Source organism: Delphinapterus leucas, chromosome 5 (genome assembly GCF_059928025.1).
Source record: "Delphinapterus leucas isolate spDelLeu-1000000601 "Yukka" chromosome 5, BTC_Dleu_Yukka2, whole genome shotgun sequence".
In the NCBI taxonomy this organism is placed as follows: Eukaryota; Metazoa; Chordata; class Mammalia; order Artiodactyla; family Monodontidae; genus Delphinapterus; species Delphinapterus leucas.
In genome coordinates, this window is record NC_143133.1 from 61,278,654 (window position 1) to 61,422,832 (window position 144,179).

A 144,179-nucleotide genomic window follows, 5' to 3' on the forward strand; every position below is an offset into this window, starting at 1 on the left:
CAGCACCTGCGTCAGCAGAAATAATGTGGCTTTGGTATGCCTGCTACCCAAGCCTCATCTGGAGAGCTCTGCTAAACTTTAGGTGAAGAATTATACGTGGATCATTGATAAACTGCATAGTACATTCAAAGAAGAAAAACAATTCTCAGAATCATACCAAATGAGGAATGACTGAGGGAGATATTGGCTTCAGTTGAATGGCATCTTATGGATGGGGGTCATGATACCTTTCTGCAAATATTCAAAGCATTTTCACAAGCAAGAGGGATTAGATTTAGTCTTTTCTACTATGTTAAAAAGCAATTTATCCCCAAGTTCTAGATGTGTTAAGAGAATTACAGTTGTGCAAATGACTTCTTCAGAAGGGAGGTAGGCTTAAAAGCCTAGTAAGGGTCTTTGTAGATTTCTAGGGTAATTTCTCCATATTTCATTACATGTCAGTGGAGAAACATAATTTGGTTTAGTTTTGTATTTACTCTTTTTAATGTGTCTCTGTGTGTATGTGTGTGTAGAAATCATTGCATTCGTAGATTGCCTCATGAAAAGAAGTAATATTTGGGGAGCACTGCTACATTCCTAAAGAAAGAAGAAAAGGAGATGTGTAATTTATGCGGCATGCATGATGAATGTACTCCACTGCAGACAATGTCCACCATTCAAGATATCAAAGCAACAGACATTGCTGCAAGAGGGGAACAAAATGTCATAGAAACAGCTACTGTTTCTCCCACAAATGGAGAGGAAAGTCATTACACAAACCAGGTTCAGTTAAAAAAAAATAAAATACATAGGAGTTCAGAACTAGTGGGAAAATAAAACAATACATCATTGACGGGAGATGTAACAGGGCAAGAAGAGTCACAGAACAAAATGTTCCCAGATAATGCAGAAAATGAAGATGATAAACAAATAGAACACATGACTGTTGAGAACATAAATAGCAACAGGGAAGAGATGCATGACATAATCCAGACAAGAGAAAGAGAAATTCAAGAGATCTCAGAAAGCCAAAGTGAAGAGATTACCACATCCTCAACAACATGTGATATCTCCAGTGAATATGTGAATAGCCCTCTTCCCAGTGATTCAGAGAGTCTAAAGCAAAAGCATAACATCATGGAAAAGGAGTAAATACAATGTGAGAGGTGCTTGTATATTCCTGCTTATATGTGTGTTTGTACTTGTATATAAAACAATATTTATACATGAATAAAATTTTATATATACATTTCAGATCTCCAAAAGATATTACAAATCAATAATTCAGTTTAAATTACTCCCATAAAAATGTTTATGGCTGCTATTAATAATATTGTTTGTTTCTTATAGTTTCAGGAAAAACATTAAAGGTTTCTTTAAAGGAAGAAAGAATTGACTGTATAAGAAAGTAGTTAAAATGGACAATTGTCGAGAACATGGACACGTTCCTAAATCACTACTCTTTAGGTTATCATAAGAAAAAACTAGGAGACTGCAGAGTTCAAATATTAGAAGAGAATTTCCAAGCCTCAGATTTATTTTATTTATATCCTCAAATGAATTCTCACATTTATCTTATTTATAAATCATCATAAATTCTTAACCCGTGGGTTAAGAACTCTGGGAGGGCTCATGGATAAGCTTCGGGAGGTTCTTAAAATTGAATGTATATTTTCACACCTATTTTATCTCCTTGGAGATGGTCCAGAGCTTTCACCAGATTCTCAAAGAGCCCATGATTTCGAAAAAATATGTTGAAACTGACTGATCTATTTTGTGAATTATCTCCCCTATACAAGGGGATAATAATCCATAATTGTCCAAATAAAATAAAATATTCACAAGCCATATTTTCACAGTAAAATTAAGACCCTTAGAAGGTAATGGGGAATAAAAAAAAAAAATCATTGGTTTGGGAGACAGACTTAAATTTATCTCCTGTTTTATTACTTACTAGTTCTGTGACCCTGGGCAACTTGTTTCATTTCTTAGCCCCATTTTCTTATTTATAGAAATGATTGCTGGGATTATTTGGTAAGGTCAAAGGGGAAAATCACCTAAAGGGCCTAGCGCCTTGTTGCTTGGCAGGTGTTCACTCTCAGCTAAATATTAGTATGTTGATTTATTTCACCCCCAACAACCCTCACGTTCTCCACTCCCACACACCACCAAACTTCACTTATCCTGTGTCTGCTCTTTCAGAATACAATACCATTTCCAGGACAACAGAATGAATGAGTCTATGATCTCAGGCACGTCATTTTGCTCGCTTCGACCTTAGTTGTCTCATCTATAAAATGAAGAGGTTGAGCTGGTTTAGCTGTAAGGTTCCCTGCATGTCTGAAAATCTAATGAATTCTATAGGTGTCACAGGAGTAATATTTAACCCGTGAAAGACCCCCCCTGGTGTGAAAGGCTTACTGCCCCTGCAAAACAACTATGAAAGTAGTCAATATGCGGTTGCCCATTTCACTTGAGAAAAACATTAACACTTCATATCCTCACATTCAGAAATGACTCAAAGCATCAACTAATGAGTCATTGCTGAACCACTCCCTCTAACACCTCCTTTAGGTGTTTCCTAGTTAGTGATTTCCTCTTTGTGGCATGCAAACCAATTTTGCTTGGCTTGCATGTTTCAGAAGATGACTACTCATTGCAATTCCTCAGGCTAGGAAGCCATCATGCCACAAGAAAGATGAGAGTCATAAATAAAACCTAGCTCACAATCTGTTGTGATTCCTCCCTGGAGAGCGTTTTGAAAAAAGCCTATCTCTTCCAGGGTAGTTGTCTTAGTGTATACAAAGGGAAACGACACTAGAATAAACCAATGTGATTATTTTAGTGGCTGGACTAGATCTATTTGATTAGGTCTAGGGGAAATGGAAGCATTTACAGGTCCCCTTGCCCTACTTCATCTGTCAGTCTTTTGCAAGAAGAGTGTATTGAGTTGGGTTTCCAGGGCACAAAAGAGAGTCGTTTTTGAAGTTATACAAGACTGGATCTGTAGTATTCCCCCAGCCTGAGAGCAAGAGACCAAGAGAGTGAGAGGAAGACCAAAAGGAAGGAAGGAAGGGAGGGAGAGAGGGAGGGAGGAAGGAGGAAAGGAGGGAGGAAGGAGGAAAGGAGGGAGGAAGGAAGGACAGAAGAAATTGAGGGAAACATATATAATGCAAAAGACGTAAACACACGTTCTACTGACTGCAATTTGTGGCTTTTATTTGGATTCAGATAAAAGAAACTAATTAAAAACAACAATGGGAAATTTGAACACTGTCTATTTTATGATATTAAAGATTTAAATTAATTTATGAATAAAATAATGCTATGATGATTTAGAAAAAGACTGGATCATTGTATCCTATATTAAACAATGTATCTAATTTTCTGAAATACCTTTATCACCATGATCAGGGAAGACTCAAACAGACCCATGTGCTGGATAATTTTCTATTCCTTCTAACTTTATGGGTTCAGAATTGTAAATATAAATAAATAACCCTCCCTGAAATTTCAACATATTTTCTAGATTTCTGTGTTAAGGGGCACTATAGCATTCAATTTACTAATTGAAAAATAATTAAAAGCTGATTATTCTAGAACTTGATATTAATGCTGCATTTTATAAAGATCCTCTTATTTCTCTTTGACATTGTTTATATTTCAGTCATTTCACTGGTATGAAATGAGAAATAGTGAGAAGAGAGGAAATGCAAGCTGGTAGTTTTAATATAGAGAGCTAACATTTATTGAACACTCATTTATGTTAACCCACTATTATAAGAGGTTGAAATATTTTATCTCATTCAATCCTCACATTATTGTGAACCTGGTATTCATTTCAGTTCATAATGGATAAAGAAACCAGTGTTTTGGAATGATTTGAGGAAGTATGATATTATATTAGAAAGTTTGGGCTTTTGTGTTAAAGATAGATGGACTCATTTATTGATTCTACAACTTACCATCTGTGTGATCCTCAGCAAGTTAAAATTTCTAAACTTCAGTTTCTTTATTTGTAAAATAGTAATGACAGTAGTACCTGCCCATGGGTGAGTAGTACCTCATACCCATGGTGTGAGGATTTGAATGAAATAATGTATAGCCTAAAACCTGGTACATAGAAAGAGCTAAAATATTAGCTATTTTAATAATAATAGTTGATGTTAAAGGTCAAACAAATAGTAAGTGACTGATCTCAAAACTGAATTCAAATCTGTAAGACTCCAAAATCTTAGGCAAAGGTGATGGCACAAAAAGCAAGAGTAAAACCAATTGTCAAAATCAGTTTTTGGATTGATTCTTTGAGGACTGTAAATATTCTGTTTCTATTTACTTTGATTAAACATACATTCACAGTACTTTTGTACCTTTCTCTATTTTTCTTAAAAATGTAATAAACAATTCCAGTACCATATCTATACCTTTCCTCAAAATTTAGAAGACTATTCAGGCACTAGTACTTGGTTTATCAAGAAGCTTCAGCAATCTTCAGATTTATATTTGAAGTGAACAAAACAGGAATGAATCGTCTGCTTAAATAATAATAGTAATAACAATAGTAACAATAGCTTAATATATATAGTACTTTCTAAGTGCCAGGCACAGCTTTTTAATTACTTACTGTATAATAGTTCATTTAATTCTCAGTCTTCCTATGAGATAGGTATTATTTTATCATTATTTTACAGTTGAGGAAACTGAGGCATAGAGAGGTTAAGTATCTTGCCCAAGGTCACAGAGTTACTAAGTGGGAGAGCAGGGATTCATACCATGACAACGTGTCTCTAGAGCTTGTGCTCTTAGGCATTTCACTATACAGTCTATAAATCAAATATTTGAAAAAATGATGTCCTTTTTTCCCCTGCAGGTATCTTGATGTGCTGAGTGATGATACTGTCACCCAAGTGTCTTGTTATATTACAGCACCATCCTATGTTCTACAACATCTAGAATGCCGGATAATTAAGAACATGAGTTCTTTAATAGTGAGTGATAATGAAGAATTGGTCAGCAATGTTATCACTGTAGAGTGCTCAGATATGGAAAAGAGAATTCCATTTCCAATATGCATTGCAATTCCATTTACTGAACGTTACAGGGGAAATTACAGAGACATCATGGTGAAAGTGTCTGATGTAGACCTTCAATCAAGTTACCTGACTCCAAATTCACTGGAAGGAATGAGAGAAAGTTACAAGGTTGGTAAATCCTTGACTACACATACATTTGCTGTTTGACTTCTAACTATTACTCAGACTACCAGATCATAGTACAGATACAATTATTCCATTGGTATAAAATGGAAGGGTTGATAAGATTTATGCCGGTGAATTCATGTGTTTTTGTTTTGTTTTGTTTTGTTTTGTTTTGCTATCCATAAAGATAAAAGAGCAGAGCTTATTGGTCAAATTTGGGAGTGAAGAACTTGAGTCTAGGACCCAGCAAGTGTTATATTTTTGCCTGGTAAGCAAAGCCAACATCATGGTTTAATTAGCTTCACACCTTAGACTAGCTTTAGACTAACATTTCTAATGGGATGGACCTCTGTCTAAATTTAAGAATTCTAGGATCCCCAGATGACGTTAGCTTTATTTTTATCATTCATGGGTTGGAAAAATATGTAAAAACAACAATTTGTGTGTGTGTGTGTGTGTGTTTGTATGCCTTGAGATAGTTATTAAGTCTAGTTATTAGTCTGTACGTGGAAAACAGTATATGTGGTAGTTAGGATGTGGGTTGTCGCGGAAGATTGGCTGGGTCTGAAGTTTGGTTCCTACACTTTCCTGCTATGTGAACTTGAGTAAATTATGTAACCTTGATATGACTCAATTTTTTTCATCTAAAAAATGAATACAATAATAGTGTCTACCTGATAGGGCAATAAGGATTAAATGAGAAAAAACACTTAAGAAGATAAAAGGAAGTCTATAAACACATGTTAGTAGTTAATAAGTTATCTTTTTCATGGTAAACTTTCTTATAATAACTCTGAAGCCATCCATGGCGACAAGTTCATATGTTTTGAAGAAAGAATATATACATAATTATTAAACTTAGCATAGAGCTGATGGGAGTTAAAGTTTAAGGTTCTTCTGTGGATCACTGAACTTATTTTTAAATAATTAAAATATTTGTCTTTTCAGCTTTATATAAGTTTTCATCTTTATATCGTTATTTGAAGAAGAGGGCAGGGAATAAATGTTAAAAAAAAAAGCCACACATGCAAACAATTCTTTTTAATTTATCTCTTCTGATTTGGGTCTTTTCTGAGTTACAAACAAAGTTATACAGTTGAATATGAAAACTAAGCCTGTTCTAATTATGCCAATTCATGCAACGAAAACATTTTATATTTAGTCTAGGAAGTCTGTAAGTATAATAGTCTAGTTATCATTGCCCTTACGTGTGGCTTTTTAATCTTGACCCATCTGTGTGACTATCATAATAAAAACAAAAACAGTTCATAGCACATATGCTTTTCACCAAATGGGTATACAAGATGATTAGTAAATAGAAAATGCAAAAGAAAAAAATAAGAGAGCCATTGTTTACTGAAAAAAATAAAAGCATATACTTTTCTTTCATAGTTTTCTAATGGTTGTTATCCCTATATTTAGCTCAAGAAAATTTAAACTCTAGGTTCCTTCCAAATTTTTATGTGGTTCATACAACATTTAAGAATTCTAATTCTGGAGTCAGACAAACCATCATCAGAGTTCTGCTCGTGACACTCCCCTGCTTAAAAGCCCTTCCATTTCCCCAGAACCTACCAAATGTACTCTAACTGCATGGCAACCATAATGAGTTCCCAGAAAACCTTTCTTTCTTACCTCTCACAATTTTCCCTCTGGCCAATTAAGAAGATCCATCATGCCCTGAATTTTCCCAACAACGGATTCATGACAAGACATTGTGAAATCTCTTCCTTAATCAGTTTTCAAATGATAGATTATTTTCCATTGTTACTGTCCCTGAAATGTTTGTGTGTGTGTCTGCATGAATATCCTCTCATGCCTGGGTGGAGCCCAGCTGATGTTTAGGGAAGCATGAATAGACCAGATTACTTCTAAGTCTTCCTCTTCATTTTAAGCTTTGGTGATTATATGAGTAGATAATTTTGTTTTCATTTATGTACTCAATTCCTTTTTTGTGATAAAAAAGCTTGAATATGTCCCTGCATATATGCATTCCAAATTTAAATGTCACTATATAAAAAAGAAACACAAATGTGTCTCTTTGCAATCATATGCTCCCCCTGCATGGAAGAGAGAAATAGAGAAAATGACTTTATCAAGAGATTGTGAATTGTCAGCAGGAAGAATTTGCTGATAGTATAGGTGCTGTAGGATTTGTGTAAACTACCCAAATGATGAAATTTTTCAGTCCTTGGAATTCCTAAAACATTGTTAAATCTTCTGGATAAAGGGCAATATTTAAAGTCCAAGTCCAGGATAGGATTCCAGATATAATTAGTATTTGTGAAAACACTAAATGTGATTGCCCATTGTCCGTTTACCTTTTGTGGGGAATAATTTAAATTTAAAAATACATTTATTTCTCTCTTTTCTATCATGTAGTTCAAATTTGAGAAACTCCTAGTATCTGCTTCTACTTGATCTCATGAAAGGACCATCCATTTGGGGTTAATGAAGTAATTCTCAATTGTGGGGGATTACAGGGACAGCATATAGTTGTTGTTTTTTCCCACGGCCAGAGAATATGTACAGCATGTACTTCCAGAGCAATGCACTATTAATATCCTTTAATGTCATTGTCTTAATGTCCTTAAATCCACACAGGTGACCTGTGCTGAAGTGAAAGTTTATAAGTTGGGTATCCTTTCTCTTGTGTCTTGTTTAAAGAAAGAGTCCTTTACAGTAACAAAGAAAGGCCTTACTCTTAAGCCAAGCATGGATTCTCAAATATCCTTAAATTACCCTCCAGGAGTTTTCAGCTCACCAGTACTTGTACAAATAAAGGTAAATATTAAAAACTGGTGAGTTTCTTCTCCTAGATTTTGTGGGTCATCAAACATCATCCGAAAAGGATTGAGAAGATACAAATATTTAATATAACAGTAAATGAATTCTTATACTTTTAATAACCTAACTTACAGTGTCATCATTGATATAGTGATGATTTGGAGCATATTAAATCTCATTCCAAAATAAATCCCTGCCTTATTTTAAAGCTTTTTCTAGCTAATTTTTTGTGTTGTTTTATTTATGATATTTGTTGACAAAAACAAATGTTGAGTATCTATGATAGAATTAATGCCAGACATTGGGACTTTCGTATGATTCAAGATTTCCACCTGAGAGGATGGTTAAAAGAAAGGCTAATCAATTAAAATACTTATGATTGTAAATATTTGGTTATATTTAATTATTAAACAGTACTTTTCTGGGATGAGAACTTAATACATACAAACATTATTTACAAGGTGTACAATGACATATCAATGTACATTTTAGAAGACATATTTCCTCAATATTTCCTTCTAGCCTAACTCTCCCTCATGCTCTCCTAGTTTCTCCCAGTTGTTACCATAAGTGGTAAGCAAAGAAGAAAAGTTAGGAAGAAATCATATTATGTACAATTTATTCAAGAATATTTTCCATAAACTTTGAAATTTTGGAATCATGTTAGCTATTTTTATCAGCCATTCTTATGTGAGAGGAAACAAATAAATATAGTCTTGTTTTTCTAGTTTCTGAAGATCACTTGATCTAACAATAGTTCTAATTAGGAATTATATAAAATGTCTATTTTGTTTTCTAGGTCATTTTTTTGCCTACAGTTAAGAGTGTTTCTCAGTTATTTATAACATAGAGCAAGGAACCTAGATTTCAGAAAGACTTTGTAAAAAGAAGACCAAATCCTGTGATCTTTTATAAATTAATATACTGTAGATTCCAGCTAACAATGTAGAGAAAAATGTATAAAACTATGTTCTATTAAATTTTCAGGAAATTGACTTAGAAATGTGCTGATACTTTGTATCTTCTGCTATTAAAATATAGGAATATATATCTATTTTTTCTTTGTATAGGTCCAACCAATTGACCCATCTCTGGTGGCATATTTAAAAACTCAGCAAGATACTTCCTACTCAGTACTATCCACAAGCCCTCTGATTCATGTTCAGCACCCATCAATACATCTTTTCCAGAAGCCAATCACTGTATTCCTACCTTGCTCTCCACACCCTGATAAAAAAAATCTTGGGTCTGAGATAGATCATAAAAGAACAGCTAGTGCCACAACAAACAGAATCATACCTTTATACCTCAACTGGTGAGTTAGACCCTAATGTCTCTAGTTGACTTGATGGTAAACAAAGAAACTTAAATGATTAAAAGTATAATCAGATGTATTTAAATATCAGTATTGAAATATGATGAAATATTTTTAATATGGAAATAAAATGTTGTGTATCCAGAAGGGTAATGATTTTAGCTGTAACGGGTTCACAAGTATGCTATGTGAAAAGATTGACACAAAAGAGATAAAATCAATCCTTATTTTCAAAAAATTTATGATATGGTTAATTACAAAGATGTGATATGATGATTGTAATTTCTATGTTTAAGAGCATTCCGTTGATGTGGGAAAAGATTAACCTGATCTTTTTAAACATAAATTAAATTTGAGTCTCTCTCTCTCTCTCTCTCTCTCTATATATATATATATATATAATATATATATATATATATATATATATCTTTTTTTTTTGGTATGCGGGCCTCTCACTGTTGTGGCCTCTCCCGTTGTGGAGCACAGGCTCCGGACGCTCAGTCTCAGGGGCCATGGCTCATGGGCCCAGCCGCTCCACGGCGTGTGGGATTTTCCCAGACCGGGGCATGAACCCGTGTCCCCTGCATCGGCAGGCAGTAAATTTGAGTCTATATTTGCCATATAGGCAGTTTCCTTTCTCTCCTAATTTTTATAATTCAAAAAAATCCCCACAAATAAGACTAATATATATATTGAGTTACCAGCCAGAAATGAAATCAGAAATGAGATGTTAACAACAAATAGGATACACTGAATAATAGTAACCCTGATCTTATTTTCTGTCCTTTCATTTAATATTTACTTTTTTTTCCTAATAAGAAATGTAGAAGGGGACCTTTCTATTCTTTGGTACTGAAGGGAATTTTTTTTTCTTTGAAAAAACATCAGAGGGAGAAACAAGTTCAGAAAGAAATAAAAATTATTATTAATAGAGAAGTTACTATTTGCCAGGTTCCTTATGTACATTATCTCATCCAATCTCCCCACCACCCTACCTTCATTTTATCAGTGAGAAGTCTGAAACTCAATGAGATTAAGAACTTGTACAGTTATCCCCAGGTTCCACATCTGAGGATTCAACCTACTGTGGGTTGATAATATTTTTTTTAAATTCTAGCAAGTTCCTGACAGCAAAACTTGAATTTGCCATGCACTGGCAACTATTTACATACCATTTACATTGTATTAAGTATTGTAAGTAATCTTGAGATAATTAAAGTATATGGGAAGACGTGTGTAGGTTATATGCAAAGACTACGCCATTTTACATAAGAGACTTGAGCATCCACAGATTTTGGTACCTCTGGGGGTCCTAGAAGCAATCTCTTGCATCTGGATACCAGGGAAGGACTGTACGTGAGAAGTGTGCAAGCTTGGTCTGGACTCAACATATCTCTATTCCTAATCATGACTCTATGTAGCCATCATCTATTTAGTTTGAGGCTGCAAGACTAGAAATAGAGAAGTGGATTATTTGCTCTTTACCACTGTTTCTAATTTAGGAAGCTGACAATAGTAGAACATTGGGTTGTGGCTAGGGGATGACGTTAAACTTTCCCTAGTATTAGGTAAGTGAGAGAGAACATAGAAATATAGACATGATCCATTTGTACCTGCTTTTGCTACTTGGGATATATATATATCTCCCAATTGGCACTGAGTTAATCCATGTTCCTGTATATCATGGTAAGGTAAGATTTAAAACCGGAAATATCCTGGAGCTTCCTATTTAAATGTATTAGTCTAACAGATTAAGACATTCTCTTTCAAAAGCCCCTAAAATATATAGAAATATGTACTTCATATACACATACATTTTATATGTATATATACATATATATATTAAAGATGAGAGCTTTACTCTAAAAATTTATTCTGACTGGTCACCTATTGCTAGAATCTAGTATTTCTACTGTCTATAGAGTAGATTGCAAAGGATTAATAAAAATAATTTGTGCCTGACATGTACTTTACATCATAAAACAAAGCAGTTCTATTTCACAGAAAGATAATAGAAAACCAATTTGCCTGTCCCTGATTGTTGATCCCATAGTCTATATATACCAATGAGAATAAAAATGTATCCCTGTAATACACAGATATCATTTGTGGAAGTGACTAGATCAGTGTTTCTTTGCCTCTCCTTTGCTGTATTTCCATATCCCTCAGAAACAACAGGGCAGAATGTGGAAAGAAATTAGAGGCAGTGTATTGCATTGTCAAAAATGAAATTGCCAAAAGTATAGGGATAATGATAGAGGCGATAAGATCTCTAAAAGATATGCATGCTGAGTGTGGCACATTTTCATACACTTAGTCGACTCAAAGCATTGTAAATCCAATCAGCACAGATAGGAGAAGGTTACACCTTCATCCAGAGAAATTATACTCAGTAAAAATGACTAGACACTGAAAATTGGTTTAGAAATTATGCACATGGATCTGCCCTCTAGATCTAAGAAAGAGATTCAAACAGCAACCAAATTGAAAGTGGGCAGAAAAATATTTTCAAGGATAAGAAAAAACCCAAGTCCTCCATGATGTCTTAAGGAAAAAAAAAAAATCAATACCAATCAGTACCAAGACTTCAACAGAAGAACAAAAATAACAAAAAACAAACTATAGAAATAAGGAAAGAGAATGTTATCCTGACATTTCACAGTAATTTGAATAATGAGAAACACAGTTACCTGGAGGATTTTATAGAAATCTATTTTGTAAGTTTAAGTAGTATTCAATAAGCAAAATTTCTAAGAAACAGAAAGCCATCAGGATAGACCAGGAAAAGAATGAAGAACAACAGGATGAGATACAAAGATAAAAAGCTCAGATGAAAAGTCACCAAGGTATGATAAGGACTCATCTGAAGTGATGTAACCTAATAATTATAAGTACCATTGAAAGAGACCAAAACAATCATACAAGAAGCAACAATCAAAGGCATGAAAATGTGATTTTCTGATGTTGATTAAAACCTTGAGTTAGAAAGTGTTGATTTCAAAATTTATGAAAAAAACCCCTATACTTAGATAAAACATGGCAAATTGAAATGTACATTTAAATAAAACATAATTCTATAAGCATCCATTCAGCACAAACGGATTAAGAAGGAATAAAATCAGTCTAGACCTAGGTTCATTCTTTGCAGCATGAAATATCAAGGAAAAATGGACTAAAGCCTTCAAAGATTTGAAGGGAAGATGTTGTGGAATTAGGGTTTTCATCTAACAAACAAGTTTTCTTCTTTTTTTAATACAAGGGCTCACAAAATGTACAACTCACTTGTTCTTAACAAAATAAATAAATAGATAAAATTAATGAGCTAAGGATAAAATAAAATTTAAGAAATCAAGAATAGGAGAGTAATTCTTATTTTCAAATATCTGGTATTGAATATAAATAATATAAAAGCAAAAGGAAAAGTAAAAATTCACATGGCAAAGTGGCAACAGAAAGAAAACAGCATGGTGACATCAAAGAGAAAATATCATATAAATAAAATCATCAGTTATATTAAATAAATATAAATGGGTTAAACAATTTATTCTGTTGTCCACCTTAATGTTAAATATTTTTAATACTTTATATGCTGTATTTGCAGAGGTTTCCTTAGATTTATTATATATTTTACCAATTTTACTGTCAATTGTTTAAGCTATTCATTTTATTAATTAAAATTCTCATTTCTAAAAGGCTATTGCTATATTTTAAAGGTCTTAAGAAAACTTTTCCCAAGGTACTCTGTTTTTACATTATGCTTCCTATTTCTTCTTTTATTCCTTTAATCATTGTAAACACTTTTTTTTTTAAGTTTCATTCAGATTATTCTGTCATCTATGAGCATGATGTTAACTATGTTATCTATTACCATGGTTAATCTAGTAAACTATCATTCTAATTCCATTCTATGACTCTTAGCCTTAGAAATTCATTTCTGAGTATTGATTATAGTTTTTGATCAGATCAGCTTTTCTTCTTCCCTTCCCTTCCACCCAGAGCAGCTTCTGTGTGCTTCTTTGTTGCTTTCTTGAGCTAGTGTTCAAAGGGATTTTGGTTGTTTTTGTTGTTTCTCATTTCATAGCCAGAGCTGCCCTTTGGGGATTCCAGTTTTTTGACTGAGTTAGTTCCAGCTGACAGCTGGAGGCTGTATCTAATGTGCCTGAGTACATGTTAGGCTCTAGACTGCACACATCTGGTGTGTGTGCATGGTTGGTGGCAGGGAGCAGGCTGATGAGGGTGGGAGGATTCATAGATTCAGTCCCTCACATTCCCAAGAGAGGAAAGAGGAGTCTAGCTTTTTGAGATTTTTTTTTCCCAGATCTAGGAGATTTTCTTTCCAGCTTTTGAGTTCCTTCAAATTGTGTGTGTGTGTGTGTGTGTGTGTGTGTGTGACATTTCATCCAGCATTCTAAGATTGCCATTTGTCATCAATTCAACTAGCCAGTGTCAATTTCTTTTTTCTTCTCCATTTCTTTGCCTTAGTACATCATCTCTTCACTTTTTCTACCATGTTTAGCTGAAGAACTCTCATTTATTCTATAAGCTGAAGCTCAGCTCTTTCCTTATCTGTCAAGACAGTCTCTGATCTCCAGGAGGGATTGAACACTCCTCTCTTTGTGCCAGCCCTATTCTTTTGTACATCCTAAATCACACCACAGTGTTATTAAATTCCCTTTTCCATTTATCATCCCTCAGCATAATTATAACATAGTTGGTGCTATGTTGAATTAGGTGAATTAAATAAATTAATGAGTAAATTTGTAGAAAAGTAAATTGTGTCATTAATTTTCTATACTTTCTGACAATACTAAATTGATAAGTTATAATATGCTCTGTTGCTATTAGAGCTAGACATGGGCGGTGCATTTTCCCCATCCAGTGTAGCATAAAACAATTAAATGAGAACGTACATGAACTATTTATTTAACATTCTTTCATCAAAGAGTGAAAGCCAGTTGAACATTTTCTGTGGAAATAGAAACACAATGAAGCAATCCATACCTCAGAAGATAAAAAAGATAAAAACGATTTGAGGCCAAAACATAGTTTGAATATAAAGAATAAAAGGTCTTTGTTGCAGTTCATTCTTTCATGTGTAAATGATTTCTGGGGAAAAGATGAGAGTTATTTAATTATCAGCCAGAAAAGATTTCTTGACAGTAATGAAAGGAGAAATTAATTTCTTAAATAGAAACTTATTCCATATTATGCAAGAAATATTTTAGAGAGTTAGATGGGAAATTTTTTGCATGAAAAATGCCATTTCTATATAATGCTATTGGTTTTAAGATCAGTTTATTAAAATGTAATATGTGAGTCATACACAAGAATATTTGTACAATATATGCATCATATCACAAAAAATAATAAAATGGAGAAACTGGTAAAGCTACCACATAACTTAAGAAATTAGATGTTATCAATACAATTACATCTCCTTACTTATCTCTCCCCATCCCATCCCTTGCCTTGCTACCCTAATTGCTCTTCATCTTCACCAAAGTTAACCACTACTAGGAAATTATGAATCATTCCTTTGCTTTTATTTTTTATTTTTATAAATAAATAAATATATATATATATATTGTGTGTGTGGTACGCGGGCCTCTCACTGTTGTGGCCTCTCCCGTTGGGGAGCACAGGCTCCGGATGCACAGGCTCAGCGGCCATGGCTCACGGGCCCAGCCGCTCTGCGGTATGTGGGATCTTCCCAGACCGGGGCACGAACCCGTGTCCCCTGCATCGGCAGGCGGACTCTCAACCACTGCACCACCAGGGAAGCCCCAATATATTTTTATTCATCACTATACAATACCTTGTTTGGTTTTGTTTGTGCTTACCGTTTGTAAAATTGGTACCCTACTGTGTATAGTCTTATAGTCTTGCTTTTCCATTTATAATTGTGTAAAGTTCATTTTCACTTCTATATAATATTTTATTGAATAACTTTGTATTTTATTTACCAGTGTTCTTACTGATGGACATTTGGGTAATTTTTTTTGCTAAAACGAATAGTACTATTATGATTATTCTTCACTCAAAGTGTATTTGTGTAAGCACTTCTTTAGAGTATCTACCTAGAAGTCATGTTCAGTCATAGGGTATGCACATGTACAATTTTACAAGTTTTACGAACTGGTAGAACTAAATTTCATGCTCCCACTATTGCTTTTTATCTTTTCTAGCCTTGCATATTGTCAGATTTTGTAATTTGGAAAATTTAATAGACGTAAAATGGATCTCATGTGGTTTTAATCTGCAATGCTCTGATTACAACGAAGGTGACATCTTTCATAATGGCTTTTGTTAGACATTGTGTTTTCTTATATGTGAGGTATCTTAATTTCTTTGCTCATTTTTGAACTTTTTACATTGATTTGTAGGATTGTTTGTGGTCTCAGTGTTAATCTTTGCCAGTTTGTGGTCTGTATTTTTATATTTATGTGACAGATTTATCATGTTTTTCTTTTATGATCAGTGCTTTTTGCCCAGTCCTAAAATACTTATATCTCCTAAATTATAAAAATGGTCCTCTTTTTTATCTTATAATTTTAAAGGTTTGAATTTCAAGGAAGTCTTTGATCCATCTGATATTGAATTTTATATACAGTGTGAGGTAGGAATTCTTTTTTTCCATGTGGATAACATTTTACCAGCATGATTTATTGAACGATTCTTTCTTTCCCTAACAATCTGCAAAGCCTCCTCTGTCACATAACTAGTTTTCTTTTTCTGAGCTCTCCCATTGGTCAGTCTTTTTACATAGTTCTGAGCCAATCTAACACCGTCATAGTTATTAAGGCTTTGTAATTAAAAGGTCGATATCTGATAGGTAAGCCATATCATATTCTTTTTATTCAGGAGAATTTTTGTTTCTGTTTATCTTGAAACTTTCCCATTCATATAAAATAGAATCAGTTTGTTAAGGTCCGCAAGAACGAACTCTGTTAGGATTTTGCTAGTAATTTCCTCTGACGTATGGGTCAATTTGGAGAAAAATGACATCTTTAGCATATTAAGTCTTTAAATCTGTTACCTATAATACATGCTTCAATTTGTGTAGTTTTATAATGTCTTTCAATGAAGTGTTATCAAAGTCCCACATATGTACTACACACGCTTTGCTAGGCTTATTCCTAGATACCTTATAGTTTTAACTGCTATTATAAATGGTATGCAAAATGTTTGTTTTCTCATAAATATATATATATATATATATATATATATATATGAATGCATTAGATTTTTCTGCAGTGGTATTGAAGCCAGCTGCCTTTCTAAACCTTCTCATTATTTCTAATATTTGTTTTCGAGAATTCCTTCAAGTTTTCTATGTAAACTCTTGCATCAACTTTAAGCAATGAAAGTTTTGTTTTTCCTTCCAGTCAGCATGTTTATGTATTTAATCCATTTTGAGTTAATTTTTGCATGTGGTATGAGATAAGTCCAATTTCATTCTGCATATGAATATCCAGTTTTCCCCAAACCATTTATTGAATAGGGTAGCCTTTCCCCATTGTGTGTTCTTGGTATTCTTGTAGAAGATCAGAGTTGGCTATAGATGTGTGGATTTATTTCTAGGCTCTCTACTCTGTTCCATTGGTCTTTATGTTTGTTTTTATGCCAGTACCATACTGTTGTTACTGTAGCTTTGTGATATATTTTGAAATCAGGACATGTGATGCCCCCAGCTTTGTTCTTACTCAAGATTGCTTACTCAGGGTCTTTTTTGGTTCTATATGAATTTTAGAAAATTTTTTTCTATTTCTATAAAGAGTACCATTGGGATTTTGATAGGGATTGTATTGAATCTATAGATCACCTTGGGTAGTATGGAATATTAATTCTTCCAATCCATGAGCATTTGTTTGTATATTGTTTTTCTTGAAATAGAATTTTGCTGTGTGTTTCAGTTATCTATTTCTTCATATCAAACTATTCCAAACAACAGCCATTTTACTAGTTCTCCTGATTCTGTGGGTTGTTTGGGGTCTCAGTTGGACTGTTCTTTGGTTTATCTTGCCTAGGGTCTGTTATGCATTGCAGTAAGATGGTGCTGAGTCTGGGAAGTCCAAGACGGGTTTATTCACATGTCTGGAGCCCTGGCAGTGGTAGCTGGAAGCCTGGACTCCGCTGGTATGCTGAAATGGCTGAGCCTCGTTCTCTCTCCAGGTAGTCTCAAGGTCTCTTTCTTTCCACCTGACTTCTCCTTATGGCCTCTTTCTGTCATGGGCTCTTTCCAGAAGAATAGCTGGACTACTGACATGGATGATCAGGGCTTTCAAAAGTACAAAAGCAGACATTGCCAGGCTTTCTTAATTTTTAAGCCCGTAGTTATCAGATCACCATTTCTGAAATATTCTATTGATTGAAGCCAGTCTCGGAACTGTCTCTAGTTCATTGTGGGAGAGTGCTACACAGTGACATGAATATTGAGAGGTATGGTTAGTATCTCTGGAGACCAGCTACTGATCTGGCTTAAGATCCTTGATTTATATTGATTTTTTCCTCATTTCTTTGGGGATATTATGCCACTGTTCATGGACTTAATTATCGATGCCGTGAAGATCTCAGCGAATTTTATTTTCATAACTTTTTGGGTGATCTGCTTTATTTGCTGGCTGCTTTTAATATCTTTTCTTTGTACTTGGATTTCTGAATTTTTCTATGATGTATCTAGATGTAAATTTTAAACACTTTTTCTGAATACAATACATTATGCTTTCTGAATAAGTGGATTTACATTTTTTTAGATTTAAAAAATAAATTTTATTGCTTTTAGACCTTCCTGTAACTACTTATTCATTTGTGTTTTTGAAGGACTTTATTTACTTATTTAAATGAAAGATTTTTTAAAATTCTATAGTGCTTCACAATTTTAAAAAGTTTCACACACATGATTTCATATAATCCCATAATAACCCTTTCTTCCCCTACCCCTACTTTGTCCCTCCCCGCTTCCCTTTCCCCACTGGTTTCTTCTCTATATCTGTTAGTCTGCTTCTTTTTTGTTTTATTCACTAGTTTGTTGTATTTTTCAGATTCCATGTGTAAATGCTATCATACAGCATTTTCACATTTCTGAAAAATTCTTATATGTTTTCTAATCAAATATTGCCTCACCTCCATCTTATGTACTCCATACTTCTGGATTTCCAATGAGATGTATATTAGGCCATATCTTTCTAAATTCCATATTTCTTTTCTTCTCTTTTACATTTTCCATCTTCCTGTCTCTGTATGCTATGTTCTGTGTAATTTTTTCACATTTCAGTTCAATTGCCACAAATATTGTATACTTTAAAATATACTTTTAATCTATCATCGACTTTTTGTTTCCAGCAATTATATTTTTTATATCTTAAGGTTCTATTTAGCTCATATTCAGATTTCCCTCATCATTCTCGATAGTCTCTTGCTGACTGCTTATTTTTATGATATTGTCCTTTATCTTATTAAACTTTTCATATATAGTTGTTTTTTCATACTGTAACTACTAATTCTGATACCTGCAGTTTTTGAGGGTGTTGCCTGTTATTTCTGCTGGCTGTCATTCATGGTATTTATCTCTTTATATGTTTGGGGACTTTTGTTTGTGATTATGTATACATGAGATTTCTGCAGTTGTAAATGGAGCTGCTTTCCTCCAGATGGCATTTATTTCTGTCTATGCTGAGAACCAGGTGCTACTTACCTGGGACTACTTCAACCTCTTTGAGAGTCTTGGTCAAGTTCTCAAGTTCACCTTTTATGGTGAAGATCTCAAGGATCACAGCTCCTTGTTTTGCTCACTTGATTATCACTTACAGCTTTATTCTCCTGTATCTAAGTTATTGGAAAGGAATTTGTCCTCATAGTAATCTCATAATTCCTGGCTCTTTGCCCCCTGATTTTACCCTGGCTTCACAGATGTTTTGGAGGGGAATTTGGGACATTCCTTTAAGATTCCTTCTGCTTATTGCAAGCCAAAAAAACAAAAAAAACAAAAAAAAAAACACATTAGAAAGCATATTTATCAGGATTTAGCTGTTTAGCCTTAGGGAGATAGAGAACTTAGATTACTTAGTGTCAATTTGTTATTTATAATCTTGTGTCTTGTGTATTTAATTTATAATAGTTAAAAGATTCCACGTAAAAAAGTCATTTTATTTATTTACTTTTTAGTTTTACTGAGGTATAATTAACAAAGAAAATTGTAAAATATTTAAAGCATACATCATGGAGATTTTATATATGGATACACTGTGAAGATTCCTCCCATCTAGCTAATTTACACATTCATCACCTCACATATCAACCCTTTAAAAAAATTTTTGGTGAGAACATTTAAATTCTACTCTCTTCTCTTAGCAAATTTCAACTATATAACAGTGTTATCAACTATAATCACCATGTTTCACATTAAGAAATGGTAATTTTATAAAAAGTAAAACCACACATGCCATATTTTTCTTTGTACTGATCAGTCAGTACAATGTTGTTGACACAGGTTAATCTCACTTAATAGAATGAAATTATTTCAGCAAAATTTTGAGGTAAGTGCTTACTGAGCAAATATGATTTTTCACATTTATTAAATTTGGAGGTAGTATACTAGAAATATGTTTAGTTTATTATATACTTTTATACTTAAGAACATATAATGTTACCTGTGGATTGGAAAGCCAAGTGAGGAAGAATTTAATTTAATTTCCAAATCAAAAAGAAACTATTACCCAGAATAGCCAACAGAATATTGAAGGAGAAGACCAACATTGGAGGACTACCTGACTTTAAGACTTACTATAAAGCTACGGTAATCAAGACAGTGTGGTATTGATGACAAAAGAATAGACACATAGATCAATGGAACAGAGTAAATAGTCCATAAATAGATCCACATAATATAGTCAACTGATCTTTGACAAAGGAGAAAAGGCAATACAATGGAGCAAAGACAGTGGAACAAGTGAACATCCACATACAAAAAAAAAAAAAAGAATCTATACACAAATCTTATACCCTTCACAAAAATTAACTCAAAGTAGAATGTAGACATAAATGTAAAACAGAAAACTATAAAACTCCTAGAAGATAACATAGGTGAAAATCTAAATGATCTTGGGTATGGCAATGACTTTTTAGATACAACATCAAAGGTGTAGTCCATGAAATAAATGATTGACATGCTGGACTTCATAAAATTAGAAACTTCTGCTCCAGGGAAGACAATGTCAAGAGAATGAGAAGGTGAGCCACAAACTGGGAGAAAATAATTTGCAAAAGACACATCTGATAAAGGACTCTTATCCAAACTTTACAAAGAACTCCTAAGATTTGACAATAAAAAAACAAAGACCTGATTCAAAAATAGGCCAAAAACCTTAACAGACACCTCACCAAAGAAGATGTACAGTTGGCAGATAAGCATTTGAAAAGATGATCCATATCATACGTCATCAGTGAGATGGATTAGTGGTTTAGACTATTTTTAGTGCAGTTTTAGGTTCACAGCAAAATTGAGAGGAAGGTACAGAGATCCTATTTACAAAGCAGAAATAGACACAGATGTAGAGCACAAATGTATGGATGCCAAGGGGGAAGGGGGTGTGGGATGAAATGGGAGATTTGGATTGGCATGTATACACTACTGATACCATGTATAAAATATATAACTAATGAGAGCCTACTCTATAGCACAGGGAACTCTACTGAGTGCTCTGTGGTGACCTAAATGGGAAGGAAATCCAGAAAAGAGGGGATATATGTATACGTACAGCTGATTCACTTTGCTGTACAGTAGAAAATAACATAACATTATAAAGCAACTATACTCCAATAAAAATTTTAATAATATATAGTCTAAAAAACAAGAAAATAAACTAACCTTGAAAAGTTCCCTGTAATGTCTATTTCTACTTGCAGAGACAAAATATTGAGGTACCTTGGAACAACCTTTTTTATCTCAGGGAAAAATCTTAATTGTGTGGCACTATGGCCTGTACCTGGGAATGATGCATCAGGACACTCTTAGACTTGAAAAAGGCAGCCTGGGGAAGACACTTGATGGTTTGTCTACACTACTATTTTATTTCTGGGTAATTATACCAGAAATTCTGGAAATTATATTTTCTATCCTAGTGGATCTAAAGGAGCTTCCATGTTCTTCAATGTTCCTGTTCATTATATTTGAATATTTGACCCCAAATGGGCCAATCATAATTCCCTTAATGCCTGGAATTTTGGACATTGAAAGAGCCTTGAACTAAAGAAATAGGAAAGTCAGTTATTCTTGAATAAACAAGTTGATTTAATAAAGGTTGATTATGTTTTATGGAACTATTAGTATATCAAACTGTCATCTTTTGTGGAGTATAATCAAGGGCTATTCACTGCCTGGCAATACTAGTTGTCAAAGTTTGCTAATAGTATGTATTAAAAAAAAAGTGTTTAGTTGCAGTGCTGTTAAGAACAGCTGGGATAAATAAGGATGCCACTAAATTATTTAATTTCAATATGAGTTGTATCTATTATCATATTAAAGTCTAAATTTTAGGTGATAGATGTGCTAACTCACCTAACTGTGGTAATAATTTTCAATATATACAAGTATCAAATCATCACATTGTACATATTAAACTTGCACAAAGTTACATGTCAATTATATCTCAACTGGAAAAAAAAATAGTTTAAATTTGACCTTAATATCATTAAGGACTTTTTTGATTTTAAGTGACAGAAAAACAAACCCAAAGTGCTTAAGAAAAAAGGAATTCTTTGGTCCACATAAATTACAAATCTGGGGATATTTTTATTTTAATATTTCTCTTGGACCAGGAAAATCCCAGTCTCTCTTCTCTTTCTGCTTCCTCTGTGTCACTTCCATCCTCCAACATGCTTATTCCTCATGCTGGTAATATTGCTATGTCTTCAAAACTCCAAGTTCAGCAGAAAAGAGGAAACTTCTTTTCCCCATGAGTATACATAAAAGCCCTGGCTCTTATTCTTACTCCAAATCTGTCACAAACCCATCACTGAACAGATCACTAAAACCAAAAGGAAGATGTGCTGTACAAGGCAGGCTAGCCTAGTTTATGGCACGGTAACACAAAACTGATTCATCAAAGACAGGCTTGGTCGTCTCACTCCTAGACTTAAGCTGAAGGGCAGCTACTGTTTGGTTGCTGTCATGGTGGCAGAAGAAAGACCTTTGGATAGACCCACACTAGTAATTAAATGCTTAGCCTGGAAATGACAGAATGACCTTGTTCACTATTCATTAACCAGAACAAGTCACATGGCCCCACTCAACCATAGGGGACAAGGAAGTGAAACTCCATCATGAGCTCAGAATGGTAGGGGGAAATTGGGTATTTTGAAAACAACACTGATGAATGCCAAATGTACTAATTGGCTCAGGTCATATACCCACCTAGACCTGGGAGTAGGGTCAGCCCCACTGTAGCTGAAAACATGTAGGTTTTCACAGAAAACAGACTATTATTAGGAAAAAAGTAGGAGTTATTATCAGAAAAAAATATATATTACATATAATTAAGTCAATTTCTAGTAAATGACCAAAGTTCTGGATTCAGTATGAGTATATCTTCCTGTGTTAATAGATTATTACCTTCCAAGTGTTAAAAATTTTACCATATTTGTATAAACCAAAAGCCAAAAACTGTTATATTTTCCCCTATCCTCTTGATTTTAATCTGGTTGATCAACACAGTCTAAAGTTTTCAAAGTAGACATTTTAAATCTAGTTCAGTTCCTTATTTATGATTTATAGGACAGCTAAACCTGTGAAACTAAAGTGGTTTTAAACCCGTAACTAATTCTATTCACAAATAAAGATGTGGGATTCACACTTATGTCATCATTCTTTAGTACCTAGCTAGAACGGTTCTGTCCGCCTTGTGGGTTTTAGCAGCATTAGACCAGGTTTTGTTTTCCTTTTTCCAGCAAGACGTTCAGTATCAAGTATTTTTCTTTCTGTAGCTTTTAAGTGAATACCCACTTAAGATACCCATTTAAGTGAATTTAAGAAGAGTTTATTGTAAGGCTACAATAGGTACTCTCTGCTTTCTCCATCTCTAAAATTACCCTAATTCTTTCACCTTGTGTTTTCCCTTTTCTTTCTTAGCATCTGCTCTGTTTTTCCTTTCTTAATAATCTCTCTGCTTATTCATATTCATAGCCCAGGGCACTACAGCCAAAGGACAATAAGTTACAATCTCTGGGCCTTTTTCTTAGTCAAATTTCAAAGAAAGAAATCAAATTGGCTGGGTGTTGGAAGTTGATCTAGTGTTAGCGAAATCAGCTCTGGTTGGGAGAAAGTATCACATAGTATATACAGCTGTCTCTTTTAAGGCTTTGGGGTGGGGCAAGTTAGCAAGGAGAATTGTACAAGAAAGCTGATTGGCCATGTCTGCTGTAGGAATTAGGGTGAGAATATCAATACCATTTATCCTTACTACAATTTTAAGTGCTTTACACATTTTAACTCATTTAATCCCATGAGGTGGATAGTATTATTACACTCATATTACAGATAAGAAGACTGAAATATAGGGAGGTCAAATAACTTGTTCATGGTCATACAGTTAATAAGAGGCAGAGCCACTCAGATTTTGGAATTAGGCAGTATTGCTCCAGAGTCTATGGTTGCTATACCAAGAGACTTGGCTATCCTAAAGCATCAGTTTACATCAGTGAATTTATTGACTTGGGATATTCCCTTAACTCTTTTGCCAGTAGTAAAATGTTTCTCATTCTCCAAAGCTCATCTTCAATACTAGCATTTTCACTTTGCAAGCTTTCCTGAACACCTTCCTTCTGCTGTTAAACCACCCTGTACATTCTCTTCATTACCACACAGATCACCTTGTCCTGTGATTGTTTAATATTGTAATACTGTGAGCTTCTGTCGAGCAAGGGCAACATATACCTTATCTTTATGTTCCTGGTGCACAGCATAATTACTGGCACATAACATATACTTAATGAATTGTTATTGGATTATTCACTTAATGAAAGAATGAATGCATTAAATATGATTTATGCTACACAAATTTTACCAGTTTCTCTTCTGCTTCCGGATTATAGGACAAAAATCACTTCCATAAGAAAACCTGGGAACAATGCTTGTGAATCTTTGAAATTATTGGGATTCAGAAGCCGAGACAGTGGTTGGTTTGTGCTTGATGGTGTCGTGGTGAGAACCGTGCAAAGTGGCTTGATATCATTTGAATTGTGTGAACATTTCGAGAGGTAATACAACAGTAAACAAAAAATATTGATGATATTATATCCTGATGGTTCGTAATTGATGTTTACAGATGTAGAATCATAGGATTAGACCTTTTATTCCTCAAATAGAAATATGAATAGTCCTTTAGGGTGTGCTTAAAATGCCAACTAGGCCTGACACGAATACCCTATCAGTAATTTCATTCACGATAGTTTAATAGGTGCTGTTGCAAACCACTCTTAACTTAAATTTATTTTTACAGCTTTCTTCTAACTCCAAAATAGTTTTAAAATAGCACCTTCATTTCTGAAATTTCATGGAGATAGTAATTAACCATTCATATTATGCTTATCTCCTATGTATATATAAACTGAATTTGTTATTCCAGTGTCCTCATTTTGCTTTCTCATTTCCATGTTTTCTAGACAGCTCATTATGAGAAGAGTTAGACATGTTAAGGTTCCTGAGAAGTAGACACTCATAAAGACAGGGCAATCACATGTCCAAAGAACGCCTTTATCTCATAAAGGAAGAACTTACGTCTATAATTGTCTTGGGTCAGTTCCCTAGAAAAAGAGTCTAAGATGAGAATGCAAGTGATTCTTTGAGAGAGGGCTCTCAGGGGACTCCTGTAGAGTGATGAAAGAAAGCAGGGAGGGTAAGGGAAGAAATGGGAGAAATTATGGCTTGAGCTGAAGTTTTACCTCAGCCTGATACCTCAGGGGAGCTCTGAAGCGTGAGTTCCAAGGAGGCTGGCTTTACACTCTTGCATCAGTTAGTCTTTGTCTGTGGATGTGGTGCTGTTCTGGGGGAGGGGGCTCTTATAGAGCAATTTTCTGGAGAACAGTTGGGCAACAGGTGGGCCAGACCAGGAAGAGGGATTTGAATTAGTTTCCTAGGCTGCCATCATAAAGTATCAAAAACTCAGTGGCTTAAACAACAGAAATGTATTCTTACATTTCTGGATGCTAGAAGTCCAAAATCAAGGTGTTAGCAAGGTTTATTCCTTCTGAGGACTCTGAGGGATCTGTCCCAGGCCTCTTTCCTTGGCTTATAGATGGCTCATTTCATGTTCACATGGCATTCTCTCTGTATGCATATTTGTGTCCAAATTTATTTTTTATGACACCAGTCATACTGGATTAGGGTGTACTCTAATGACCTCACACTGATCTGATTACCTCTGTAAAGACCATATCTTCAAATAAGGTTGCATTCTGAGGTACTGGGAATTTGGCCTCCAACACAGGATTTGGGTGGAGGGGACACAATTCAACCCATACAGGGTCCACCATAACAACTCTTATCACACAGTGACAGAGATGAATATTTCAATCTCTACTTAATAATGACATATATTTTGTGTCCTATTGATAGTAAACAGATTATCTGGATCATCTTTCTCTCTTTGAAGTAATACTCTTTGGTAATGCTGGTTAAAATATAATTTAAAATATGCTGCCATATTTAGAGCTAAGCTGAGGCTAGATGACTTCTCTGTTTATGGGCACCTGTTTTAGAACTTGATTTAAGCTGGTTTCCTGACTGCCAAGAGTTTCATTCAAGTCATTCATGAATTTAATCAATTAGTCATCAGAATGCTTGATTTTTAAAGGAGGTTTGGTTAATAATGGCTTTTTGGGGGTGTTATTAGTTATTCTTGATATTTTTGAAACTGGCTGTTTCCCTCAGGTTACTCCTTCTTTCTTCCATGCAGGTTTATAGTGCTTCACCCGTCTTCCATTATGGACAATAGCCATTTGGTTTCTTTTGTGAAGTCTTTGGAGGAAGCCATGCTCAGCATCACTGTTTGCATTGTACTTTATCACCAGAAAGACAACCCACATAGAATCGTCATTTTAGTGGTGCCTTCTAAAGATTTACATCAGGTGCTTAGGAACTTGCGCTTGGAAGCGTCTAGTGGTCCTCCAGAGCCATCTCGCCATTTCCAAGTGAAAGAAGGAGAACAACTCCTTTTAAGGTTTACTGGAAACATATTTGCTTCAAGTAAATATCAAGAAACCTTTTTGCATATTCTATGGGCTATCAGCCACAAGCTTCAGAAGGAGTCCACTAAACATGTTTTACTAAGGAAATCTTCAAAGAACTGAGGGGAAGCTTTGGAAAAGTAGGAAGAGAAAAAGGACTTATTTACTTCTTTCTTTCCAGTCTGCTTCTTCTCTTTTTAGAGCATGCACATTCCTTAATGGGAAGACCCTAAGTGACATTTTTAGAAATATTCTCCATAATTTATATAGCTGCGTTCAAGCTAGGATCATCTCTTTCCTACACCAGTGTCGTTGCCTCGTAAATATTCCTCTGTTTTCACTATTAGCCATGTGAAATGGAATGTATCAATATTTCCATAAAGTAATAACAGTGATCTTTTAAAAATGAGTCATACTTTATCACTTCCCTGATTAAAACTTTGTAATTACCTCCTATTCCACTTTAAATAATACCCAAACTCTATGTTGTCCTACAAAGAATCTAACGTGAGGTCAGTGGACTCCCAAGAGACGTGTGGATAGACTATATTCCAGCGTAACTGTATTATTTATAATTCCAGTTATTCTATTTTATATATTTAAAAGACTACGCTGGGAAGGAATCAATAAGCTTCACCAAAGTCCAAAAGGGACCATGGCACAAAAGTGGTTAAGAACTTCAGATCCAGATGACATACCCCTGCTTACCTCTTATCTTTATATTTATCTAGTGATCTTTTATTTCCATTATAAATCTTACCACAACTTGAAATTACTTTACTTATTTATTTGTTTATATACTTTTCATTCTTATATTTATGTTCTTCACTGGAATGTAAATTCCATTAGGGCAGTGACTGTGTCTTTCTTGCTGTGTACCCTTGAGCCTAGAATAGTGCCTGGTATATCAAGGGCTTTCAATAAATATGTAGTGAATGAATGAATATATGATGATGCTGAGGAAGACAAACAGGGTGAGTGACTATGAGAGGTGGCAGGAGATGTGGGAGAAGTGAGGGAATGGGTGAGACAGAAGAGATAAAAGGAGGGAAAGAGAAAAGGAAGAAAAAGAAGAACAGAGAGAAAACAGCTGTGTGAGAGAAGAGAGAAAAAGAGCTTTAGGGGAGTTGCCCTCACAGCCATTTCTTTTTTATTGATTCAAGCCCTTTTCCTTTCTAACTCCTTTCCTTGAGGCAGAATAATATCAAACAGCATGCATGTAAAGATGAGGTGTGGGGGAAATTCAAGAATGGGTTCTGTGGGAATTTCTGGCCCCGGAGTCCTGTGATAGACTTGACTTGAAGTAAGAGTCTCTGTTTACTTATAAATTAATATAGATCTCATTGATTTTTAAATGGTGCCTATTTTCTCTCTAATTCTGGAAATTACTCTAAGCTCCGCTGGCTCTTTGCTCTCTGTGGCTTCAAAAACGATGTGGTTTAAAGCTGAGGCTGCCCTGTTTTTGGTATCTCAGAAATAAGTGAGATTCAAAATGTCCCAATTTGAAGTATGTCTTCCACTTTCGCATGCAGAGTCTCAGCCATCTGAGCCAGCTGATGGGACCTATGGAGTGAGTGACAGAATGTCACAAAAAGGGGAAGGGGGAGGAGAGGAAGTAAGGGTGGAAGATATCCCTTCCTACTTGGCTTCCGGAATAGAAACTATGCTAGGATAATCCCTCTAAGAAGAGAGAGTCAAAACCTGGAACTGTCCCACCCAAACTAGTGATGCAAATGACTTCCTGTAGTACTTGGGACAGCAGCTGTGTTTACCTCCTGCTCCAAACAGGAGAGAGTTACTGTGCTTCTCATAGGCAACGGTTGAGTGTACTATTGCCTATAATGGGGAATAGGGAGTATATGCTAAAATAAGAGTGCCTGGAGACAGGCAGCATGTGTGCGGTCCCTCCATATAGGAATGAAGAACTCCTCTTCACGCAAAGAAAATGAGTCAGTCAGGGTGCCAGGATCCTTTCTCCTTTGCCTTTTCTAGAGACTTATGGCCAGATCTGGAGCTTCACTGGATTTTCTCCATCTAAGAGGAGCAAGACCCTCAGTAAAGAATTGATACCTGATCCTTCCATCAGGGCCTGTGGTAGCCTCTGTGAATCTCAGATACAAACTGCCAGAGGTTGTCTGCCTGGAGGTCCTCCCCTCAATCCATCCCCACCGTCTTCTCTAGTCATCTCCTACCGTATTTTCCTATCTCACTTATAACGATCATGTTTGGAGAAGCTTTTCCTATCTTTCCTGATTACCTTTGTTCTTATTTTACTTATTCAGATCCTTATGTAATTCTCTTAGTGGACATGGTCATAGATATAATCTTCTATTTATTTTTTAATTGATTGATCAATGTCAGTGTCTCTCACTACAGTGCCATGGAAGGAGGGCCTGTTTTATTGGTGGGCCTGCTTTATTTTAGGGAGCTGCCTAAAAGCTAGAAGAAGTATTTGTTTGAAGAATGAAGACAAAAGCTTTGGAACAACCTTAACATTATAGTATTATGTGATTAAAAGTATTTAAAACTTTAATTAATAAATTTAGATGACTGCCCTCTGAGAAATATCAAAATCTCTATATTCCTTATATAGAATACAGATGGTTCTTTTGACTGAGGACCTTGGGACATGGAAATAATTTCTACTTCTAAGAGAAAATAAGATAGGTGTTCCTTTGGTTTTTATATTGGCCTTCAGCATTCTTCTGGACACAGCTAGAATTTTCTTTCTCTCTCTAGGTTAGAGCTGTTAATTCAGCACTTAAGCTTTCTATTGCATCACATCTAAGCCCTCAGTGCTCAGAAAATTCATAAAGTGCTAGGAAACGGGCAGACAGAATTTTATATAATGACACCTTAGCACCACTCATAACATCGAGTAATGCCCCAAAGAGGTCTGTGTGTGTCCAAGTTGCCCCAAATGCCCTTTGGCCCAGAGAAATAGTTTTCCCAGACACACATGTTAGAATGTTAGAATGACCTTCCTTTTACTCATTTAACAAAGATTCCCTGTCCTTATGTACATTATATTTTACTGGAGAGACACACAGAAGAAGCAAATAAATAATAAAATGTACAGCTTAATGAGGTGGAAAGTTCCTTACAGAAGAATAAAGGAAAGGGAATAGAAAGTCTCAGAGAGAGTGGCAGATTTGCAATTTTAAATAGACTCGTCAGAGAAAGTGCCATTTCAGCAGAGACTTGAAGATGAGAGAGCAAGCCATAATCCTATCCCAGGAGAATTTGTCCCAGGCAGGGCAAGGAGGCTGGGATGGCTGGATGAGAGGGAGGGAGAGGAGAGTTGGAGGAGATGAGGTAGGTACTGGTCATGCCTTGAAGGCCATTTCAAGGACTTTGCCTTTTATTCGAAATGAAGTGGGAAGCCAAGAAGGGTTTTCAACAGGGCCGTCACATGATCTGGGTCAGATTATATCTGTGTTGAGATTAGATGGTATAAGGCAAGTGTAGCAGCAGGGAGACAGGTTAATGAGCCATTGCAATGAATCACGCAAGGGTTGATGGAGGCTTAGAGGCAAAGGTATTAGAAATTGTTTCTGGTATTTTCACCATAAGCATCTTTGCCGCAAGTATTTTTACTGCATAACTAATTAGCCATAAGGCAATTTTGCCATAAAAGGTATAATGGCAAAAAATAAAAGAGGGACATTTAAAAGCACATAATGAAACATGAATAATGAATAACAAAATTATAAAGACTTTTCTGCGACACAAAATATTTAAATACAGTTAAAATGTGTGTAGATTCATGACAATGCTGCACAGATAACTGATTTTATTTTGTGGGTTGTACCTAAGCACTTGTCTTCCAAGTCTTTTGTTCATAGTATTTTATACACTTTTTTTTACTTGTTTATTCATCTTTCTGTTTGGCATCGCACTTTTTCTTATTCACTAAAACTTCATCCTTCACTGAGAGAGGTATCAGTTTCCATATACTAGGATGCATATTTGTAACTGAGCTTTGTGTTGCATTGCAAAACCTTCTACACTGTTTGTCCTTTGCATATTGTCACATGTCTCTTGACAGATGTTCCAAAGTTCTATGGGAAATGTGGGTTCAACTCTGGGCCTGCCAGGCTCTCAGTCTCAGCCTCTTTCTCCCCCAGTGTAGTGTGTTTCGAAATAAGAAACCAATTCGTGGGGTAAAACATCGTCATCTGTCATGATTTTTTTGTTGTATATGTCAAACCAAACTGTTAACCAGTTATTTTATCTTTTACAGCAAAATTGCCTTATGGCCAGATAGTTATATGGCAAAAATGTGGTGGAAAAAAGGCTTGTGGCAAAGATGTCTACAGCAAAGATGCTGATGGTGAAAGTACCTAGAACTGGTGGAGATGTGTTAGGACACAGAAATATCCTGAGCCAGTGGTTCTCATGAGAGTATTCCGGTTCTCTGTGTTGGTAGCATGCCACTTCTTCATGTGACTTTTCTAAGCAAAAGCATATAGGTCTATGTTTGTACTTCCTATGTCTTCAATGAAAAATATTCCACTATGCATTATTGAGAAGAAAATACATTGCTATAAAAAATATCTAGTAACTCACAAAATATAAATAAATTATTTAGTTCTTTAAATGACAAATATTTATTGTATAGCTCCTATCCTACTATCCCTGCTAGGAACTATGTACATAATACATTGACGAGAAAGAGGTTCTCAAAATGTCAACTAATGATTGCTTTCGTAATTTTGGTATTTAATGAGTGACTTTTGGTTTTACTTCTCTAAATATGCCAGAGTGGGAGAAAAAAATAAAATAATGCAATTTCTTTGTGCTATTTGTTCTTTTTTTGGTTCTGTTTTTTTCTGTGACAAAGGGTCTTCAAAATATAGTGTTACATCTTAGCAACAATGAAACTCCAACTTAAGTCTACATAATACTTTCTTTGATAACATTAAGATCATGCTATTTATTACTAGTAAATCCTCAATAATTTCATCCTTATTTCATATATAAATGTGATTCTTAGAGATTTACATTACAAATCTTTATTTTTTAAAATTAACTGGCAATTCGAGGTAGATAAGTTTTAGAAATAGGTAGAACCAATGTGACTACGCCTCATCCTCCAATCTTTATATACTTACATACATTATCCTTTATGAGTAATTGTATACCTGGCAGGGAGTATCATTCAAGGGGTGGAAGGAGAAATTTACTAAATTATATTCTGTTGGGACAAAAGTAGCAACATTTTTCTTGGTAGTACTCTAGTGGCATGGAAGTAGAAGTTTGCTAAGTATTCCCACAGTGATCTAGAAACTCTAGTTTACTATTTACTAGATGATATTTCAGTGACTCCAAATAATTTATCTTTTTTTTCTTTTTCCCTTTCTTTTTCTTTCTTACCAGAATGAAACTTTTAAAGCAAACCCTGGCTAGTCATGCCTGTCCTAGTATGTCCTAGGAATCTGTTTTTTTCAAGGAGCCAGGTTGCCTCTAAAATGTAGACTTAAGCAAAGGGACATACTCCTATACCTTCCATAACCTGGAGTTATTCTAATTCTAGATTTAATTGTGCTTTAGAAATTCACCAAAATGACCTCTAGCAGTCAAAACAAGGAGAAAAGTATTAGTGTCATTTACATCTCTCACAGAATGCAAGAGGGAAAGCTTCCCATAAGAGAAAGAGAGAGAAAGAGAAAGCTCTGGGCAGTCAACTTTCAGGCCTCTGAGAGCAGCAGAAAGTTGCAACTTAGATATAAAAGCTTCATATTGACAGTCTTTTAAAAAATTTAAGTGGGTTGGTTTTTGTCATACAAATTCAAAACAATGTAAGAATCCGTCTTCGTTCTTCTCATTTGCTGTCATTGCTATTATTTACTGAGCCTTTATTATGTGCCAGGCCCTGTGCCAATCATTCTATCCATACTCCCTCATTTCTTTCCCAGAACAATCCTAGGACGTTAGTTTTATTTCTCGTTTTAAAGGTAAGGAAGTTAAGGCTCCAAGAAGTTCAGAGATGTGCAAGAACTGGATAAATATTACGGCGTAGGTAAATATTAGAGGCTGAACATGGCTCTAGATCTTTATGTCAGAAACATATTATAACTGCTACGTTACAGCTTACTTTTAAATTTTGCTAAGGGTAATGCACACTTGCCTTACGAATACCGCAGTGTCTGTTTTACTGTTGCAATGAGAAGGTGAAATATCCTGCTGTCATGGTAAAACCCCCAAGAGTGAAATGTTATGTTCACTAAAGCTCCATTATTTTCAGTGGACAGTTGAGAAGACTTTTACATATGCTTGTTTGGGGAGAATTCACCAGGTTTTAATAGAAATTTCAGTAACTATTAAATCTAGAAACTATTCATTCCATTTGGAAGTTCTAGAACAGCACTGTATTTCTGCATGGTGAAAATGTTTTATATGTGTACTCTCCCATATGGTAGCTACTAGACAGACGTGGCTATTGAACATTCGAAATGTGGCTAGAGCACCTAAAAAATTGAATTTTTGATCTTAATTAGTTTTAACTTTAAAAGCCACATTTTGCTAGTGGCTACCGTATAGGAGAGCACAGTTCTAGAATGTCTGTTGTGAGGTCGTGATAGTGTGCAACGTGATATGAATAGTTAAGTGAAAGGAAAAATATCATTCTTAAAAAGTGAAAATAATTTTCTAAGTAGAGAAAGAGATGAGTATTTCCAATGGTTTCTTGTTGCAGCAAAATGGAATAGAAAAAGAAAATCAGATCAATGATGACTCCCACAAATGCATAAAAAAAGAAAAAGAAAATCAAAGATTATTAGACCTAGAAGCAGTGAGAGAGCACCTGGTCCAAGTATAGATGAGAATCATTTTAGTAATTTATACAGTCTCAGCCTAGTGCTGGTTTATTAGGTTATGTTTTGACAAGAGGTATTGACACAAAAAAGACAAATTTTTAAAAATGAATGATTATTTGGATTTTTAAAAAATAAGTTAAAAAAGTGCTATATATTAATAGTAACAAATGCATTTTACTTCTATTTAGGCAATGGGAAGGATTATGGAAAAGACTACAAGCTTATTTTTCATTTACAAAGGAAACCTAGACTGGAACTCCAAATCAAAGAGGTGGATGAATTTGGAAACTATAGCTGCCCTCATTATAAGGGTACCATTGTAGTTTATAAAGTACCTAAAGAAAAGATAGTCCATAACTTGGATCAATCTCTTATACTTAACGAAAACAATTATCAGTTGCCAATTTGCAAATTACCATTGAAATTGCCAAAGGTGAGTCATTTTACTTCCCTAATTACTGTATTTTGTTAATTCTCTATAATTCTCTACCAAATTCAATACTGCATAAATACGGATACTTATGGTTGAAAGGAAAGATAGGAATAATGTTGATAAGGAAGGATAAGCTACAAGAGTGATAGAACGCATGTCAGGATTTCTACTTTCTTCCATATCAACTTTGTAATAGGAGCAATTCAAATTGGTCTGGTCCTGACAGTATATTGTTAATGACTATTGAAAAAATGTCATTCATTTTCTGTAACTGATTCTGAGTAACTAAAAAAAATCATTTATAAAAACATAGAATACCTTTCAGAACACAATAATTTTTGAAAAATCATGTGGTGACAAGGAAAATGACATCAAAATATTTTCAGTGAGACTTACCAAATCCTGCACGTTTGTTTTAAGAGTTAATTACTCTTTCATTTCTGATTTTGTTTATTCGAGTTCTTTTTTTTTTCTTTTTGGTTAGTCTAGTTAAAGTTTTGTTAATTTTATCTTTTCAAAGAATCAACTGTTAGTTTCATTGATCATTTATACTGTCTTTTCAGACTCTATTTCATTTATTTCCATTCTAATCTTTATTATTTCCTTCCTCGATTAAATTTGGACTTTTTTGTTCTTCTTTTTCTACTTCTGTCAGGTGTAAAGTTAGCTTATTTGCAATTTTTCTTGTTTCTTGAAGTAAGCCTGTATCGTCATGAACTTTCCTCTTAGAACTGCTTTAGCATAGATGTTGGTATGTCCTGTTTCTGTTTTCATTTGTCTATGTAGTTTTTGATTTTGTCTTCAAATTCCTAATGACTCATTGGTTATTCAGTAGCATGTTGATTAATCTCCACATTTTTGTGAATTTCTCAGTTTCTTCTTTTAGTTGATTACTAGTTTCATGTCACTGTTGTTTGGAGAAGATGCTTGACAGGATTACAATCTCCTTGAATTTATGGAGACTTATTTTGTGACCTAACATGTGACCTATTTGGAGAATGGTCCACATGCACTTGAGAAAAATGTGTATTCTGCTGCTTTTAGATGGAATGTTCTTTCTCTCTATATGTATCTATTAGGTTCATTTGGTTTAATGTGTTGTTTAAAGTTGATGTTTGCTTATTAATTTTCTGTATGGATGATCTATCATCGAAATAAGTGGAATATTAAAGTCCCTTATTATTACTGTATTGTTGTCAATTTCTCCCTTTAGGTCAGTTAATATTTGCTTTATTTATTTTGGTGCTCCTATACTGTCTGCATATATATTTATAAATGTTACATCTAGAGGAGAAGTTACAACTGATACCACAAAAATAAAAAAAGATAATAAGAAACTACTACAAACAATTATATACCAACAAATTAGGCAACCTACAAGAAATGGATAAATTCCTAGAAACAAAAAAATCTTCTAAGATTCAGTCATGAAGAAATAGAAAATCTGAATAGACTGATTTCTTGTTAGGAGATTGAAACAATGATCAAAAACTTCCCAGCAAACAAAAGTCCAGGACCAGACAGCTTCATGGATGAATTCTAACAAACATTCAAAAGAATATTTACTATCTATCCTTCTCAAACTCTTCCAAAATATTGAAAAGGAGGGAACGCTTCCAAAATTTTTTTATGAAGCCAATATTACCCTGATACCAAAACCAAACAAGGATGCCACAAAAAAAGAGAAAATTACAGGCCAATATCCTTGATGAATGTAGACGCAAAAATCCTCAACAAGATGTTAGCAAAGTGAATCCAACAATACATGAAAAGAATCATACACCGGGATCAAGTGGGATTTATCCCAAGGATGAAAGGATAGTTCAACATCTGCAAATCAATCAATGTGTTATACCACATTAACAAAATAAAGGATAAGAATCATATGATCATCTCAATAGAAGCAGAAAAAAAATTTGACAAAATTCAACATCCATTTATAATAAAAATTATCAACAAAGCAGGTACAGAGAAAAGTTACCTCAACATAATAAATGCCATACATGACAAACCTACAGCAAACATCATACTCAATGGTGAAAAGCTGAAAGCATTTACACTAAGATCAGGAACATGACAAGGATGCCCACTCTTGCCACTTTTATTTAACTTAGTACTAAATGTCCTATCTACAGTAGTTAGACAAGAAACATAAGTAAAAGGAATCCAAATTTTAAAATTGTCACTATTTGCAGATGGTATAATAATATATATAGAAAACCCTAAAGACACTACCAAAAGCTGTGGGAACTAATTCATCAATTCAGTAAAGTTGCAGGATACAAAATCAATATATAAATAAATCTGTGGCACTTCTATACACTAATAATGAACTATCAGAAAGAGAATTTAAGAAAATAATGCCATTTACAATTGTATAAATAAAAGCCAGTAATAAATTTAACCAAGGAGGTGAAAGGCCTATACACTAAAAATTGTAAGACATTGATAAAAGAATTTGGAGAAGATACAAATAAATGGAAAAATACCCTGTGCTCATGGACTGGAAGAATTAAAATAGTCAAAATGTTCATACTAACTAAAGCAATCTACAGGTTTAATGCAATCCCTATCAAAATTCCAAAGGCATTTTTCACAGACCTGGAACAAATAATTTTAAAATTTGTGTGGAAACACAAAAGATCCCAAATAGCCAAAGCAATCTTGAGAATGAAAACAAAGCTGGAGGGATCAAGCACTGTGATTCAAACTATATTACAAGGCTATAGTAATCAAAACAGTATGGTATAAGGACAGACACACAGATCAATGGAACAGAACTGAGAAGCCAGAAATAAACCCATACATATAGACAATTAAATTATGACATTGGAGCCAAGAACATACTACAAAGAAAGGATAGTCTCCTCCATAAATCATGTTGGGAAAACTGGACATCCACATGCAAAAGACTGAAACTAGACCAGTATCTTACACAATGCATAACAATTAACTCACAATGGATTAAAGGCTTGTGTGTAAGACCAAGAAAATCCTAGAGGAAAACATAGGCATAACCTCCTTGACATTGGTCTTAGCAATGTCTTTGTAGATCTGACTCCAAAGGCACAGGACACAAAAATGAAAATAAACAAATTCAACTACATCAAACTAAAATGCTTCTTCATAGTGAATGAAATCATCATCCAAATAAAAGTTGAACATACTGAATGAGAAAAAATATTTACAAATCATATATCTGAGAAGGGGTTAATATCCAAAATATATAAAGAATGCATATAATACCACAAGAAATACAGAAGCAACTCAATTAGACAGTGGGCAGAGAAACCAGATAGACACTTTTCCAAAAAAGACATACAGGTGGTTGAAAGGCATATGAAAAGATATTCAACATCACTAGTTATTAGGGAAATGAGAATCAGCACCAAAATGAGATATCATCTCAAACCTCTTGTATAGAATAGCTATTATCAAAAAGATAAGAAATAGCAAGTATTGGAGAGGATGTGGAGAAGAGGGAACCCTTATACACTTTGGGGTTGGTGGGAATGTAAATTGGTGGGAAGGTAAATTGATCCAGCCACTATGAAAAACAGTATGAAGATTCTTCAAAAATTAAAAATACAACTACCATATGATTCAGCTCTTCCCCTTCTGGGTATTTATCCAAAGAATACAAAAATACTAATTTGAAAAGATATATGCACCCTATCTTCATTGAGGTATTATTTACAATAGCCAAGCTATGGAAACAACCTAAGTGTCCATTGATGGATGAATGGATAAGGAAGATGTGGTATATATACACAATGGCATACTACTCAGCAATAGAAAGAATGAAATCTTGCGATGTGCAATAACATGGCTGAACTTTTATGGTACAATGCTAAGTGAAATAAGTCAGACAGAGAAAGACAAACACCATGTGATTTCACTCATCTGTGGAAACTAAAATACAAAAAAAATGTTCAAACAAACCAAAACAAAAGCAAACTCATAGATACAGATAACAGATTGGTGATTACCAACCAGAGAGGAGGGGGGTTTGGGGGACAAAATGGTTGAAGATGTCAGTTGTATGGTGATGATTGGTAACTAGATTTTTGGTGTTGTTCACTTTGTAGTGTATACAGATATCAAATTGTAATGTACACCTGAATCGTATATAATGTATTGATAACATACCAATTTTACCTCAATTTTTAAAAAGAGTTAATTACTTTTTTCTAAAATTCTTATTCTTATCAGGAGTGTAGGAATGAATTCTCTCAACACGTGAAACAAAAAGTAAATAATTTTATTGTTGTATGTACTATTTCTTTCAGTGATCCAGGACTTGTACTTCTAAACTACATTCTAATGAGAAATATAACTGAAAAATGTATCACTCCAGAGGAAGAACAAACTTTTTATCACTTAAAGAAAGCCAGAAGTAGTTTTACATGGTTTTACTTGTGTTATGAATAGCAGAAACATGTTTTCTATGGGATTAGATCTTGTACTGATTTTGAATAAATTAGTAAAGTAAGTCATTAATTTGACAAATATTAATTGAACTTCTGAAATAGGAAATGTGCTATGCTAAGCATTCTGATAAATACAGAGATATATAGGATAATACATGCCCTAAAGCTATGTTGTCCTGGATGCAGCCACTATCCACATGTGTCTATGGAGCACTTGAAATATGGCTAGTCCAAATTTAGATGTACCGTAAGTGTCAAATACACATTGGATTTCAAAAAGTTAGTACAAAAAGATAGAAAATATTTCGTTATTTTGCTCATAATGATTTCATAGTAAGTTATAATATTTTGGTTATGGAGTTAAACAAAAATATATTATTAAAATTAATCTCATATGCTTAAAATTTTTTATGTGGCTAACTAGAATAGTTGAAATTATGTGTTTCAAACTATATTTCTATAGGACATCATTGCTCAAAATTGTTTACAATCTAGCAGAGTATGCAAAACATGTATACAAAATCACCTTGTAAGATTGTGAATAATCAGACTAATGGTATAAACAGTGTACAAATAGTTATTCAGAGGAGGGGAATTGTTTTTCTGGAAGCTAAAATCAATAGAAGTTTCATGGTGGTTGTGGCATTTTATCTGAGCTTTGTAAGTTTGTAGAAATTTGGCCATTGGGAATGAAGAAAAATGTATGGGCTGAGGAAATGGAATGAATTTGACGGGGGATGGTACGCAGGAATTCAGAATTCGTATAACCACCATTAAAATAATTTCTAATGTGCCAAAGATCTTTCAAATGCTTTCCATGCACTGTATCATTAAATCCTCACAAAAATCATATGAAGCATTATCACTGTTCTCATTTTATAGGAAACTGAGGCATAGAAATTTTAGGCAACTTGCCCATGGACCCGTAACCAAGTAAGTGTCAGAAGTGGGATTCATACCCAGAAAATCTGCTTCACACATAGGCAACCACTGTGTGCTATTTCCTCTTTAGCAGATAACACTAGGATTCTTAGTCAAGGATACAGGATGGATTTTAGGACATTCGGGTTCTCCCAGGAAGTTGTATGACAATTTCATGTATACCATGCTTTAGTGTAGAGGTGATATTAAAATTATTTCACAAATGATAGGACATGGGTTCTCGTCATTCACATTGAAAGTAGCCATTTGAGCAGGGTCCTAGAGACATCAACCCTTTACTTGCTGGTTTTGGGGAGATCCTGGAGTTCTTGGGAGGCATGTAGGGTAGCATAGTCTAGTAAACCACTGATAGTGAAAATTATATTTTAAGAATGGTATAGCTAGGGCAGGGTATACCCACTATCGGTTTTTCCTCTGAGAGTTTTCACTTCCATCTTAGGGCCTTTGCCCTTGCTGTTCCCTATGTTTGGGGGTCTCTTCCCTTAGATAGTCATGTAACTGGTTATCATTAGTCAGGTCTCAGCTCAACTATCACCTCCTTATCCTTATTCCTCCATCTCCTTATCTCAAGTCACTCTTTAACTCCTGACCCTTTTAAAACTTCATAATGCTTATCATCAATTGAAATTATTAGATTTATTTATTTGTTTATTTAATTTCGACTTGACTTTCCTCCTTGAGAGAGCAAGTCCCATGAGCTAAGGACCTTGTCTACCCTATTCCGGCTCTAGCATCAGTAATTAGAACAGTGTTGGGCATATTGTAGGCACTCTAAATATTTGTGACTGGATGAATGTGGGGAGGACTATAGAGTTCATTAGATTCTAAAAGTTTAGGAACTGTTGACTTAAAGGAATACTTGAGTTCTCTCACATCAGTGGTTTAGAGCCTGGCTATTCAAACACTTAGCTGGCAGGCCAAGGAGCTGATTTGGATCAACATGAATATTTGAGAGCAGAGAAAGGACACATCAGGGGTGACCTCTTGGTAGCTTGATTTAGCACTTTACTTCCTAAGATCGCTGTGTTGTTCTGATGTATGGGGTGAGCAGAGGGAAACAAGTAAGGCAGGGCTGTTGGAACTCTCTGGCAGGAAGTGATGAAAGTCTCACTGTGATGATGGTGGATGATGGAAAGGAAGACTCCTATGTGAGAGAGGACACACTTGAGGTATAAAATGTGACCCAAATTCAACTTTCAGTTTGCAGTGTTTCCTCTGTGGCCTATCTGACATTGTGAGTTAATTAGCCAACTTAGCCAAGCTATATAATTAAGGGGTTTATATAGATTTTCCTCAAGGAAAGTCTGTGCTAGTGATCGTCCATATCTTTTGCATGAGCTCTTCCTCTGCTTTGATTCTAGAACAACACTCTCCACCTGCTTGACTGAGCAGTCCCTACTGGTCATCCCATACAGCTCTGCTGAAGTGTGACTTCTCCCTGGAAGCCTTTCCCGACCTCCCCTTCAAACCAAGTTAGGTGTTCCTGGTGTGTGTTTCCACAACATTCTACACTTTTCCTATCAGTGCAGTTATCTTATTTTATCATAATCCCTAGCTTTCCAATAGACAAGTGTTTCTCAACCTTTTTTTGTTTGTTTTTGCCTTCCTAAGGATCTTTAGACTGTATGTCTGTTTATGCATTGTATGTATATCTATGTTTTATCCGTTAAAAGTTTAAGCTTTTTTGTCTTGCCCAAGAGCAAATTTTCTCTCCTTGAGAGTGATGTTACCTTGGTTGGGAATTAGTGCAATCAACCATACAAACGCATCCACTGTTGTGCTCAATTTGTATTGTCGGTGCCAAGCATAGTATACGTTGGATAATTATTTGTAAATTATTAGATAAATGAGACAATTTTTCAAACCTTAAAATTGTCCAACCTTGAAATTTATCATCTTGGAACTATATTGGCATTTTTAAAAAACATTACGTTTTAAACGTCTGCTGCCTTTCATATATTAATCTATAGCCAGTATGCCACCTGTTTGGTTTTTTTTTCTCTCCAAATTGGTTTGTATAGGGATTTCCGGATTCACTCCTTTGGCCCTTTCTCATGCCTAAAGTAAGTTTTCACAAGTTACATTTTGGCATTGAGAAAGAATCTGTGGCTGGAGAAATTTTTTTCCTTATTTAAAACTAACATACCTAAATGGGAATTGAAACCATGACCTCTGTTTTTATGAGAACAGACTTCTTCCATAAAGTTCATAATTTAAAAAAAAAAGGCATCTCAGCTAGGCAGTATTAGAATGTGCTATTTTTCAGGAAATGGAAGTAGTCACATTATATGGAGCTTGGCATTAATGAAAACTACATTATGCATACATTTATGGACGTGGCATAAATTAGGTGAAGGCATCTGTCAAAACTCAAAGTGTTTTCCACAGAGAAGGCAAGCAATACATATTCATATATATGTATATAGATATAAACACGCACATATTCACATACAAATAATTATAAGATGTGACCTTAATGTACTATGTCTGTTTCCCAAAGATGTGAAGATATCGCCCATTACTTCATGCTTGTGAGGATCTCTTATTTTTCAGCCTCCATATTCCGTTCATTCATATATTAATTCATTCAACAAACACTTCTTGTCTTCATGGGCCAGGCATACAGTGGTGTTCCTATGTATATGGTCTCATTCTTCCCTTGCCTCGCTACAGACTACTCTCAACTCAGAGGGCAGAGTGAGCCTTTAAACCATCAGCCAACTCCTGCCTCTGCTCCAAACCCTGCAATGACTTGGTTTCAGATATCTGCATGGCTAACACCTTCATCTCCTTCACTTTGATCAAATTTCATCTTCTCTCTGAGGCCCACCTTGATTCTATTTCTTATTGCAATCAGCTGCAACACACACAGCCTGACACTCCTTATCCTCCTTAAATTGCTCTGATTTTTTTTTTTTTTCCGGTACGCGGGCCTCTCACTGTTGTGGCCTCTCCCGTTGCGGAGCACGGGCTCCGGACGCGCAGGCTCAGCGGCCATGGCTCACGGGCCCAGCTGCTCCGCGGCATGTGGGATCTTCCCGGACCGGAGCACGAACCCGTGTCCCCTGCATCGGCAGGCGGACTCTCAACCACTGCACCACCAGGGAAGCCCCTGCTCTGATTTTTTTCTTTCTTCGAAAGCATTTTTATCTTTGAATATGTATTTCCTCATTCATTATGTTTATCATAGGAGCACCTCCACTCCACAACCAGGACATAAGTTCCTTGAGGGCAGGGACCTTTATCTGTTTTGTTCAGCGATGAATCACAAGGACCTAGAATAATGTCTGGCATACGTTAGGTGCTCAACACATGTTTGTTACATGGGTGAATTCATAAATAGAGCTTGCATATTAAATACCAAAATTTTAAAGAGGGACATAAGAAGCATCAAGAAGAAAAGTAAATTAGCATCAGCGGATAGACAGAATTCGCAGTGGACACTTACAGACGGGATGGCCAGTAAGGGCTGCACTGTGGAGGTGTCTTCTGGGCTGAGGAGTTACAGTGACAAGAGGCCTGTGTGCTCGTGCGGCCAGGAGAGCACCCAGGGAGGCAAATGGCAAGCACCCAGACTGCAATGGGCATAAGCTTCTCATCAAGGACTCGAAGGAAGACTATCATAGTGAATGCACACATGAGGGACAGAGAAAAGGGATGAGGTTTGAGAGACAAAGAGGGTCCTGGTGATAGTTCACATTTCAATATGATCTTGTGAAAACGATCACATAGTCAATACATGTGAAAATGTATGGCTGAAAAGAAGGATGATTTATCTCTAAATTTTTCCTAAGTTATGCTTCAAACTTCCTCATTTTACAGAATATTCAAGTCAATTCAATTCACATTATGTCTATTTGTGCTTTGGCAGAAACAAGGCAAGTTTCAGAGAACTGTCAAAGATTATTTTAGGTGGCAGGAAGTGGCATGCGTGTGTGCTTTTGAAATCAAGTCAATAGGTGACTGTCTGTGCTGTTCCGTTATTTGCACCAGCTTGCGTTGTGGCTGCCTTTGTATGCTGACTCTTCCTGTCTGCTCAGAGGCTTTGCTTTGAAGGAGAGAAGGGCTCCAGGTGGCTGCTTCTGTGGACTCTGTTTGAGGCTGCAGCATCCCAGTCATACATAACCTTCACATTTACGTAAGCCAGCTGTTGACCCAAGTTTTGCTTAGCCTGAACTTCCTCTTTTTTTTTAAACTGAACTCCTGACATGTGATTTCTAGTAAAGAAGGATACTGCTTCAACACTTACTTTCTCACCACATTAAATAACTTGCTGTGTCAAAGGGAGGAAGCATGCAGAGGCTGATGCGACATGCAGTTCTTCAGAATCACCACTTTCTTACCACTTTGGACTTTCATTGCCATATCCCTGCCCTGACAGGGTTGACTTTCCTTTCTTTTTTCTTTTTCTTTTGGCCGCACTGCGCAGCATGCAGGATCTTAGTTCCCCAACCAGGAATTAAACCCACGCCCCCTGCAGTGGAAGCATGGAGTCTTAACCTTAACCACTGGACCTCCAGGGAAGTCCCTTGACTTTCTTTTCTATCTGATTATTTTTTTTTCCCCTAACGATATTAACTACTAGAGAACAACCTTGATTAAATAAATGAGAAGTTTCCCACTACTGAAAATTTTTACACTCACAGGCACTTCAATTCTACCCAGGCTTTTTAGTTGTAATAGTTTACGAAATTATATTAAGGTTCAACAATGAAATGGAACTTTTAACGCTATTGGTAACTATTAAGAAAGCAGATTAGAAAAAGCATGGATCTTAAAAAACCTGTAAGAGAAATCAGGGTTGTGTGTGTAGGGGGGAATGATGAATTTAAAATAACAATAGTGAATTTAAAATAGTAATTTAAAATTTTTTAATAAGTTAGTTTCATGCTTTCTATACAAGAGTTAATTACAATACTATGTTGCTTCATACTCCACCCCCTACCAATTATAGAAGAAAGTCACTAGAATCTTGGTAAGTAGAGTTATCATGTCAATTTCTTTAACCTGTGAAAGTTGTAAAAGCCTCCTCACTCTTCCCAGTGTTTCAATGCTGGCGCCCCTGGCGCTGCCTAGACATGCCCTTCCTACCTGTAGTCTAAACTTCCTCTAAGCCATCAGAATGATCTTCAAAGACACAGTTTTGACCATGTCAGTGAAAAATAGACTTTATATTGTACATGACATGTGAAAGGAAGAAAATGAGCAAAACTGTCAGCGACAGGATACTGCATTCTTTTTTGGAAAGTGCTTTGCCCATCGATTTAATCAGAAGAGAACCTTTCCCTTCTCTTTTCCTTCTCCTTCCTCTTCTGCTTCTCCCTCCCTTTCCTTGTCCTTCTCCCCCCATCTCTTTCCCTCCCTCTTCCCCTTTCTCCATCTCTGTCCCTCCTCCTTAACCCTCTGTCCATAAAAGGGAAGGTTTTCTCTGCTCAGTGGGCAGTATAACTAAACCAAGAACTGTGCACTGTTTTGTCACGACTTTCAATAATTCTTTTTTTTTTTTTTTTTTTTGCGGTACTCTCACTGCTGTGGCCCCTCCCGTTGCGGAGCACAGGCTCCGGACGCGCAGGCTCAGCAGCCATGGCTCACGGGCCCAGCCGCTCTGCGGCATGTGGGATCTTCCCAGACCGGGGCACGAACCTGCGTCCCCTGCATCGGCAGGCAGACTCTCAACCACTGCGCCACCAGGGAAGCCCTCAATAATTCTTTCATAAAGGAAGCACATACATTCTTTCCTGTCTGGGAAAATGTAACAAAAATAGGTAATTGATGTATTTGGATATATTCTGTTAAAATTGTAAAATTTAATAAGTAAAAAATGATGTTCATTAATTCAAACAATTTTCTAGTTCATGAACTACAAATCTTTTTTCTCCTGTAGCTATATCAGCCATGTCAATGAACAATTACTAATTAATTGTTAATTACTAATTAAGTGCCTACTATATACATATTACTCATGTATTATTTCTTTTTAGGCCCTCCTAAAAAGAAGGCACTTTTATATATAATATATATTTTATATATATATATATATATATAAAGTAATACATGTCAAAGTCCTAGCTTTCAAGGAAATTACACTCTGGTGCAGGAAATAAAGCATAAACTTTTTCAAAGTTATAAAACAATGCAAGAGATAAATAATTGAATACAGTAATATTACAAGACAGGGACTGATGATAAATTGCAAATAAGTGGCCGAGATGGCAAGTACAGAAAAGAGAGTGGTTCCGGTGGGCTGAGGTGACTTGGGGACACTTCACAGAGCAAGACACATGTAGAGAATATTTATGTTCTGGAGAGGAAGAGAGAAAGAGGCAGTGGGTTCCACATAAGAGGGATGCCATGAGCTGAAACTTAGAAGTAGCAAAGCACCAGTGTGTTTCAAGAAAGGACAATGAATAGACCTATGTGGCTTGAGTGAAAGATTTGGAAAAATCATATTGGAAAAAAGATGGGTAAAGATTATGGAGGGCCTTGAATGTCTTATTTAGGTCATCCAAATGTCTCTGTGAAATTGTTATAGGGGGATCCTTTAGTCAAAATTTGTCAAAAGAATGTGATTGATTTCATGATATAGAGATCATGTGCAAAGAAGAGATTCAAACCAGAGATACTTAGCATATGAGTAAACAACAAAATCTCTCAGCCAATGGTATTCTTGGAATGACTCTGGCCATAACTGAGGATGAAGAAGTAGGTATCTAGTTTTCGTTGAGCTCATACTTTGTCCTATAGGTAGAGGCAAGTGTTTGGAAAATTTTAACCAGGAGGGTGACATGATCAAATTTTGTTAGCATATCACTGTGACACCTATAAGGATAAATTAGACAGCGATAAGCTTAGCAACAGTGAAATAATGGGCTAATGAGGTAGTCCTTGGAAGAGGTGGTGATGGCCTGATGTTCAGACCATAGCAGTAAGGATGGCAAGTAGAGAGCAGAATTGGAGAGAGATTTAGGACTTGGGATCAAATGGACTTGGTGATAGAGTAAACACATATGCGGGTTGGTGCACAGAGGGCACTGGGAGATGGAGGAAGTTGTGGAGTGGGTGCTTCCTAGGATGGCTCCCAGGACACTGGTTCGTGCTGCTGTCCTATGATACAACTTCGTGTTTCACTGACTTTAGTTTGGGAGTATGTTCAAACTTGCATTTCATCTCTATTCCCCCTAATGTTGTCCCATCCAGTAGATGATTGCAACTTTCTCCTTGAAGGCCTATCACCAGTCCCCTTTTCTACTCTAGGCTATACAAGTGATAGAGTCGTTTTTCTCAAAAACAAATATGATTTTCACTCTTCTTCTAAAACTTCTCAATTGGCATTTTCTATCTCTTGATCAAAGTCCAAGCCACTTACCCTGGCCTATAAGGCCCTTCACAAAGCCCCACAACTTACCCTTACAAACCCTTCATATTACATTTACCCAACTAACATCTTTTGCTCTAGTTCCACTTAAGGCCTCATTTCTTTTACATATTGTGGTCTTAACTGCCTCGTGGCTCTTCCCACTGCTGCCCTTGTGACAGCACTGCCTCCATACTTAGCTCTATTATCATCTCTTTAGAAGAAGCCCTTAAATTTCCCAGGCAGAATAAGGTACTACACTGTATCTGCAACTAAAGCACTTTGAATATGTACTAACTTATGGTCTGTTATATTTTTAATTCATGTAATAAGAAAAGTAATGAAAGAAAAGTAATGATAATAATAACTAATATTTATTGTTATTCCCTGATAGTAACTTGATAAAGCATTTACGCCTATTAAGCCATTTACTAAAAAGGTCAGTGGTTGAAGAAACTGAGGTACAGAGAGGTTTGCTCCAGAGGAAATAAGTAGAGAATGGCAAAGCTACTGTTTGAACCCAAGTTTGTCTGATTCCAATGGTGGCACTCCCAGCCACTATACCCAGTGTCTTCTTTTGTGATAGAGTTCCTCAGGGCTGGAAGCTCATTAAATTTTGTAATTCCATCTCTAGTACACATTCAATAATGTTTTGTTGAACTATTGAAGAATAAATGAATGCATGCTGGGGAAATTGATAAAACAATTAAAGGTGGAGTCTTAATAGCTGACAAAAACTTTATGTGTTTCCTTTCCCAGCTAACAGTTACATTTAGGAGTAGCTTTTCATGCCTACAAAGGAATGATTAATGTGGGGGTTTCACATACTCTGGCCAGATATGGAAGGAAGATGTTTGTAGCTATCCAGGCCTTTCCTGGCACATTCACATCACCCTTTCTGTCAGAAAGGCTATTCCTATCTAGAAGAAAAAAAAAAATCAGGAAAATTTTAAAAATCTGTTAGAATATTCTAGAAAGAATTTTGCTCAGAGTTCAGCAGGAAACTTGACAGGTCTTCATGACTGACAAAAACTTGTTGGGATTATAATTTATAAATGAAACAATAAAGAGAGAAGGTAGAAACTTATGCAAGTTCTAATAGTGCTGTGTATCTTTGATTTGTTGAATTGCTTTTAAAATCAATATGGTCTCCCACATAGCTGCATTTATGCATCAAAAGCATCTGCTTTGGCCAGAACTGCTTGGAATAGTGAGCAAAATTTTAACCATATTCACCATAGTTAACACTGACAGAGTGCTTGGTAAGTGCCAGGCGTGTTTGAAGTATTCTCTATGCATTATGTCATTTAATCTTCACTGCAACCCCACGTGGTATGTCTACTCCTTCACCCTTTGGTAGATTAAAAAATGAATCTGGAGACATTAATTTAGAAATTAGGTTTACCTATTCCAGACTGCTTTTGACAACTTTCCTTTACTGGTTCCATGTGTATTACATATATATTTCCTGAATTATCCAGACCTTGCTTACTTTATACCTGTACCCATCCCTAGGGCCCCTTCCTTCTATCTCTGCCAGTTCTTTATATCATTTGGGGTGTCTTGAATTGGTCTATCTGGTTTCCTGGGTTTCCTAAAGCTGTCTTCTTCTGTGACTGACTCCTTCAAAGGCTGAGAGATACTTAATCCCTTCCTCTTGACAAAGTCATAATCAAACTGAAGCCTTAAAAATAGTCATTTTCTAAGGAGCAATTGAAAAAATAATGAAGAAACAAAATGTAAGTTTGGCTGCAGTAAAAGGTGTACAGTGTTAGGGCTTCCCTGGTGGCGCAGTGGTTGAGAGTCCGCCTGCTGATGCAGGGGACACAGGTTTGTGGCCCGGTCCAGGAAGATCCCACATGCCACGGAGTGGCTGGGCCCGTGAGCCATGGCCGCTGAGCCTGCGCATCCGGAGCCTGTGCTCTGCAATGGGAGAGGTCACAACAGTGAGAGGCCCGTGTACAGCAAAAAAAAAAAAAAGTGTACAGTTTTAAAACTAAGAAAGATCTGAGCTAAAGAAAGGTATGGATGGACATTTCTTCTGGGATTGTAACAGCCTGATTTCACTTCCAAAAATCTTAATTCCTAGATTTATTTCCAAGTGAGACCACTCTGGGTCAGTTATTCTTGCTCTAAACTCAGTTTTTACTTTTTTTCCACAGTAGTCTTGCTTCTCCATGGGCTTATTCTGGTCTTTAGATCTTTCTATGTAGAAGCCCTTCCTTTTATTGTGTGGACCAAACCTACAGGAAGTCTGCACTGAGTGTGTAGTTAAAATAATGTCTGTGATGAAAACAATAACAGGGTATTTATTAACTGATGCTGGTGTCTTTTAGTCTCTATATATTTATTTTAAAAGGTGTGTGTGTGTGTGTGTGTGTGTGTGTGTGTGTGTGTGTAAATTTTCAGAGGCACACAAAAATAGAGGAACTATACAATGAACCTATGCGGACCCATCACTCATCATTTTTCTGCCATTCTTGTCTCATCTAATAGAGTTTTCTGTTTGTTTGAGTATTTTAAAGCAAATCACAGCTATTCTATAACTTTATTTGTAAATAATTCTATAAGTTTCTTTAAAAGGTAAGGACTTTTAAAACAAACAAACAACCACAAAACCATTGCAAAACCCAATAAAATTAGTAGTTATTACTTAATAGCATCTAGTACCCAGCCCTATATTCACCTACTGATTTACTTTTCTCTTTTTACAGTTAATTTGTTCAAAAACAACATCTAAAAATTGTCCACACATTGCATTTGGTTTGTGGGTCTCCTCCACCACTTGCTGAATTCTCAGTGTAGGTGACGTCCTTTAGAGACATCATCTTAATCTAGCCTCGTAGCGTACTTCAGAGGTAGGAACCATCATCTTTGTTTCACCAGTTTGAGACTTTAGCAAGAGCATTTAGATGGTTTGCCTCGACTTGTATAACCTCACAGGGACAGAGGCTGTGTGAGGACCCAGTATTCAAAGTCATTCTTCTCTCATGCTTTTCCACTTCCCCCATTCCTTGTGCAAGCCGGGTCTTTTGTTTCCTTATGTCTGCCACTTTTGTCACTATGTCATATAGCCTCACATATCGTTTGTCCCCCTTCAGTGTGTTTGACAAATCTAGATCTTCCAGAGAATCAGAGTGCTTGTACCTTTTGATGAAACTAGTAGAGCAACCATAGCCTCAGATGGTGGCTTCCTTTGTTATCCGGAATTTTTAGCTCTTGAGGCAGATCTCTATCATCTTGGTTTTAAATGCATAGTCACTTCTAAACAGCCCAATAAGTTCCTATGTTCTTTCCACATAGTGACATCAGCTCATAGCTCCTCATTTTCGGAGCAGAGATAATGGCCATCCCTTTAACATGATGAAGGCTCCAGCTTTCTCTGGCTTAGGTTGTGAGTTCGCATTCCTTGCTTTTTTTGATGATCTATCACTCAGATGCCCTCAAAATGTTCTCTATGGTTTTAAAAGAACACAAATACTTTCCATGCATGTTTACAGTAAAAGAGAGTAAAAGATATGATTCCTGGCAAATAAAAGTCAATGCTCAGTCATGTTTTTCCTAAATTTTGGAATTGTAAGTGATTTTTTTTTTTAGGACAATAACATACCAGCTTTGAATAAAATAGATTCACATGTAAAGCAGTTATTTTATTTTTAATCCTTTTTAATCCATGATCTTCTGAGTAGATCTCAGATTGGTTTTTGCATGTTTTTATCTCTCTCTAACACTTGCAAAACTTCCCTGTTAACAAACAGGGAACAACTCTCAGGCTTAGAGATCTTGACTGGCAAGAGAATATAATAGAGTTTTGCTTTAACTGTGTTTTTAAGGTTTCCGTGTGTTCATACATGTTATATAGTATTTCCGCCTATGACTGAAATATGGTTTCTTTTAAAAATGTAGCTGTGTAGGTAAAAAAGTAATTCTAAAGAAAAATGTTAAGTAATAGCAGCTATTATTTTGAGTACTTATTACATATGGTGCCCTGCTCTAAGTTACATGATATGGCTAAAGGTTTCCTTTAATGGCACTATGAAGCAGATACTATTATCATGGCCATTTTATGAATGAGGCAAGCAAGGCACAAACCTATAAAATCACAAGGTTAAAGGTAATGTGATTAGGAGTTGAGCTCTTTCCCTCCATCTAATACTGCTTCTAAGTCCAGAGCAGTGATGATGATATTTGTGAATGGTGAGCATAATGCAAGAGGTACTAGAATGGCCTAGGGAAAAACTTACCTCACATCCTTCACTTTATGTATGTTTTAACTTATAGGTTATAAATAAAGGATCCATAGTCTTATAAATGTTAGCTTAAATATTATATCTGCCACTTAGTGTGTATGTTTTTAGTCAAACTATTTTATCTCTCTAAACCTCAGTTTTCTAGGGAACATTCCTACACTGTTGGTGGTAGTATAAGTTGGTGCAGCCGCTATGAAAAACAGTATGGAGGTTCCTCAGAAAACTAAAAATAGAATTACCATATGATCCAGCAATCCCACTCCTGGGCATATAACCAGACAAAACTATAATTCAAAAAGATACATGCGCTCTTTTGTTCATAGCAGCACTATTCACGATAGCAAAGACATGGAAACAATCTAAATGTTCATCGACAGATGAATGCATGAAGTAGATATGGTACATGTATACACTGGAATACTACTCAGCCATAAAAAAGATTGAAATAATGCCATTTGCAGCAACATGGATGCAACTAAAGGTGATCATACTAAGTGAAGTAACTCAGAAAGAGAAAGGCAAATACCATATGATATCACTTATATGTGGAACCCAAAATATGACACAAAACAGAACCAGACTTATGGACATAGAGAACAGACCAGTGGTTGCCAAGGGGGATGGGGTTGGGAGAGGGTTGGATTGGGAGTTTGGGATTAGCAGGTGAAAACTATTATATATAGAATGGATAAACAACAAGATCCTACTATATAGCACTGGGAACTATATTCAACATTCTATGATAAACCATAATGGAAAAAAATATGAAAAAAGAATGTATATATATATATATATATATATATGTATAACTGAGTCACTTGGCTGTACAGCAGAAATTAACACAACATTGTAAATCAACTATACTTCAATTTAAAAAAATAAACTTCAGTTTCCTCAGTTGTAAAGTAGGTATAACAACTACCTCACAAGGTTATAGATGTACTAGACTCTACCAAGATTATATATTTTCAGTTATTAGAATAATTACTGGTACACGGTAAGTAGTTAACATAGCAGCTGATATCATTATCTGGAGGCAATAATATTTATGATTTAAGTCAGGGCTTTAGACAGACCTGGATTTCAAGATTAGTGCCATGTTACCTTGGAGAAGTTACATCTGTGAAATGGGGATGACAGTTCTTCAGACTACTGTTAAGGGTTTGGAATGAAATAATACAGTTACACATTTAGCTCATTTGTTGGCATCTACCCTGCCTGGTATTCTCTGAGCTTCTTGGCCCTGTGGTTTGGTGTCTCACATTAATTTGGGGGAAACCCTCACTCATTATTGCTTCAAATACTTCCGTTTCTTTCTCTTTTTCTTCTTCTGGAATTCCTATTATCCATATGTTTTCATAGTTGTTTCACAGTTTTTGTATGTTGTGTTTTTCTCTTTGCTTTTCAGTTTTGGGGTTTCTGTTGAGATATCCTCAAGCTCAAATTCTTTCCTCAGCTATGTACATGTACTAATAATCCTTTTAAAGACAGTCTTCATGTCTCTTACAGTGCTTTTGATCTCTATTATATCTCTTTGGTTCTTTCTTAGAATTTCCATCTCTCTGCTTACATTGCACATCTGTTCTTGTATGCCGTCCACTTTTTCCACTAGAGCTCTTAGCATATTAATGATAGTTTTAAAAAATTCTTATAATTCTAACATCCTTGCTATATCTGAGACTGGTTTTGATACTTGCTCTGTCTCTTCAAACTGTGTTTTTTGCCATTTGGTATGTCTTGTAATTGTTTTTCTTGATAGCTGAATGTGATGTACCGGGTAAAAGGAATCGCTGTAAATAGCCCTTCTGTGATGTGGTGGTAAGTGTGAGGGCAGGGAAGTGTTCTATAGGCCTGTAACTAGGTCTCAGTCTTCAGTGAGCCTGTGAACTTCAGTCTCCCTGATTCTCAGTCTCAGTCTCCTCCCCACCCCCAGCTTTGGAGGGACAGGATGGCTAGAGGGGCCTGAAGTTGGGTATTTCCCTTCCCCAGGTCAGTTAGGCTCTGATAAAACACCAAAAGATTAGGCTTTGGTTAAATAGCTTCTTCAGAGGGCAGGCCTGGCTCAGAAGAACAGAGTGTTTGGGGATATTTCAGAATGCTTCCTCTCCCCTCTCCCTGCAGGAAGCACAACGGGATTTTTTTCAGGTGTTCACTATGAAAACCCGATTGAGCTCCTGGAGGTAAAATTCACAAAAGTGTGGAAACTCCCCCCCATGACGGGGTCCCCCTGGAGTTTACAACTCTTGGACTTATCCGTACTGAGCCTCTAGCAATTTATCAATTTTGGTTCAGGTTTCCTTACCCTGACCCTAGTTCCCATGGTGGTTTGTGCTTGTGGGTTTCTGCTCTGGTAAGTTGGGATTCTCTGTATCTGCCTGTCAGTCCCTTCGAATTTGGCACAGAGGTTTGCCCTGTGACCTTACTTCTCTGACAGATTTAAAGAGAGTTGTTGATTTTTCAGTTTGTTCTGCTTTTTTACTCTTTAGGACAGAGTGGCAACTTTTAACCTCTCACATGTTAGACTGGAAACCGAAAGTCTAGCCTACTTCTTCATGCCAGTATGTCCTCACCCAACACTGATATAAGTTCTTATTTGATTTGTATTATGTTGGAGCCATAACTGAAGCACAGAGTTTTTATGCTGACATTAATCTTTTGTATCAGATTACTTCTTTGATCAATATTCTAATGTATTTACAATGTAAAATCACTAAGAATCTTATAGGAGTCATACATTATAAATTTGAGACTCTACAATTTATTATTATGATTCAATCAATGAACTCAAGCAAATGTCAACTATTACTTAGTTGAAGAGGTCTCTATATGAAATAAATACAGAGCAGAGTAAGCAGTGAAAACTGGTACTTGGTTGGCTATGGTATTGTAAAGTCTGGTAAAATCTGTGGTAAAGATACATGGAAATATACTAATTATGCACATTCCCTTGGTTTATTATTCATACCACTCTCACTTCTATATCTTCTAACTACAAAATAAATGACCTATTTATCAGAAAAATCTACAATAAGTGCGTGGAGGTGGGAGAAGTATGGGGGTTAAGGCTGGATGGAAGAGTTGTTGCCACACGATATTAGAGTAATCACCTGTGAAAATCTCTTCATGGATAAGTGCCTTAGGGCAGATGATAAAAATGCTAATGCCAGCATCACATTTTTTTGTTGTTGGATGTGTTACAATGACATTTAGCTGTAACGTTGGGAAGCACCCATGTTAGGTGGTGCTTCAGGTATCAGAAAGTTCTTAGCATGTTACCTTACACAAAAACTGGTTCTTCAGTAGAGACTCTAAGAGCCAGTAGGCAGGTAGAAATTAAAGAAGAAAACGCTACCACTTGTTATTTCTATATCCATCAAATAGAAATAGTATATTCTTGTAGGTGCCCCTGAAATTAGTGACCACCCAAGTTACAATTTAAAATAGGATATTGCCATTGATCTGTCGATGGACATTTAGGTTGCTTGCATGTCTTGGCTATCGTAAATAGTGCTGCAATGAACATTGGGGTGCATGTATCTTTTTAAATTATAATTTTCTACAAATATATGCCCAAATGGAATATTACTTAGCCATAAAAAAGAATGAAATAATGCCATTTGCAGCAACATGAATGGCCCTAGAGATTATCATACTAAGTGAAGTAAGCCAGACAGAGAAAGACAAATATCATATGATATCGCTTATATGTGGAATTAAAAAAAATACAAATGAACTTATTTTATAAAACAGAAATAGACCCACAAACATAAAAAACAAACTTATAGTTACCACAGGGAAAGGTGGGGGGAGGGATAAATTAGGAGGTTGGGATTAACATATACACATTACTATATATAAAATATATTAACAACAAGGACCTATTGTATAGCACAGGGAACTCTTCTCTCTCTCTCTCTCTCTCTCTCTGTATATATATATATATATAAAACTGAATAACTGTGCTGCACACCTGAAATTAACACCATATTGTAAATCAACTATACTTCAGTAAAAGAAAAAAAGAGATAGGATATTGCTCTAGGTGTCAAGAATATCATTGTTTCCCACTATCCATTGGGAAACAATGATATCACACATATTATGAAGCGCAGAATGGAAACCACTGCCCTGGTGGTGCAGTGGTTAAGAATCTGCCTGCCAACGCGGGGGACATGGGTTTGAGCCCTGGTCCAGGAAGATTCCACATGCCATGGAGCAACTAAGCCCGTGTGCCACAACTACTGAGCCTGCACTCTAGAGCCTGTGAGCCACAACTACTGAGCCTGCATTCCACAACTACTGAAGACCATGTACCTAGAGCCTGTGCTCCACAACAAGAGAAGCCACCACAATGTGAAGCCCGCACACCGCAACTAAAAGTAGCCCCTGCTGAAGGTAAACAGAGAAAAGCCCGCACGCAGCAACGAAGACCCAATGCAGCCAAAATTAAATAAATAAATTTACTAAAAAAAAGAAAAACCGAACAAAAAAACTTCCTTCATTCTATCACACTTTACCATACAACTTACATACCAAGAGGGCTTAGGGTGGCCACTAATGGAGAATTGCTTTGCTTGGGAGAAAAGTAGGAGAGATCATGGGCTCCATATAGAGTAGGTCAGAATGGTATCACTACTGGAAGGATCCAGCAGAACGGTGCTGGGACTGCAGCAGAACAAACCTGTGGTGACCACTGATGTGGAACAACTGTGCTTATGTGCTACCTTGGGAGCAAAAGTGTGGTATGGGTAGAAACCAACATGTGCACTACGTGGTAGTGCACATGATAGACTCCATGATAGACACAGGAAGGAAACTCCTGTGCCCACAAAAAGAGCGTGGATGGCTGCATTTCCTGGCTGAGCATTGTGGTGTACCTGGTGGAACATATGGATACCAAGAGAGTAAAGCCCATAGGCCAGAAATACCTGGAGAGGACTTTGCCAGAGTTGGAGTTCCTGCGTGAGGAGGAATGCACCAGAACTAGGTCATCTGTATGACACCTATGGGGCAATTTATAAATCAGAAATTATTTTTATTACTGTATCTCTATAGCATCAGGACTAAAGTGAAATCAGAATTTCACTTTGGTCCTGACATGATATTGAAAATCTTCATAACTTCTTGGATAAATATATTTCTTTCATTCTTCCATGCATTTGCTGGGATACCTTTGGAATGCAAGTTGATAATTGATGTAATTCCTACTTGATTGTGCTTTTCTAAGTGGAGCCACCATACTTCGCTATCAGAAACACCTGTGTTATAAATGTGGCCTTATCTGAGACCAATTCTATCAAAGTGTGGGCTTACTTTTTTGCCTTTTTCTCAAGATTCATTTTTATGAATACTAAGCTTTGAGGATACTGCCTTATTTTCTCAGTGAGTAGAAGACCAAACTCCTTGGTGGGAGTGGTAGCCAAGGGTGAGGTAGAGATCTTGCAAAGAGTAGTAAAGAGTTGCAATGTCTTCTGTAGGGAATGGTGGAAGAAATCTCCAGGGATACATAAAAATATTGCTGAGCAGCCCTGGTGCCCAGCTGAAACTACAGACTTTAAATTTGTGGTGATAATAATCTTCATAATTGTCCACAGAGAGTCCTCAAAGTTATCAGGAATTGATTGAGGGTATGGTGTGGTAACCCTGTGGTAAATAGAAGTGCTGATATAAAAGAAAACACAGAAAATGATACAATAGGTTCTACCAGTGGCATGACTGTAAGAGGTGCTAAAATGATTAAAGAAGACAATTTACATCATACAAATAAACTTTAAGACTTCATGAAGTGGACAGTCTCCTTTCAGAGAACTACAAAATGGGGCGGAAGTCAAGAAACTTTCATAAGATAAAAAAAAAGAACAAGGATGAGACAAATAGAAAATATCTGATTGGCTGGGGTCACATAGTCACTCTTGTTGGGGGTGAGAAGGCCCAGAGCTGGCTTGGCCTTTGGGGACTGGCTGACTGGATACACTGCCTTTCTGGTCAAGCAGAGCATTTACAGGAACATGAATGTTTGCTGATGTGGCACCTTGGAAAGGAGCTTTGTTTCAGTAGAGGCACAGCGTTGTGGTGAAAGGGGCCATGACACTCAGAGCTCTGGTTGACCTCTAGGTCAACTGCTTGTCCACCGCTCTGTGCTCAGGTCCACACTGTGATTCTAAAGTAGCAGGGGAAATGCAGCTCTTGGACATCGTGGAACTGGCGGAACCAGGGAAAGTGAAAGTGCTGGGGTCTAAGGAATATTTTGAGCAGTTCCTGTTTCCAGTCATCAGCAAGATGCAGGAGACTATTGTGTCTTGCACCAGAGTGCACAGGAGAGCATATAGGCAGAATAGGAGCAAGTTGTAAGAGATGGACCATATATTCATCCAAATAAAAACCCAGGTGGAAGCCTTAGAGAAAAGCACTCTGAGTCATCTTCAGAATCCAGATGATGGAATTGAGGGCAGATTGACTGAAAGGTATGAAAAGGTGGAGGAGAAGGCGAAGGAAACTGCAAAGATAGCAGAGATAGATGTTGGCTGACCTAGTCCAGTGGATAAAGAAAAGCAATTGTCTTGAAAGAGGGTCAGCCATTTATAGATAATGGATTCTGGTCAAGCAATGGAGACTGGCTGACAACCTAAAGAAGCTGAAGCAAGAGAGTCTTTTTTCTCTTTTTCTCTCTGTTTACACACTGTCTTCACTTACACTAAGGTTCTGCTATGGTCTGTGGTTAATGACCTCAATATGAGTTGTAAGTGTCAAAAATTTTTGTTTGGGGAAGTAACTTTTATTTGGAAAATGCCCTTACATATGAGAATTAGTGCCTAAGCCTCTTGCAGTGGTAAGAGAAGCTGCAAGCTTCTTGTAAGGAATCTTGTAATCACATTTGTTCCTCGGCTTTGGGTTATTTCTAAATTTTGAGGTACTTTGCTCTTTCTTGTGCGACCAGATAGCTCCCTGGAATGTTGGGTCTGTGTGTGTGGCTCATGAGACTCACAGATGGAGTTCTCTAGCTCTGGAGGTGCCAAAGGAGCTGCATTATTATTGGAAGATGATTTCATGCAGCAACTGCTAAAGAAGCTGAACAGGGGACCAGACTCCTACTGGGAGTGTGAATGGGGCTGACTTGGCTAAGATTGGTGAATCAGAAGAAGGGGTGGAGGATGGTATTGTCTGTATTTTGGGACTTTAGTTTCTGTGTGAGACCAAAGAAGGAAAGATGTATTTTGTTGAAAATTTATATTTTGTGTGACACACTATCTGATATAATCTGTCTGGCCAGTTTGTTTGGATAGCCTAACTCAGCTTTTTTGACAAGGAAACTAGAATAGGAGATGAGATCTTGGTATTCTGTACAAGTTGATGTTATACTCTGATACATTTCAGGGGATTCTGGGCATAAAATGAAAGAGATATTTGCAAAGGCCCTTGAGGGGCTGGAGAAGGAAAGTGAGAACTATCTGCAATGGACACTAACCTGGACAGGGAACAGGTATCTTCAGGGTTCCATAAATTGTCCAGCTATAAATTCATTTGAGTAGCAGACCTGACAGTTATTTGAGATCAAAACTTTATGATGAGGAAAAAAATTATTATGTTAATAAAATTATTTATTTGATTGAAAATAAAAGGATATAAAAATTACTGAAAGTCTAATTGGGGAGGGAAAACAAACATATGCGAATAAGGATATATGAATGGCATTGATGACAACACAAGACAACATTGAGTTAAGAGATAAATTGAGTGGCAGTGCATAAATTCACAAATAAGAAACCAGGGACTAGTGTAGTTGATAAAAGAGGTGGAATTTGACCAATGGCTTTGTAAATATGGTAAGATTTGAAGGAGGAGATCATTCAAGTCAAGAGAAGGTATCATATAAACAGTTTTTACTACCCTATGTGTATATGTCAATACCATGTAAAGCATGGTGAAGAATTAATATAGGAACAAGATACCTTATTGGCCCTCAAAGAGATGGCAGTCTAAGAAGTACAGCCAAGACTGATCATGGCTGGTTCTTGGAGTGGTGTAAAGATACAACGAAAGGAAACTTTAAGATGTGCCATGGAAAACAATGTTGGGTAAAATAAAGGTTGTGCCCAAGTCCAATTTATTGGGTTGCACACAAAAGATCAAGCTGGTACATGTATGATCTGAACTAAAAAATGGTTGGCTTAGTTTTAAGAATTCAATAACAGGGTTGTACTTAAGAAGGATGGAAAGAATAGTCAGTAATTGAAGGAGTCTTAAAAAACAGTGACCTGTAAACTTCAAGACACATACCCCTTCCAGGTGTGAATGGCTGTCTTTGGTTCCAATCTTTTAAAAACACTTCTAAGTCAATGAGATCTCTGTTGTGCTTTGCAGCATAAATAAGACATATCTGTACATATCTGAGTTATTTATACTTTTATACTGATGCCCTTGAAAGACTTATAGTGAAAGAAAAACTGCCACATAAGCCCCACTATACCCTTTTACAAGGTATATGTATATTACTGAGAACTTGAGAGCCAGGTTTAAATTTGCCAGACAATCTTCCTGAGCAGTAACATGTTGACAGTGACATTTTAGAAACTGCATTAAGCAAAATAAAATATACAATATTAACATAAAATCAGGTTATCTGAGAGGAATAATAAAAATTCCTTTAGCAAATAGTAGATCCTGAGAAGATGCAACAGAATAGCACTTTTTGATTGGAAGAAGGGAAGTAGGGAAAAATTAAAGCCAGTCCTGCCAATGAAGGCATCCAAGGAAACACATGTAGATACAGAATCTGTGGGAGGGGACACTCCAGGCCAAACAGAGGCTTCCCTGTTTGGCTTGGAGCTGACCCTGAGTACCAGTGAAATTTAAAAGGTGGTATGCAAGGCAAAAATAGTGCACAGAAAAAAACCATGGGGGAAAAAAAAAGAAAAGGGAAGGGAAGGAATAGGAAGGGGGCACTGAAAATCCCTGAATAATGAGGCTATATGGGAGACCAGCACAGTGCCTGGAAGTGTAAAAGAGCCCAAGACTTCCTGTGCATCCACAATCCACTGCTTCTGTGGTTGGGCACCAGATAAAGAATGTGGCTTGAATTTTCACGTATGTGAAAAAATACATAAACACTAGAATCACTCTCAGTGCATCAAGGTGCTATGAGACATCTGCGAAGAAAGAATGACTGAGGGGGTAAATTGTTTACACAAAGAAAAGAAAAAATCCAATGTGCACCTCTTGTCCTAGACTCAGTTCAGGTCATATGCCTGTTGATGGGAATGATAGAATCTGCTGCACTATTTAAATTGGCATTTCTCAATTTTTTGAGAGGATTAAGTACATAGTTCATATCTCAAAAATTCTATTCACTTATTTTACAGTGCTACAGTATCAATATACTTAAATTTACATTGTTCTTATGTTGATTCTTAACCTCCTCCCATTAAAACTTCTTAATGTAAGTTTTTAAAAAATTATATAAATTTCAGGTGTACAGCATTATAATTCAACATGTGTACACACTACACAGTGATCACCACTACAAGTCTTGTTACCATCCATCACCATACAGTTAACCCTGTTCACCCATTTCACTAACCCTCCAACCCCCTTCTTCTATGGAAACCACAATTCTGATATCTGTATCTATGAGTTTGTTTTGGGTTTATTTTATTTGTTCCTTTGTTTTGTTTTTTGAGATTAGACATATGAATGAAATCATGTGGTATTTGTCTTTCTCTGCCTGAATTATTTCACTTAGCGTAATACCTTCAAGGTCCATCCATGTTGTCACAAATGGCAGGATTTCATTCTTTTTTATGGCTGAGTAATACTTCATTGTGTATATATATACCACACCTTCTTTATCCATTCATCCATCAATAGACACTTATGCTGTTTCTATGCTGCAATAAACATAGGGGTGCATCTATCTTTTCAATTTAGTTTTTTTGTGTTCTTTGGATAAATATCAAGAAGTGGAAATATGGTAGTTCTATTCTTAATTTTCTGAGGAACCTCCATAATGTTTTCCATAATGGCTGCACCAATTTACAGTCCCACAACAATTAGGGTTCTCTTTTCTCTGTATCCTCTCTAACATTTGTTATTTCTTCTCTTTTCAATAATAGCCAGTCTGATGGGTGTGAGGTAATATCTCATTGTCATTTTGATTTGCATTTCCCTAAAAATGTTGAACATCTTTTCATGTGCCTGTTAGCCATCTCTGTCTTTGTAAAACTGTTCAGATTCTCCACCCATTTTTAAAATCATTTGTTTGTTTGTTATTGAGTTGTATGAGTTTTTTAAATGTATGTTAGATATTAACATCTCATTAGATATATGATTTGCAAATATCTTCTCCAATTCAGTAGGTTGCCTTTTCATTTTGATGATGCTTTCCTTCACGTTGCAGAAGTTTTTTAGTTTATATAGTCCCATTTGTTTATTTTTTCTTTTGTTTCCTTTGTCTTTGGGTCAGAGCCACAAAAACATAAATAAGAATGATGTCAGGGAGGTTACTGCCTATGTTTTTCTCTAGGATTATTATGGTTTCAGGTCTTACATTCAAGTCTTTAATCTATTTTTAGTTCAATTTTGGGTATGATGTAAGATAGTGGTCTAGTTTCTTTCTTTCTTTTTTTTTTTGCATGTGGCTGTCCAGTTTTATCAACACCGTTTATTGAATACACTATCCTTTCACCATTGTATGTTCTTTGCTCCTTTGTCATAAATTAATTGTCCATATTTATGTGGGTTTATTTCTAGGCTCTCAATTCTGTTTCATTTATCTGTGTGTCTGTTTTTATGGCCATACTATACTCTTTTGATTAGCTTTGTAGTATAGTTTGAAATCAGGGAGCATGACACCTCCAGCTTTGCTCTTTTTTTTCAAGATTGTTTTGGCTATTTGAAATCTTTTGAGGTTCCATACAGTTTTTGGTATTATTTGTTCCAGTTCTGTAAAATGTGCCATTGGAATTTTGATAGAGATTGCACTGAATCTGTATATTGCTTCGAATTGTATGGACATTTTAATAATATTAATTGTTCCAATCCATGGACATGGAATATCTTTCTCTTTGTTTGTGTCTTCAATTTCTTTCATCAGTGTTTAATAGTTTTCAATATACAGGTCTTTCACCTTGGTTAAATTTATCCCTAGATATTTTATTCTTTTTGATGCAATTGTAAACAGGATTTTTTTTCTAATTTCTCTTTCTGATAGTTTGTTATTAGTGTACAGAAATGCCACACATTTCTGTATATTGATTTAGTATCCTGCAACTTTTCTGAATTCATTTATTAGTTCTCACGGTTTCTTGGTGGAATCTTTTGGGTTTTCTATATACAGCATCATATCATCTGCAAATATGATAGTTTTAGTTCTTCCTTTTTTGGTTTGGATGTCTTTTATTTCTTTTTCTTGCCTAATTGCTATGGCTAGGACTACAATAACATGTTGAATAACAGTGGCGAACATGAGCATTCTTGTATTATTCCTGTTCTTCAAGGAAAAGCTCTCAACTTTTCACCAGTGAGTATGATGTTAGCTGTGGGTTTGTCATATATGGCTTTTATTATGTTGAGGTATGTTACCTCTATACCTACTTTGTTAAGAGTTTTTTTAATCATAAATGGATGCTGAATTTTGTCAAATGCTTTTTCCACATCTATTGAAATGATCAAATGATTTCTATCCTTCATTTGTTAATGTGATTCTTCACATTAATTAATTTGTGGCTATCGATTCATTGAATCATCCTTGCATTCCTGGAATAAATCCCACTTGGTTGTGGTATGTGATTATTTTAATAAATTGTTAGATTCAGTTTGATAATATTTTGTTGAGGATTTTTGCATCTACATTCATCAAGGGATTTGGTCTGGATTTTGTGTGTGTGTGTGTGTGTGTGTGTGTGTGTGTGAGTGTGGTGTCCTTGACTGGTTTTGATATCAGAGTAATGCTGGCTTTGTAAAACAAGTTTGGGAGTGTTCCCAACTCTTCAATATTTTGATAGAGCTTGAGAAGGATAGGTATTAAATCTTCTTGAATATTTGGTAGAATTCATCTGTGCAGCCATCTGGTCCTGGACTTTTGTTCGTTGGGAACTTTTTGATTACTGCTTCAATCTCCTTGCTTGTAATTTGTCTATTGAGATTTATTTCTTCATAATTCAGCCCTGAGAGATTGTATGTTTCTAGGAATTTATCCATTTCTTCCAGATTGCCCATTTTTGGTCATATATTTGTTTAGAATAGTCTCTTGTGATCTGTTTTATTACTGTGGTATCAGTTGTAACTTATCTTCCATTACTGAATTCACTTATTTGAGTGCTCTTTTTTTTTTTTTTGGTTAGTCTAGTTAAAGATGTGTTGATTTTGTTTATCTTTCAAAAAAACAGCTCTTAGTTTCATTGATTGTTTCTATTTTTTGTCTCTATTTCATTTTTTTCTGCATTGATGTTTATTATTTCCTTCCTTCTACTAATTTCCTTCCTTCTACTTGTTTATTCTTCTTTTACTAGTTCCTTTAGGTATAAAGTTAAATTGTTTATTTGGGATTTTTCTTGTTCTGGAAGTAAGCCTGCACTTCTAAGAATTTCCCTCTTAGAACCACTTTTGCTGGTGGTTTTCCATAGATTTTAGTATGTCTTATTTCTTCTTTGATTTCCTAATAATCCATTGTTTGGTAGCATGTTGTTTAATCTTTACATTTTTGTGGGTTTTCCAGTTTCTTTCTTGTAGTTGATTTCCAGTTTTATGCCATTGTAGTCAGAGAAGATGCTTTGATAATATTTCAGTCTTCTTGAATTTATCAAGACTTGTTTTGTGGCCTAGCATATGATCTATCCTGGAGATTGTTCCATGTGCACTTGAAAAGAATGTGTATGCCGCTGCTCTTGGATAGAATGTTCTGTGTATACCTAGTAAGTTCATCTGGTCTAATGTGTCATTTAAGTCCAATATTTCCTTATTGATTTTCTATCTGGATGATTTATCCATTGTTGTAAGTGAGGTGTTAAAATCCCCTAGTATTGTTGTATTGCTTAAATTTCTCACTTTAAGTCCATTATTATTTGTTTTATATATTTTGGTGCTTCTCTGTAGGGTACATATATATTTATAAATGTTATATCTTCTTAGTGGATTGATCCTGTTATCATTATGTAGTGCCCTTCTTTGTCTTTTATTACAGTCTTTGTTTTAAAGTCTATTTGTCTGATATGGCTATAGCTACTCCACTTTCTTTTCATTTCAATTTGCATAGAATATCTTTTTCTGCTCCTTCATTTTCCATCTGTGTGTCCTTTCTTCTGAAATGAGTCTTTCATAGGCAGTGTATACATGGGTCTTTTTTTTTTAATCCATTCTGCCACTCTATATCTTTTGATTGGAACATTAGGTCTATTTGTATTTAAAGTAATTATTGATAGGTATGTACTTATTGCCATTTTGTTAATTGTTTTCTGGCTATTTTTATAGTTTTTTTTTTTGTTCTTATCTTTCTCTCTTCCCTTATGTTTTGGTAGTTTTCTTTAGTGTTTTGTTTAGATTTCTTTCTCATTTTCTTTTGTGTATTCACTATTATTTTTTTTTCCTGTAGTTATTGTGAGGCTCACATAGAACATTCAATGTAAATAGTACCCTGTTTTAAGTTTGTACCTACTTAAATCTGAACACATTCCAAATGTTTATCTTTTACTTCCCACCCCCATTTTCTATTTTTGATGACACATTTTACATCTTTTTATTTTATGTACTCCTTAACTAATTATTGTAATTTTAATTTTCTACCTTTGTCTTTTACCCTTCATACTTGCTTTACAAGTGATTGATCCACTACCCCTATTATATATTTACCTTTTCCAATGAGATTTTTACTTTTGTATGCTTTCTTACTATTAATTAGTGCCATTTCTTTTCAGCTTAAGGAAGTCCCTTTAATATTTGTTGCAGGGCTGGTTTACTGGTGATGGACTTTAGCTTTTGCTTATCTGGAAACTATTGATGTTTCCTTCAATTTTGAATGCTAAGCTTGCTGGATAGAGAATTATTGGTTGGAAAAAAATTTTTTTTCAGCACTTTGAATATATCATGCCTTTCCCTTCAGGCCTGTAAAATTTCTGCTGAGAAGTCTGCTGATAGACTTATGGGGGGTTATTTTGCATGTAACAAGTTGTTTTTCTCTTGCTACTTTTAGGATTCTCTCTTTATCCTTAACTTTTACCACTTTAATTGTAATGTGTTTTGGTGTATGTCTCTTTGGGTTCATCTTATTTGTAAATCTCTGAGTTTCTTGGACCTTGATGTCTCTTTTCTTACTCAGATTAGGGACGTTTTCAGCCACTGTTTCTTTAAAGAATTCTTCTGGCTCTTTCTCTCTTCCTTCTCTTTCTGGGACCCTGATAATGTGAAAGTTATTCCATTTAATGTTTTCCTAAAGGTATATTTACTTTTTAAAATTCCTTTTCTTTCTTTTTTTTTTTCTTTTTTTTTCATTTTGCTGCTCAGTCTTGGTTTTCTATTGCTTTGTGTTCCAGGTCAGTGATTTGTTCTTCTACCTTATCCAGTCTGCTGTTGAATCCCTTAAGTGTATTTTTAAGTTCAATTATAACTTATGTTTAGTATTTTATTATATTTTCTGTCTCTGTTGAAGTTCTCACTGTGTTCATCCATTCCTAACCCAAGTTTGGTGAGCATCTTTATGGCAATTATGCAGAACCCTTTATTAAGGCAGTTGGTGAATTCACTGAGGGGAGGGGACAGAAATAGAAAGGGCCTGAGATAGGAAGCAGTAATTCAGCACAATCAGGAGGAAGACAGTCAGCAAAGGGAAAAGAGAGGGAAGAGGAAGAGCAGGGCAGGCCATGGAACCCAAGGGAAGGAGTAAAATGCTCTGTGGAAGTCGGAGAAGATGTAGACTGAGAATCAGTTGCTGTAAGTAGTATTTAGGAGGGCTGTAGAAAGATTGGAAAATAAGGCTTTAATAGAGTTTTAAAAGAGGATATCAATATCTTGTGATGAACCATAATGGAAAAGGATATGAAAAAGAATATATATATATATATCTTAATCACTTTGCAGTACAGTAGAAATGAACACAACATTGTAAATCAACTATACTTTAATAAAATAAATTTTTAAAAAAGAGGCTATATAACCTCTAAAGCAAGGGCTTAAGGAGGGAGTTGATAGTGATGGACTTAAGGTATCAGATTTACAATAGGCATGAAAAGATTTTATGGTAAAATGATGGGGAGAGAGGGGAGAGATAGCCTGAGAGCTTGAAACAGCAGCAGAAGCAAGGAAAGGGGAGGCTTGAGAGTGCCTGTGGGAAGAATGGAAAGAACCTGACGAGGAGGTTAAGGAACAGGTGTGAAGAGAAATTATTAGATGAAAAACACTGTGGGGATGGCACCCAGCAAACATGGAGGAGTGAGATTCTGTAAGAAAGTGATTTTGAAATGAAAACGAGGTTATGAGAACTCTGGTCAAATGGCTTTGGGGAAAGTTAGGAGAGACTGACACTGGCCGAGTGAAACAGAATAAGAGTGAGATTGGGGCTTAAGGATGGTAGGAAAGTATTATGTCTTTGCTCTGGAAAATTTTAAATTGAATTCAAGAAACAAAGTTTTTAATGGATTTGTAAGCTGCTAAAGGCTTAAATTGTGTACAAAGCTTAGAGCTTGTTGATCACATTCAGTATCATTTCATAACCCTGGGCATCCCTGTAGTTGACTGCAATGTGAGTAAGACAGAATTGGAGATTGACAAATTGAGAACATTGAAAGCTAAAGAGGACAACAGATTTTAAGGTGGATGCAAGACCATTATTGACCTACACAGCTGATCATTAGGGCAGTATGGGTACAGAGGCAGAGATGATGGAATGACTGCGGGCGTCAAAGGACTTGCTGTATTAGGGATGGGGCAAGAAACATATTAAGCAGGAACAAAGGAACAGAAGCTGTGGAAGTTTAGGGGGTAGTGGTGAGCAGTAATATTGAGCAGTTGAAGCCATGGAAGTGGAATAGTTCTAGCTAATGATGAAACATAAGGATTGGCCATGTAAGTCAGTTTTTAATATGGAGACACCACACAGGTCAGTGATGTTGACAAGATTAAGAAATCATGTGGTCAGAGGTATGACTGACTATCAACAGGGTTGCTGTTGCTGCTGCCTGCCAACGGCAGGAGACAGTTGATGTGGATGGAGAGAGGAAAGCCTACCCATGTAGCATGGACAATAAAATGAATATATTGCAAGGGGGAAGCAGAATGTTGGTTTGAAAGTGGCAATGGAGGGGAAGGATGTGTTGGCTCCATTTCCTGAGTAGCTTTCACAGAAAAGTGGCATGATTTATAGTGTAAAAGCAGGTGCAATTTATGTGAGTAGGTAGATGGAAAGAACAGAGTAAAAGGTGGCAGACATAGAATTCTTTTCTGACACCAAACCAGGGAAACTGGAGCAGAGTTTTGCATGAGTGGGAGAAAATGACTGTGATGCAAGTTAGGGCTGATGTGTGCAAGAAGAGAGAAGGGCTTGAGGGGTTTGCTGAGAGCGATGGATTTGAGCTACACAATAAAATAAATAACAACCAAATAACAGAAAATTGGAATCTTGAGGTTAGGTGGTAGCCAGGAGTCACAGGGTAAGGGAAGGGGTATGCTGAACTTACAGGATATATTCAGAGATGTGTGTAGTTCTAAATAGTCCAGAAGCCAGGGGGAATGTTGGTGAAATGGACCTTCTACAGAATTTCTCTTTGGATATTGAATTTTGGTGAGTTTGTGTGTGTGTGTGTGTGTGTGTGTGTGTGTGTGTGTGTAGTTGGGGGGTTGGGGCATGAGGATTGCCTAGCTGCTGCTATAATTTATGCATCAGGCTAGTACAAATTAAGGGAAGTAGTTTTTGAATCTAAAAATGTCTTCTAATATAGTGCTACTCAAAGTGTGGTTGAGGACCTCAGCGTCAGCATCATCTGGGAACTTGTTAAAAATGCCAAGATTTGCCCCTATCCTAGTTTTACTTAATTAGACTATCTGGGGTGGGGGCCTAAACACCATTTTAATGAGCCCTACTGGATCTCAGGGAAGTTAAAATTTGAGAAGCATTTCTAACCCTTTGCAATAGGTGGTTCCCTCAGAAGAAGACCCCAGAAAGGGCAGGGATTCAAAGACTCTCAACTGTCCATCTGGCTGGTCCCAAATCTTTCTGCTTCTCAGAGGCCAAACCAGAGATTAAGTTTCCTGTGAACAGTTGGAGGGTTAGATGAGCACATCCGCCATGAAAGGGTCCTAACACTGAGTGTCCCACGTGTGCCTGGCAGAAGCCCTGTGGGACAACTTGCTCTACTGGCTGGCAGACGAGCTCTCAGAAGAAAACGCCCTGTGTCTCTTCTCATCCCTCCCCCTTCGCCACAGCACCATTCAGCTCATCAAACTGAAGAACCCTGATGATCTCACAGAACAGACCCACGAACTTCTTTGCTTTTGGAAAAGATCACTCCCAAATTCCACGGACAAACTTCGTCTTCTGGCTCGCCATCTCCGCAAGATCGGCAGGAGTGACCTTGCAGAAGAGCTCAAATTCAAGTGGGAAAATAAAGTGTTCACTGAACCCCAGCAGTGGTCTGATGTGGTGGAGTTCAGCCCCTTTGCTCTTTCTTTTGCCCTAGGAAAAGTGTCACAGTCGGTTTGAAGACCGTTTCTGTCAACATTTTACTAGCAGTTTCCAAGTAATGTTGTTTGAGGTGAATCTCTCTGATAGATGTGTTATTGAGACAAGTGAAGAAGCACTAATCAGACAATAAAAAGCATCTGTGGGTCTGAATCCTCACTCATGGTTCAGTGATACATGTTCTGCAGCCAAACTTAATAGCATTTGTAATAGAGTTTGCCCTGTGTGTATTTTAATAGCTGGGGTTGCTTTTTAAGTGTAAAGGAAAGGTATGGTATACAGAATCCCTTTTTTTTTATTGTTATCTACATAAAAGTAAACTACTTACCCAGGACTCCAAGCAACTGATTCACATTATGTGTATACCATGGAGCCCACAGATAACAGTACAAAATAAATTGGGCTGCAGACGCCTGATGTTGATGATAGCAAATCACTTTAAGAAAACATCTAAGGTTGAAATAAATTAAAAATAGAAGAACACTTCAGCCATTTACTCCCACAAACTATTAATAAGATTTAGCCTAGAATCAGGAAAACCTCATATGTTATTATTAGTAAAATGGGGCAGCGCAGAGATCATGGAGCGTAAGTGAAAGAACTCAGGGCCTTTTGCACTGACTTAGGAAAGCAACCTGCTACTAAATCAGTTTGACAGAAACCTTATTACATAAGCCCTATAGGAGCATTATTTTTTTAAAAAAACTACCCGTAAAAAAACAAAAACTAAAAGAAAAAGACAATAATTACCTAAGCCCCTCCATCATCGATAATTCCTGTTAATGTTTATGTTTTGAGGCTTTGGAAACCCTAAAGCACTTTAGCTTCCTGAAACAGCATGACATGAGTGGGCCTTACATTAGTTACATGAAAAATTAAACATGTATATGGTTCTCAGATTTAAAGGCAGGATTTCCTTCTATTAAATTAACCAGAGACTTAGAGATCTATTTGGGTATATGTTAAAAAAGAGAATTCCAATTTTCAAACACGTTCCTATCAAGAAACCTTTCAGCAGTCAAGATTTGTATCATTTTTACATGTTTCCAGAAAGGTACAATATTTGTCACATATTCTTGGAATGAAGCAAACAGACTGAAATGTTCATTGTCTTTCTGACTACGAAGTAAAAAAGAAGTCACGAAAATAAAATTTGCCTCTTATTCCGCCACTAGAGACTACTATCATGAAAATATTTTCTTCCAGTTTTTCTTTTTTCCTGGAAGGAAAGGTTTCTACTTCTGTGTATGCAGATGTACATAAACACACCTATGTGCACACACACACACACTTACACATAAATACATGCAAATATCTTCAGATGTACCACCTCACTCACTCACACATCTCACACCCCCTCTCTGTGTCCTCATACCCCCCAAGCACGCTCACTCATATAGACACACGCATAGCCTCCCACACACCTGTTACAGACACTCCTGCCCCTTACAGGGACAGACTCTCATCCACCTGTACCTTCTCACCTGCATTCATACACTCTCACATACACACACCGCACTCCTGCCGCCTCACACAGACACACTTCTTCATATTCGTGTCCCCCGCACAGACACCTTTACACAACATACAGTCTCCAATTCACGTGTACACCCTCACATATGCCTTCCCCCATGCATACACACCACCCTCCTGCAGCACACACACACATATACTCGTCAACATGCATACCCCCCTGACACACACACACACACACACACACGCCCTCTCACGTTACCTGTACACCTTCACATACACACACATCCTCACGCACCTGCACTCTCTCTCTCTCTCTCTCTCTCACACACACACACACACACACACACACACTAACTCATTTACATCCATACCCTCACGGGCACATATCCCTTCACACACACATGCTGACACACATTTTTCCCCAGAATTTTGAAAAATGCATGTATTATGGCAGCAGTAAAATAATATAAAGGTATATAAAGCAAAAAAATTGATCATCTCTGCAGCACCTCCTCTCCCTTGGGTAACCAAAGGAATTATCAGTCCCATATGTGGCATGTGTGCCACATCCACGCTCTACCCTTGTGCATCCTGCTCTCTGTCTGGTGGGCTGAACTGTAGGGACCACATTGGCAATGCTCTGGCTTCTGGGTGGCCTTGGTTAATGGGGAGCCCCAGCAGGAGGCTGGGGGGAGGGAGAAGAGTGAGTTAGATGATCCCCTTTCTTCCTCCCTTGAATTCACTGAAGCCGGGATGCATCCCTCACCCAAAGGCCACTGCCCCTCTCCTCTATGGGCAGCTCTCTCCTGGGATTGGGAACCACTCCTGTTCACGTCCCATCCGGTCTGGTGTAGTGACAGCCATATGGCTGCACTGTTCCCTGTGGTCCTCCATACCCTGCCCCCCCTTTTAAGGCAAAGCCTCCTCTAATTATCCTAATTTGAGTGTATCATGTGTTTCCTATTGAGACCCTGACTGGTACTTCTAATAGCAACTTACATATTTTTTTTTTCCAGAATGGGGGTCATATATTATATATACAGTTTTAAATTTAAATTTTAAATTAAATTTTAAATTTTATTAAATTATGGGCATTTTCCAATGTCTTTAAATGTTTTGATAGCTGTATAATATCTCACTTCATAGCCATAGCATAATTAATTTTAGTATTGCCTACTTTTGAAAATTTAAGAAGTGAAATAATGCAGTATATATTCTTTTATGTCTGGCTTTCGAATTCAAATTTATGTTGTTGAAATCCATCCATGTTGTTTATGTGGCAATAGTTTGCTCCTTCTCATTAATAAATAATATTCCATTATATGTAGATACTATGTATTATACATCCATTTCACTGTAAATGGGTATTTCAGTAGACTCCAGTTTGGAGCTATCACAAACGGGGTTTATATGAACTTTCTGTAGACACATTTTAGTGAACATATATATTAATTTCTTCCAAACATATACTTAAAGAGTACTACAATTGGTTACCATAGTTCATTTAGCCTTTCCCTTCCTGTTGTATATTCAGATGACTTCCTTCTTCTCATAAAAATAACGATGCAATGATCATCTTTCTACATATGTATATAAATTATTATTTCATTAGGATACATTTTTAGAAATGGGATTACTTACTAGGAACATTTTTAAGGCTCCTGATACACATTGCCAAATTGCCATTTTATATTCTAATCATCAGGTTATGAAGATTCTTAGGAAAACAGTATATTTAAGTACATTTATTACATAAATTAATCAACTTGAGGTACATAACATGAAATTCTACATCCTAGGTAAGCCTGGATTGTCTTCAATTGCTCTATTGGAAAAAAAGATATTGGTTTAAATCTTTTACAGTATTTCTTCTACTAATGAATAGAGCATATTCTAGTGGCATTGTCATCTTTAAACAGTATCAAAAGGAGGAGTAATATAGCATATGGACAGATTCCAGGATGTCAGAGAACTTAGCAAATATAGCTAATTTCCAAAAAAAGGAATGTTAAATTCATTTATTCAACAGATATTTACTGAACACAAACCCTGGGTCAAGCAATCGGCAATCTGTTCAATGCCAGAAGTACAAAAATGAGTAAGAGACAGTCCCCTGGGTTACGCTTTCTGCGTAAAGGGAGATTGAATGAATGAGATCATCATATTGTTCATTGCCTATAATGAACCAAGCTCTTTCGGCTTAGCCCTTTACAAGTATTCACTTATTTAATTCTCCCAGTGTCCTATGAGGCAGGTACACAGCCCAGTTTTACAAGACAGGAAACTGGAGATTAGAAAGATTGAGTGCCTTGTTTAACGTCACAAGTGAGTGACACAGGATTCAAAGTTAGGTTGTTGGCTTGGCTCCCACCATATCATGTTGCCTAAACTTTATTCCTACTTCTCATTTTGCAAAACAGTATTTCTAATTCATATCAGCAGTACAAATAGATATTAGTTTTGAGGATGGGGATGGGGGAAGGGTCAGGAGGTGGGAAGGGGTTGTGATCATTGATAGTTGTCCCAACTCAATTAGTTAAATGCTCTCTTAGACTTGTTTAAGAGACAGACTGATTAGGATCATATTGCATATTGACCTAACACAAACTGGTGATGTACAAATATTGTGCTATTTGCAGTAGATATCAGTAATCACCAATAAGTAGAGCCACATTACCACAACTTGGCTATTCAGGCACATCAAGAGCGCTTCAAAATAGCGGCTGCAAAACAGGACCATTTAGCAATAAAGCCTTGGGCATCATTACTGACATGCCTGTTTTATACCATAAAGGGGTAAGAATGCTTCTACCGTTTAGAGCTGATCTACATATCTCTATTAATGTCAATTTCACTAATGAAAACCCATTACAACCATCATTTTGCTAATCATTAAGTACCACATTTTATAAATTAAAATACTTCTAACATTTATTATTCTAAGGAACAAAACCTGTGATATTACATCATAGTTATCTTGATCAGACGCTTGCCATATCTGGGGTATAAATTCATGACTAGAACAATTGATTATTCCTAAAAAATGTAACCTAAATGAATGCATACACAATATCACATTGTATATTCTGAAGTATTTTAGAGTAAAATAGAAATACCTTAATAAGCAAGTGAGGTAGACTTTGAGGGCTTCATGATGCAACTTTTGAAAGAGCTAAATTTTGCAAGGAAAGTTCTATTTTCCTAACCCAGTGTTTCTCAGTGGGGGTGTTACTGGCATTTTGAATGGAATATTTTTTAAGTGACCTGAACTGGCTCATGCATCGTAAGCCATTCAGCACCCTGAGCTCTGCCCACCAAATACACAGAGCTCTGCCTGACCCTAGTAACTATGAGAAACAAAATTCCTTCCACATACATCCAGGCATGGGGGAGGGGGGTCGGAAGAGTACAAGTACTGTCACTGGACTTAAAAATAGGGTGTCATGAACCTTGAAGGAGGGTGCTGAGAACTACTGTCTTAATCAACTTTTGGCTTGAAGCAGGGCATAAAAGAAAGGGGGAAGAATAAGTTAAAGGAAATTTAGAAATTTATGAGCAAAAGAGGGTCCTAGCTTAAACTCTCACTGCTATCAGTGTTTGCAAGAAATGTCAACTGCTGTCTGATGACATGCCCAGACATATCCCCAATGAGGGTTCCCCCTGGGGTATAGCCCAGAGCTGTGCTTTAGAATGAGAAGTTCATCTAAGGTACATAGTCAGGCTCCCTGAATTTAGAAGAATTTGTAAGAGTAGTAGGTCAGAAGAAAAGGGAAATGTTGAGTGAGGTCGAAAGAGCGGCTGACGCAGGTCTCGGGTTTCCCCTGTATCTTGGCTAAGCCGGCTTCTGGGCCCTAACCTCATCAGAATGCCACTGTGCTACGTCAAGGTGTTTTGACAGACGTCACATCCTTTATCCTCAACTCGCCCTTTCGCCCTGGTGTCCTCCACTGGCACTTTCAATTTTTATCACTCTGCACTTATTATCTAACATACTAAATAACATATTTCAATTACAGTTATTTATTTTTGTAAATCACCACCTTAGTGTATGTCATGCAAGGGTCAAGGAGCTTGTACCTTTTGTTCATTGATGTAATCCTATTACTTAGAACTCTGTCTGGCACTCATTGAATGTTTCTCTGTTTTGTTATTCTCATTTTACAGATGAGAAAATTGCAGCTCAGAGTTACAGTGATACCCAGTCAGTGGTAGAGCCTGGATCAGAGCCCAGATGATTCTGTCTACAAAGTCCTTTTTCCTCTGCTTCCAACACTCTGCCCCTGGCTCCCTTGCCCCTCTCCCATCTTACCTCGGGTAACGTTTTTCCAGTTTCTTGAATAACCAAGACTCGGTTAATTGTCCTTGGCACCCTATTCTTAAGTCTAGTTATAGCACTTCTATTACCCTGTTGTAGTTGCCTATTTATCTGTGTTTTTCTCCAACCAGTCTGTAAGTTTCTTGATGGCAGAGACTGAGTTTTGTTCATCACTGAATTTCCATTACCCTGTCATGTCACAGCATATTGTAAGTACTCAACAAGTCTTTGTTGAATTAATGCATGAATGACATCTCTATACTGACATGCGTGGACCCTCTTCTCCTGTTCCATCTTCCTTCTGGAAGCAACACGGTGTGGGCAGATATTCTGTCTGAAAAGGTAAACTTTAGCTTGGACTCTAAACACCTGCTCTGTCATTCATCAGAGGCTGGAATAACAGACACAGACGAAACCTGCTGTAAAGTTACCAGGATCCGATTTTTCTCCCCCAAACACACCACAGCTGTAAAGTGTCCCTTTCTTTGAGTGACTGCTGCTTTCTTACATGCTGAGAAACTTTGTTCTCCAGAATCACAGACTATCAGAAACTTTGCTGTTTGAAATCATATCCATAAGAAAGAAATATCCCTCTCTTGGCTGGAGGATTTAAGTCACTTTGACAAAGAAAAGCAGTCTTGATTGACAACCTGGATGCAGAGCATCAAATAAAGGATTTCTGGATACAACACTGCACATCTGTCTTAATGTTAGTGTTTCCAAGGAAACAGAACACTAGGCCCACTTTGCAGTGCAGACCTGATGTTGATCCCTTTACACAAGCCCTGCTTTGCTTTGAGCCGATCAAAGCACTCAGCTCCACTCTATGCCTATGACCTAAAATAACTCTGTCTTTGCCTTTGTTCAGTGAGACACCACTGTTCCTTTGGTGTGTAATCTCCTTCATTGCAATGAGTCAATCAACCCAACTTTGTTGAACTTTAAGTGTGTGCCTGGTAGTCCTAGGCTGTTTGGGTTCCGACATCCATGCTTCTGTGCCCTAATCCAGTAGTTTTCAATGGCTGCATGTTAGAATCAGCAGGAGGTTCCTGGACCCATCCTGAGAAATCTTGATTGAAGTAATCTTGAGTGAGTCCTGGAAATCAGAATCTTTTTTTTTTTTTTTTTTTTTTTGCGGTACGCGGGCCTCTCACTGTTGTGGCCTCTCCCGTTGCGGAGCACAGGCTCTGGACGCGCAGGCTTAGCAGCCATGGCTCACGGGCCCAGCCGCTCCGCGGCATGTGGGATCTTCCCAGACCGGGGCACGAACCCGCGTCCCCTGCATCAGCAGGCGGACTGTCAATCACTGCGCCACCAGGGAAGCCCAGAAATCAGAATCTTATAGCACGCCCCCCCACCGCTCCATCCCCCACAGTTGATTCTGCAGCCAAGGCTAAGAATCATTCTTCTGGCCAAATGGACCTAGAAAAATCTGGAATGGGTGCTAAAATTCAGTTTCACAGGACACAGCTCAGCCTCCTAAGTCAGCAACTTTGTCAGTAGACCTGAGGAATCTGTATTCTCAGTGAATACCTCAAGTGATGTTTACATACGTACAAATTGAAGGATGTTGCCTACTCTATTTACTTCCTGCCCAAAGCACTTTATTGTTATTTTTCATGGTTAGCATGGACCCAAGAGTAACACAGGAGGGAAAGCAAAAATAAAACAGAGCAGGTTCTGTGCTGTGCTGAATATAAAAGATTTTTTTTCTCTTAGTTTATAGTCTTCTTTTGAGACAATTCATTTGTTCACAAGACTAGGCAGGGTGGCATCAAGAGCTGAGGCAGGGAACTGGGATAATTGGGAAGGAGGAACATCTGACCCGGAGGAGCTAAATACAGAGTTTTAGTAATCTGTCTTAATGAGAACAGTAGTGCCAAAATCACAAAGATGAACTGACTCCCCTGGAAGCTGATTATTCTATGCCTTTAAATTTGGTCCCATTAATAGATTACATACCCAACTGTACACTGTGAATTAGTATTTTTGAAATTTTGTCTAATTTTAAAGAGCAAATTTATATTTCATTGTATTAGGTGTGCTAAAAATTTTAAATGCACTATATTATATTCTTTGTAGACATCTTTTTGTCCATTTTTATATATGTTGAGGGCCTCAAAAATTGAAAGTGACCCAGGCTTTGCTCCACCTGAAAGGCCATGTCTGTGCCAGGCAAGTTGAAACTTAAAAAAATAGTCACTGCAAATGCCTAGATGCCACCACAAGAGGGCCTCTGTGTCTCAGATAAAATTAAGGAAACATTCAACACTACAGAGAAATCCCTTTATGTTGTCAAAGGATTGTTTTGCATGATGCTGACAAATTTTTTTATAAGTTATTTTGGGGCATAACCTCACTTATGGCCAATATATTGTTAGTGTAATCGTACATCATTTTGTGGCTAAATTCTGCTCTAATGTTCTGAAATGTCTAATTCTCATTTGATATAAAGAAACAAAGTATATAGAAACTCCTGCATTTTTAGAGGCCTTTATATTACATGGTATCTTATGTTTCTTCAGTCAAAGCAATGGAAATAAGACTGCAGTCTATTACTGACCATAGGAAATGATGTGTACAAGTTCCCTGAAATTATCTCGAAATAAAAATTAAAAGTATAAACTATTGAATGTATCATGGAATAAATGTATTTTTGACTCACTTCACTTTCTAAGAAAGTAAACTGATTTAACTGATTTGATTTCTAAATAATTACCTTCTAGCTTTTAAAATGTTCTGAATACAGTGTTGTTACGGTTTGCCAGTAAGTAAAATTGGCTTACATACATTCAAAGTGGATTTCTGAATTAAGATTATTATTTAAAAATAATCAAATGATATTTTTCAGAATATTTTTAGTTGTGATTTTAAAATAGTGTATTTCTGAGATTAAATTCTAAAAAAAAAAAGTGAATATTACCCCTCCACAAAGCATCACAAAACACACAAACCAACAACAGTGTGATGGCAATAGAGCAGTCCCTGAACATAAAGCAAAAATAAGCAGAGCTGAAAACAGTCAATATACAAGGATAACTACTAAAATGTGATTGATTGTATTAAAATATTTGCCACTTCTCTTTGTGGGAAGGCAATGCATTCCTGCCCCGTGGTTGTTACTCTTGGTCATGTGATTCAGAGCACCCAGTGAAATATGAGTATTATATTTGAGCAGAAGCTACATGAGCCATCGAGTGGTTCCATCATGTTTCTTTTCTCTCTGCTTTGAGATCAGCAATATCTCAATTAAGAATGTTCTATCAGCCTGGATCCTGGAGTATGGAAGAGATTCATAGCCTATTTGTGACACACAGCATAAAAAGTATGTGAGAAAAATATATTTCATTGTAACTCCCTGTTTTCCTGATTGATGCAATTTACCAAGCATAAGGAAGAAAAAACTATGATTGGTTATCAATGCTATCAGACTTTAATAAAAGGAGCAGAGCCATGGGCTTTATAAGGAAAGCATAAAGAAGAAAAAGTAACGAGAAGGGCAGCAAAAATGCAAAGATTGGAATTGTTGGCGTTAACAGCAGACTGCTCTAGCAAATGGGGGGAAGTGAAAGTCATTATAGGTATGACAAGCCCAAATACTATGGCACTGAAGAAAGACTAATAATAGATACCAATTTATTGAATGTTGACGGTGTGCCAAGAGCTTTTTACATGTCCTTTCATTTTATTCTCATAAGTATCCTTCAATTCGATGCTATTATTTTTCTTTTCTAGATGATGAAACAGGTCTTGACATGTTAATTCATTTACACATTCCCTTTTTCATTTGTTCATTTATTCACTAACTCATCATTCAATGAAGAAGTATTGGTTTTGTTGTTGTTGTTGTTTTTGGTCTATGCTGTACAGCTTGCAGGATCTTAGTTCCATGACCAGGGATCGAACCCAGTGCTCCTGCAATGGAAGCGCAGAGTCCTAACCACCAGACCACCAGGGAATTCCCAATCAAGAAGTATTTGTTAAGCACCTATTATATTACCGGGTGGTGAAGTTAGGCTTTAAATCCCTCTCTATCTGACTCTGTGGTTGACGGAATTCTAAGATGACCCCCAAGATTTCTCACTCTCTTATCATACATACTCTGAATAATCCCCAGCATTATGAATATTAAGGATTTAACTCAAGAATTAGGTTATGTTACATGGCACAGTTGACTTTAAAATAAGGAGATTATTCAATTGAGCCTGACTTAATCATATGAGCTGATCTCAGAAGAAGTCAGAAAGAACTGAAGCATGAAAGAAATTCAAGATAAGGAAGGTTCTCAATTCCTGAGATATATAGGGCCACATGGCAAAATCTAAGTGTAGCTTCTAGGAGAAGAAAGCAGTCCCTGATGACAGCTAGCAAGACAATGGGGCATCAGTCCTATAACCACAAGGAAATGAATGCTATCAACAGCCTGATGAAGCTTGGAAGTGTTATCTTTCCCTAGTCATACCTCCAAATGAGGACACAGCTGGCCAACATCTTGAATTCAGGCTTCTGAGACCAAGCTTGAGTGAAGGACTAGCTAAACTGTGCCAGACCCATGGAAACTATAAACATATAAATAGGTATTTTTCAAGTCATTAAGTTTGTGATAATTTGCTACACAGCAAGAGAAAACTAATGAATTCTCCTTTAGGCTAATAACTTTGAGTCATCATTAATCAAACTATAATTTATGTTCAGAATAATTTGCTTGAAAAGGTAGGAAAGTATGACAGTAGGGTTTAGAAATATGTTCAATAAAGAACAAGGCAAAATAAGGAAAAAGAAAAAGCAATGAGAAATGAATATAATAGAGGATCTCTAAGCTGTCCTCTAAATCAGAGCTTATGATTTTATTTTCTATGATTTCATGACCTCTCAAGTCCCTTCTTTTCAAAGTTATTCTATGAATTTTATTAATTTTTCCAGATACACTGAGTTATTCGTTGACTCTAGGTAAACGTTTGTGGCAATAGTGGTCCACCCATAATATACAACTTTGAATGTGAGATATTTTTCAGGGCTGTGAAAATTTAATTTAGACATTTCCATTTTTAAAACTTTCTTATGACTACACAAGTCTCTGCAGCAGCTGGACTAGAATTCTTCATTATTTCCTTATGTGAGACTCAGGAGTCTCACATAAGCAAAAGCTTTTCCCCTGAGAATAGTATGAACAAGTATAAGGGCACTTTCATTACTATTGTCTTTTACGTCAATGTATGTATTTTCTACCATAACCTTGACTTCTCTTCAGTTATGTTTTTTCCTCTCTTCTTATTTATCTAGCATGGGTTAAATATTCACTGGCAATTTGAAATTTTTTGGACAAATCCCTGTAATTTTTGTTCAAGATCCTTTCTTATTTAACCTTACTATTCTTCTGTAACAAAAGCTTCATGAATAGTTTCAATTTTCCCTATTCATAATATGTATCTATAATGAAATATCATTTAACTAAAATATGTGGAAAATAAATGACCTTTATTTTAAGAGACTCCCTTCCCCATTCCAAGATCTATGTAAAATATTACTCCAAATACAAAAATAAGGCATAAAAGCAGCAAACTGGTTTTCCATCCTACAGTTTTATGAAAGGGGATCTTGCCATGAGAAAGTAGTCTAAGCTTCCTAAGTAATGGATCTTCTTTGTGTCTCTCTTGAAGTGTGCTCCATTATTCATTAGTATTTGCTGTCAGGATGCCCTTCATCCAGGTTCAATTTCCTTTTCTTTCATTTTTAACTCATTACATTGAATTGTGTATCTCTATTCAAGAAAACAATCCCCAACTTCTTCATTCTTCTTATGTATTTGGGAATGTAATTACCTTTAGATTCAGTAACATTGTTTCAATTAATGTCTCAAGTTGTCTTTCTAGAAGAGAATAGTTCATGCATGTCTTTTCTGTTTAGGCCTTGCACTGTTTTGAATAACGTGTAAAGAAGTTAAATTGCCACTTCTAGTCACTGAATAGAATACAATAAGGAGCTATATTTACCTAGTTTATAAAATCTTGCAGAGGAGCAACTCTGCCTTTTGGAGAACAGTCTGGGTTAGAGTATGTAAAAATTGCACAGTATGGGCTGTCAATCTACTACCTTATGACATATGTGAAAGTAACAGTATTAGATTATGGGTCAGATGTCCTGAATCTCTAGTTCAGGCTCTGAAATTCACTCACTGTTGACTTTTGGCAAGTCCCTTAATATCTTTGTCTCATTTTTTTTCACTTAAATTTGAAAGGACTGGATATATTTGAGATAGCATATTTACTACTTGAGGGTTGTTACTCTCTCATCTCTACATGTATCCATAACACATAGTTTATCGTGACACAATTCATACAATCATTCATTCAAGTTCAACCAAAATCCTCATTCTTACACTCATTGGTTTTCAATATACTTACTAACATTGAGTTATCATTTAACATGAAACAATATACCACTCTTGGAATAGATGGTTCCCAAATCTTCTTCTATTTTTCCAGTGTTCTATGTTTCTTGTTGCACCTTCTGATACAAGAAAGTTTGCATGACCTCAAAGGGTCCCATTTTGCTCCAGTTGACTATGTGCCTTGCTTGCCTGACCTTTCCTTAAGGCAGGACATACTTTGTTCCTGAGTAGAATGGACTTCTAGGACAGTGGTTCCCAAACACTGGTGTGCATCAGCATCTGCTGAAACACAGATTGCTAGGCCCCGACCCCGGTAAATGATTCAATACGTCTGGGGTAGGACACATGAATCTGTATTTCTAACAAGTTTCCAGGTTATTGTGATTTGCTGGTCTGAGGATCACATTTTAAGAAACACTGCTCCCTAGAAGAATATTCATTAACCTAGAGTTCATAGATCTCAAAGGTATCTATGGATAGAATTCAGAGAGTTCATGAAAAAAGATGCGTTAAAAATTATATTTGAAAAAATATATATATTTGTTTTTACTAACCAATGCTGAATATAGGCAATAAATCACAGAAATAGTAGTAGCACCTGGCCTTGTCACAATAGAAATCAGGGATATTTTATTATCACCTTCCAATTATTTCAAATTGTTTCAGATTTCAGCTTCTTAAGATAGGGTTTATGCACATCACTATTTTGACATGACATTGGTTATTTTTACTTCATTAGATTTTGTTATTTTACGAGTTATTAAAAGACCAGAGACTATTGTATCTCAATTAAAAATATATTGATGCTTTTACTTCAATATAATTTCTCCTTTGTAATTTTATGTATTTAATTTTAAGCTGGAAAACACCAGTCTGAATAGAAGTCATAGGCTTCCTCTATCTGCCTGAGGCTTCATGACAGGAGACGTGAACTCCCTTCCTAAAGGATGGGTATAATAAAGACTTTGAGATCAAGTCATATATCACCTACCGGGACCATTCTGGTTGTACCAACACCGTTCAAAGATCTGGTAGCAATAGAACAGAAGGTGCTGGGGGAAGCCTCTCTCTCATCTTTGAACCCGAGCAGGTAAACATCAAGCTACATGACCGGACAAGTGAAACTATACATTAAATTTAACCTTTCCCATGTTAGTTTTACTTCTGTAGATGGCACTACAGTGAGATGCCACTGATATTTCTTTTATCTTAACCATCGCTTAGAGCAACGGTTCTCAAAATGTGGTGGTAGTGGTGGGGTCCCTGAAACTCTGTCAGGGGGTCTCAGAAGATGAGGTCAAAACTCTCAGCAATATAACTAACATGTTATTTGCCCTTTTCATCCTCATTCTTTTATTAATAGACAGTAGAGTTTCCCAGAGACTACATAATGTAAATTGTTTAAATTGCAAAAATTTAAACCATGCCACTCTTCTCTATTAATTTTCTGTTTTGGAAAATATAGTATTTTTAAAGAAAATATGTTATTTCTGTTAACATATAATGGACTTATAATTGTTATTTTAAAATGAATTAATAAATATTTCATGAATTTTGTTTTAATTATAATATGGTAACTATAGCCAGATATAACCAACAAGAAAAAAACACTTTGATGTCTTCCATTTTAAAAAGTGGAACAGGATCATGAACCAAAAGGTTTTTTGTCTTAGAGAATTTATAGCCCGTAGAATATAATTATTAAAATATCAGGGACTTCCCTGGTGGTGCAGTGGTTAAGAATCCGCCTGCCAATGCAGGGGACACCGGTTGGATCCCTGGTCCGGGAAGATCCCACATGCCGCGGAGCAACTAAGCCCGGGAGCCACAACTACTGAGCCTGCACCCTAGAGCTCGCGAGCCACAACTACTGAGCCCAAGTGCCACAACTACTGAAGCCTGTGTGACTAGAGCCTGTGCTCCACCACAAGAAAAGCCACCGCAATGAGAAGCCCGCACACTGCAATGAAGAGTAGCCCCTACTCGCCGCAACTAGAGAAAGCCCGCGCGCAGCAACGGAAACCCAACGCAGCCAAAAATAAATAAATAAATTTATTTTTTTAAAAAATGTAGATGTGCAAAACTCTCATGGTGTTGGAGAATATGAGAGTGTCAGCTAGACTGGACTTCATTCAGATGCTGACCAAGCAAAAGAGGCCTTGGCTACAGTCTTCCCCCAGGGCAACATGTATTTATAAGCCTTCCCTTGGTGGGAGCTTTGATAGAAAGTAGAGAGAAAGGTGACCTAATGGGGGTCTGAAGGAAATGCCAGCCAGTGGGAAAAGAGTAGCATTTAATATAACATATAGCCCGTTCAAAATCATGTTTTGGGTAAACATCAGCAAATCTAACTCACGGCTGAGAGTGAAAATAATGTCTGTTCTCTTGTACACAGCAGACAATCTTCCATAGGAAGTTGAAATATGTAAACCTCTTCATTCTCATTTTAAGTTCCTCCTGGAAGCAGAGGCGTTTGAACTGTGTTAAAGTAGTCTATTATCTAGGAAAGAAAGCTCATTACCCAAAAAATACACTAATATGGTTATAGATTAATTACTATGATTAGTTCATAGGGCTTCCATAAATCATTACTGAATGAATGATCACATTAATCGAAGAACTAGATATATTGGCTAGGTGCAAACACTATAGCAGCCCCACCGCCAAAGAAGCAACTAGTTATTTCCAGTTAATAGTAAATTGTGGTACACATGTGGGCAATTGGTCACCAAAATGCAGACAGGTTCTTTATTTTGTTCTTTAATATTTCCCAAGTGCTGAGAATAATATGTAACACAAAATTGGTGCTCAGTAAATATTTAATAAATAAACCGGTTAAGTTGGTTTAGGGTACAAGAAAGGCAAAATTTAACTCAAAGTAGTTAAGATAATAGAATGAATACGTCAGTTCACATACTGATAAGTGTACAAGTTGGGAAAAATTTAGAGCATCCTCTCCTATAAAGGGAGGGCTTTGGAGCTTTTATACTAATTCTCAGTGATTCTCTCAAACCCATTGTTGTCAATGAGTTGTCCTGTACACAGGCTGGCTTCACCCATGATTGTAGCATAGAGTCATCCCTCAGTGTTCCTGAGGGACTGGTTCCAGGATACCAGTTGGTTCACGGATACCAAATCTCACTGAGGTCCTTTTATAAAATGGTGTAGTATTTGCGTATAACCTATAAACATCTTCCCATTTACTTCAAATTATCTCTAGATTACTTATAATACCGAATACAACGTTATGTAAATAGTTGTAAATACAATGTACATGCTACATAAATAGTTGCCCATGCATGGTAAATTCAAGTTTTGCTTTCTGAAACTCTCTGGAATTTTTTTTTCTGAATATTTTTGAGTCACTGTTAGTTGAATTCATGAATGTGGAACTGGAGGATAAAGAGCGCTTACTGGCCTAGATTCTTTCACATCTTTCTGAAGAGAAGGATTCTCACCTAAAATGAATGATAAAACCTCCACCTCATAGTATTTGGATCATCCTCAAAATAGCCTCATGACCAGGAGGGTACCAGGTTCTGGGACACTCATGGTGACAAGGAACAGAGTGATCAACACACCCCTCCATCTTTATGCTGGACATCATCTCTTCTCCCTTAAAGTCTGGTACCATCAGCCCCAGCCTTGGGTGAGAGCCTTACCTTCTTTCTACACTTAAGCATTAATTAAGGCATTTCACTCAATACCAATGTGGTTATTTTACCAGAAGAAAAAAATTGGTTAAACAAAATGTTCCTCACTTTGCTGAACTCTAAAAGAGTGGCTGCCAATCCTGGCTGACTATCAGATTCATTGTTGAGTTTTCTAAAAATTCAGATTCCTGGGACCAAAGCTGGTGGTCCTGATTCTGTAGGTCCCTTATGTCATTCTGACTATCAGTTAGGTTTTAGAATCATCGCTATGAAGTGCTGTAAAAATATATGGTATGATATTTGAAACTAAAGAGCTTTCTTGTATTGGGTTTGACACTCATCCTTGCAGTGTTGGGTACTGTCTTCCTTTGTTTTCCTTGACACTGTAAGCATATTAAAAGGAGAAACTGTCTCACTTATATTTAAGGCTCACTATATCATCACTTTTGATATTTTGCGCATAGCGTGCACTCAACAAATGTGACTGGGTTTGACACGACACCGCAAAGGAGAAGGGTAGGGATTTGGGGCCAGCACATCTGGGAGTTTCACCTGGAATCTGAGTTTTGCTTTCAGACACTGAGGGAACTGTGCCTCACATTTCATCTGGAAACCATCATGCAGGTCAATCAGGAGCACTGCTCTCTCACAAGAATCAGGAAATACTCAGTATGATAGGTCAGTGGGATGGTCAGATTCAACCTGTATTTTAGCTACATAATAAAAATATTTCTAATGTAATATTAGACATTCACATAAATTCTATGCCAACATTTATCAGATAAAGTTTGAGAATAAGAAGAGACTCGATGTAGATTAAAAATTCAATATTGCTTTGATTTTCAAATCAAAACAACAGTGAAGTATCACCTCACACCAATCAGAATAGCCATCACTAAACAAATCTACAAATAATAAATGCTGGAGAGGGTGTGGAGAAAAGCGAACCTTCCTACACTGTTGGTGGGAATGTAAATTAGTGCAGCCACTATGGAGAACAGTATGGAGGTTCCTTAAAAAAACTAAAAATAGCGCTACCATATGATACCACAATCCCACTCATGGGTACATATCCACATAAAACTATAATTTAAAAAGATACATGCACCCCAATGTTCACAGCAGCACTATTTACAATAGCTAAGACATGCAAGCAACCTAAGTGTCCATCGATAGAAGATGTGTATGTGAAGATACACACACACACACACACACACACACACACACACAATGGAATACTACTCAGCCATAAAAAATAAAGAATGAAATAATGCCATTTGTAGCAACATGGATGGACATAGAGATCATCATACTAAGTGAAGTAAGTCAGAGAAAGACAAATATAATATGATATCACTTATATGTGGAATCTAAAAAAATGATAAAAATGAACTTCACAAAACAGAAATAGACTCACAGACATAGAAAGCAAACTTATGGTTACCAAAGGGGAAAGTGGTGGGGAGCGATAAATTAGGAGTTTGGGATTAAAATATATACACTACTATATATAAAATAGATAACCAACAAGGACCTACTGTATAGCACAGGGAAGTGTCTTCAATATCTTATAATAACCTATAATGGGAAATAATCTAAAAACTAATATATATATGTCTATATATATCTATCTAGATATATAGATATATATATCTGTACTACTTTGCTATACACCTGAAACCAACTCAACGTTGTAAATCAACTATATTTCAATTAATAAAAAGAAAAAATTCAATATTGCTACTGGAGACAACCAAAGAATAAATATGCTAGCATATATTTTCCTCTATTATAAATTATATTAAATCTTGTGGTTTTCTACTGTAGTAAATATTCAACAAGTAATTTTTATCTATATCTTAAGTCAAGACAAATAGAAATCTTGACAGATAAACATAACACAAGTTTTTTTTTTTTGGATAGTTGGAAGTAGTATTTATTTGGATACTTCATTTAGGATAAAATGATGAATACTAAAGTGAACACAAATACATATAACATTTTATGAAAATATTAAGATTCCTGATAATTTAATCTTTCAAGTGAATTATAAACTCTTAGAAACCTGGGGTACAATTCTATGGGAGTTATTTAGAGAAAACTCACTTTTTTATAATTTTTCAATTTGTGGAGTTATTTTTGTCTACATTTTGCCAATAATTAGTCAATTTTTTAAATTAATGGTCTCAGCTAGTAAAGCAGAGGAACTTTTTGTGGGCTATTTAATATCTTCACTTATTAAAGTAACAATTAACATTCGGTGTAATTTATCAAGTATCCAACTTGCTGCCAGGAAGTAGTTTGCTCCTAGGGAAAATTTGTCTCTCTGAGTTCTAATTTCAGTTCTCTATTCAATAAACAATGTGCACACAATTAAAAACAAGTGAAAAATATAAGTTTACTTACAAAAATATGAAATATAACAGAAGTTGGAATTGGAAAGGCTCTTAGGGATCTACGTGACACCTTCATTTTGCAAATGACAAGATTAAAGTTTAGGGTATTTAAATAACTTTCCATAGGCTATGCACCTAATTATTGGCAAAGCAGGAGTAGAATCCAAGTTTCTTGATATCCAGTCCATTTACCTATCAGTATAGTAGCATATTTCAAATTCTGATACTTAACAATGCTGGCAGTAAACTAGATGATTCCAGGTGGATATGGATGAACACTAAAAATTATTATGCATTCATTTTAAAATGCATTGGGAACTTCTGGCTTCTGCTCAGGACATAAAATCTGAGAAAGGCATTGCTTATACCCTAACAACCAGAAACAGAAAGATTAACTACATTTTCTTGAATCCATCAGAGACGAAGTTGCAAGTCCACCAACTAGCCTGAATGCAAAGGAAAGACAGGTACTTTCAAGGAGATACAGGCCTTATGCACTGACTCATAGGAAAGATCACATGTGGAAGATGGGGCTTCCATGCATGTTGGGAGAAATTCAGCTAAAGATTTTAGTGAAAAGATGCTAAAAGTGTAGTATGGGCAAGTATGAGAGTATAGAACCCCTCAGAGCTGAAGATGTAAGGGCAATTTGCACCCACCCAGAGGCTCTTCTCCACAGCTCTCCACTGGATGCCCACAGAAAGATTGGGAAGAGGTAAGAACAGAGAGGAAGCTTCCCTCATGGTCCAGGTGTGGAAAAGGGGAAGGGCCATGACCAGGGGAAAGACAGAAAGTCCACCTGGATGCTTCTCTCCATGGGGAAAAAAAAAAGCCTTGAGCTACTGAGGGATAGGCAGCAAAACCTGCCACATCCAGGTCACAGGTCAAGACTCACTGTGGCTTGGAAAATGGAAAAGGAAAAATCTCTCTACGTCTTGGTAGGGGCAGGAAATCTCCAGGGCCCAGGCCATAAGATATCTTTTACCACTGAGGGAGGGGAAGGATCACTAAAAGACCTGAGATGCAGTGATACAGAGCCTACCTAAGACTGAACCTGAATCAAGGCAATGGTGGACCCTGCTTCCTTCTACCATCAGACTAGCAACAATGTAGTAACAAGCAGAATGGGTACTTTACCACTGTGGTCTTCCTCACAAAAATCTATAACTCCTTCTCATAAGAGAAACATCAGACGAATCTAAGTTGAGATACACTCTACAAAATATCTGACCCATATTCCTCTGAAATGTCACTGTTACCACAACAGTGGAAGTTAAGGGGATATGATGACTAAATATAATGTGGTAACCTGGATGGGATCCTGGAACATGAAGGAGAAATTAAGTTAAAACTAAGGAATTCCAAATAAACCATGGCCTTTAGTTAATATTAATATAACAGTATTGGTTCATTAATTGGAACAAATGCATCATACTAATGTATGATGTTAAAAACAGGGGAAATTGCATGTGGGTCATATGGGAACTCTTTGTACTATCTTCACAATTTTCTTATAAATACAAAACTCTTCTAAAATAAAATGTATATTTTAAATATTTAATTTTAAATCTCATTTAAATAATTATACAAGTAGTATGCAGAAATGATTAAAAATAATTGAAGATCGTATGGAAATAACAGGTTTGGGAAATGCTGCATTTAAAACAGTTAAGTGAGTCCTGGCTATTGAAAATAGTGCTGCAATGAACATTGTGGTACATGACTTGTTTTGAATTATGGTTTTCTCAGGGTACATGCCCCATAGTGGGATTGCTGGGTTGTATGGTAGTTCTATTTTTAGTTTTTTAAGGAACTTCCATAATGTTCTCTATAGTGGCTGTATCAACTTACATTCCCACCAACAGTGCAAGAGGGTTCCCATTTCTCCACACCCTCTCCAGCATTTATTGTTTGTAGATTTTTTGATGATGGCCATTCTGACTGGTGTGAGGTGATACCTCATTCTAGTTTTGATTTGCATTTCTCCAATGATTAGTGATGTTGAGCATCCTTTCATGTGTTTGTTGGCAATCTGTATATCTTCTTTGGACAAATGTCTATTTAGGTCTTCTGCCCATTATTGGATTGGGTTGTTTGTTTTTTTGATATTGAGCTGCATGAGCTGCTTATATATTTTGGAGATTAATCCTTTGTCCATTGTTTCATTTGCAAATATTTTCTCCCTTTCTGAGGGTTGTCTATTCGTCTTGTTTATGGTTTCCTTTGCTGTGCAAAACCTTTTAAGTTACATTAGGTCCCATTTGTTTATTTTTGTTTTTATTTCCATTTCTCTAGGAGGTGGGTCAAAAAGGATCTTGCTGTGATTTATGTCATAGAGTGTTCTGCCTATGTTTTCCTCTAAGAGTTTTATAGTGTCCGTCCTTACATTTAGGTCTTTAATCCATTTGGAATTTATTTTTCTGTATGGTGTTAGGGACTGTTCTAATTTCATTCTTTTACATGTAGCTGCCCAGTTTTCCCAGCACCACTTATTGAAGAGGCTGTCTTTTCTCCATTGTATATTCTTGCCTCCTTTATCAAAAATAAGGTGACCATATGTGCGTGGGTTTATCTCTGGGTTTTCTATCCTATTCCATTGATCCATATTTCTGTTTTTGTGACAGTACCATATTTTCCTGATTACTGTAGCTTTGTAGTATAGTCTGAAGTCAGGGAGCCTGACTCCTCCAGCTCTGTTTTTCTTTCTCAAGATTGCTCTGGCTATTCGGGGTCTTTTGTGTTTCCATACAAATTGTGAAATTTTTTGTTCTACTTCTGTGAGAAGTGCTGTTGGTAGTTTCACAGGGATTGGTTTGAATCTGTAGATTGCTTTGTCAAGTTATTTTTTAAAATTCTGAATTTCTCAGTCCTGGGTTTATATTTTTACTCAGTTCCTTAATGGTGTTTTATGGTTTCACAGCTCAACAATATAACTTTCCTTCTGATTGGAAACTTCATTAGGGCAAAACATATATGCTTATTCAATTCCCTTGGGGGTCCTCTATGACAATGTTCAAAATGGATATGGAGCATTTATTCATACAATCAATTTGTACGAAGATGAATGCTTCCTTGTGCTTTTCTTTAATTGTACATCGCTAATTTATCTCAAGTGTTGAGAAGCCCAGATTATTGCTATATTTTCCTTTGGAGTGACTAACATTTTGATAATTGATAATCACAAAATTGTCACAGGGATTTTTTTCTGTGATCACTTGTATGCTTTATACTGAGATCAAGGCAGGTGAATCTCTTAATCTCTGCCAGCTCTCGGTAGATCTGTTTAGAGCTGGGAGAGCAAATATTTATCATTTTGTAGTTCAGTTCTAATCCCTTGGCATGGCCGCCTAGAAGTCTGTTCTGAGGATTCTACCACCATGAATGCTGTGTCCAATTTAAAAGTGAAGGAGAGAGTGATTATGTCATGAAGGCTCATGTATCACATATCTGGCAAATTCAACTTAAAGACTATTTGATACTAATAACTGCTATCACTCTCATAAGGGGCCTCTGAAAGCCTGAAACACTTAAATAGTAATATATATAGATTTCAATGGGCAAATTCAGACATTTCAGCCAGTGGTAGAGTGGGTGAGAGCTTTCTTGGCGTCCTTCAGTTCTTGCCACAAAGAAGGTTACTAAATTTGCCTAATTGTGAGGCTGCTCTTTTGGAGTATTATTTTTCATACATTTCCACCAAAATCTTTTATGAAACATACATGAAACTTAATTTTTAGGCAAAAATGTTGAGTAAAAAATATTACCATTATTATCATTACTGATGAAAAAAGACAATAAATTCACACGAACATAAAGAGGTAAAAAGTTCCATGTAATAGTATAGGATATTTTCTACTGGAAGAAGAGAGACCAAATGGCATGCTCTCAAATTTAAAAAATGTTTCCCAGTTAGCCTGGCAATGATCTCAGCCCTGGTTTCTGGGAAGGCTCTGAATCACCTCTCACTTACCATATATTTTAATTTAAGTATGATTCATCCCAACTGAGGCCAAAGGCAGTCAATTACCTCCCTATAGTACCTCACCTGCCACCCCGCTCATTCTTGACTGAGAAAGATACTGCTGTGATCACCTACCTGATACCACTTCTCCAAAAGTGTTTTAGAATTTCCATTTAAAGGAACTGTTTGCAAAAGACTAGTTAGTGAGCAAACTCTCCATCACTTGCATCACTTATCAGCTAGATTGTAAGCTCTTTGAGCACTGGGAAGATGTTTTATTTAGCATTACATGTCTGGGACCAAGGGCAAATAAATGAGATGATTCCTCCTCACACTCTTTCCATGTTGAGGGCTGCTTGGTTTTGGTATATGCAGGTCCATCCCATCTGTCTATCTGTCTCTCCATCCATTCATCAAAGTAATCAGCAAACATTTATTGAGCATCTATACTATCCGGCATACAGAGATGAATACATCAGTTTTTTTTCCTCAAGAAGATCCCACTCTAGTGTGGAAGAATTATAATATAATACCTCTACTTCAATTTTCTGTAGATAGATCAGAAGTGCAATTAGTGTCTGCTCATCATTCAGGAAAATTTTTTTTGAATAATAAAATACCTAAATGTCCATGCTTTTAAAAGAAACATTACTTCTGGGATGATTTTTCCTGTAAATTGGGAGTCAAAGTAGAGGGAACTTCTGGCTGACTACAAAGGGCTCTACAATTGAATAGCAAGCACCTGGATCAACACTGAGGCCAAGTAGGTAAGAACAGGAGTGCATCTCACTCCTGAGCTCTGGCAGAAGCATGAGACTGATGGATGTGGTCCTTGCTTTGGAGGAAAACACCCACTCTATCATTTTTTTTTCCTTAGTAGAAATATCTATTCCATTCATTAATCTGACAACTGAACACCAGAAATATCCTTGAAAGCACATCCATCTTTCCTTGGACTCTGCAAAGATACTTTTCTTGGCAGCTGAGAAGTCAGCAAGTACACCTGTGGTGACACTGGCACCATGAGCAATAGAAACAGATGCAGAGCCAAAGCTGCCCTGCACAGCTTGGAAGGATCAATGGGAAAGTACTTCTCCATTAATCAGTTTGCAGTCTTGGGGCTTCCATAGTACTCTGCTCAGCAGACAAACAGGGACTTTATTCGTTTGACTATATTAGGATGATAGAGTCAGCAGACAGATTACAATTTTTGAATATCTCTCCTAATAGAGAAAAGCAAATGTGAGGTAGTATCCACCCCTATTGAACACCTGTGCATTTTTCAAAGAAGATTATTTCTTGCATTCATTCATTCATGATTGTTTTCTCATCAAATTAATTACTGAATACCAATCAGCTAGAGTTGGGTAGAGTGTTAGATGCTGTGACTTCAACAACGCGAAAACATTTTTTTTCTCTAGGGAAGATTTCATTCAGTAATTCTTTCATACAGCATATATTATTTGAATGCCTACTATGTGCCATATACTATGCTAGGTTCTGAGGATATAAATGTAAACAAAACCAGACATGGCCAGGTGTCTGACATCATTATTTTGGACTTTTCCTTTTAACACTTTGCCGAGAATACTAATAAAATCTAATGGATTCTCTGTTGTAGGTGGAGCTGTAAGCTAAATGCTCCCAGCAGGGCAACCTATTCTTTCAGAACTAAAGAATCAGGGAGACAAAGAAGGAAGAAGCTTGTTTCCTACATGGAGGAGTACTGGAAATGAAGGATGTTAAATAAACTGATTAATCTGATATATATTTACCATATCAGTATATCATGCTGAAACGTATATTAGGTTCATTGCAAAATAAATTTTGAAAAGTAGAGTTATAGATATAAAACTGATAAAAAATGTGGAGAAACAGTAACAAATATGTCCCTTTTTATCAGTATATTGTTTTCAGGACACTTTGTTTTTCACATTGAAATGACTGAAACAGTACAAAAAGAGCCTAAAAGGAATAGAAATGTGACACGGCTGGACTTCTTGTCATGGAAACTTCCCTCTAGCAGACAGTCTTGTTCTTTGACATTTGGCAACCCTAAATATCAGGGCAGGAAGTTAGAATTAGATATCCTGAGACAACTTCAAGATATTAGAGGTGTAAGACGTGGAGATCACCTTCCTCCCCACAAATACATCAGAAATACATATACATTTGGAACAACTCCTACAGAACACCTACTGAACGCTGGCAGAAGCCCTCAGATGTCCCAAAAGATATATATGTTTTTTCGCCTTTCTTTCTTTTTGTGAGTGTGTATGTGTATGCTTCTTTGTGTGATTTTGTCTCTATAGCTTTGCTTTCACCATTTGTCCTAGGGTTCTGTCTGTCTGTTATTTTATCTATTTATTTTTTGTACAGTTTTTAGTACTTGTTATCATTGGTAGATTTATTTTTTGCTTTGGATGCTCTCTTATTTCCTTCTTTCTTTTTTTTTAGTACTTTTAAACTTTTTATTATTAATAATTAAAAAAAATTTATTTCAATAAATTTATTAAATTTTATTTTTTCTTATTTATTTCTTTTTTTCTCACTTTTCTTCTGAGCCCTGTGGCTGACAGGGTCTTATTGCTCCGGCCAGGTATCAGGCCTGTGCCTCTGAGGTGGGAGAGCTGAGTTCAGGACATTGGTCCATCAGAGACCTCCCACCCCCATGTACTATTAAACAACGAAATATCGCCCAGAGATCTCCATCTTAACGTTAAGACCCAGCTCCGCTCAATGAGCAGCAAGCTACAGTGCTGGACACCCTATGCCAAACAACTAGCAAGACAAGAACACAACCCCACACATTATCAGAGAGGCTGCCTAAAATCATAATAAGGTCACAGACACCCCAAAACACACCAGCGGATGTGGTCCTGCCCAGCAGAAAGACAAAATCCAGCCTCATCCACCAGAAGAGAGGCACCATTCCCCTCTACCAGGAAGCCTACACAACCCACTGAACCAAACTTAGCCACTTGGGGAAGACACCAAAAACAATGGAAACTACGAACAAGCAGCCTGCGAAAAGAAGACCCCAAAACAGTAAGTTAAGCAAAATAAGAAGACAGAGAAACACAAAGCAGATGAAGGAGCAAGGTAAAAACCCACCAGACCAAACAAATGAAGAGGAAATAGGCAGTCTACCTGAAGAAAAATTCAGAGTAATTATAGTGAAGATGATCCAAAATCTTGGAAATAGAATGGAGAAAATACAAGAAACATTTAACAAGGACGTAGAAGAACTAAAGAGCAAACAATGATGAACAACACAATAAATGAAATTTAAAAGTCTCTAAAAGGAATCAATAGCAGAATAACTGAGGCAGAAGAACATATAAGTGAACTGGAAGATAAAATAGTGGAAAAATCTACCACAGAGCAGAACAAAGAAAAAAGAATGAAAAGAATGGAGGACAGGCTCAGAAAACTCTGGGGCAACACTAAATGCACCAACATTCGAATTATAGGGGTCCCAGAACAAGAGAAGAAAAAGAAAGGGACTGAGAAAATATTTGAATTGATTACAGGTGAAAACATCCCTAATACGGGAAAGGAACTAGTCAGTCAAGTCCAGGAAGTGCATAGGCCCATACAGGATAAATCCAGGGAGAAACATGCCAAGACACATATTAATCAAGCTTTCAAAAATTAAATACAAAGAAAAAATATTAAAAGCAGCAAGGGAAAAACTAACAAATAACATACAAGGGAATCCCCATAAGGTTAACAGCTGATCTTTCAGCAGAAACTCTGTAAGCCAGAAGGGAGTGGCAGGGCATATTTAAGGTGATGAAAGGGAAAAACCTACAACCAAGATTACTCTGCCCGGAAAGGATGTCATTCAGATTCGATGGAGAAATTAAAACCTTTACAGGCAAGCAAAATTTAAGAGAAGTCAGCACCACCAAACCAGCTTTACAACAAATGCTAAAGGTACTACTCTAGGCAGGAAACACAAGAGAAGGAAAAGACCTACAATAAAAATTGAAAACAATTAAGAAAATGGTAACAGGAACATACATATCGATAATGACCTTAAATGTAAATGGATTAATGCTCCAACCAAAAGACATAGACTGGCTGAATGAATACAAAAAGAAGACCCATATATATGCTGTCTACAAGAGACCCACTTTAGACCTAGGGACACATACAGACTGAAAGTGAGGGCAGGATGGAAAAAGATGGAAAAAGAATGGAAAAAGAATGATTTCCATTCCATGCAAATGGAAATCAAAAGAAAGCTGGAGTAGCAATTCTCATATCAGATAAAATAGACTTTAAAATACAGACTATTACAAGAGACAAAGAAGAACACTACATAATGGTCAAGGGATCAATCCAAGAAGAACATATAACAATTGTAAATAAATATTTATGCACCCAACATAGGAAAAACTCAATACATAAGGCAAATGCTAACAGCCATAAAAGGGGAAATTGACCATAACACAATCATAGCAGGGGATTTTAACACCCCATTTTCACCAATGGACAGATCATCCAAAATGAAACACAAGCTTTAAATGACACATTAAACAAGATGGACTTAACTGATACTGATAGGACATTCCATCCAAAAGGAACAGAATACACTTTCTTCTCAGGTGCTCAAGGAACATTCTCCAGGATAGATCACATCTTGGGTCACAAATCAAGCCTTGGTAAATTTAAGAAAATTGAAATCATATCAAGTATCTTTTCCGACCACAACGCTATGAGACTAGATATCAATTATAGGAAAAAAATCTGTAAAAATACAAACACATGGAGGCTAAGCAATACACTAATAAATAACCAAGAGATGACTGAAGAAATCAAAGGGAAAACAAAAAATACCTAGAAACAAATGACAATGAAAACACGATGACCCAAAACCTATAGAATGCAGCAAAAGCAGTTCTAAGAGGGAAGTTCATAGCAATACAATCCTACCTCAAGACAAGAAACAACTCAAATAAACAACCTAACTTTACACCTAAAGCAATTAGAGAAAGAACTAAAAAAACCCAAAGTTAGCAGAAGGAAAGAAATCATAAAGATCAGATCAGAAATAAATGAAAAATAAATGAAGGAAATAATAGCAAAGTTCAATAAAACTAAAAGATGGTTCTTTGAGAAGATAAACAAAATTGATAAACCATTAGCCAGACTCATCAAGAAAAAAAGGGAGAAGACTCAAATCAATAGAATTAGAAATGAAAAAGGAGAAGTAACAACTGACACTGCAGAAATACAAAAGATCATGAGAGATTACTAAAAGCAACTATATGCCAATAAAATGGATGACCTGGAAGAAATGGACAAATGCTTAGAAAAGTACAACCTTCTGAGACTGAACCAGGAAGAAATAGAAAATATGAACAGACCAATCACAAGCACTGATATTGAAACTGTGATTAAAAATCTTCCAACAAACAAAAGCCCAGGACCAGATTGGGCTTCGCAGGTGAATTCTATCAAACATTTAGAGAAGAGCTAACACCTATCCTTCTCAAACTCTTCCAATGTATAGCAGAGGGAGGAACACTTCCCAACTCATTCTACGAGGCCACCATCACCCTGATACCAAAAGCAGACAAAGATGTCACAGAGAAAGAAAACTACAGGCCAATATCACTGATGAACATAGATGCAAAAATCCTCAACAAAATACTAGCCAACAGAATCCAAGAGCACATTAAAAGAATCATACACCATGATCAAGTGGGGTTTATCCCAGGAATGCAAGGATTATTCAATATATGCAAATCAATCAATGTGATACACCATATTAAAAAACTGAAGGATAAAAACCAAATTATCATCTCAATAGATGCAGAAAAAGCTTTTGACAAATTCAGCACCAATTTATGATAAAAACCCTCCAGGAAGTAGGTGTAGAGGGAACTTACCTCAGCAAAATAAAGGCCATATATGACAAACCCACAGCCAACATCATTCTCAATGGTGAGAAGCTGAAACCATTTCCTCTAAGATCAGGAAAAAGACAAGGTTGTCCACTCTCACCACTCTTATTCAAAATAGTTTTGGAAGTTTTAGCCACAGCTATCAGAGAAGAAAAAGAAAAGAATCCAAATCAGAAAAGAAGAAGTAAAACTGTCACTGTTTGCAGACGACTTCATACTATACATAGAGAATCCTAAAGATGCTATCAGGAAACTACCAGAACTATCAAGGAATTTGGTAAAGTACCAGGATGCAAAATTAATGTACAGAAATCTCTTGCATTCCTACACACTAATGATGGAAAATATGAAAGAGAAATTAAGGAAACACTCCCATTTACCACTGCAGGAAAAAGAATAAAATATCTAGGAAGAAACCTACCTAAGGGACAAAAGGCCTGTATACAGAAAACTAAAAGACACTGATTAAAGAAATAAAAGATGATACAAACACATAGAGAGGTATACCATGTTTTGGGATTGGAAGAATTAACATTGTGAAAATGACTATACAACCCAGAGAAATCTACAGATTAAATGCAATCACTATCAAACCACCAATGGCATTTTTCAAAGAATTAGAACAGAAATCTTCACAATTTGTATTGAAACGTAAAAGACCCCAAAGAGCCAAAGCAATCTTGAGCAAGAAAAACGGAGCTGGAGGAATCAGGCTCCCTGACTTCAGACTATACTACAAAGCTACAGTAATCAAGACAGTATGGTACTGGCACAAAGACAGAATATAGATCAATGGTACAGGTTAGAAAGCACAGAGATTAACCCACGCACATATGGTCACCTTATTTTAGATAAAGGAGGCAGGAATGTACAATGGAGAAACGACAGTCTCTTCAATAAGTGGTGCTGGGAAAACTGGACAGCTACATGTAAAAGAATGAAATTAGAACAGTCCCTAATACCATACACAAAAATAAACTCCAAACGGATTAAAGACCTAAATGTAAGGACGGACACTATAAAACTCTTAGAGGAAAACATAGGCAGAACACTCTATGACATCAATCACAGCAAGATCCTTTTTGACCCACCTCCTAGAGAAATAGAAATGAAAACAAAAATAAACAAATGGGACCTAATGAAACTTAAAACGTTTAGCACAGAAAAGAAAACCATAAACGAGACAAAAAGACAACCCTCAGAATGGGAGAAAATATTTGCAAATGAAGCAACTGACAAAAAATTAATCTCCAAAATATACAAGCAGTTCATGCAGCTTAATATCAAAAAAAAAATAAACAACCCAATCCAATAATGGGCAGAAAACCTACATAAACATTTCTCCAAAGAAGATATACAGATTGCCAACAAACACATGAAAGGATGCTCAACATCACTAATTATTAGAGAAATGCAAATCAAAACTACAATGAGGTATCACCTCACACCAGTCAGAATGGCCATCATCAAAAAATCTACAAACAGTAAATGCTGGAGAGGGTGTGGATAAAAGGAAACCCTCTTGCACTGTTGGTGGGAATGTACATTGATACAGCCACTATGGAGAATAGTATGGAGGGTCCCCAAAAAACTAAAAATAGAACTACCATATGACACAGAAATCCCACTACTGGGCATATACCCAGAGAAAACCATAATTCAAAAAGACACATGCACCCCAATGTTCATTGCAGCACTTTTTACAATAGCCAGGTCATGGAAGCAACCTAAATGCCCATCGACAGACGAATGGATAAAGAAGATGTGGTACATATATACGATGGAATATTACTCAGCCATAAAAAGGAACAAACTTGGGTGATTTGTAGAGACATGGATGGATCTAGAGATTGTCATACAGAGTGAAGTAAGTCAGAAAAACAAATATCGTATATTAACGCATATATGTGGAACTTAGAAAAATGGTACCTCTTAGAAAAAATGGTACCTCTTAGAAAAAAGAGGAACCAGTTTGCAGGGAAGAAATTGAGACACAGATGTAGAAAACAAATGTATGGACACCAAGCAGGGAAAGCGGCAGGGGGGTGGGGGTGGGGGTGTGATGAATTGGGCGATTGGGATTGATATGTATACACTGATGTGTATAAAATGGATGACTAATAAGAACCTGCTGTATAAATAAATATATATATATATATATTATTCAAGTCATCCAATGATGGAATGACCCAGTCAATAAAAACAAAACAAAACTGTTTGTTATAATGCATGTTTTTAATCTTTGCAATAACTGGGAAGTTTAATTTTTTTATTGCTGTACAGTGTATTTATGTTAAATGTAATTAAGTAGAATCCTTTGCTATCACAGCACACCATTTCAGCATCCCCTATTTTTTCTGAGTGCACCTTAGTATATATCACTGTGTCTCCAAGAAATAATCAGGATAGGATCCAAGGATATGTAGGCTATTTAAAGAAAATGAATCAGGGAATGACTATTCATCTATCCATCCATTAATTTATGCATTCCAACAATAATCCAGTTACTACTCCAATTTAACAAATACTTATTGTTGACTTACTATATGCTCAGTTTTAGGTATTTGGTTATTAGTAGACAAAACAGTCAAAAAGAAACAACACAAAACCAAAAACTACCCTGCTCTCATAGAGCTTAAGTTCTAATGGAGTAATATACAAAAATCACCCCCAGGCACAGAATATTAATTTGTAGAGTAGGGGCTATCACATACCTAGGTGTTGTCATTTTGGGAAAGTCTGTCCCAAATAAAGTGTGGAGCCCACCCTTGTAGCCTCCTGACCTTTCATCACCCTTCCTCCTTCTTCTATTACCCCTCCTCTCCTTTTCTTTCTTCCTCTTTATATAAACTGGGTCTCCCATAGAAAGTTATCATTAAAGGTCCTGGTAAATAAGGATAGGGTTCAAATAAAGAGCCATTATTGAAGCCACTACTTAAAGAGGCATGATCAAAGCTACGGGAATGACAAAGGATGGTGGGGACACTCAGAAACTAACAATGGCAAGTTCCTGAACCCAGAAGGAAGAACCCTAGATAGGAGTTATGCTCATGGAGAGACACAGCCCCTGCCAAAGGCACAGCACCCAAGTAGGGAGGGAGTAAAGAAAAATACTGTGATATCTCACTCCTCCTGCCACCTGTTCTCCTGCTGCTGCCTCGCACTGGCCAACCCACCCAGAAGCTAGACAGCAAGGGAGCCTGGGTGATGCAGTCTGCTGTGGTCAAGACCTGGGGTTGCAGAGGTCAGAGACTGGGTCCAGATGAGAGGCAAATGGAGAGTTAGGAGCACAAAAGTAATTCTAATTACGTTGCAAATGGATAAACTATATTATTGCATATTAATAAGGGATATACCTTCAACTAAAGATATAATCTTCTAATAGTGTAACTTAAGGTAATGATAAGAAATATCTTGGGCTGGTGAGGGCTACCTCTTGACCCTCAGATTATACTGATCTCTTACAAGGTGCCATCCCTATCACACACCTTCTGTGTTACTAGAACTCACTGCTGCTTTCAGTCATTCACCAACTTTTAAGTTAGCTGCAGTTGCTGATTTGCTAAGTTAATGTATCTTCAGAGGAAATGCCATGGCACGCAAGAAAATAATCAGATACAGGAGATGAGGATGTTAGGATGTCTCAATCAGACTGTCTTTTGGCCTCTAATTTATTAGTGTTTACTTATGTAAAATGAAATCCTGCCCTTTAAAGAATGGATCTATGGAACACTTTGGGTGAAAGGAAGCCTTCCGGTCCTGCGGGCATTGTCCTTACACGGGCAGCCTTGAGAAGTTACTCACTGATGTGTTTGGAGAAACATGAGCTCTTGTATCATGTACACTCTTAACCAGCAGATGTCACGCAAAGTCCTGTGCATGTATTTTTCTGCTTATTGCTGTCAGTAGGACAGCAGTGTATGAAATCAAGGAAAAAATCTCATAGGCTTGAAATACCAAGAATTATCTCTGTTTTCTTTGAGAATAAATAGTAAGTTTAATAAAAATAGTTTATATTTTAATATATTTGGGGGAAGAACAGCAATATATTAAGATATTTAATATATTTTGTGAGAAGAGAAACTATCAGGAAAAGAAGTAATCAGATAGTCCCAGATTTGAATCTTAAAGTACAATTATTCTAATTATTCTCCATTGGCATTCTAGCCTTCATAGTTTAGAACTATGGTGTTCCAAAATATATGGAGGACAGGGTAAGTTTAGAGTGCCTTTTGCCTGCATTGATTCTGTTCCTTTGATTAACAGTCTGGGGTATTTTTAAATCTAAATAATATAGGTTTATGACACAGTGCTCTAGACTGAAAACATGCTATTATCCCCACCAAACGTGCTTGTTAACACACAGAGAAGCTTCCCCACAGTCACACAGAAAAGGACAATCATACCCTGTTCTCAAATGGCTTGCATCTTACTGGAATACTTTTCTCACTTTATACCACATTGATTGGGATATTTTTCCATATTCAATCCCACTTTGTTCATTCTGTATACATAAAATCCCCTGAAAGTAATGCTTACTCCATTTTTTCCCTTTCTGTTAGTTGTATCATTTATAATCTTTGCATCACCCACATATTTTATATATTTGCTATTATCTTTCTCTCTTCCAGATCTAACAATGTCTAATGTCTAACAATTTGTTAGACATCACTGGGCTAAACGCTGGGTGGTGCCCTAATGGCCATCTCCTAATTACTTGGGAAAAAATACAGTGTATTATTATAATCTAATATATGTGATTATGTTTTCATTCAAGTGAATGTGAAACATAATTTATATCCAGTGGATCAATAAACCAAGTATAGAAGAACAAATGATCCATGCTAAGCACGCAGTGATTGTTGATGACAAATACTTAGGAAGATAAGTTTTCATTTTTTTCTTACATTTTACTTCAGAGTTACAGACCATATATTAGTCAGGATTCTCCAGAGAAAAGGAACCAATATACATAGAAAGAGATTTACTATAAAAATGAGATCATGCAAATATGGAGGCTGACAAATTCCAAAATCTGCTACACACTACTATATATAAAATATATAAACAACAAGAACCTACTGTATAGCACAGGGAACTATATTCAATGTCTTCTAATAACCAACAATGGAAAAGAATCTGAAAATATATATATATATATATGTATATGTATACAACTGAATCACTTTGCTCTACATTTGAAACATTGTAAATCAACTATACTTTAGTTAAAAAAAAAAAACAAAACACCTTAAACAAACAAACAAAAAAATTCCAAAATCTGCATTTAACAAGTTGGGGACCTAGGAGAGCCAATGGTGTAGATTTATTTCAAAGCCCTCAGCCTTGAAATCTGGGAAGAGCCAATGTTTCAGTTCCAGTTTGAAGACAGGAAAAAGCCAATGTCCCAGCTCAAAGACAGTCAGGGAGGAGGAATTCTGTCTTAATCAGGGAGGCGTCAGCCTTTCTATTCTATGCAGGCCTGAATAGAACAACTGATTGGATGAGGCACATCCACATCATTGAGGGCAAAATGCTCTACCCAGTCCACCAATTCCAATGTTAAACTCACTCCAAAACACAGAAACACCCAGAATAACATTTGACTAAGATAGCTGGGCACCCCATGGCCCAGGCTAATTGACACATAAAAATAAGCCATCATAGACCATAAGACACTTCTCCTCTTTGTTCAGTTTCCTTACTAGAGAATGAAGGGTTTATTCCAGGTCAGGGTTTCCTAATCTAGCTGAATTTCAGAATCACCTGGATACCTTAAAAACACCAATTTGGGGGGAACTTCCCTGGTGGACAGACAGTGGTTAGGACTCTGTGCTTCCATTGCAGGAGGGCACGATCCCTGGTCAAGGAACTAAGATCCCCGCATGCTGTGCAGCCAAAAACAACAACAGCAACACCGATTTTTGGAGTTTTTGGTACTCACTTAACATCTACTGAGTCAGACTTTCTCTCTATGAATAGAGCCCAGGAATCAAGTCATTGTGATTCTATATTCTGCAGGTTGAAGGTTGGAGCTCTGTAAGTTGTATTTCTCTATTGTCACCTGGTTTCTTACCATTTCTCCCAACAGAGTTCACTAAGAAGAGACTGGAATGCAGGAAAAGGAAGGAAGGGATTTCTTCATTCCTATTTGCTTTCTATTCCTGTCAGCATCACTCTAGAAGTGGCACCTTCTGGAAGAAAGTTGATTCTATTTTTCCATTTTTGTTGGCACTTTCAGAACCAGTCTCATTCTGACCCCTGAGAACATCCAATTCACAGTTCTAGGTCTCAGTTCTCCAGTCCCCTCATTTGCTCCTCTGAGGCATCAGTGCAAATGGGCAAGGGTTCTTCCTCTGCGATACGGGACCAAATCTTCTGGGTTCCTCCTCTGAGCTCCTGAGGTCCCAACACCAGATGATCAGCACGCCATCCTCAGGTGTCTGAGCCACATCTCCATGGCCACTCTTCTGAGCTGCTGGGTTCTGATAGCCCCAAACCCTTCCATTCGCTTCTCCTACTTACAGAGGTGGTAGATGCTTCCTGCCTTTACTATCTGGTGTTAACCTTACTGTTGCTTTTGGCTGTCCCTGTCCTTCACCTGATTTACCAATTCCATATCAAATCTTCTCTGTTGAAAGACTTCATTTGGTTTGTGTTTCCAGGCTGATCACTGTCTGCTGAAAGTTAGTGAACCAGCCATGTGAATGTCTAGGTGAAGGACTGTCCAGGCAGTGGAAGGAGCAAGTTCAAAGCTCATACAGCAGAAGCATGCCTGGAATGTTTGAGAAACGGCCAGGAAGCCGCTGTGGTTGGAGCGGAGTAAATGAGGAGAAAGTATTTAGAGATGTCAAAAAGGGCCAGATCATGTACACCCTCATAACTTACAGACAAAAAACATCTTTGGTTTTTATTTTGAGTGGGAAGGGACACCACTGAATCTACCAAAACTACTCCTCTTTAAATCGAGGAGTGATATGACGAGAAATTTGTTTGAAAAGTATCACTGTGGCTGCTATAGTAAGAATATATTTAGGGGAACAAAAATAAAAACAGAGGTAACATTTAGGAGCCAATCGCAAGCATCTACACAAGAGATAATAGTGGTTTTTTCAAGGATGGCAACAGTGGAGGTAAAAATAACTGAGAGCTTATGAATATATTTTGATAGTGGAACCAACCAGGTTTGACAATAAAGTGGATAAAAGAAGCTTTAAGAATGGCTTCAAGGTTTTGGCCTGTGCAATTGGAACAATGAAACTATCATGAACAGAACGGAGGTGGGGGACAGGCAGCAGGAGCTACGTTTTAAACAAGGGGTCCCCAACCCCCCCAGGCCGCGGACCTGTACTGGGCTGCAGCCTGTTAGGAACCCGGCCGCACAGCAGGAGGTAAGCAGTGGTGAGCGAGCACAGCTTCATCGGCCGCTCCCCACCGCTCCCCATCGCTCACGTTACTGCCTGAACTGTCTCCCCGTCCACCCTGGCCGTGGAAACATCGTCTTCCACAAAACGGTCCCTGCCAAAAAGGTTGGGGACCGCTGCTTTAACATGTTCTGTTAGACATCCAAGGTGTTAAGTAGACAGTTAAATATGTAGGTCTGAAGTTCAGGGTAGGGGTTCAAGATGGAGCTCTAAATGTGAGAGACTTCAGAAATATAAATGATATTTAAAAGGTACAGGAATGGATAAAGTAATCTAGGGAATATAGATAGAATAGTGGTGCAGGAGATGCCAACATTTAGAGACTGAGGAGACAAGAAGAAACCAAAAGTGACTGAGGATCCAAAAGAGTCGGAGGGATGTTAGGAGAACGTGTTATCCTGAAAGCCAGTGATGGAAGGAGGAGGTAGTATGAACAGTGGCAACAGTTGCTGATAGGTCACCTGAGATAAAACACCGAGAACAGACAAGGTGGCTTTAGTAACATGAAGGTCATTGATAACCATGATAAAGGGCAGTTTCTGTGGAGTGGGGGTGCAAGTCTATTTAGAATAGGATTAAAAGAGAATGGAATTAGATACCTTGCAGTAAGAGAGTACAGACAACTTTTTCAAGTCATTTTCTCTCTTCCTTCCTTCCTTCCTTCCTTCTTCCCTCCCTCCCTCCCTTCCCTCCTTCCTCTCTCTCTCCCTTCCTTTCCTTTTCCTTCCTCCCTCCCTCCCTTCCTTCTTCCTTCCTTCCCTCCTTCCTCCCTCTCTCTCCCTTCCTTTCCTTCCTCCCTCTCTCTCCCTTCCTTTCCTTCCTTCCTCTCTCTCTCCCTTCCTTTCCTTTTCCTTCCTTCCTTCCCTCCTTCCTTCTTTCTAATGTAAAGGAAGTGAGAGAAATAAGATGGTAAATAAAGTGGGAATGGGGATTGAGAACATTTTTTAAAAGATGGTAGAAAAAAGAGCATATTTGAGTGTTACTGGGAAAAATCCACTAGAAAGGACAATTTGATGTCCTTGATCTTGGGCATCAGTGGAGAGATTTGCTTTAGAAACATGGAAATTCATCTATGGTATTTTTAAGTTATAAAATATATTATTTCACCCCCCACCCCACTTAACACCTATGAATGATTTTTCCTTGTTTTAGAAGAAAATCCACAATCCTCACCCTTGTCTTCAAGGTTGAGCATGACCTGGGTTCTACCTCTCTTGCCTGCACCATCTCTTACTGCTTTCCCTGCTGCACAAAACTCCAGCCAGTCTGGCCTCCTTTTTGTGTCTTGAACACATCAAGATTTTTCTTGCTCCAGAACACTTGCACTTGGCTTTCCCTCTACCTGGTAAACTATTCTCTTGGCTTTTTAGGCTCCGTCTTTCACATATTTTATGTTTCAGCCTAAATACTTCTTTTTCAGAGAATCCTTTCCTGATAACCTTATGGAAAGTATGTGCTTAGAAATTACTCTCTATCATTATGCCCTGCTTAATAGCATTTATCACCATCCATAATTATCTTGTATGTATTTGTTTACTAGCTCATTATTTTTCTCCCCAACCAAAATGTAAGTTCCAGCTGTATCTCCAACACCTAGAAAGTGTTATGCTCACACAGTGACCAATAAATTGTCTGTGACATATGTAAATATTTATTAAAATAATAATCAAAACCTCAGTGTCCTGAAGTTCTTCAGCCCTCTAGGATGTTTATTACTTTTAATATATGTGCAACAATAATCTGAGCTCCCATACTGAATAACTGCAAGAAGTCTAATTCTCTTCCTAAGTATTTCTGAAATCACTCCTTGTGTATCCTAGGAATCCATTTTGTCTTGCATATCACTTTTTTTCTGTCTTACAGGTTGCCTCCAGCTGTCTCATCACCACTTTCTCATTCCTGAACATACTTCATCCCAAAACATGGACACAGGCCCCTAAACATAGCTAGAGCGATACTCTTATCTTTACTATTTTAGTAACTCTTGGGGATAATCATAATGTTGGTAATAATAACAATAATACATTCAGCACTTGCTAGGACTAGACACTGTATATATATTCACTTATTTATCCCACCAATCCTATGATAAAGGTATTATTATTATCCCTGCTTTCTAGATAAGACACTGAAACATGGGGAAGATATATAAATTTCCCAAAGACATTTAACTAATAAGTGATCAACCCAGGATTCATTCCCAGGCAATCTGTCTGTAGAGTCCATTCTCTTAAATGGAAAGGAATTATAATCTAGATAAGGAAAGGTTAAAACTGGCTCTCTGATAATTTTCTTCCTCTAATGTGTTGCCTCATTATCTTTGATCTAAATTTTCCCACTAGACACATCTTTGTCAGCTGATGGCTTATTTCCATATTAATGGGGCTTGATTCTCTTTCTTTGGAATAAATTCATCTTTTCTCAGCTCTTAATTCACCCTCCCTACTTGTTCTTAGCCAGAGAAAACAATGTATCCTAACAACATAATAATCTTTGCAAAGACTAACTCAACTCAAAATAAGCAGTCTTTTATATGATTAAATATTAGCAACAGCTTGGTCTGAAGCATGAGTGTTTTCACTTTCTCATGTCCTTATATATGCAAGGCTAAAAGAGTCATCAAAGAGGTCCTTAAAAGAGCAAAGGGAGGATGTTGGCATTCACCCTAGAATTTAGAAATGGCTGCAGCCTTTAAAAGGGCACACTTTTGTCCCCACTTTATATGCTGGACACTGCAAGGATTAGGTGAAACAACAATGGCATTTGCTACACCCAGGAAACTAACAGGAAGAGAGGAGAAAGCATGACACATGACTTCAAGTGTTATAAAGTATTACACGTAGACTCTGAGAGCTGGGAAATAACAGAAGTTTGTTCAGCAAAGGTTATGCTACAATGCCTAAGGAGAGAAGTAAAAATCAAAAGTGACTACCACAAGCCTTTAAGAGTGCATTCATGTGACGAATTGGGAGATGGGGGGCAGGGGTAAATGCTGTTGAATAATAAGGATGTTAGAAAAGACTGATTCTCAAAGTCTAAGAAGGTAGAAACACCTGATATATTGGAAACTCAACAGCACACCTGTCTTACCTAAATATTTTAAGGATGGGCCCTGCCTAGGTGGGTTGGAGATTAAAAAGAAATCATGATATCACTTTTCATGAACGTCATAAACCACGTGACCTTACATTAACAACAAATACAAAAACAGCAATATAAGCAGCTGCTATTAATCAATTAATTATATAAAATGTAACTAAGCAGGGCTAGGAGCTGAGGTTCCAGCAATGAACAAATCAGATAAAAAAATCCCTGCCTTCATGGATCTTATGTTTATGGAGTACTTACCGTGTGCCAGACATTGTGTGCTGAGTTTTCATAGACATTCATTATTATTCCTCACAGCAACTTTTGAGGTTGTTCCTCTTTGGCTCCTGGCCATGCTGACCAACAGTGACCTCAGGTTCTCCCCCAGTCACTTGGCTGTGGACTCACTGATTCAGCAGCTACTCAGAAGCAATGGTTTCTCATAGTCTTCTCCACAAACTCTCCTTTCATGGTTCTACATCTATGGCTGGTAGGACATGGCTTCTCTAATTGACTGGTTGGTGACTCAACCTCTGATCCAACATCTCTTCTGGACCTGTATTTTTCAACAATTCTGTAAGGTCTACTTCCTATAATAACTCAAAAACACTCAGACTGACACTTCTCCACTCATTGAAACTGGGATGATTCACCAACAAAAGATGAATGCTAATTATTAGTAATATGAGAAGCAAGATGGAAATTATTTATTTCCAGACATATAATTCTCAATAAAATGTTTCTAATCTATTCTTAAGAAGTGTTGTCTCTAAAGAAACCACCAGAAAACTAGAGCTCATCAATGAATTCGGTAAAGTTGCAGGATACAAAATTAATATACAGAAATCTGTTGCATTTCTATACACTAACCATAAACTATCAGAAAGAGAAATTAAGGAAACAATCTCATTTACCATTGCATCAAAAAGAATAAATTACTTAGGAATAAACCTACCTAAGGAGGTAAAAGACCTGTACTCAGAAAACTATAAAACACTGATGAAAGAAACTGACGATGATGCTGTGTTCATGGATGGGAAGAATCAATATTGTCAAAATGACCATACTACCCAAGGCAATCTACAGAGTCAATGCAATCTCTATTAAAATACCAATGGCATTTTTCGCAGAACTAGAACAAATAAATTTAAAATTTTGTATGGAAACAAAAAGACCCCAAATAGCCAAAACAATCTTGAAAAAGAAAAATGGAGCTAGAGAAAACATGCTCCCTGACTTCAGACTACACTACAAAGCTACAATAATCAAAACAGTATGGTAGGGCTTCCCTGGTGGCGCAGTGGTTTAGAGTCTGCCTGCCGATGCAGGGGACACGGGTTTATGCCCCAGTCTGGGAAGATCCCACGTGCCGTGGAGCGGCTGGGCCCATGAGCCATGGCCGCTGAGCCTGTGCGTCCGGAGCCTGTGCTCCGCAACGGGAGAGGCCCCAACAGTGAGAGGCCCGCGTACCACAAAAAAAAAAAAATAAATAAAATAAAATAAACAGTATGGTACTGGTACAAAAACAGATACATAGATCAATGGAACAGAATAGAGAACCCAGAAATAAACCCACATACTTATGGTCAATTAGTCTACAACAAAGGAGGCAAAAATATACAATGGGGAAAAAACAGTATCTTCGATAAGTGGTGCTGGGAAAACTGGACAGCTACGTGTAGATGAATGAATTTAGAACACCCTCTAACAACATATACAAAAATAAACTCAGAATGCATTAAAGACCTAAATGTAAGACAGATATCTAAAACTCCTAGAAGAAAACATAGGAAGAATACTCTTTGACATAAATTGAAGCAATAATTTTTGGGTCTATCACCTAAAGCAAAGAAAATAAAGGCAAAAATAAATAAATGGGACCTAATTAGACTTAAAAGGTTTTGCACAGCAAAGGAAACCGCTGACAAAACAAAAACACAATCTACTGAATGGGAGAAAATACTTGCAAATGATATGACTAATAATTATATTTCTTTTTAATTTTTAATTTAAGGACTTAATATCCAAAATATATAAAGAGCTCATACAACTCAACACCAAAAAACAAACAACCCAATTGAAAAATGGGCAGAAGACCAGAACAGATATTTTTCCAAAGAAGACATACAGATGGCCAACAGGCACATGAAAAGATGCTCAACATCATTAATCATCAGAGAAAGGCAAATTAAAACCACGAGATACCACCTCACACCTGTCAAAATGGCAATCAACAAAAAGACCACCAAAAACTATTGTTGGCAAGGATGTGGAGAAAAGGGGACCCTCATACACTGTTGGTGGGAATGTAAGTTGGTTCAGCCACTGTGGAAAACAGTATGACAGAGTGTCTCATAAAACTAAAAATAGAACTATCATATGACTCAGCAATTCCACTCCTGGGTGTATATCCAAAAAAAAAAATCCCACTAATTCAAAAAGATACATTATCCCAATGTTCACAGCAGCATTATTTACAGTATCCAAGATACAGAACCAAAGTGTTCCATATGGACAACCAAAGTGTCCACCAACCGATGAATGGATACAAAAGATGTGGTATACATACATACATACATACATACATAAAATGGAATATTACTTAGTCATAAAAACGAATGAAATTTTGCCATTTGTAACAACATGAATGGACATGGAGGGTATTATGCTAAGTGAAATAAGTCAGACATAGAAAGATAAAGACTGTATGATATCATTTCTATGTCTGAAATAAGTCAGACATAGAAAGATAAAGACTGTATGATATCACTTTTATGCAGAATCTAAAAAAATACAACAAACTAGTGAATATAACAAAATGGAGACAGACTCACAGATATGGAGAACTAGTGGTTACCAGTGGGGAAAGGGAAGGGAGGAGAGGCAAGGTAGAGGTATTGGATTAAGAGGTACAAACTATTATGTATACAATAAATAAGCTACAAGGATATATTGTACAACACAGGGAATATAGTTAATATTTTCTAATAACTATAAATGGAGTATAACCTTTAAAAATTGTGAATCATTATGTTCTACACCTGTAATTTATATAATATTGTACATCAACTATATCAATTTTTAAAAAGTTTTTCCTATCTTGAAAAGATATCTCTACCCCCGTGTTTATTGTAGCATCATTCACAATAGCCAAGACATGGGAACAATCTGTGTCCATCAATAGATGAATGAATAATACACACACACGGAAGATTATTCAGTAGTAAAAAGAAGGAAATCACGCAATTTGTGACAACATGGATGGACCTTGAGGGCATTATGCTAAGTGAAATGAGTCAGACAGAGAAAGGCAAATTCCCTTTGAACTCAATTATATTTGGAATCCAAAAATGCTGAACTCATAGAGAGTATAAAATTCATAAAAACAGAGTTGAATGGTGGTTGCCAGGGGCTGGGAGCTGGGGGAAATGGGGAGATGTTGGTCAAAGTGTACGAACTTCCAGTTATAAGACAAATTCTGGGGATCTAATATGTAGCATAATGACTATAGTGAACAATACTGTATTATATACTTGAAAGCTATGCTAAGAGAGTAGATTTTAAATGTTGCCCCCCCATACACACACACAAAGTAATTATGGAAAATATTTGTCCTGTCGGGAAAGTTAATATAATACACATGACTTGGTAGTTTAGTGGTTCAGATGCTTTTTAAAATTGTCCATCTTGCCTTCTGTTGATTTTAAAAAGCAATAGCCTGAAATTGACAAGTCTGTCCCAAATCCCAAAACAGGCTTGATTTTGCATGTAATACACAGGACTAAAAAATGCTGATAAATATTTGACTCTGCTTTTTTTAAGTCTTTACTGTAGAACATAAAAAATCATTCAACTGAAATGAAATGAACCACAAGTTGTTTATGTAACTGTCTGAGGATAATATGTCAAAGAATATTATGATAGTAAACTGACAGGGAAAAACGATTTACTAGTCTCAATTTTGAAAGGATAAAAAAACTGTTGGGGGCTTCCCTGGTGGAGCAGTGGTTGAGAGTCTGCCTGCGAATGCAGGGGACGTGGGTTCGAGCCCTGGTCCGGGAAGATCCCACATGCCGCGGACTGGCTGGGCCCGTGAGCCACGGCCACTGAGCCTGCGCAAAAAAAAAACTGTTGGAGATCATGTCTGAAATGTCATTCTGCCTCACTGAACTGCATAATTTGTATTAATAATTTATGATCACACTATTTTTTATTTAATGTGCACATTGGCTTTTATGAGCATGTTGGGAATTACTGCAAACTGAATTTCACATAAAATATACCTGTATTTCACAAGACTTTGCTTTACGCATTTTAAGTACAGTACCAGATGTATAGCTGATCCAATTTTTTTCATTTACTTTCTAAAATAAACAATTTTTGAAAAGTCTTGGATTAACATAAAAGTTGAGAATACAGAGAATTCCTATATAACCCAGGCCCAGTTTCTCATTCTTTAATAAGTAATAAGATATTACTAACATCTTATATTGTTTGATACCTTTATTATAATTAATTAACCAATATTGACATATTATTAACTGTAGTTTATAATTTATTCACATTTTCTTACTTTTATCCTGATACCCTTTTTCTGTTCTTGGATCCCATCCAGAAAGCACATTACCTTTAGTCATCAGGTCTCCTTAGACTCCTCTAGGCTGTGACAGTCCCTCAGGCTTTCCTTGATTTTGATGACCTTGACAGTTTTGGGGAGTACCAGTCATGTATTTCGTAGACTGTCCCTCAGTTGGGATTTGTCTGATATTGTTCTTATGACTAGACTGGGGTTATGGGATTTTGTGAGGAAGACCACAGAGGGAAAGTGCCCTTTTCATCACATTACATTAAGGATAAATAAATGTGACTCATCACTATTGATGTTAACCTCTATCACCTGGCTGAGATGGTGTTTGTCAGGTTTCTCCACTGTAAAGTTACTCTTTTTTCTTTCCATATTCTACTCTTTGAAAGGAAGTCGCTTCAGTTTAGTTTCCTGGGGCTACCGTAACAAAGTACCACTATCTGGCTGGCTTACATATCAGACATTTATTGTCTCACAGTTCTGGAGGTGAGAAAATCTGAGGTCAAGCAGTCGGCTTGTTCTGAGTGTGGTGAGGGAGAATCTGTTCCATGCCTTTCTCCCAGCTTCTGGCGGTTCGCTGGCATCTTTCAAATTCTTTGATTTGTATACACATCACCTCGATCTCTACCTTCATTTCACTTGGTGTTGTCCCTGTGCCTGTGACTCTGTCCAAATTTCCAAATTTTAAAAGGACTCTATTAGAGTCCTTTAAAAGGACTCTATTAGACTCTCCTAATATTAGATTAGGAGCCACCCCCCCTACTCCAGTATGGCCTAATTTTGACTAATTACATCTGCAATGGCCCTATTCCCAAATAAAGTCAAATTCTGAGGTACTAGGAGCTTGGACTTCAACACATGTAGTTTTGGGCGACATAATTCAAACCATAACAGTTGCAATATGCAATGCACACCTAAAGAGTGGGGAGTTATAGTCTAACGCATTTATTTGTATTAGGATGGACTCATTGGTACTTGCTTCATACTTTGGGTTATAATCCAATGATACTTTATTTTGTTGCTTAACTTTGGCATTTGGAGCTCTTTCATTAGGCTCCTATAGTGCTTTTAACATACTCCCATCCACATAGTTTTTATATTTATTTTTAAAAATTTTAGCACTTCCTAACTTTCTGACACCACAAAATGCTCCAGTCTCATCTTGTATATTTCCTGCCCACATTACTGTCAACCCTTTCTCTAAGGATCCAAGGAGCCCTGGTGTCTTTTATTGGAGAATGGTATCAGCAACCAAGATCAGGGCACTAGGTGTGCTTGTTGCTACCAAGTTGTTTCTAGACCTTCTCAGCTGACAAAGCAAGGAGATGTATGTGCATATACTAGCCTATGTATATACACATATCTCTATATATTTCCACATGTAACCATTTGAAACTACATTAAGCTAAATGAGTCATACTGATGTCTCCAACTATAATCCACTACCATGTAGATCATTATAGCCTCTTGGCTTTGCTTATCTGTAACCTCCCACTATAACACTGAGAAACCTGGCACCTACCACCCACCATCCATTCACATAATTGTTCAGTTCTAGTATGTATTTATAGCAGGTTTTCATTTACTTTTAACCTACAGAATTATTAAAGTATAAAATATTTATAAACCAATCATAAATATTTAAATGTGCAAAACTCCACACAGTAATAGCTTACATTTCCTAGGAATAGCTGCAGACTAAATTGAAATGTAATTTCTTCTCTGGATCATTGTTAATCAGGACAGTGCCATTACTGAAGTGCAACTGGCTTTCTGTTTAATGTAATTTGTTAAAATGCACATTAGACCAATTAGAATAAATGATACAAACATCAACTTCATGTTTTCATCAGAGTAGCACATAATAAAGTGTATGTAATCTCCCCAATTCCTTCTCTCTCTCTCCATATACGTATATATATATGAATATATATGTTATTTGTATTTATGTCATGTAGCACATACAACATACTCTACATATCCTTACACACATATAATAAAAACTTAATTATGGACATTTCAGAAGTTATGAAATAATTATTGAGTTTCTAAGACAGAAACAGCATATAAAGGTAAAAGCCAAAAGGCATTTTCAATATATTAAACGTCTTTTGCTATAATAGGGAAAAGAAGTTTCTGATACCAGAGGTTTGTACTGGTAGAATTCCCACTATCTCAAATGTAACAAAATGTCAGATTTTCTCTTTGTTCATCGTATACAACATTGAATTTTACCAGCCGTTTATAAACTGCATAGAGTATAGTCTTTGGCCACAGTGGGGTTTAGTTGCTGTTGTTGTTACAAATTTGGTTACAGGTGCAAAATCCTGCTTGCTTCAAGGCAAAGAAAAATAAATAGAGTAAGTTTGGGTAAAGGTCTGAAAAATTAAAAATTTAATTTAAAACAACTGGAGTTAATATACACAATGCATGGCATATGTTCTCTGCATTCATTGGCTACAAACTTGGATCTAAGTTTTCCATCGGTCCCCATGTAGCAAACACCTCTTCTGCACGGCTTCAGTGTCTCTCAGTCTCATTCCTCTCTTGTCCCAGCTGTCACTGTGGTGACCAGCTCAGCCTGGAACTGGACTGACTTCACACAGCTGCAACATGACAGCCCCGGGCTCTGGGCCCAAGCCACACGCTCACTTCCCATCCTGTCATTTCTCTATTGATATTGTTTTGGGAGCTTCATTCTGAAATCTCATCCCTGTCATCAGTAAAGGAACATGATAATCTTTTCCCTTTCAAAATGCAATTCCTGATGCCATTTTTCGTTCTACTGCTCTTGTCTTAGCAAACTCTCATGCATCTGTATGTTTATAGCGTTATGGAGAAAGCATCAGACACGAAATGGGAGCCTATCATGTGTGAGCCTCTGGGTCTTTCAGGGAAAGAATACTGTAATTCATTACAACATTAGTAGAGTTGATAATAGCATTTTTAACCTTCTGTATTTGTCTTAAAAGTTGAATATGAAGCTGTGAAGAGCTACCTGCACATGAGGAGAAAAGGCTGGCTACCCTTAGGTGGTCAAAGAATAAGGGATTTAATATTTAGTTTAGGCTCACTGAGAAAAATTTGTAGATGGCATTTAAATGCAAATGCTAGCCCAGGGTTACCTGGGCAGGTGTCCTTGAGGGAATGAATTGCCTTTATCAAGGCATCTGCCTCAGATCTCAAATCGCATGGAACTCATTCACCTGGTTGCCTTTGACTGTTTTTAAAATAAAGCTTATGTTCTGCTAGTCCTTCTGATAATATTTTGAGATTCTTAATTCAAACTGGAGAACAAAATAAGAAAAAAGATAACTTTAAGTCTTCCTCCCAAACCACCCAAAGTGAAATTCAGGCTGTGAAACAATGATGCTTCCCCTCCAGTGGGGACTTTATAACCTTTTATTCATGGGAAATTCAATTGAAATGTGCATCTCTGCTGTTTCCTGAAAGATTTAATTTGCATCTTAACTTGCTACTGCTGTGCCCAAGATTTTCAAATCAAATATTAAAAATGAACTTGTCAACTCCAGCAGCTTTATGCTGGGAGCTAAACACTTCGTACATTCTCTTTCATTTCGTGGCCTATTAAGATACACTTATAAGTGAATGTGTAGTGGACTAAGTTGTTAGTAGGTAAATTTTACAATGAGTTTTAAATTATATTCTCTCCACACACTCAATAATCCACCTCATTTCCTGTGTGTATTTTTACCTTCATGCCAGATTCACAATCTTAAAATCCAACGCAAGCCATTGTGTTGTTTGAATAATCTCAGCAGTCCTGTAGTCTAATATCTCATAAACTTGCTATTAAACTTGCTTTTCTCTTTTATGTTTCTGAACTGTTTTAGATATACCTAATCAACAATGCAAAAAAAAATCAGAATTCATTAGACATGTCTGCCTTTGAATGGAAAAATTATGACCTTATAATTCCTTAATGAAATATTCAAGATTGAAATTCAAGATAGTTTTTCTTTTTAAAAAAATGTATATACTAGTTGACTGTAGTATAGTGATGTCCACTGGGTAAGTCAGAATTATTTTTACTTGCAAGTGGGAGGAAAAAAATCTCATGCTAAATTTCTTGGATGTGATGAGGTATGGTCAATTTTAGGCATGGCTAGGTCCTGGGGCTCCTTCAGATTCTGTATCTCTTGTTATCTCTGCTGTTGCAGTGATTCACAAAATGGCTGCCAGAAGCCCTACACTTATGTCTTTCAAGCTTACTGACCTCAGTGGAAGGATAATTTTTCCCAATAGTCCTTAAAGAAAAGTCCACAAAAAGACATATTTGTCTGGCATGTAGCCCATGATCATTACTGAACTAGTCACTCTGACCAGAGCTCTACAGAGCCCTGTTTGGCTAGACTGGGGTCATAAGAAATATTCCAATGGCCTTACAGAACCATACGAAATGTTTTTTCTCTGAAAAGAAGAGTTCTGTCACCTGAGAAAGGAGGGGGAAGAAATGGCGAAAAGGCAAAAATAATGGTAGTTAACTATTCTCACACCTGACCTTGGATTGTATTCTGGATTACAGAATTTATCATATAGTTTTGTGATTATTTTTATATTTCTTGCCCTGATCAAACTCAGAAAAATCCTAAAGATAGGATGCAAACATTACTTCAAAAAATACTGTCATTATTTCATTTTCAGAGTCGAATCCAGTTTTTGGCACTTAGTGGGTCTTCAACAGATGATTACTAATTATACTAAATAATTACATGTACTACTATCCTTTTTTCCCTATCTCTGTTTTGGCATTCTTTTATCTTCTTATTCAGCCCTTGTGAGTCTTTTTCTAAAGAAATTTCTTTTAATGTTTAATTTCAGCCAGTTTTCAAATCACTTTCCTAGGAAGCCAAAAGAATTATGTAAGCTTAATAATATATATTACTTGCAAAAGACAATTTCACTTTTCAAAAAAGAGTGATTTCTTGGGTCTATTTTTAAAAAGCAGAAATATAACAAATTTAGTTATTTCATTCGTGAAGCTAACTAAATCTACCTAAAATCTCTAATCCCTCATTCCCTCAGATTCATGAGAGTACCTTGATTTCTTATTGGTCCTCCCCTATCTCTAGTACCTTTGAGATACTAACTGCCATTCTTACTTAAAATGGAACTGATTTTGATTGTGTAGTGTTACCTTGCATTTTTGTCTTGGATCTAGGCGTGTTTTGTATCATTGGCTGTTTATGAGTCATGTGTATTGTTATTTAACTTATTATAGGTCTAAAGTCAGTCTCACACTAATTAAACTCAGTGAGTTTTACTTTTTCTTGACAAGCAACATCCAGATGTCCCGAAGTCGATGGCTCTGGATTGGTCGTGGGGCTGTTTTAAGGCTGAGGTTACTCTGGATTAGGTGCCAGATTAACAGCTATGTCCCAGAACACCACAAAGAAAAGAAAATTAGAAGAGCTTCCTAAGCAGCCACTTTTCTATGCCAAACCCTATTTGTGCTTAGTTCTTCCTTCATTCTCATATCATGCTATGGTTAACTGGGTTCTTTTCAGTTACTTCTCTCTAGAATGTCTTCCTGGAAAATTTTTTGCAGGTTATTTCTACTCATCCTTATGTTCGCCTTCTTCAGAAAAGCATTTGCTAAACTCTAAAAAGCTACCCTATTGTGTATTGTGGCATCACCTTGCCATTTATTTACCATCTTATCACTGGTCATAATTGGACATTTAAAAATTAATTTTGTGTTCCCTACTATGTTGTAAATTCAATAACTAAGACAACCTTGTCTTGTTCACTGTTGAATACCCAGTCTAAATACAATGGCATACAGGAGTCTCCCCTGCCCCAGCATTTCATCATTTTTGTTTTATTTTATTGTTATAAGACTTGACTTGAGATCTACACTCTTAAAAAATTTTTTAAGTGTACAAAACATTATTGTTGACTATAAGTACAATGTTGTACAGATTTCCAGAGCACATTCATCTTGTTTGACTAGAAGTTTATGCCTATTAATTAGCAACTCTCCATTTCTCCCTCCCTCCCTCCAATCCCTGGCAACCAACATTCTACTCTTTGACTCTGTAGGTTTGATTATTTTAGATACTTCTTATAAGTGGAATCATGTCGTATGTGTCTTTCTGTGACTGATTTATTTCACTTTGCATAATTTCCTCAAGGTTTATCCATATTGTTACATATTGCAGAGTTTTGTTTTTTCAAGGCTGCATAGCATTCCATTGTATATGTATACAACATTTTCTTTACTCATTCATCTGCTGATGGACATTTAGGTTTTTTCCACATCTTGGCTACTGTGAACAGTGCTGCAATGAACACAGAAGTGCTAATATCTCTTGAGATTCTGATTTCAATTATGTTACATAAATGTCAAGAAGTGAGATTGCTGGATCATATGATAGTTCTATTTTTAAGTTTTGAGGGACCTCCATACTGTTTTTGATAACAGCTGTACCATTTTGCATTCCCACAAACAGTGTGAAAGGGTTCCAATTACTCTGCATCCTTGCCAGTATTTGCTGTCTTTTGTTTTTTTGATAGCAGCCTTCCAGAGAGGTGTGAGGTGATATGGTATTGTGGTTTTGATTTGCATTTCCCTGATGATTACAGATGGTGAACATCTTTTCATGTGCCTGCTAGACATCTGTATGTCTTCTTTGGAGAAGTATCTATTCAACCTCTTAGCGCATTTTAAAATTGAGCTACCAGTGGTTTTGCTTTTTTTAGCTATTCAGTTGTAGGAATTCCTTATATATTTTGGAAACTAGTTTTCTCAGTACCATTTTTTGAAGAGACTGTCATTTCCACATTGTGTATTTCTGATACTGTTGTCAAAGATCAGTTGTGGATTTCTTCTTTCTCAAGTTTGATTTGGCTATCCCTTGTCCTTTGTGGTTCCATATGAATTTTAAAATTGATTTTTCTATTTCTGTAAAAAAAATGTCATTGGGATTTTGATTGGTATTACATTAAATCTGTTGATTGCTTTGGGTAGTATAGGCATTTTAACAATATAAGGTCTTCCATTCCATGAGTGTGGGATTTCTTTCCATTTGTTTGTGTCTTAATTCTAACTAGTTTAGGCTGCTCAAACCATCATTTCTGAGTGAAACCTAAACAAGATCAGTAATAAAGACCTTATTTCTCATATTTGCTGCTGTATCCCCCCAGGACCTAGAACATATTTTGTGCTCAGTAATTGCTTTTTTGAATAAATGAAGGAATCTTAATTATGCACCAGATAATAAAATATCTCTGCATTATAGAACCAGTGGCTGAGCCAGTGGTGCTCTCTGGTGATTAAAAGTCATCACTGTAGCCTTTTTCTTAAACCAAGTGACTGGCCCTTAGACTTCTCTTTTATGACTAAGACTTCATAGTATTATGTAACCAGGGGTTGTCTTGATGAGATACTTTTTATTAAAAAAATTATTTATTTATTTTGGCTGCACCGGGTCTTAGTTGTGGCATGTGGTACCTTTAGTTGCGGCATGCAGACTTCTTAGTTGCAACATGTGGACTTCTTAGTTGCAGCATGCATGCTGGATCTAGTTCCCCAACCAGAGATCGAACCTGGGCCCCCTGCATTGGGAACATGGAATCTTACCCACTGGACCACCAGGGAAGTCCCTAGATGAGATATTTTTAAGAAACCCTAGTAATACAATCCTAGCAGTATAAGAACAATGTCTTATATATGTATATCACTAAAGTCTTGGGGCACACATAGATGTATTAGTCAGGGTTCTCCAGAGAAACAGAACCAATTATAAATATAAATGTATATTAGAATGTCATTGGTATATTCAAAGAAGAAATTTAGTGAAAGTTAGTGGGGCTAAGAACAGAGTAAGTGATGAAGAAAGAGATTGTTGAGATATTGTCAGGAGACTTGAGCTTTATTTATCTTTAATCAACACAAGGGGTTATTTACCTAGCATCACAGATGTTACAAAAAAGACTTCATTAATGAAGTGAGTAATGGTCAAGACTATATTGGTTAGAAACACCATAGAGACACTGGCCATCACACAAAGAGTGAACCCAGCAATCGGATTTTTATTCCCAAGGTGGCTGGTATTCAGTAGCTACTTTGAAAGAATCTAATTGTACATTGCTTACAAATAGATAAGCAGACTCCTGTCTCTATCATATTGTCACATTTTCTCTCAGAGAAGCTTTCATGCCAAGCATAGTCAAAGCATTTAACCATGGACAGAAAGCTGGGATTTCATTGAGCTTAAGGGGAGAGGTTGCATGGCTGTCTTAGTTTCTGTTTGCTAATAAACATTTGTATGTGTACAAAATTTATTCTAATGATTGCTTTGATACTTGGCCATAGGTGTCCGGAGGAGAGCTCTTAGCACTCACCTAACAATAAAGACTGGATGCTACGATACCAAACTAAAGCCAGCAACTATGAGGGCCCACATTGCCTTAGATCAATTCACAATTTAGATCAATTTCACTGGTCTCCTTGGAAGTCCCTTCCAAACTGATGAGTTTGCATCTACTTTCTGCTTTGTGTGTGGAACTTTATATGAGCAATAACATCATAAGACATGAATTGTTTAATGGAAAGGGTAGTGCTATGAAAATTAAAGACAGAGTTCTAGTCCCAATTCTACTATTAATAGATGGTTTATATTAATAGGTTATTTTTCTTTCTGGGCCTCTAGTTTACTTTAAAATGAATTTCCTTCAGACTGTAAAAATCTTTGAGTCTATATGAAACACACAGATTCTTATCTCTCTGTAAGGAAGCTGTTACGGACAGAATTGTGTACTGCCAAATTTATATGTTAAACCCTAACTCCCAATATAACTGTATTTGGAAATAGAGCTTACAAAGGTAGGAGGAGGTAATAAAGGTTAAGTGAGGTAATATGAGTAGGGCCTTCATCCTGTAGGACTGGTGTCCTCATAAGAAGAAGAGGTGAGAGAGTTCTCTTTCCACAAGTTCACAGAAAAGAAAGGTCACGTGAGGACAACAAGAAGCCAGCTGTCTACAAACCAGAGAATCTTCATCAGAAACTAACCCTGTTGGCACCTTGATCTTGGACTTCCAACCTCCAGAACTGTGTGAAAGTAAATTTCTGTTGTTTAAGCCACCCAGTCTGTGGTATTTCGTTATGACAACCCTAGCAGACTAACACAGAAGCATTGCATAAGCTATCTCATCTGAGAGAAAAGGTCATTCTAACAGAAAAATCTATGAGATTGAGAGTCAGAAATGAGCTAAATGCTATGTGAAGTTGGGCAAGGGACTCTGTCAAAGGTTCAAATACTTCTTTTTAAAAAGATAGGCAATAGTGTCTAATTTATTGAATTACTGTGAGGATTAAATAAGATACTTTAAGGAAATGCTTTGTAAACTGTAAAGAATTATATACATATCCTGGTTCACCCCGCCCAGCCTGGGAATCTTCTGTTTCAGGGAGACGAAAATAACATCTCCTTACAGACATTACCTCAGATTGCATCAGATCATTCTTGGGCAGGAAGCTCCACCCATGTCTTTCAGACAGAGAAGACAAATACACCAACTGAATATAAACAATTTCCTTCCACAACTGCTTGGAGGTCAAGTTGTATGAAAAGACTTCCCTTTCAAACCAATAATTCTTAGGAAGCAATTCTATATAGGACAGCTTTCCCATTCAGTTTCTTTTTCTGACTTTATTGATGAATATTTGACAAATATCAAATAATTGTATATATTTAAAGTCTACAATGAGATGAATATATATATACACATACACACACATACACACACGGAATAAAATGGAATAATTACCAAGATCAAAATAATTAACACATCCATTACCTCACATAGTTAACTCCTTTTTTTTTTCATCTTTTTGTGGTGATAATTCTTAAGTTCTACTTTCAGCAACTTTCAAGTATACAATACTGTATTATTAACTATAGTCACCATGCTGTACATTTGATCCTCAGAACTTATTCTCAGTTTTTGATGAAGATGATAAAGGAAAAAGTACAGGAATAGACTAAAAAGTTTTAAGGGTAAAAACAAGTTACCTATTTAATAATTCACAAATAACAAATAGGTGGATTCCCTGTGTTAATTCCTATGCAACATCTTCCTCCTATTTTAAAATTATGCATTCTTTTAAGTGTGATTTGTTTCTCATTATACTTTTAACAGGTTTCTGTCCAGGGTGATTCAATTAGTAGAATGGCATTTTTTTTTCCTTTAAAAATATTGAGAAAAATGTTTTCAGAACACAAATGACTTTCTCTAGGGTCTTTATTGAAAAGAAGTCACCCTGTTTTGTTGCCAAGGACACCAAAAATTGCTGGTTGACTGGTTAGTCATTTCTTTTCTAATGAAAAGAGACAGCATTGAGATTTCCTGGAAAATGAATCAATGTGAATGTGGATAGTTGTTTGAAATCTTGCTGCTGAACTATTTAGAACATGACAGAGGACAAACAAGATTAAAGAGCAAAATTAAATGATATAAAATGTGTTAAAAAGACTTCGCATTATGCCTTTAGCATAATTGAATCTACCATGGAAATAAGCCCATGCCAATGAAGAGTCTGAATATCAAACTGTGTAGAACTGGGTTATCCCTCTGTTGTTACAGAAACTAGGGCAAAGTGCCTCCCCCTTTATTTTTTAAATTAATGTGTCTTTTGTTTCATTAACCAATAGTCACTGTGCACTATTTATTCACCTAAAGTTCAGAATATTATACAGAATATTATAAAGAATGCCTTGTGGCTTTGATGGAACTTCTGGGACTTAAAGGTAAAATTATCTCAGGGTATAACCTATCATTTTAGGAAAAGCAATCTATCTTTGAAAGCTGTATTAATTTGGAACCACCATCCAAGAACTGTTAAGTGTGCTACATCACCTGTCTTTGATAGTTCAAACACAAGGAAAATGGGCCAAATATGAAAGAAAGGTCAATGAGGGAAGAAAAAGGGATCCAATTATGTTATTGCCTAAGTAAAGTACAAAGAAGAAAACAAACTTCAGTCTAAACATGTCTGCTGTCATTTAAACAGAGAAGCTTTCAGTCATATAGTTATTATTTTTAATTACAAAAGTAGTACATGCTCTATACTAAAAAAAAACCCAAAGAGGCATATAATGGTCTTTTGATGTGTTCACTTGGCTAGGCTACAGTCCCCACTTATCTCTCAAACACTAATCTAGGTACTTTGTAGATGTGATTAAAGTCCAAATTAAGTTGACTTTAAGTAAAGGAAATTATTCTAGATAAATGAGTGGGTTTGATTCAATCTGTTGAAATGTCTTAAAAGCAGAGCTGAAGTTTCCCTGAAGACGATTGCAACTTCAGTATGTGCCTAAGAGTTCCAGGCTGCTCTTCTTGACATCCTGTCCAACAGATTTTGGACTTGCTTTGTCAGTTCTGACAATCACATAAACCAATTTCTTACAATAAATCTATGATTATATACCTCCTACTCGTTCTATTTCTTTTGTTGAACACTGACTAACACAAATTTTGGTGAGGTTAGAGGAACAGAATATGAAAGATGAGTTTTCTGAATTGGTTCTGGGTTTTCTGGAATTGGTTCTCTAGTTGATAGATTTAAGGCACTAATGACTCCATTTCCAGTAGTAAAGAGAGCACCTAATCCATGGCTTGATGTGGCAACAGAAATATGTAAAATATTGCATTGGACATTACTAATCAAATATCTATAGAAGGAAAAGTTCTGGATGAGCATGTATTTGCTATTATAGGGCATTTTAGTCAAACTAAGTAGCATAATGAAATTGATTGTCAGCCCCTAACTGAGCTATAGAAAGTGGAGAAAGAAAAGGATAATCTCCGGACTTCAAATTCCCAGCACAAGCTTTGTATAAATAACTTTAAAGCTTCTATATCTTCCCTAAAAGAAACTTTTGTCTACTGTAGTTTCAGGGCTAAGATTTCTGAAAACCAAACCCAGAGTCTCATCCTGTGACTGACTGAATTACAACACAAATTGAATTCCCAACCTCCCAGGGTGTCTTCTGTTAAAGTGAGGGCATTGACTGGGAAGTAATAAAATCCTAAAATTCGGAATAGGGTCATTTAGGTAGGTCCCAATAATTTAGGGGCTACTGAACCCCTAAATTCTGCCAAGTCTTCTTTGCCAGGAAAAGCAACCCTTTCATCTTTACCTAAAGAAACCATAATGGCCTCCCAGAAGCAGTTGCCTGACAAGGTACCTACTGATTCCTCTCAGGCAAGCCCCTTACTACCCACCCCTCTTTGATGCTAAGCCTATTATTATTAGACTCAATTCACAGTAGGCTCCAAAGGCTAAGGTAGAGATGGTAACCCAAGAAGAGGTTCACTGTATATCAAAAGAACTGTATGGGTTTTTTTTCAATTCATATAGACAAAAATCTTGGGAATGTGTGTGAGAATGGATCTTAAAGGTTTAGGATCATGGTGGGAGAATATACAATTGGATCAAGCTAGATTTATTGCTATAAGCCCAGTATAAGAGATTCTGGATTCAAAGTTTTAGCATGAGGGGTTGGAAAAAGCTCTAGTTGTTTGGTTGGTTAACTGAAACATGGACTCAAACATGGCCTACACTAAAGGAAATTGAAATGCCAAGACTGTCTTGGTATACTTTAGAGGAGGGTGTTCATCGGCTTAAGGAGACTGGAAAGTTAGTATTTTTATCACGTTAAGATGTGCTCACCCACCTTGGGAGGGGCCAGAGGATGCACCTTCCTCCACAACTGAATAAGATGAAATTGTGAGGGAGCCCCGTATCCTTGCAGAACTCTGTGGTCTCTTTTCTCTGCAGATCAGAAATGCCAGTGGGAACTGCCATCATCAAACTGGGATCTCTAAGTTCAATGGGGATAATGGGACCCTGGGGTGGCAGGGGACAAGTGGTGGCACCAAAGACACAGTGAGTGTGGTTACCATGATGGACTGTGGACCCAGAGCAGTAATCAGAATAGTCTGATCTGTAAAAACCAACACTGAATCCCCAATTCGGCACCATTCCCCAGCGTTCTAAGTGCTAGTACTCTTTTTCTCCTAGTATAAGTTATGTTACAATTATAAGTCAATTAAATACAGGAACAAAATCATTTTTGTTATCAAATTATAGACCCAGTGTCAGTCTTTTATGCGAGCACGAGTATGCCTCTTTTCAGTCTGAAAAGTAATGTCTTAATAACACATTACTTATATATCATTAACTCAGGAGGAATGATCTCTCTTTTGATTTGTGAATGTATTTTTGAATCCTGTATTTGGTAACCAAAAGAGATTTCAAATTGTTTTGAGTTAACAAAACAAAAATAAATGAAATTCGAAGAGTATGTCACTTATGAACTCCTCTGTCCTACCTTTTATGAACTAGTATTTATGGTTGGCCACTGGCCACCTGAGAAAATCTAGTAATAGTTTAGGTTTAAAAGATACCATAACAATTTCATTTTTTAAACATCTGGGGCCAGAATTAGGAAAGACATTATTAAAAATCATTGTCAGAACGTTTTGCTCAAAAAACAAAGAATTTTTGGTGTGTTGCCCCCTTTGTTAGTCAGAATAACATGTAATGTTTAAAATAAACATGCATAGTTTAACATAATACATATTGAAAATCCTAGTTTTTCTTAGAGTGAATAATTCTTATTGCTCTATTTAAAACAAACTAGGGGTGTGGTAAAAGACAGCATGAAAGCACAAAATTAGACTCATGAGACTTGAAAGTCTACATTAAAAAAAAAAAAAGCTTTGATCTACTGAGTAAAATATTTACATAAGTGCCAAACAGTACTTATTTTCCCCCTCATATTAAAAGCTAAAAGTATAATCTAAGGACACAGTTTTCATTTACCTATCAGTTCTCTCCTTTGTATTATAATTAAGACTTTATTCTTTTTGTTTTGATATGGCATAATATATTTAAACATAAAGCATAGTCATATTGCACAATGTTAGATGACAATATTATTTAAAGTTTCTCTCTTTTTTTTTGGCCTTAAAATATAATTAAACTTATTTATATATAAGACAGTGTCTATATACAACTGATTTTAGCATTGTGGTTTAACCTTTATAAGATACAAATGCATAGATGTATGTTGACGCTTGAACAACTCAGGGGTTAAGGATGCCAACACCCTCCCCCGCAAAATCCACATATAACTTTGCAGCTGGCCCTCCCAATCTGAGGTTCCAGGACTGCAGATTCAACCAACCATGGACGGTGTAATACTTTAGTATGGACATAGTGAAAAAAACTCACATTTAAGTAGACCCATGCGGTTCAAACTCATGTTGTTCAGGGGTCAACTGTATATGCAAGAATATTCTTGCAAGACTGTAAGTAAATACTATATGACAAGTCTGTATATCTGTTCTTTCTGATTTAGGGATATATTTGTTCTCTCTGATTTAGGGAGACTGATTTCTATAGGAATTTATATTTTTTGTAATAAAAAATTATTCACTAATGACTTTCAAGTACTCAAATTCAGTTGCAGGCCTTAGTAAATTAGAGTTATTCTTTTTTTTTTGTATATAAATTTATTTATTTTTTATTTATTTATTTTTGGCTGCATCGGGTCTTCATTGCTCTGTGTGGGCTTCCTCTAGTTGCAGTGAGCAGGGGCTACTCTTCCTTGCGGTGTGTGGGCTTATCATTGCGGTGGCTTCTCTTGCTGTGGAGCACAGGCTCTATGGTGTGCAGGATTTAGTAGATGCAGCATGTGGGCTCAGTAGTTGTGGCGCACGGGCTTAGTTACCCCGTGGTATGTGGGATCTTCCCAGACCAGGGCTCAAACCCCTGTCCCCTCCATTGGCAGGAGGATTCTTAACCACTGCGCCACCAGGGGAGCCCTAGAATCATTCTTTAAAAAACAATATGGTCACTGTTGACATTACAAAGTTCTATAAAAATAAAGTGCTTTTTAGAATTTATCTAAATTATTTGAGTAGGATAGCTCTCTAGATTCACATAAGTTACAGCACTACCGGAAGTTGTAATAATCAATCTGTTTTATAAAAACTTTAGTTATTATGTATAAATTTGGTTAAAAACATGCTTTTATTTTCATAATTGGAAATATATATAACATCAGTGTTAGTGCATTTGACCAGTAAAGCCAGAATAGGAAGCTTAGAAAGTTCCAATTATTTAGGCTTTCTATTGAAAAAGTAAGAAAAGTCTTGCATAAATTAGAATATTAATATTTTCTAGCATTGTTTTACATTTTATTATTTTTATATTCTGATAAAATCAGAGGGAAATCATATTATCAAACCAGTATAATTTCCAATAATTCATCTTGATTAAATATTATTAATTGAATGTGCCCCTTTTTAGAGCTATATACCAATTATTGAAACTTGTTAAATCACTTAAAAACAATGAATGCCCCACAGCCCATAGTTTAATGGCTTTATGAGGTTTCAAAATAACTCAAAAGGGGGCTTCCCTGGTGGCGCAGTGGTTGAGAGTCTGCCTGCCGATGCAGGGGACACGGGTTCGTGCCCCGGTCCGGGAAGATCCCACATGCCGCGGAGCGGCTGGGCCCGTGAGCCATGGCCGCTGAGCCTGCGTATCCAGAGCCTGTGCTCTGCAACGGGAGAGGCCACAACAGCGAGAGGCCCATGTACCGACAAAAAACCCCACAAAACTCAAAAGGCCATTATTATTATTGCATAACTTTTTTTCCCCTTAAATAATGAGCAAATTTAAAGCATTAAAGTTATTTTTCCTTTGGAAATTTGTCAGTTCTCATATCTTAAATTTATATAAGCCCTTTTAAATCTTCATAAGCCAATTAGCACAGGTACACCTACAAGTTTTAAAAGATCTAAGAAGCTGATTTGTTAATTTCCACCTCTTTTATGTTAGATTATCTGTGCGAGATAGTTCCATAGTGCACTGCAAGACAGATTTTATAACCAAATGGATAGGCTGACCATTGTAAGTTATAACATGGTATCCCATTTTGTCCTAGAACTCCACAGAGCTGGAAAACTTGGTTAGAATCAAAACTTCTAAACTATCTTTAATGAAGCACTACCATTTAACCAGTGAGACACAGGACTTGGGCTTATAATGTAAGAGCAATAAAAAATAGTAGTCTTTTCAGGAGGTGGTTGAGATTTAGATGTGGATAAACACATACAGACAAGGGGAAGAAAGTACCATGATCAAGTTCTGTACTTTAAACGAGCAGAGCTGATTCACACACACATAGCCTCCCCATTACCAACATCTCCCACCAGAGTGGTACATTTATTACAATTGATGAACCTACATTGACGCATCATAATCACCCAAAGTTCAAAGTTTATATTAGGGTTCACTCTTGTTGTTGTACATTCTATGGATTTGGACAAATGTATAATGACATGTATCCATCCCTATGGTATAATACAGAGTATTTTCACTGCCCTAAAAATCCTCTGTGCTCCACTCATTCACCCCTCCCCAGAGGAGCCTTTTTAATTCTGGAATGATTGGATGAATTTTTAAAATACAAAAATAGAAATTATAATGAGTTAGCCTTTTTTCCAGTATCAGTTTGGCAAATACTAGAGTGTTTCCAGACTTACTCATTTTGTCCTAGGGTGAACTGAACAACATTTTAGTATCTGTTCAGTCTGAAATGTTCAGTCTGAAAGCAGGGTCTTGTTCCCTCTTCACTATAACCAATATGAACTTCTGATTTTTATCTCTCTAATATTTGTCCCTTTACCATCCAAATATTAATTGAAAAATCTCCCTCTTGTATTGCTTAGGTCAAAAACTTAGAGTTTTTTTTTTTTAATTTATTTATTTGGTTGTGCAGGGTATTAGTTGCAGCAGGTAGGCTCCTTAGTTGTGGCCTGAAAACTCTTAATTGCGGCATGCATGTGGGATCTAGTTCCCTGACCAGGGATCGAACCCCGGCCCCCTGCATTGGAAGCATGGAGTTTTAACCACTGTGCCACCAGGGAAGTCCCTAGAGTTATTTTCGACTTTTTCTCTTTTCCTCATACCAAACATTTCAATCCATCAGTGAAACCTCTTGGGTTTACCTTAAAAATATATTAATCTAACCATATTTCTCCACTCCATTGTTATCACCTTAGCCCAACTCTTCATCATATTATATGTAGATTATTACAATGGATTCCTGAATGGGATCTCAGTTTTCAAATCACTTCCCAATCTATTCTAAGTACAGAAGATAGGATAGAGATAATTTTGCCTAAAAACATAAGTAAATTCATGTGAACCTTTTGCTCAAAACTATCTAGTGACATTCTACTTCATTTAGAGTAAAAACCTTAAAAGAAAGAAATCCTTAAAACTTTACCTGATTTAGTCCTAAATCTCTCTGTGGTCTCATTTCCTGCTGGTCTCAGCTGTGCTCAACCCCCTCTATTCATACAAGCTTCAAATCACGGCACATGACCTTGCCTTTTTTCTTTTCTCCCTTTTCCCCCAATTCTCAAAGGGCTCATAAAAATAATAAACAAATAGACTTATATACTCAGAACAGATGATTTTGCTTCAGAAAAGAAGTGAGATAATGATCTTTTCAAAAAAACAGAAACTCTGAGTATTCACCACCTGGAGAACCTGACTAAAGAGACCCTCAGAAGGAAAATGATCCTGGACAGAAGAAGGTCAGAGATGCAGGAAGGAATGACTAGCAAAGGAAAGCACAAACACTCATGGAAATCTAAATAAATGCCAAATTTCTACTGTACAAAACAACAGAAAATAGTCTTTTGAAATTTAAAATACATAGAAAATTAAAATACCTAACGTCTATATAATATTAGCTGGAAGAGGCTTAAAGCAGTTGAAACAGTCAAAGTTTCTTGCGTTACCCAGAAAGTGATAAAAGAACAAATTTATGTAAGAGATTTTTAAAAAGAACAGCAGATTAACTCAAGGAAACTGTAAAGAAAAAAATAATAGATATAAGAAAAGAAAAAAATGAGAGAAGGTACAAATAACCAAAATTAGAGTTTACAAACAGAATATCCTACAGAACTTAAAATGCCAATAAGTTTGAAAATTTAGATTAAAATGGACAAAATCCTATGAAAAAATTATCAAAACTGATATAAGAAATAGAAAATATGGAAATTCCAATAATATAAAGGGGAAAATTATAGAATAACCTCAATAGATGAAGAATAGGCATTTGATAAAAGGCAACATCTATCCATAACAAAAAATTAGATAATTAGTAACCAAAGGGAACTTCATTAGTCTAAGGTTTATATTTAAAATACCTAGTTTCCATCCTTTTTGTCACCTTGCCTCAATATGGTTATTTTCTTATATCTATTTTCTAGTTCTCAGTCAAAATCTCAACTGTGTTTCACAGTTGTTTAAGTGGAATTTTAAATATTTTTTAAAATAAGTATAATTATTTTAAAGTCTATGCTTGGTAACTATGGCTCTTTGGCTATTTTTTTCTTTTAATTATCAATCCATGACCTGTCTCTTGTATATAAAACAAAGCAGAGATAATTGTTGGGATCTGTTTGACATTATCTTGTTACAGAAAAGATTTACCATTCTTTCTGACAAATGGTCAGGTTACAGACACCAGCCTAATCCAATCAGAGCTGGAGATTGAGAGCTGGACTTTCACCCTTGTGAGGACTGGCATATTTCTAGTTCACTTTTGGGGCCCAAACCAAAAGCCTGCTTATTTACTAGCCTCCCTCCTTGTCAAGTCCTGAAATTCTCTTTTTGCCCCCTCTTTAGAAGTGCAGCTATTTTGAAAGCTTTGCTTGGCTCTGAAGCATCTAAGAACAAGTACTTGTAGGAAAAAAGTGGCTGTAAATGCAAGAATCAACCCTCTGGTTTCCTATATTCTCCCAGATCTTGCCTTTTAAATTCTTGCAAGTCTTGGTAGACTTTCAACACGCTGAAACAAACTTTACAAAATATCTTGTTTAGCTTTTCCTATTGGTGTTAGTAGAAGGATTTGTCCTAATTACCTACCATGCCATTAGCTAAGCTCAATTCCCATTACATTTATTATTAAGTATAATTTGTGTATTTGAAACATAATGCTAAATTTTCTGTTTATAGTTATGATATAAAGTTTCCATTAAAATAAATATAGTGAGTACAATGTGAGTTCATCTAAATAAAAATATCAAGCAAATAGCATGTATAAAAGTTAGGCTAATATGGCAAAAGCATTAAAAAATATGCCAATGATTGAAGTCTAGGAAAGACAAAAATGGGATAATCTCTATTAAATAAATAGTACAGTGGCTTCCAAGGTTTTGGTACTCAGAGATATCTGCCTTACTTAAAATGAAGTCATCCTCATTGGTAGGCTCTCTGTTCATAGATTCAATTTCCACAAACATGAATTTCTGCTTAGTTTCTATTCCCAAGCCCCTGTGTAGTTACAGTTCTTTTCTTTTACTCTTTCAGCAAACATGTATTTAGAATCCACTGTGTGTCAGAATGTTGATAAAATGTAGGTGATTCAGTGTCTGATATCAAGGAGCTCACAGCCCGTCTGATGAGATAGAAAAGTGAGCAAATTGCATTAGTGGCGTAAGAGCAACAACAGAATCATGGACAAGGAACAGAAGTTACAGAGTATTGCTGTGATTAACTTTCTCTTGTGGTGGGAAGTTATGAAAAGTTTTTTGGGGAATCTGGAGATCAATAAATTAATAATAATCTGCTAGGTGTGGCAGAAGGAGGGTGAAGAGGGTCCGCTGAGAGACAGAGGGGAATGTGAGAGAAAAGTGCTTGAGTAAATGCAAAGAGGCATGAAGCATCATGGTTTGGTTGGGTAACTGGAAAGAGTCCATTGTTGCTGATATAATAATTGAGAAGGAGTAGCAGAATAATCTGGTTAGAGAGAAAAATAGGAGGGAGATCATGAAGGAATACAAAGAGCTCTGGCAATTCTCTAGAGTCAACAGAGAACCCCTGATGTACTATAGTTTAAGCAGAGCAGTGATATCATCATGTTTGTGCTTATCCAAGGTCGTGGTAGTGAAACAAGAAAAGATGATTTGGGCATCAGGGTAAGGACTGGGGCCTACGCAAGGGTATATTACACAACAAAGTGTGTCATGAAATTACAAGACTCATTTTTCAACAAAATTATATATTTGATCTGAATTGCAACAATCAACAATTCTTTAAGAGTTCAACATATGTGGTTCTTGTTTGTATCAATATTGGGGGGGATACATTCATAGGACAAGAAATTAGATTTCTGTATTGATGGCTACAAGTAGTATTTTATGAAATGTACATTTAAAACATATTATTGAACTTTTGTTTAGAACAGAAAAGCTCTTAATTTTTTTTTTCATAGGAACACAAAACAACTCAGTTTACTGGATGGCAATTATTCCTATATTCAACAGGTAGAAAGCACACTCAAAGTCAAGCTGGTTTTTGAATATCTACTGAAATTGGTGGGGGAAGGAGTAGGAACTGTCAGCAGCTTGTCGCCACTGTACCGCATGCCTGTCTATAATGTAGTATTGGTAAATTAATATAAGAACTCTTAAAACTCATTTTTGCTAAACATTGTCAATAACAGCACAGACCTTGACCCCAATTTGCTGAATATCATTTTGTTTCAACTTTTGTGTAATAATTATAAATTAACTGGGAACAGGGAGCAGAAAAGAGATAAGAATTTGTTTTCTTCACATTGTTATAACAAAAAAACTTAATTCTCAATTCTTGCTATGTAAATTTAAAACTAATTATTCATTATTTTGATAAAATGAGAAGTTTTAGAGCAGAATCTCTCACAGGATACGTACTCTGAATTCTCACCATTAAATAACTAGGCCTCCTTTTCTTCATGAGTAAAATCTGAATAAATTTAATTAGTACTGAGAATTCTAGCTCAAAGTTATGTTACTTCTATTTATACCAATGACAATGAACTATGAAAAGGGACATAAAAGTACTAATTTACTAAAAAATATATCCATAATTTTTATTATTAGAAATAACATTAGCCTACCAACAAAGAATTTAATTTTTGATGCATTCATACTAACCTGGATTTTGAATTTTTAAAAAAATATTTGAAAAGAAATCAAAATAGTTTCTAATGAAGACATAAGCAAATACACTAAGATTGGCAAGCTTTTTAAAAATGTACTAGGAACCCACAATTTTAATTCCATCATATATTATTCTTTTAATTATTTCAAATAGTGTTCACCAAAATGAATACCTGGAACGTTAAGTATTGATGGCTACTGAAAAGATTATTTAGGCTCATTACCATTCATGGATTTCTAGAGCTCTGAAATGTTTATTTTTAAATTTTCTATCTAGTTTTACAGTTGTTTTCTGGGGAAAGAATGTGCCAGCCTCCTCACTCTGCCATACTGGAAGTCCCACCTCTCCACACTTTTTTGTAAAGGCCAACAGGACAGTTTTGTTTTAGGACAATCTTCTACCAGTAAATGCTGGGTCAGACTGGACCATTTAGGGGCCATTGCCAAAGACCAAAGAAGAGATTACTTACGCCTAAACCTAGGCAGCAAAATGGAAATGGTCTGGATTCACGTGAAGTTTCAGAAGTAGGATCGATGGAACTGGATGATTAGATGCTGGCTGTGAAGAAGAGATGAATGAATGTTGCCTTCAGATTTTCAGCTTATGTGACTGCATAATCATAGTTTTATTATCTCAAAAAAAATATTTACTTTCTGTTTTGTGCCAAGCACTAAGCTAAGCATTAGGGATGCAGGGATAAACAAAATGACGCTGTCCGTATTTTCAGTTGGCATCCGTCAATCATGTCATCAAATAAATTGAGAAGCTGATAAATCATAATTTTTTTGACATGATTAATTGGGCAGCTTTCATCAGAAATCTTCATAAATCTCAAAGTACCAGGTATGAAATAAACAAATGGAACAAAATTGAAAGAGGCAGTAATGATTGCTTATTTCCACATGGGGGCACTCAGAAACTTTTAGTTCTCTGCATGTGTCCAAACTTCAATGCTGTTATTTGGGAACAAAATGACGGTGGATGTTTAATTAATTTTTAGTATTTTTTAATGTCTTCTTTTTGAGAAAGACAAACAATAAGCATCTTTTCTTCAAAATAACTGGCGGAAATGTTATCTTTTGAAAATACAGTCTCTTTCTCCCCTATTTTTCTTCCTATGATTCTAGAAGTATTGCACAAAGAACAAACTTGGCATGTGTTCAGTTTTTCCCTTTTCCATTTGCTCTTCAATTATTTAGAAAATCTTGAAGGGTAACTGAGAGTTGGCATTCACATAAGAGCTTGAATTTCCCCCATGACCTACAAAAATGTTTGTAGTTAATAGACAACTTTTGAGGAAAATGTGCAAAATTTGAGTACATTCTTGACACATGCAAGGAATCCTCTAACCTTGAATTCTGACTTTGGTAAAAGGAATAGTATCCTTAGACTCTGGCAAAATTGTGGGCTATTACTCTAAAAAGAATTTCATCATTAAGTAGTAACTTTTCAAATGTGTTTATGTACTCATTTCTAGCTATAACATGGAGGAAAAAAGTTATCACCTACCTTACTGATACAAAAAACTTCATCATCATCTTATCTGTTTTAGAGGGAAAGGGTATCTTAATTATTATTTTGCAGTCATTCTTATTTGGTAAATGTGATATGAAATTCTTTTTCACTGGAAATTGATATATAATTACTTGGAGAAATACATATTGTGATTTCTATAATTTAGTGATCTGTTCTGCCCTGTAGTTAATTTTTTAAATGTAAAATATGTATATTTTAGTTTTTATGAGATTTAGTTACACTCTCATCCCTCTCTTCTCCTGAATGGAGGCAGAGGAACAGAAAAAAATGGGAGAATTTTTGTTTCAGTTGAGGCTCTGACATGCGCCTTCCTCAGAGTTTTAAGTGAAATGTACAAGAAAAGTGATTGTATCAAGTTCATAAAATGAGGAAATTAATCTACTACATCTTGGCTCTAAAATTCTGTGGTTTCATTATTTGTATATGATTTATTATAAGTTAGTGAGAAAATTTCTTAAACAAACATACTTGTCCTAATCTAACCTGATACTTTCTCCTCATTTGAATAGTCTTCTATACCTTTTTCCTAATAGTACTAACACTGCCCAAAGCACACTTGGCACTCTTTTGGAATATTTTCAAAGACCACAGAAAATTATTTTGGAAATCTTCAGCCACAGAAAAACTCAGAGAATGAATGGAACTTTTGGAAGACATCATATTCTTTCAGAGTCAAATATAGCAAACAGGGTATATGAGTTCTTCCATATCTAATTTATTGTCCCATTTTTTCTCTATCCCCATGTTATTTTTATCATTTGTTTTTATTACATTTATCATGTTTTATCATGATACTATATATTAAAATTATTTTTAATCTTTAATCTGGCTACTCTACTTCGCTACTAGACAGTAAATACATTGCTGTCAGGGCCATCATCCTTATTTATTAGAAATTCCCTGGAGCTTACCAAAACTTTTTCGATATTCAGATGCATCAGATAGTTTTTAGATTTTATGTCATTTTGAAAACACAACTGGAGACTACTGACTTGCATTCATCTGGACTGATAGACTTCCAAGCATGAAGCACAATGATCAACATGGGATCTCTCATTCATCACCATCACCCTGAAAATGTCCTTTGCTTCTCTGGTGTACCCCCTCATTTCCATATCTCCTGTCTTCCACTTACTCGATTTCCTCCTTCGTTTTGGTAGGGCTTTCTCAAGGAGCTCCCCAAGAAATTGTACATGGGAGGTAAACTTTTCTAGAATTTGCATGTCTTATTTAAAATGTCTGTACTTTGTCTTCAGGGTGTTTAAGGTTTCTCTCTAGTTTGTCTTCCTTTGCATCCAACTTTTAAAATTAAATTATTAATTTTTAAAAAATTTATTGAGGTAACACTGGTTTATAACATTATGCAACTTTCATGTGTGTACAACATTATATTTCAACTTCTGTATACTCTATAGTGTGCTCACCACCAAAAGTTTAGCTTCCATTCGTCACCATACAGCTCACCCCCTTTACTCATTTTGCCCTCCCCAACCCGTTTCCCTCTAGTAACCACCAGTCTGTTCTTTGTACTATGTGTTTGTTTTTGTTTGGTTTGTTCATTTATTTTGTTTTTTTGTTTGCTTTTTATATTCCACATATGAGTGAAATCATAACATACAGTATGTCTTTCTTCATCTGACTTACTTCACTTAGCATAATACCCTCTAGGTCTATCCATGTTGTCACAAATAGTAAGATTTCATTTCTTTATGGCCGAGTAGTATTCCATTGCATATATGTATATATACTTACATAAAGAAGATGTGGGATATATATATATATATATATATACATATACATATATATACACATATATAGATATATGGACACAGGTTCTTTCCATATCTTGGTTATTATAAATAATGCTGCTATGAACATAGGTAGGCAAATATCTTTTTGAATTAGTGTTTGTGGTGTGTATTTAGAAGAATATGAAAACACTTAACTTTTTCTTCTGTCAAAGCAAGACAAACAGTATCTTGTCTCTCCACTCATTTTTTTACATTGTTACAAGAGCCATAAATTAGGTCTATTTTTGTTGCATGTTTATGGATTTTTATGGGCTTTTTCAAGTTGAAAATTCATTTTCTTCAGTTCTTAGAAATATTCCTGAAACTTTTTTGATGATTTCATGCTTTCTGTTTTTTCTGTTCTTTATTTCTGGTATCCCAATGAAGAATTCTCTTGATTTGTTCTCTAACTACTTTTTTCTTTTACCTTCTTCTTTTTCAATCTTTCAATGTTTTGTTCTATTTCTTTCAGTTTCCCTCAACTTTGTTCTTCAATTTTCTATAGAGCCTTCCTTTCCTACCACTGTATTTTTAACATTCCAGGATTCTTCTGGTCTCTGAATCTACCCATTTTATTAAATATTCTGTTTTTTCATGAATGTAATACCTTTTCTTATTTCTCTCAGGATATTAATGGTAGTTTATTTATTTCTTTTCCCATTTAAAAAAATTATCTTCTCCCAGGTTAGTATCTATCTGTTTGTTCCCCTCTAATAGCTTTTTCTGGTTGTTTGTTCTGTTCCCATACGTGTCATATTAAAAAATTGACACATATATTCAATGACTTATTTTTCTGTTTATTTTTTAAGAAAGGACACTATAATCTGGTTGGCAGTTTTGAGCATATATGGAGCTTGTTGCTTTTTGCCTTCAACTGAAAATGATCTGAATGGGCCATTATATTGTAAACAATATTAATGTCAATAGTTTTACACGCTGTTAAGAGTTTAGCTAAGTTACTCCATTGTATTACTGCTATGGCATCTATTTTGTTTGGCCAAGTGGCCTGCAGGGACCTTATGTAAGCACAAGCCCTAGATAGCAGCCTGCAGGTTCACAAGCAAATGTAAGCTCCTGATGTGACTTTCCCAACAGCCCTTGTAATCAATGCCTCCCCTTATGTGCCCCTTCATAAGACCCCTGCAGAGTTTATCAGCACACTGCTCTTTTGGTTTGAACTGATTAATCCAGCCCCGCCTGGGAACCCCAAAGCACTATACCCATGGACCCTAATCAAGCCTGGTACCCCAGGTCCTGCTTCTCTCTCTGTCTGCACTCAGCCTTCACTCCCCCATGTGGCTCCTCAAAGCATACTGTATATTTCCTCCAGGACCTATGAGTTAGCCTTCTCTATTTCAGTTTCTCTTGTGGTCTGTTGTTGAACTGCAGCTAACTTCTGGCATCATGTGCCCTACTTAACAAATGTTAATTTAACTAAGTCATAACACACACATACGTATGTTCATTCACCACATATATGCTGTTATTTAAAAAGTGGAATCATATGCTTCTGGATCTTGCAATTATTGTAACATTATCTTATGAGAATTGTATAAAATTATTCAAATATTATTTGGAAATATGATAGTTAATTACTCTATAAGATTTCATGGTACGAACTGAATATATATGCTTTCATAGGTGGATCAGGTACAGAGGGAGACACAACCACCGGTAACATCCTTCTGGAGCTCTCACTCCTCTGACTAGACTGGCCATGTTCTAACAAGAGTTTCTAGAGACATTGTCTTAGTGGTGTCACCAAAGCCATGCAGCACTTTACCCATTTCTATCAATCAAAGCAGAGTCAGATATCAACGATCAGGTTCAAAGGGTATATTGGGACATAAACAAACACATAACAAAAACAAATTATGAGAACAGAAATGGGAGAAAAAAGAGATGATTCTGGATCATAATTTGAAGCTTATTAGGGTGAGGTATGAGAATAAAGAGAATGAACAGTTTGAAGGGTTTACAACTCCTCCTTCTTAAAAACGTTTTAAAATTATTTGAGGCATTTTAGGATATGATTAGAAACACAGGCTTGGAGCCAGACAGACTGTGTTCAAATCTAACTCTGCCACTAATTAGTTACTGGATGTTAAACAATTTAATCTCTAAGACGCTGTTTCCTTAATTATTAAATGAAAATTAAATAGTACCTAATTTATAAGATTACTGTAAAAATGAAGAGATAATGAATTTAAGCTGCTTAGCATAGTGCTGTCGACTAAAAAATTATTCAAAACCTAAAAGTTGAGAGTTATGTTTTATTCGGTGGGAATTTTTAGGCCTTCAAGCCAGGAGGCAGCATCTCAAGTAACCCTGAGACAACAGCTCCAGGAGGTGAGGTGGGGAGCTAAATATATAGGAGTTTTGCAACAAAGGACAGGTAGTCATAACATCAAAAGATTATTGCTAATTAAAGAAAACCAGATATCCCAAGTTAAGGAATTTAGGCTTCTCTATGTATGGAAGGATGCAAAAGTCTGGGCTCACTGAAATCATTCCTTTGATATGTACCTCAGCTATCTGGGGCCAGTATCCTGTGTTTTCATATCCTGAGTTTCCTCAGGGCTCACCTTAGGGAGTGGCATCAATCTGATGGCTGCTAGATGGCAGGTATTCTTTCCTTCCTGAGTTCCTTCAGGGCTCATAGGTTCACAGGCTCATGTTAGAGGGCTGCAATCGCTGATGACGTCCTTTGTTTACTGATATGGCAGGAAATATTCCATTTCTCAGAGCCCAGAACACGTATTTACTCAATGAATGTAAATTTTTATGATTATAGAAGAACAGATACGTGCTTATTATATAAAATGGGAAGAATACAGGGAAGAGTAAAGGAGAGAAGAACTATATGATCCAAAGATAGTCATGCAGCGCTAATCTACACACAGGAATAGCTGTTCAAAACCCTTCCGTTGGTCAGAGGCCTCAGAGAAGGACCTTCCAGGTCTTGGGAGGGACAGGCTGGCAGAATTCTGGGAACCTAGTTGGGCAAGACATCTGAGAGGATTCAGCCTACAATTGCCTTTCCATCTATTTTCTTTCAGCACAGGAATCCTGCTTGCATCAGTGACTGGTATCCCTTAGTTCTAAGTATCTTTGTTTTACCTTCTCTGTGGAATAAAATCCCAGTCTTCTAAAAGTGGATCAACAGTCAACCCATTGCAGAGAGAGGAAGATTTCTTACTGGGATTTTTAAGCAGATGTATTCAGAATTTTTGACCCAAGTTCCAGGAAACACTTGGAAGGAGTTCAAGGGTAGAAACCCCATATTGTCCATTGCATCAACTCGTTTTACTCATCAGCACACATTTGCATCTGTTCTTTTCCAAACCCCTGACTTCACGCCACCACCAGGCTGCCCAAGCAGCCAGTTTTGCTAAGTCACCATATTTCCCATTCTGGGCCAATTCTCATGAAACTGTTCCTCCTCCTAAAAAAAGCAAAGCAGACGAATACATGATTTCTTTTATTTCAGGGTCCTACTCTCAGCTAGGTCATTAATGAATTTAATAAGCTACTATATCTTATCCATTACGCTTATTATTGCTTAGATATTTTTTATAATATGAGGGGATTCAGGTATAAGGATTCTGAACTTTAGTAACATTTGCCAATAGAGACTGAGCAGAAACAAAAATTATAGAAAGGACAGTGGCCACTCTTGCTTCAGCTAAATGAATAGTCCAACAATGGGCAGGGGATGAGGCAAACTCAGGCAAAGTTCAGGTTCACATTTGACATGATGAGATTGGAGAGTGACAGTGTACAGCAGAGTGTGAGCATCCAGCCCATCCAAATGGCATGGCCAGGGGGTAGTCACAAATGGCAGGTGGTGATATACCAGGTCAGACAGATGTCATCACTGTGGATCCAGGTGCTCTATCCATTTTACAGCCAGGGAATGGGGTGCAGCAGTAGTGAGATTCAAAGAAGTCATTAACTGTTAGGCTATGTGAAGTCATCAACTGCTAGGCTATGTGTCAGAGCTTCATCCACATGGATGCAGAGCTGAACAAAGCTCCAATTCTATCAGGCATGGGTTGGAAAGCAAGGGGAGAGTACAGGAAATGTGGTGACTTAGAGACAATGAGCTATCCAGAGAGCATCCTGGCACTACAGGGAATTAGCTACAAGACTATTTCTAAACACTGAAGAAAGTTTCTCAAAGTGTAGTCCACGGACACCCTGGACTAGAATTGTCACAGCAGGCAGGTAGCTAGGTATGAGCAGAGAAATGGGGGCAGGGGCCAGGTGGCAGGAAATCATGCATCTTGTAAACAGTGGGGGTCCATAGGCAGACAAAGGAAAGCAGGAACCTCCAGACTGACAGGAAACCACACATTCTGTGTGATATGTGTCCAGCTAGCAGACAAAGAAAGGTGGGGAAAGGTGGGACTCTCCTGCATCTGAATGTAACCTGTTGCTCATTATGCTCTCATTACAATAAAATTAGCCTTCCAGATAAGAAGCACCCATCATGCACCAACACCATAACACTTCAGATCTAAGCTAAATAAGTACAAAAATCCCTCCTCCCCTCAGGAAAATGGAGCTGGGATGAAAATCAGTGAATCAAACCCCCAAACTCCTCCTGCCCCAGTGAATATTGTGCCCCTTCATTTGTATGCCCCTCATAACCGGCTTGCCAAAGAAACCCAGGGCAACAGCTGCCCGCTCTCCCTCTGAGAGCCTATCCTCGCTTCAATAAACTCTCACTTTACTTTCTTAACCTCTCTGCTTTGTCTCCGAATTCTTTCGCGATGAAGAAAGAACCTTAAATTCACAGGAAACAGAATCATGAGGTGAATGTGCCATGAAGACAGATTCTTTATTCTGTCTGGTTGGCTAGAGAGCTCATGAGTTGCTTCTCTCATAGAAGACAATGCAGGTATGACAATCAATAGCAGAGACTCTGAGGTTGTATGTCATGTGAAGTGAGGTATCGTTCACAACAGTCCTCCAGCTGAAATAAATGTACTGGCAAAAATAACTTATAAGTGGCATTTAAAGCTGCATACCTTAAGAATTTTAAAAATTGAAGTATAGTTAATTTACAATATTATATTAGTTTCAGGTGTACAACAGAGTGATTCAATACTTTTATAGATTATATTCTATTTAAAGTTGTTGTAAAGACTTGTACTCAGAAAACTATAAAACACTGGTGAAAGAAATCAAAGATGCCATAAACAGATGGAGAAATATATCATGTTCTTGGATTGGAAGAATCAATATTGTAAAAATGACTATACTACTCAAAGCAATCTACAGATTCAATGCAATCCCTATCAAACTACCAATGGCATTCTACACAGAATTAGAACAAAAAAATTTTACAATTTGTATGGAAACACAAAAGACCCTGAATAGCCAAAGCAATCTTGAGATAGAAAAATGGAGCTGGAGGAATCAGGCTACCCGACTTCAAATTATACTACAAAGCTACAGTATTCAAGACAGTATGATATTGGCACAAAAACAGAAATATAGATCAATGGTACAGGATAGAAAGCCCAGAGATAAACCCATGCACATATGGTCAAGAACATACAATGTTTATGACAAAGGAGGCAAGAACATACAACGGAGAAAAGAAAGCCTCTTCAACAAGTGGTGCTGGGAAAACTGGACAGCTACATGTAAAAGAATGAAATAAGGGTACTACCTAATACCATACATAAAAATAAACTCCAAATGGATTAAAGACCTAAATGTAAGACCAGACACTATAAAAATCTTAGAGCAAAACAGGAAAAACACTCTCTGACATAAACCACAGCAAGATCTTTTTTGACCCACCCCCTAGAGTAATGAAAATAAAAACAAAAATTAAAAAATGGGATCTAATGAAACTTAAAAGCTTTTGCACAGCAAAGGAAACCATAAACAAGATGAAAAGACAACCCTCAGAATGTAAGAAAATATTTGCAAATGAAGCAACGGACAAAGGATTAATCTCCAAAATATACAAACAGCTCATGGAGCTCAATAGAAAAAAAATAATAACCCAATTAAAAAATGGGCAGAAGATCTAAATAGACATTTCACCAAAGAAGACACACAGATGGTCAAGAGGCACATGAAAAGATGCTCAACATCACTAATTATTAGAGTAATGCAAATCAAAACTACAATGAGGTATCACCTCATATCGGTCAGAATGGCCATCATCAAAAAATCTACAAACCATAAATGCTGACGAGGGTGTGGAGAAAAGGGAACCCTCCTGCACTGGTGGGAATGCAAACTGGTACAGCCACTATGGAGAACAGTACAGTCATTCCTCAAAAAACTAAAAATAGAACTACCATATGACCCAGCAATCCCACTACGGGAATATACCCTGAGAAAACTATAATTCAAAAGGACACATGTATCCCAATATTCATTGCAGCACTATTTACAATAGCCAAGACATGGAAACAACCTAAATGCCCAATGATAGATGAATGGATAAAGAAGATGTGGTACATATATACAATGGAATATTAGCCATAAAAAAGAATGAAATTGGGTCATTTGTAGAGATGGACCTAGAGTTTGTCATACAGAGTGAAGTAATCCAGAAAGAGAAAAACAAATATCGTATATTAACGCATACATGTGGAGTCTAGAAAAATGGTACAGATGAACCTATTTGTAGGTCAGGAATAGAGGCGTACACATAGAGAACAGACATGTGGACACAGAAGGGGAAGGGGAGGGTGGGACAAACTGTGAGATTAGGTTTGACATAAGTACACTACCAAGTGTAAAATAGATAGCTAGTGGGAACCTGCTGTATAGCACAGAGAGCTCAGCTCGGTGCTCTGTGACAACGTAGATGGGTTGGATGCAGGTGGGTAGGAGGGAGGTCTAAGAGGGAGGGGGTATAGTTACACATATAGCTGATTCACTTCATTGTACAGCAGAAACTAATACAACATTGTAAAGCAATTTTACCCCAATTAAAAAAAAATAAAGTTGTTATAAAATATTGGCTATTTTCCCTGTGCTGTACATTATTACATCCTTGTATCTTATTTATTTCATACATAGCCTCTTAATTCCCCTTCCTTATCTTGCTGTTCCCCCATCCCTCTCCTCACTGGTAACCACTAGTTTGTTCTTTGTATCTGTGAGTCCCTTTCTGTTTTGCTATATTTATTCACTTGATTTTTTTTTATCAGATTCCACATGTAAGTGAAAACTTACAGTATTTGCCTTACTCTGTCTGACTTATTTCACTAAGCATAACACCCTCCAGGTCCATCCAGGTTTTTGCAAATGGCAAAATTTCATTCTTTTTTGTGGCTGAGTAATATTCCATTGTGTGTGTGTGTGTGTGTGTGTGTGTGTGCGCACGTGTGTGTGTGTTTATACCACATCTTCTTTATCCATCATCTGTTGATGGACACTTAGGTTGCTTCCATGTCTTGGTTATTGTAAATGATGTTTCTGTGACCATTACGCTGCATATATTTTTTTGAATTAGTGCTTTCATTTTCTTTGGATATATACTCAGGAGTAGAATTGCTGGATCATACGGTAGCTCTATTTTTATTTTTTGATGAATCTCCGTACTGTTTTCCATAGTGGCGGCACCAATTTACATTCCCACTAACTGTACTAGGGTTCTCTTTTCTCCACATCCTTGCCAACATTTGTTGTTTATTCTTTTTGATGACAGCCATTCTGACAGGTGTGAGGTGATATCTCATTGCCGTTTTGATTTGCATTTCCCTGATGATTAGTGATATTGAGCATCTTTTCATGTGCCTGTTGGCCATCTGTATGTCTTCTTTGGAAGAATGTCTATTCAGGTCTTCTGTCCATTTTTCAGTTGGGTTGTTTTTTTGATATCAAGCTGCATGAACTGTTTATATACTTTGGATATTAACTTCTTATCAGCCATATCATTTGCAAATACTTTTTTTCCTTTCAGTCTTTCCATTTTGACAATGGTTTCCTTTGCTGTGCAAAAGCTTTTGAGTTCAGTTAGATCCCATTTAGTTTTGCTTTTGTTTCCTTTGCCTTAGGAGACAGATCCCAAAACTTATTGCTACAATTTATGTCAAAGAGTGTTCTGCCTATGTTCTCTTCCAGGAGTTTCATGGTTTCAGGTCTTACATTTAGGTCTTTAACCCATTTTGGGTTTATTTTCGTGTATGGTATTAGAGAACGTTCTAATTGCAGTCTTTTACATGTAGCTGTCTAGTTTTCCAAC

General features: G+C 36.4%; 1 protein-coding gene across 1 annotated transcript; it reads left to right on the forward strand.

Moving 5' to 3' along the window:
- Nucleotides 1-532: 532 nt before the first annotated feature.
- Nucleotides 533-68,465, forward strand: DTHD1 (death domain containing 1). Its single transcript, XM_089911250.1, has 11 exons — nt 533-1,127; nt 4,850-5,180; nt 7,782-7,961; nt 9,035-9,279; nt 24,367-24,531; nt 26,229-26,518; nt 33,506-33,777; nt 53,213-53,284; nt 56,841-57,073; nt 66,387-66,457; nt 68,018-68,465. Exons 1-11 carry the CDS (start codon nt 871-873, stop codon nt 68,407-68,409), a joined length of 2,508 nt encoding a protein of 835 aa, XP_089767376.1. The 5' UTR covers nt 533-870; the 3' UTR covers nt 68,410-68,465.
- The last annotated feature ends 75,714 nt before the right edge of the window (nt 68,466-144,179 follow it).

What these genes read in the sequence shown, in the direction of transcription:
- DTHD1 (XM_089911250.1), top strand. Translation starts at nt 871, where the DNA reads ATGTTCCCAGATAATGCAGAAAATGAAGATGATAAACAAATAGAACAC. An exon ending in AGGCAGAATAGGAGCAAGTT is followed by an intron (nt 57,074 to 66,386) that starts GTAAGAGATGGA and finishes TTGTGTACAAAG; the next exon opens with CTTAGAGCTTGTTGATCACA. An exon ending in TGTAGTTGACTGCAATGTGA is followed by an intron (nt 66,458 to 68,017) that starts GTAAGACAGAAT and finishes CCTAACACTGAG; the next exon opens with TGTCCCACGTGTGCCTGGCA.